Source organism: Thunnus albacares, chromosome 23, assembly GCF_914725855.1.
Source record: "Thunnus albacares chromosome 23, fThuAlb1.1, whole genome shotgun sequence".
In the NCBI taxonomy this organism is placed as follows: Eukaryota; Metazoa; Chordata; class Actinopteri; order Scombriformes; family Scombridae; genus Thunnus; species Thunnus albacares.
In genome coordinates, this window is record NC_058128.1 from 13,079,706 (window position 1) to 13,189,752 (window position 110,047).

The window sequence follows — 110,047 nt, forward strand, 5'->3', positions numbered from 1 at the left end:
ATATTTTACAATGTCGACTTCTGTGACCCGTCATCACTCATCCATCAAGGATTCAAGTGACGTTTCTATACTACTGGAGCAAACTAATAACCCAAACATGAATGTGATTATCCTGCGTTACAGATATAAAGGGATATTAATGTGCATTAATATGTATATTTTAATTCCATATATCACTCTTTCATGTTTGTAAACCCCATAGTTGTGTTTTATCCATAACTATAATTAAAGGGGACTAACATGATCATAAAATGTTGCACTGAGTATAATTAATCTGAAATTAATATGTGAGCAACAGCAAATAATTACAGTATGTCTGCCCACCTGCTGTGCCTCTCTAGGTGCGTAAAGTGAATACAAATGTGATACCTCAGGTCTCTGTGTAAGACAGGGAGTGAACGTGTATTTATACCACCTGCAGTGATTAATTAATTGTCATTTTAGTGTGTGTGTGTGTGTGCGTGTGCGTGTGTGTGCGTGTAGATCTTCCAGGGGCGAGAGAGGAGTTCCTGCTGTGACAACCTGCTACACACACATATAATTTTCAAGCCAGTCGTGATTGACAATATCAGTTTATATGTGTAGAGTTGTTAGCAGCAGTGGGACGTAACTAAGTACATTTACTCAAGCGCTGTACTTATAGTAAGTACTTGTACTTTACTTGAGTTTTTCCATTTTGTGCTACTTTATACTACTGGTTATTCTATAGATAAAGGTTTTTCATTAGAAACATATGGTGAGTTTATAAAATACAATACATTTTGAAAGATTAAACCAGGAGTTCCCAACATGTCCCTTGTCACTTTTCAGATGTTTATGTGTTGTTTGCAGTTCAAGTCCTCAGATGGTTTCATTTTAATGACTGTTTAAGGCCTAAAGATGTTAAATAATCTAATATTTCGCCAAAAAAGCTGCAATTCAAAGACACAAATAAGAGGGGAAATTTGCGTAGAAGAAGTCTGTCTTTTCTTCTTTCCTGCCCCGTCATCTCACGACCCATGGTTGGGGCCTGACCCTTAGGTTGGGAACCACCTAAAATACATAACTGAATATACAGTAACGTAGTTCAAACTAGCTCCACCTCAACCAGCTTTTACAATAAAATGCTTCTTACACATTGATTTGATAATGTAATATAAGATGATGTAACCGTCACAGGGGCCATTTTTCTTCTACCTTTATGCTTTAAGTACATTTTGGTGGTAACACTTCTATACTTCTACTTAAAACATATTTTGAACGCACACTTTTTACATGTATTTGCATATTTTTAAAATTGTGGTATTGCTAAAGGATCTGAATATTTCTTCTATTACTTCTAGAAACAAGAAACAAGTCACTATAAACTTGCATATGAACACACACACTCTCACACACGTCCTGCACGCACACCTTTTCATGACATCACATACAAAAAAAAAAGGAGGCGTGTCTTTACTTAATGTTCATTTTTACTGATTGATTTCTGCAACATACAAACATTTTGGGGGTGTGTGTGTGTGTGTAAGGAGGGGGACGGGTGAGGGAGGGGACGGGAGGGACGGGGTGGGGGGGGGGTTTGTGGCTGAATAAGAGTCCCACAGGAGGCAATGAGCAAGCAGCAGCGAATCACATCGCTCACGCTCATGCCGCTAATGACGATTGGTGGAGAGGGGAAAGGGGAGGGCGGGTGGGCGGGCTCTCTCTTAAAGGCACAGGTGGGCTCTTTCTGAGATCGAGGCTAGTGTGCGTGTGTTGGGGGGGGGGGTGTTGGATAGATGAGCGTAGTTGTGGTGGATAAACAGAAAGAAATGGAGGCTGAGGGAAAAAAAATAAACAGATGAGAAATTATAAATAAAGTTTTAAAAAATGTCTCTTCTCAACATGTCTATTAGTCAGTTTATGAGCGTATTATATTACGTTACTTTGAACCACCAACAAGTTAGAGATGCATTAATAAAGCAAACCAATCTGTTGGCACGAAGACGTGTTGAAAGGACAAACTTTTAAAAATGAAGGAGGTAGAAATGATGGTGGGAGGGAGGAAGATGAAAGAGAGAAAACAGCAGGGGAAGTATGGAGGAAGTAAAAATAAGAGAAAAATAATGGGATGCTCTTTATCCAGAGAAGGAGATCCATCTCCATCTACATTAAAAGAGCAAGCTGAGAGACAGAGAGAAAGAAAATAAATGGAAAAGTAGCATATGGAGGAGAAATTTTAAAATAAAAAAAAGGGGGAGAGATGAAGAAAATATGTAAGAAAGAAGGAGAGAAACGGGGGCTGGGAGGGGAGCAGTGGACTTGTGACGCAACAAACAACCGCGTATACAAAAATAACTTTTAAAATACCATTTACAAAAAAAACGACCATTATTATTATTATTATCATCATCATCATTAATATTATTATTACAATCTTATTCGGAGCCCGTTGTAGCTATCTGAAAGGGGGCCGGCTGGCAGTCAACGCTTTTCTTCTGCCAACCAATTAAAACAAAACAAAACAAAAAAAAAAAGTTCAATCTTTTAAGCATGTAACTAAAACAAAACAAAAAAAGAAACCCTGAAATATTTGCCAGAAGCAAAAACAAAGGGCAGCAGAATAATTTACAGTTTGAAGGAAACATTGTGTAGGGGGGAGGAATCATCATCATGCACTGACTTTCTTACATCTTCTGTTAATAAGAATATTTAAGGAATAGCAACAAAAAAAAATCTGAAATATTATATACCTAAACTGCCCTGTACAGTTCTTTATCTTTATAAAACAATGCATATACTGTATAGTTATGGTAGCTAATGCAGGAGAAGTTAGCAGAGAACAATAAAAAAAAAAAAAAAAAAAAAATCAGGAGGAAACAGTAGTCCTGGGTCCCGAGCTGCTGTTGTCTTATGGGATCATTGTCTCACACGTACAGAAATATGTAAAGCACAGTTTGGCGGTCGGATGAGAAACCATACAAGTCAGATTTGTCGAGGAGGAGTCATTTTGTGAAACTAGACTTACTGTTGTGCCTCCTAGAGGGGTTTTCCCCTCACTTCTGTCAAGTCCCACAAGAGTTTCAGAAGTAAACAGATTGATAACATGAAAAAAAAAAACAAAAAAAAAACCCCGACTTGCATGGTTGTTCATCGGAGGGCCGACGGAGGAGAACAGAAAAGAAAGAGGAGGGACAGGTTTAAAACAACAGGACAGCGCAGAAATGAACCGAAGAGAAAAGCCAAATTAAGGAGGACTGTCATTGGCTGTCTTCTCTGAGAGGCAGACTAAGGCAGGCTCATGGTCCCAGCAGTGAGAGCCAGAGTCACAGAGCTGAGGCGTCTGGCCATTACTTAAAGTGTTTTTAATCTCTCATTAGACTGTGACTTGAAATGGACACAGTTAGGGAAAATTGCCTTTTAACATAACATGATGCAGCTGCCAAAATTTTCTGTAATTTTATTTTATCTTAATACTGAATATTTTTTACCTCCTCAAGCCTCTAGAAAAGTATTATGAGTTTGAGAAGGGAACAACACTCTTTGGTTGAGCTGCTTGCAACTTTTAGACATAAACAACCTGTAACAAGTTGAGATTGCTTCACTTTAAAAAGGGTCACAAGCCAAATATGTTGTATAGTTTCACCTTTTCCTGACACCATACATTTCAATTACACATGTCTTTGCATTCTGACGCCACAGAAAAATGACAACTTTACTATAAAGTCCACCGCTACAGATTCAGCATCTATTTAACAGCCACAGAGCAGGACTCTGGAGCCAATATGGCTGCTCATGACCACTAGAATGACCAAACTGCATCAATCTACGACTCTGGTAAAAAAAAAAAAAAAAAAAAAAAAAAAGGGGAGGTCAGCATAGAAATATAAAGTACTAGAGCAGACATTACTGCAGATAAGAGGTGAGAAACAGGTGAATGTCAGCTCTAGTCTTTCTGTCTCTATGCTGATCCTTAGTAATGTAGCACCAGCGCACAGAAAGAGGGAGAGAGAGACACAGAGATACAGTAAAAGAAAGAGAAAGAGAAAGAGAGAGAGAGAGAGAAAAAGAGAGAGAGAGAGAGCACCCGGGCAACCTGTACATACCCGACAGAAGAGGTTGCATCATGGGTAACAGATTATCTAGGTTCGCTTTGAAGATTGTTGTCGTCCAGTAGGAGCAAGCAGACACCTTCTGGGAGTTCAGTTAAACCTCAGGAAATCAGCTTCCCACAGTAGCTTTTCTGATTAAAGATAATTCCTGATTCATGATGAAAAAAAAAAGTTACTTTTTTTCTCATTTTGGTATGAAAGCTTTCTCCCTATTTATTTAAAGAGAACAACTTTACTAGAACTACATCCCCGTTCAATTCGTCTAAGAAGAAATATTCAGGATGTGTCTACGGAACATTTCCTAATTTACTCTTAAGTCACCAAAAACAGGGATAAAAACAAAACAAAACAGGAATTATCCTTCAATCATTAACAGGGAAATAAGCAGACTGATCCCAGGTCAGCGTCTAGAGAGGCCAAAACCTCAAGAACGTGGGCTTCGTTCCAAAAAGGAAAAGCCACTTGACCAGTAAGTGTTCTTCTGCTTTGCACAGTGGCACTTTGAAGGAGGGACTGAAGAGGAGGAAGAGGAGGAGGAGGAGGAAGAGGAGGAGGAGGAAGAAGAGGAGGAAGAGGAGAGGTGCTCAGTCTTGAGAACGTGTTGGCACAGAGTTACACAGAAAGTGTTTCTATGTAAAACTTTGCTGCCTGTGTAGCATCTATCAACTTGGTTTTGGACCAGCCAGGAGAGAGTCCATCTCTTGGCGAGGGAGGAGACTGTTGATGGACGGACAGACGGGTCGTTCCATCATGTCCACTCCAGGGGGGGGTCTCGAGGGCCTTTGGGCTGAATGCAGCGGTTACCGAACCCTGAAAGAAAGAAAGAAAGAAAGAAAGAAAGAAAAAGGCGTTCTTAGGCTGTTTTTTTTCCCTTTGAATTAAATAAATTAAATATATTTCCTCCCCAGAGGTGCCTTCAACACTTGCTTGGTCTTAAAACCATCAATCATTTTCTGCATATATGCAGCAAAAAGCTAAGTTTCAAACGCTGCAGATAAAATCAGCAAAAGCAACTCCATACTTTTAAAAAAAAGTGATGACATTAATAGAAACCATCTTTGTCAGCTAAGGTTTTTTTTCTTCTTTTTTGCAAGGTGACTGAAAAAAAAAAGCATTACTTGTGCAAATATTACTTGTGTCCCTTCAGAAGTGTTCAGTCACAGAAAAAAAAAAACAAAAGGTATATTCACTGATGTCCGAACATCCGACAGAGGTAAGAAAGCAGACTTACCCACCCAGGTCTGACTTGCTGTCTGTTGCCGTGGTGCCAGCAGATGCAGGGTCAGTTGGAGACATCTTCTTAACGCAGTCTGACACATCTACACAAACAAACACGCACAAACACACCACACAGGATGGAAATATTGTGTGAATATCAGTGGTTTAAGTGCTTAGCAGGTGTTGTATAATGGTGTTAGTGGTGTAAGATCTACTCAGAACGCAGAGGGAAGTCCCAATTCAGTTAAAACCATGATTATTACCAACTAGTTTGACTTGATTGCACTGAAAATACAAACGCTAGAGATAATTAGGTAATTTAATAATCAGGTTTGACTTCATATCTCTTCATGTTTTATCACATTACTGGCTGATAACACATGGTTATAAACAGTCAAATGCACAAACACCACAACACCCTCTTACATGAGGAATAAATACATTAAAATCACCAAAATTGACAACATTTTTTTGCTGCAAAGAAATTTGTCTATGTGCTTAGAAACTTGCACTTACATAGTTCATGACATTTAAAGTCTGGCTATCGGCGAGAATTTAAATGCAGGCTTTTTATTCTGTGTAAACGCTCCTATTGAGTTATATACACAGTGAGTAAAAAAATCATTACATAATTCAAGTCAAACAGTTATTTCCTTTCGATTATTCTGTGTCTGTCACACACACACACACACACACACACAGACACACACGTAGCCAAACTACTGAAGCAATAAATTGGCAGTAACCATCATCACACAATCCTCAAAGCACAGATAAGCACATGCTTTCATTGCACCTCTCTACAGACATGTTTGATCTTTTTTTTTTTTTCTCTTTTTCTGTATCTCTTTGCTTCACGCTACCGCTCACTCTTTTTCCTTTACAGCTGCCCTTCTGCTTGTCAGTCGTTTATCATGCGCCGGCTAATTTGTACAACACTGAAGGTCTGTTTCCTGCTCTCCTCTGCTCTGCCGACTAACTACACACATAAAGACGGGACGCGCAAGGACAAATGTTCAGAGACAAAGCAGGTGCCCCTACCTCTGCCTACACACACACAACACACAGATAAACAGACAAGACACAGGAAGTCAAGCGCAGGTAAACAACGACGTGTGTGTTCTTACCTTTGTGTGAACCGCTCCATTCGGCCGAAGCTGATGTCCTCACTTCCAAAGGGTCTGACGGAGAGAGCGAGAAACGAGCGGATTAGACGAAGAAAAAACATTTGAAGACAAATGAACATAAAGTTAAGACACATTAAGCACAAAGAGACACACATGCCCATCCGCTCGTCCTTTCAAACTCACTGTGTTTATAAAACATTTACACTTTTCTTCCTCATTCAGTCTCCTCCGTTAAACCAACCCTTTCCTCCGTTCCTCAGTCTCCATTTGGAGCCAAAGCTTTGCCTTCACATGATCCTCTTTGAACCAGAATCAGGCAGTGAAAACAGGTGAGCCCTCTTTGATCAAAACAGGATTTTAAAGCCTCAGAATATGGACTTAACTTACATTTACCCTTCATTAATGTTACTCTATACATGTATCTGTTTCTAAAATCCCTCCAAAAAGACAGTGACTAACAGTGGTAGCCTGATTCAAAGATTATCTTTACATAAAAAACCGCCTGTACTGGAGGTCTGAAATAGCCAATGGTGCCCTCTTGTGTTGTAAAATTGATAAAGCTTCTCATAAAAAAAAAAAAAAGAACTGAGGTCACTTTTAACACATCTGTCAAACTGTTTATCTCCTTTTCATCTCATGTGCTCTAATATTTTAACACTCTAAAAGAAAACAGCAGAAGACAACATGGAGGCCAAGTTATTAAAGAAAGACAGATACCTGCAATATGTGAATCCATCTGTGAGTTTGAAGTGAGGATGAGTGAGTGAGTCCCTACCTGCTAATACACTATAAAGGTACCAGATAAGATGAAATAGAAATTTATATTCCACCTGTTTCAGCTCATTTCAGAAGCTGCCGACTGTATCAAACAACCATTTTTTCCTCACATCACCATGCATTAATTTTCTCTCTGCAAAACAATACAGCACCTCACCAAGCAAACAAAACAATGACTGTGCTTGGATCGACTCCAGCTGTTTATAAATCACTGATCCATCCACCTTTTTAGGGAGCCGACCAGTAACACGGACCCGTGAAAAAACACCTGCGATGTATCCAGCAGGTGGCCCAGTCGTTGAGTCCGTGTCACTGGAAACACACACCTGTGAATCTCGACCAATGCAAAGACGCACCTGTGGCCAGTATGAAGGACTCAGGGGTTCTCTCGGGGAGGGGGGGAGGGGAGTCGTCGCTGTCCCAGCAGTCTGGGGTTAAAAGGTCAGAGGTCAAATGAGAAGCAATGTTAATTCACTGGCCGAGAAGAGAAGACAAAGAGATCGGCAAGTCAGGTGAGAGCGGGACAAAGAAAAGCTCAACAGATGAAACTCAGAACAAGTGTTTCCTCGATATCGAAGGATTCTTTGTGTTTATACTCAATGGTTCACAAAGTGATAAAAAAACTGCTTTGTTATAAAAAAATCTGTTTTGTCTCTTTGCTTCACATATTTAAAATAACATGGATGGGAAACATGGACAGATATTTGCCTGTTTTTTTGTCTTCTGTTATTTACAGTGACAGTTTATTTATGTTTATTTATGTTTGTTTATGTTTGTTATTTATGTTATGTTGTGTGCCTGTACTATTGGATCAGAAGTATCATTTTACTGAGGTGATTAGCTAATGCCAGGTAATGATTTAAGTACATAAGGTGGCATTCATCAGTAGCAAATCATAATAAAGAAAAATAAACAACATTATTATGTCTATTAAAAGTACTTAAAATATATTTATTTGTTGTATTCTTATCATCATTATTTTTGTTACTGCATTTGTGTTAATTGGTAAATCAGACACAAGCACACATATAAAACTATATATTGTTCATTATTTCTTCTTTCTATTACAAATCAATGCAAATGCTTAAAAAACTGCTTTTGCTGTTAAGTTTTAAAAGCATTTTATTAAATTTCTCAGTTGTTACATACATGTTTTGTTTTTCGTCTTTATTTTGTATTAATTCCTAATGTTCTGCATATTAGTTTCATATGATGCAATACTGTATCTGAATATGGTGACAATGAAGCCATTTGAATTTGAACTTTAAGATGCATTCACATGTGATGAGCCCTGATAAGCTGCATTTTGCATTTTCTTTTTTTTTCCCCCCCGATTGTTAAAAGTCCGTCAAGCTATTTTCAGTTATTCAAAGTGGAAAATGTTTATTACTCCTAACCAAATGTTATTAAAAGTATCAGTCATGATATCTGAAACAGATAAATGGATTTGCAGATGCAGAGTGCTGAGACGGCTATGACGAAGGAGGAGATCTGTACATCTGATTTCAGTTTCTTTGGGGGTTTTTTTTTTTTTTTTGAGGGACTTTTTGCTTTTTAATAAATGCGCAGTCTGTTTAAGTCGCAGGCCTGACAGATTGAGTTGCAGCTGAAATACTGATGCGTTCCAGACAGTCGCTGATTACATTTCCCTGCATTCTCCTGATCGTATCCTGTCTGAACTCTCCATCTCTGAGGGCAATACTGTCCATCTCCCAAGCTTTGAAAATCTGACACGGGTCATTACTATTAAGCTCCCGCTGCAGCATGTTAAGAGAAGGAAGAGATTCGAGGGGACATGTAATGAGGAAAAGATGATCTTGTTTTGACTTCCAGCTGCTTCAGACTTCAAGTATAACTGCTACTGTTAACCAAAGCCAGCGACTATAAACACTGGACATCTGACGTCTAAATAAAAATACGAGGATGTGCAATATCGACTGTGGCTTAGTGTTAACTACATAAACTGACTCAATTATCTCAGCCAGACACAACACTGCTACCAGCATATTTATGGGGTGTAACAATAAACTTTTATAAATCCGCTGTCCAGCTAAAAGGTTTCTGTTTAATGCAAGTTAATTGTCTAAGGAGTCGTTTACTAGTAATGAGCTTATTACAGAGCCTGAGATTGACTGTCTCTTTCTCACCGAGACCTAAAAGCCAGACCCCCTAATTATATTCTCTCTCATTCACTGAGGCGGGAATTTACTCTCTAAAGGGTTGAGATATTGCCCTTGGAGATTTATTTGCATTAGAGTACAACACAGTTATTAAATATGAGTCTAATTAACCGGCTGTGACAATTTATTGATCCTAACGTGTCTCGTCTTCAGTGATTTGAGTTTTTTTGACCTTTAAGTCATTCAGGCTGAGCGTGATGGTTGTTTCATAATGGGTGATTTTAATATACGGGATAATCTGTGATCATACACGGTTGACTTCCACCATTGTTGGGTCTTATTTAATAGTTGTAGCTAGAAGTCATCTTCTACCACCTCTGTGATAAAAAATATTTTAGATTCAGTGTCTGTAAAAGGTTCTTACTGTTATAATTTCTTCATTTGCAGCTGTGTGTTTTCTATACTGCATGTAAAACCCTTAAAAACACCTTAGATTAGTGTATTATTAGTGAAAAGACTTGCATCATTTGCATCATTTTTTAAACATTAGGCACCTGAACAGCATCTTAATGTTACCATAAATGATAAGGGCAAAAGTGCAGCTTCAAAGACAAACATTATAGAATAAAAAATTATTTTTTCAACACTGTTTATAACTTTTGATCATTGCCACAGGCTACTTGAACGTGTTTTACCAGTGTGACAAAAGTCTTACTAGCAAGATAATGATTATTATTAATAATTGAATGTGGAGTATTTAAAAATTAACTGTATTTTACTGTCATATTCTATTTTTTTTATCTGTTATCATATTTATTAGTTTTAAGATAAGAATTTTATTGATCCTAATGGAATATTTTAATATTATATCTGTATATTTGTAATGTTTTACATATTTAATCACAATTTTTACCTCAAACTTTTCATGCGTTGGTCTCCCATCATTTTACTGTTTATACTTGTATCTTATTAGTTTGTCACTGACTATAACCTGTACAAAATGTGCAATACAAATCAAGTTTGATTGATTCATTGATAGTGCAAATCAGTGAAACAAGCAGCCACCAGCTTTCTCTTGTCATTTCACAAGGCAGCGATTAGCTCAGAGCAACTCTTCAAAAAAGCAGTCATTAGATTCTTGCAAACTGATCAAATAGCAGCCATTAGCTTTTCAACATTAGCTTTTCAACATTAGCATTTTTTTTTTTTTTTTTTTAAACAAAGCGCTACCGCAGCCCAAAAACAAATAATATGCCAGAAAAGCCAAGCAGACCAAAACTCAAACTGCCACTGCAACCACTTCAGGACTGTGAGGTAAATATTTCTGCATTTGCTTTTAAATACTGGAAATACTTGAGGAGTGCATGATGTGTGATGTCAGACATTTAAAAGGGCTACAATAACATAGTAAGTGTTTAACGGGAACACTTAACATGGGAAAGAAATGTTTCTCAATGGGTTCTTCTGAAACAACTTCAGACATTTTGCTTTATTGTTCTTTGGCACAAGTTAGAAACATGTCAGATTAAACAGATTAAATCTAACTGAGCTGCCTTCTATAAACCTACGCACAAGTAAAATACAGTCTGTGTTATATCTAAACTAAAAGAGTGGCGACTCTTGTAGAATATACACTAGTTTTTCTTTCAAGTGCAGTGCTGACACACTGATTCATAATGCACCCTCATAGTTTCATCCAAATATTTAAAAATGCTGTTAAGTTCTTGCATCCAGAACTCATTCCAGATCAAAACAGTCCAAAGTCCAGAACAACACACTCCACGTCAGCTCCAATCACAGCAAGAATCAGATTTCAGAATCATCATGATTTTGAAATCAAAAGAGCAGAAGGGGGAGGGGGGGGGCGAGCTTGATCGTGACACCCCGGGAAGATTTAAAAAAAAACAAAAAAAAACACATCATTGCGATCATGACGGCGCAGCCAACACACAGCAAACAGTGTGACACTGCTCTGTTCAACCCAACGTGCACAAAAGGTGGCAAATGTGTATTTATCAGTGTCATGCAGTGTCGATCCTTCACCATCCAACATGCACACACGGATTCCTGCACGCACGCGCGCACGCACGCACACACACACACAACTGCGTTGAAACAACAACACACATAACAGGATTTCTTTCATTCCTTCTCCCGCTCAGCAAATCCGCTCGCTCGGATAAACACACACAAGCTGAAAGAGGAAGAGTAGAGTTGTTTTGACAGATGTTTGCCTGTTAACATTTGCAGCATTCCACACAAACCGACCAATTAGTCATACAGTCATGCTTTATGAGACTCACTGGAAACTATCTTGCTTTTTTTTTTTTTTTTCTAGTTATTTTTCTTGTCTTCCATGTCTCCAGTTTTTCTGTCTCTCGGTTTCTCTGTTTCTTCCTGCGTCTGACTTCACCCAGCAGTAAGAACGGTCTACAGTGCGTGTGTGCGTGTGTTGACAGATAAAACTTGTCATTACCATGTGGTCTGTCTGAGACCTCTGTCTCCTTACTGACCCAGAAAATGACTCTACTGTGTGGTTTCCCTTTGCCTGTGAGTGTGGATCATAATAAAGACGGGTTGTCAGACTTACACTTAGTGCTTTCAACAGTGTTTTAGTGAAAAGAACTCATCAGACGTGAGCTGGACTGAACTGCAGAGTTGAATGTTTAGTTTGGATCATTTCCGGGTCCACTTAAATTAATCATGACTGCTGTCTAAACTTGATCCATTTAGTTCAACTGGATGTCTATTTATCTGACTACTTTTATAGTTAATTTGTTGGCTTCTCTGTTAACTTGCTAAGTGATTCTGTCAGGAGAGAATTAGATCCAGTCATTCAATTAAAGAGCAACGGCTGAAGCTGATTGACATACTTGCTGTGGGTGACGGAGAGCTCTGCCCTGCGATCGACATGGGCGACACCTTCCTGACCGGCTGGTGGTCTCCGTGGTGAGAGGACGAAGTAACCATGGCTGTCGCCGTGGATACATTAGTACGACAACCCTCCCTTCCTCCAAACATCTCTCCATCCCCCTCTTCGTCCGAGTTATCAGAGTGCAGGGGGTTGGTGAAACTCAGGGCAGTCCTAACAGGAGTGGAGGAGGAGGAGGAAGAGGAGGAGGAGAGGTGGGAGGAGGAGGAGGAAGATGGGGCGACGCGGTCTGACGAGGAAGAGGAGGAGGAGGTCTTTGGGAAGTGTTTTTCGGGGCTGTTGCACGGTTGAGCCCACGCTGCGTGGCCGGCCTTCGGCTCCGCTCTCTCCCCTGCGTGCGCGTCGCCCTTCTCGCTCTTCACAGGGAGGTGGTTTGGTCTGGCTAGGACGCCTCCATCCGCTTGACCATCCCCGCATCCACCTGCTCCGCCCTCCGTGCCCGAGTCCTCCGACAGCGAGGAGCTAGACGTCAGCAGGGATTGGCCCGAGCGGGCCTTGAAGGCGTGGCCTCTTTGCAGCATGGCCGCACTGTTGGTTGAACCGCTGCCCACTCCGCCCGCTACTCCCATAGAGGAGGAAGTGTCAAAGCTACGAGGTCCTTCCTGCAACGGCACCTTTTTAATCTCAATGCTCAGCTTCCTCTCGATCCGAGGAGCACCGGAACATTCAACGACTGGCGAGAGGGGGGAGGAGGGAGTCTGGGTCTGGCTTTGGCCCGATTCTGACTTTGTGGATGTTGAAGATAATTTGTTGTTATAGTTGTCATTAAGATCTAGGTTTGAGACCTGGGTCTGCTGTTTTCGACTTAGCAGATCTTGGTCTTTTTGTTCTGAGGGACTGGTCTGCGTGTTTGGACTGGGCTCTGACTGGTTCTGCTGCTTGTCAATGTCTTGATTCTGAAAAGAAAGGAAGTGAAGAAACAAAGCATGAAAGACCCTTCTGAAAAAATGCAGCAAAATCTTCCACATACTTTCAGTGTTGGAACATGCATGAATGGGAGCCAGAGGAAGAGCTTGTGAGAAAAATGTATGAAATTCTCTAGAAATATAACTAAGATTCCCAGATTAAACATATAAAAGGCCTTATGTAAGCTGTTTCCACATAATGCATGCAAACAAGTCTACTGATAATGAACATCTACCATATTTTTCAGTAATTGCTCACAAACACCCCCCCCCCCAGAAATATCTAATATTGTCCCTAACAGAAGAAACATGCAGATCAATTAAGATTTCCTACAGTTCCTAGTAAACGCTATGGTTAAATCAAATATATAAAATTTATTTCTAACAATCTACAATAATCTTGATGGCCAAGTGGACTGAGGCCCAAATAACAAGTCAGGGACTTTAATTGCATGTCATGCCGCTCTCTATCCCCCTACTTCCTTTCAACCTGTCAAATACCTAAAAAAGGTAAACTCTAACATACCCAACAGGTTTTACAAGTCCAAATACCAAACATACAACATGAAAAAACTGTTTTTTTTCCACAACACCTCCAGTGAATCAGCATTTTTGCACAAAAATACACATTTATACAACAAACTTGATATACTGTAAATAGATTCTGCAATCATACAACTTTAATATTTCCACTGTATCTGTACCTTTGTCACATTATGTTGTGCAGTAGCCAGGACGTGTATGACAGGTTTGGGGTGGTAGCGGTCGTTGTCCTGCCGTACGTTGGTGACAGTGGGGAAGGCTGAGGGGGGAGACGGGGTCAGAATGGGGGGTACGGGGTGAGGCTCCGGGGGCTGGAGTATCTCTTCCTTGACATCACCTTCTACCTGGGTACTAAAGAGAAAGAGACAAAGAGAGCAAACAAGATTAACAGCAAAGAAAGAGACTAAACCAGACAATACTTTCACTGTGTGGAGAGTACACACTCTGAGACACGTTTTTGGTGTTCTTTAATAAGACATCTCACTTCCTCTGAGCCCAAAATGTAACAGAGGCAGTATAATTAAAAACACCACACTCATAGCCAGAATTGCACTTATAACCGTGAGAAAAATCCATTCATGTACAGCCAAACAAACCCTTCTTTTATGCTATTATGCTTTTTGAAAGTTGAAGTACGTCTGAAGGTGCCTTAAACAGAAGTTTTGCTTAAACAGAAGAAGACTGTGGTTCAGGCTATTAAGAAAAGAAAATGATGAAAAGGCAAGAATTTCATCATAGGGGTCAGACAACCTCCAGACATTTTGGACATCCATGTTTAAATGATTCTCCATCTAAAAAAAAAAAGAATGATGAAACTCAGATATGACACTAACTACATATGAAATAAAGTGAGCTTCATATATGAATGAAACTAAAAGGCAGTGTCTGTCCACTAGGTGGCACAATTTTTTAAAAAAAAAGATAGCACACACTCACAGTACAAATTACAGTACATGTCCTCAGATGTCTTCCACTGTCAGACAGCTCTCGCCCATATTTTGTGGATTTAAGGTTGACATGATGAACTGAAAACAGACTCTGAATCACTACTACAGAGTTTATCCCTCTATATGAATTGTACTGTATACTGTGTTTAATGTTTCTGGAAATGCAATGCAGAGTCTAAGATAGATTTCCATACAGGACATCAACAATGTGCTATATTTTTTTTATTTTATTGTGTTCTCTAGCAGCTTCATTTCACATATAATCATTCATCACCATTCAAGAAAGAAAGAGTGATTTCTATTGTATTTTACTGTGGTCAACAAAAGTTTTCCACATATTCTGTAGAGCATTGTGTACTTTGGTAATGTGCTTATAAGCTTCACAGCTATAAACAGTGTAGGTGTGTGAATTTTACACAGGATATTGAGGTTATCATCGAGCTCGCCTCACATATGGAAAGTTATACTTAAAGATATTGTTCCACTGCACAGAACATACATTTGCTTATACATGAAAATAAGTACACACACACACACACACACACACACACACACACACAAAACCAGTGAAAGGATGTGGTGATGTGCTAAATCAAGAGCACATGACTGAACGAAGAGCTAGCCTAAGACTGCACATGATGCTGTGTGTGTGTGTGTGTGTGTGTGTGTGTGTGTGGATCAAAGATAGACTGATAGAAAGTCAGACACACAGAGAGAAGTTGCAAGTTAGAAGTAGGGGATTTCCTTTTCTTAAGTAACTTTGGTGTTGCAGCCGCACAGTAAAAGGCTTCCTCATAAAGCCTCAACATCACAGTTCAGCGTCTATTAGCTGCTACTCTTCTATAAATCTATGCTGTCCATTTTGTAAATTAATTTTAAAATTTTGAGTAATTTTGGAATAAAATGTGGCAAAGGCATTTTGAGTATACTAATAATAAGTAACCACGCAACGAGGATGGGACGCGACTCTACCACACGATCAGTGAGGCTACGAAAGATATGAAGGACAGAGGTTTCCCGGTTAAGGTTAGACCCTCACGACAGGATCGAGTCGAGCGAATGAATCACCAAGCACGGTGCACGGCAGGAAAAAGACGGTCAGAGGAGAGCTGACATCAGAGGGAAGCTCTAGGTTTACAGAAGTCGTTAAAAAAAAACAAGACGAAAATAACTCATATGAAAGCCCACACATATGTTAACATATTCAATCCAGAAAAATCTATCATTCTTTACCTTCTTCACCTTTAGACAGGAGAAATTAACAATACAATGTAAGACAAAAACACTTGAAGGTGTCTGGTGGTATTTCCTTTTCTTCCACCAATCTCTTGGATAGACAAACAAACAACAGTTTTCTATCTGTTTTCCTTGAAATAAGAGCTGTAAAAATAAGTCGGAGGTTGAAAATACAAAATATTTATGATGGACAAATACATTTTATGCACTAAGCTGCTAGAGAGGGCCCAACTTTTATATATTAGGCTTTCACTCCAAAGCCAGAGGTGTGTTCTGGCCAGTTAAAGTTAAAGGTCGATCTACAGAAACGTTCACCTTTGAAGCTATAGTTTGGCAGATGATGGGTGAGTGAGTTGAGCTGAGTGTTGACAGTTATATCAGTTCATGGTATTATTTCTATGTTCTACCAGAGAGATTGTTTGTGGCAGATTTTTTTTTTTTTTTGACAGTTTGAGTTCTCTTCTTACAGAAAAGATGACAGATGAAAAGCTCAGGATAGTTCCCTTCAATGTCAACGGTAAACATAATCCCATAAAACACAGCAAGATACTTTCCAAAATGAAAAAAGAGAAGGCGCATATTGTATATTTACAAGAAACACGTTTAAATGATGAAGAGATAGATAGAAATAGGCTTCACAATCTAATCATAAACAGAGGGTTGCCATCATGATTTCCAATAAGATTTCCTTTGAACAGACATATGAACATTACAAAAAAGGAAGGCAGATTTATCCTGAAATCACCCTACTTAACATTTATGCTCCACAAAAAGTATTGACAGATATTTAAACGGGTATATTGCTGGCAGCAGGGACCAAAAGATGGATGATGCACGTTGAAACAACCATAAACAACTGGACAGATGTGACGATGGAGATTTACATGATGGAAAAGGTAACTTTCTCTTTAAACTTAAAGATAGACATCTTCATACAACACTGGGAAAATGGGTTTTTTTCATAGTTATCCCTTGAAAATGTAAAGAAATAGTCTATGAGTCATTCTAAATGAAAACAAGGCTGAGAGAGTAATTTATTTTGTACAAGATACTTTTTCTACTTTTTTTTTTTAATCTTGGCTTTGAAAATGTACCTCATGCTTTCTCATTGCTCTTATATCCATTTGTATTGCCTGTGGATGTAATAACGATGCACTTAGACATAAAAAAATCTAATTAAAAAAAAAAGAACAGACAAATTACCCATGAGAGCAACTATACTCTCAATGTTGTCCTCAATGTCATCTTCATTGCCTGAGCAAGCAAAAGATATATTTAACAATAACACAGATGATTCTCACTGATGCTGGTTGTTACCATGGGGATATGAATCATTCAGATGAGTTTATTCAAGCCTTGTGTCCTTCTGAGATAAGATAAGATGAAACTTTAATGATTCCTGAGGGGAAGCTGGGCTGTTACAGGAGCAAACACTAATAAGTCACAGTAAAACAAATAAAGACGAGCATAAATGAAACTGAGCTTAGAGGCACAAAACACAAACTGAGAAACCGCATCGCTAGAACATACATGGAGAATGAAGTAAATATGTATTAAAATATTATGAGGGTTTACATCAAGCGAATAAAGACGTAGTTTCCCCTGAAGGGTAAAAAAAACATTCTGTTTTATCTGTAGAGAGAAAAAAAAGCCAAAAGTATGTTGTGCTGAAAATATAAAAGATTAAAAAAAAGATTGTTTTGTTGCCTCTTTCTTGCAATTTCCTCTGGTTATAGTAGTTTAATTGTATTAGCTGCTCTGGAGGTACACTGTGTAAAATATTTCTGCGGTTTGAGTCCATTTTTTTCTTAAAGTTGTAAAAAGCATTTACATGCAAAAGACAAGATCTCTAACAATCTACTTTAACCCTGGAGCATAAAAAGACTAAAAACCATCCATACTGTTGGTAACACAGTTAGAGCTAACCTTGGCCAACATTATGCACACTTATACACACACACACACACACGCAACTTACACACCCACACATACACACATGCATGCAGACTCACCAAAGTCATGAAATTTATGCGCTAGCACCACCCACACTCACAAATAAAACACAGAAACTCAAACACACAAGGCGAGCGAGCTGTGTCCTCCACATATGTACTCCAGAGGGAAGATGCTGCATTTTTAATCAGTGTGTTGGTTCGCAGTGGGTACCTGCGTGCATTCATAGGAGGCGGGATGCGCTAGAAGGGGATAGAGCTTAAAAGTGAAACTTCCTGATTTCGAGTTCTGCTGCGGAAAGATTCGCACAGATGACTACGCCAAAGTAGGCCGCTCAGGCAAACCACAATGATATAGATCACTGTCTATTCAAATGTGTATTTCAGGCTTCTAGATAAGATGATTATCTATTTGGTTGTCTGCTAATGATGAGAATGAACTTGAAATGCTCACAAGCACTGCAAAAGGGGTGTCAAATCAAACAATAAGGTGTCAGGCGCCTCTGTTGGAGAGCAGAACCTCCTCAGCCTAGAAATAACACTCGAAAACTACCGGCTTAATATTTTAAATGTTGTACAACAAGCTTCCGTTTACCTTAATGTCCTCACATTGATAACAGTACTGCCGATTTAGCTTGATCAGTATGGATTTTGTCAAAACTTGTGGTGTGGAAGAACAGTCACCTTGAAATTGTTAATAACTGTTGAATTGTGGTCTGACTAGGACCAAAATGGCAGATAGGGCCGGGTGTAAATAAACATTTTCAGAAGTGACTTTTAGGTAAAAAATGCAAAAATAATACTTTTCTGAAACCTTACTACGAGTGATATGAACACACTTCAACAAAACCCTTGTTTTAACAATGTACAATGTTATGACTTAGATCAGGAAATATGTTATCATCCATTAAAAATCTGGGCAAATATTCCATGCCAGATTTCATCACTTGATGGTTTTTGATTATGGAGATGCTACAGGCAGATTCTGGTATCAAGGTTGATGTCCAGCCACAATGGTATGTGGAGGATATGACTCTTCAGGGTGCGGCTGTGAGTGTGTGTGAAAGTCGTGACTCAGTATCTACAGCTTGACTTTGATGTCAGCCTCATCTGAGTTTCTGCAGAATTTCTCACAATCACACCACTTAAGTCACCCAGGGGGGGGAGTGTGGCCGGCAGAATGTGGACTATGTTGGTAAAAATAGCTCTTACCATCACTAAAATAGTCTCAGGCTCAAACTAGGCCTTCGACGTTACTTCTTTAAGAAACTGAGGGATGACAAGGAGAAAGAGAGAGACACAGAAAAGACTCACAGACAAAGACAAGAGTAGAAAGAGAGGAATCCATTTATTACTGACAGTCGCGCTCTATCCATCTTCTGGGGACACTTCCTATTTTGGCAGCATTTCCGAGTTCAAATTTGTATGTTTAACCTCAAACAGGAAAGAAACTTTTTTCAGTAAACAGATCACTTGCAGCTACCTCCCAAAATTAGGACTTCTGAAAAATGTTTGCTTTCCCATCGAACCGGCTGCTGCAATAGACAAATTCAGGAAGCCAAAGGCTCGATAATTTTAGCGCAGTAAGAGAACTCAAAGGTCATGTTAGGGATGATAAATGATTTTTCTGTACCACTGGTCACACAAGTTAACTTATTACTGAGGTACAGAAGTGGCCTTAAAATTAAATGAAGATTAATCCTGAGTAAAGAAAGAAAAAAAGGGCAATGATTCACACACACAGACACAAAAATGCTGCCAACCTGGCCATTTTTAGACAATGTAGTTGGAAAAGGCTCCCAGCAACAGGTAATTAAGTAAAACAGTGTCTCCTGGCAACAGGATGTCCCCTGTGACATTAAAGCAACAGTGCTGAGGCAACTTCTTTGAGCAATGGCATCTACCGAAGCTTCTTTAAAAAGTTGTGCTGTGTATGTATTGTAGCGTTAATGGGAGTGGGGGGAGGAGGGAGGGAGGGGAGGACAGTGCCGTCTGTGGGTAGATAATATGAGTGAACGAGGGACTGGAGATGAACTGGCTGAGAGAAAGTGGAGCACAACCCCTGCTGGGCACATACAGCAAAATTAAAATGAGAGGAGAGGGAGAAGACGGGAGCACAGAGGAGCAACTCCCGCTTATCAGACAGTAGAGAGAAGCGAGAAGAGAGAGAAAGGAGCAGGAAAAATGCTGAAGAAAGACATATAAAGGAAGAGAAGGCATGCATGTGTGCATACGAGCCCGTATGTGTTTTAAAATCATACGCCTGCATGTGCGTAAAAGCGTTTGTTCTCACAGAGGAGGGAGATGTAAGATGTAGCAGTTCTACTTAAACTAGCCTAAGGTTGTGGCGTGTTCAACACAATGTAGTGTTGCAGACTATTGCAAAGTGTTGCAAAATGATCTATAAATACAGCTGCTCCTCAGGCCACAACAGTTGTTAACAGCAAAACAGAAGTTAACTTCAGTAAAGTGGAGGCCCGAGTGTATCTGTGGGCTGACAGGGAACACATGTTTCACAAAGCTCTGGTTGGTTTGGGGTGAAAAGAACGCCCGCTACTTCTTTTTGGATATGTTTTGATTGTGTTACTTCTTTTTTTTTTTTTTTCCTTTCTTTTTTTCCTGCCATCCTCCTACAAAACACAACACCCACTGTGTTCAGTGACGGGCCACTTCACACCTACTGCTCACTTCTGTGTGAGTCTGTTCATTCATCTGTGTGGAGGTTGAGAGCGGATCATTATATTCTTCAGCTGCATTCATTTTGCAAGTGACGAGTGATTTCTGATAACTCCGGGAAAGCAGATCTGAACTTAAAAAGGCTCGGATAGAGAAACGTTTTGTGAGGACAAAAAATACTATCAAAAGAGAAAACGTGTCTTACCTGCGTATGCGAGGAGGTTTTGGAGGGGGTGTGTCCCATCTCTCGTCGTCTGACTGGTGGGCCGCTTTGACTGGACTACTTTCATCCTGGACACACATGCAAACAAAGATTACACTACATTTTGGAGGGAAATATTATACTTTTTATTACACTACATTAATATAACAGCTGTAGCGACTTATTACTTTGCAGATTAAGATTTTTTACATATAAAACGTGATCAGTTTACAGATTGGACACATGTGTCCAAATTAACATTGACGTGTGTTTTTCTTGTTGTTATCATTCCTTTTGTTCATACTGACCATGAAGAGATCCCATAATACCCTTTCATTGTTGGTGATGAGGGACAAAATCCACAGTCCTCTTTCATGCAAAAATGTATTTAAAAGTTTATTTGAAGATAATTTGAGGGTTCAGCTGTCCAAATTAATCAAATATTATCAATATCTTTCAAAGTTACAGTCTTTTTAGTGCCAAATTCCCTCTTTTTGTTACGATCTTTCCACTGCAGCTGAACAAGAAAACACTGTCCATCAAGACACAAAGAGGGACATTTTTTACTGAAAAGACTGTAACTGTGGAAGATATCCACTTTATTTGACTAACAAAGCCTCATACTGTATTAGCTTCAGAAAAAAAAACTTTTAAATACATTTTTGCTTAAAATGAGGACTGTGGATTTTGCCCTCCATCACTTACATTGTAAGTGCATTATGAAGGGATCCCTTAACGGTCAGTATGAACAGGAGGAATAATTACAGCAAGAAAAACCTGTTTCAGTGTTCACTCAGGCACCTGACTGTTGTTTTAAGACAGACTTGAAAAATTGTGAACCTGTCCTTTAAGTATATGATCTGAATACTTTTCCCCATCACTGATTTTAGGACACGTAAACATTTTACTTCCATAATTTAAGGATATTCTGTGTTTAATTGTTTTGTGGAACTTCTGAGTCTGCTCTATTGTGGCCTGGAAAGTTCTTCCATCTCACATTGACATCTGAAATGAACACACCTGAGCTGCAGTGAGTGTTCTGGTATTTGCAGGGCAGTCTGACAGCATTCCAAATGTGATTTAGTTTGGCGTGTTCAGCCAGTCTAAGAGCATTTAAATGTGTGTGTGTGTGCAGAAAGACACATTTTGTCCTGCTAGCCAGAATGAACCTTGATAACTGGCAAATAATCTATATGACTTCAGCATACGCACTATTAGCTTTGCAAAATTTTGAAGTAGCTTGACTTCATTACCCAAAAGTCAATTTCAGCGCTCATTGTCACTGGAGTTTTTATGAATGCTGTTGAAATATAAAGTACTTTTATCTCTAACTACTCTCTGCTATCTCTCCTCCTCTGGATGATTCAGAGGTAGAAAGTTGCTGAAATTGTTCCTGAAATAAGCCCTCCTCCTCCCTACTAATTTTCTTTCTCTTCCTCTCACCTCCTGTCTTCCTCCTCCTCATCCTATCCTCTCTTCCCGCGTGACTCATTAATTTGACTCTCTCTCCGCTCTGATAATGAGAAGACGACAGGACAACTCCAGCCGTCATAAAGTCATGACAGCTGGGCCAAATCAGCTCTGTGTACGTGAGTACGTGAGGAACTAACTTGAGTATAAGACAGAAGATTACATTACATCGCGGTTGGCTGTTCACTGTACGTATGACTGTGTGTGTTGTGAGAAGTAATTCGGTAGGAATACTTCTCGCAAACAATGACGGCTGCGTGCGAGCAGAGAAACAAGTGTGGGATGCGTGTATGTGTAGGCTTATTGTTCGTACTGCCATTGAGAGCACCTATGTGGGTGTTTCAGTCACTAACAATGGCTGACTGGACATGAGTCAATGTGTGTATGGACTGAGTCAGTAAAGCAAACTGATAATGTTTTGAAAACCAAATGTGTGTGTGAGAGAGTCCAGTGTGCTCTTGAACTTTGTAAGATAATGATAAGTTTATAATCAGCAGCAACAAACTTGTGCTGGAGTTGTTGTGTTCCTCACAATACACACCACACCTACTCTTAGCAAATGATTAATAACACAAAGCTGAAAATTAGTAATATGATTTTTAAAGGCTGGTACAGCAGGTTTCCATCAGTGAGTTACTGAAAGATATTTTAGGGATTTTAGGTCAAAGTTTTTTCCCAGTACAGTACTGTAAATATGCGATTGCGTGTGTTCGTGTGACCGTCTGCAGCGAGGGTCCCCCCTTCCCTACGGATGCGTGTGTCTATTCTCAGACTCAAAGTGCATTATGGGAGAGGGGTGATGTCATCAGAGCTTCCTAAGCAGGAAGTCAGCTCCTGGATTACGGCCAATTCGCCCTCTCATCGTCTCTCTGTGTCCTCAGTCTTTAGGTTTTTTCAGTTGTTCCACAGTGTCTCATTCATTCCTCTTTCCTCAGGCTTTCTGTCTTTTATCTTCACATCTTCACATATCTACATAACAGTGTTGGGAAGTAGCGGTGCGACATGTATTACTAGTTTAACTACATTTTATGGTAGCGGAAGGGTAGCAATGTGGTTTTTTTAAAATCATGCTTGCTACTGGAAACGTTACTCAAAAATGATTGAAATGTTGCTCCTCCACCTTAGCTGATCTCGCACCCCCAACTCCCCATATTATGTTTCAGGAGAGAATCAATCAAGCAGGCTGGTTTGACTGTACAGAGCGGGAAAAAAAAGTAGGACTGACACTTGACTGGTCCATTCTGTCTTTAAATTACTTAATAGTAATATAATAGTAATATTGCCTTTCTTAATTATATTAATCCAGTATATTAATACCAGTACATTTTTCCTGTAACACTTGATGTGAACTAGCTTCAGTGTGTTGAGTTAGTTTTTCTGTGTAGCTTGCTACATTCAACATTGTGGTGTTACTGTAGTTGAACTACTTCCAATGAAGAGTAGCTTATAGCTTCAGTAGCTACAGTTTCAACACTTCTACATAATGACATGATACGATGTGAAGGAGCTGTGTATCAGGGATCTGTCTGTCACCTGCAAGCTTCCAACACCCGATTCAATTTCAGCTAAACCGAGATAATTGAACTGATTGGACCGGGGGAGCACTGCAGTTAATGTTAAAATAGTCCAGTATGGACTTTGATCATAAGCAGGGGGGCGAATGTTTCTGAATATGTTGTTTTTGTCACATGCATAAACTTTCTGGCTTGATTGGACTTCTAGGGCGAGGGCAGGAGCAACAGGGACAATTAGAGACACGACTCATATGGTGTGGGTGTGGGTGTGTTTGTTAAGAGTTACATGGGGCAATATAGGATAGTGAAAAGTAAATTAGAATGAGGGCAGTGATGACTGACAGTGCAAAGCTTTTTTTCAAGCTCTTTTAAATAGGTCTTACTGTATACAGTCCTCTGAGACCACTGTAGAGGAGGATCTCTCCCTCTTTTTGGCACAAACTCTACTTTAACTGTGTGAGGAGCAAAGTTTTCTGAAGGTTTGTCTTCTCTCTCCTCTATTCCTCCTACCCTCTCCCTCCCCTGTGACTAATTATTTGTGTTTTTTTCCCTCTCCGAGTGTGTTACTCAGCGACATCCTGTCTTTCTTTAACACCAGACAGCATGTGCAATGTGTGTGTGTGTGTGTGTGCGCGTTTTTGTGTGTGTGCGTGTCATACCATGCCATCGTGTATCTGCGTGTTGGTGGGACTCTCCAGTAGCTGCAGTTGTTTCTGAAAAAGCTGAGCGATCGCTCTATGGACTAACTCATACTGCTCCTAGAGAGAGTAAGACAAAGACAGAGAGAGAGAGAGATAAAGAGAGAAATGTGATGAGACAGGGAAGGGAGAGGAGAAAAGTGTTGCAAAAAGCCAGAGAGAGGGGGGAAATGAGGTGAAGGAGAAGAAAAGAGAAAAAGGCTTCAGCAAATCGATACAGAAGCAAAAACATTTTCTGTCTGTACTCAAAAACATCCACTTACAAGGAAATACAACCTGTGTGAAAACAATGAAACAGTCTTGACTGATGAACAGTGATGTAATCTCATTACTTTCCCCTGGTTGCAAAAAGCGTACAGCACTACATTTTTAAAAATTACATTACAGTTTCCGGTTTTAAAACGACTTTACTTCTGTTAAAAATAAAATTCCCTATAATTCAGGTGCGAGACACTGAATGACAACTGTCAGACTGTGTGTGGGAGGAAAAAACATAAAAGGTTTCAAAAACATCAAAGGAGGCTGTTGTTAATTGAATTTACAGCACTTAAAGAACATGACTAGAATACATGTTCAGCTGAGAATCACTTGACACCCGTGTCAAAATTGTAGCAAAACAACCCTATCCAGTTACAAATAATGATGGGAATGTGTCAGCCTCTGCTAAACAGGCTACGATCTATTATCAACCAGGTGTGTGGTAACACAGGAAAGAAGAGACGTGTGGTAGGAAACTTGGAGGAAATGTTGCTTATCTGCTACAATAGAATCACTGTCTTATTACTCTCACAAAACCCTAAGAGAGTAATGATTAACTTCCCAAAGACTGCTGCATTACATCAGAAATACACTTACAGAAAGTCACTGCAGCTAATGCAATGCAAACAATATAAATTGTAAACAATAAATTCACAACCTTTCAGAAAGCTTAAAATGGCTTAAATGTTTGATTATATATTTCCTAAAACATGCATGTCTGTGAAATGCTTTTATTAAAGTATATGTACACCCATAAATATCCTTATAAGTTTATTAATTATTAAACAGCTTATTTGAAAAACCAGGTATAAGGATAGTTAAGCACAAAAAACATCACACAATATTGACACCCTCCCTTGTTCCTTGTGTGCACTGCAGGCATGAAAAAATCTGACTGCAGCAACACTTTCGGGTTTAAATTACACCCAATTAATCGGAGGGCTTAAATAGATCACACATCTGTATGAATGCATAATACAGTTCTGTGTGTAAAAGAAAAGACAAATTAAACCTGAAAAAAACAAACCTTGGTCTGGACAGCGGAGTGTCGCTGCGTCCTCATTTCTTGGATCAACCGGAAAACGTTAAAATCTTCTGGAATTTTCTATAAAAGCACAAAATACGACGAAAGGGCTCATTCTCAGTTGAACGGTAACATGATTTGTACAGGTAAATGTGTGTTTGAGGTATGTGTAGTAGAGCGCGTGTGTGTTCACATACCCCAGCTTTGAGGAGGTTCCACGTGTAGTCGATAGCACAGATAGCACCCGTCCTCCCACAGCCTGCACTGTACAGTCACAGGCATACAGGTTAGGTTCAACAGAAGCAAACGTGTAAAGACGCAAACACACGTCTCATCGCAAACATAAATCCGTAAAGAAACATCTCTATGTCAAATACCAACTCTGATTTCTTGACAATTCATAAATAGGAATAAATACAGAAAAACACTCAATCGCATGTGTGTTAGTGACAACGCCTCTCCCAGACAGGATGGAGACAGGAGCTGCACAGAAGTTCAGATATGTGATATCATGTCTGACAAACACACACACAAAATCATAAAACTTCATCTCATGCTGTCACAGAGCTCTCCGCCACTCTTAACAAGCGCACACATACAGTATACACACACACAGAGCATCTTTACACACACACACACACACACACACACACACGTGCACATGGACACGCAGAGACACAGCTTTAAGTCCTGCTGTGTGGAACCGGGAAGTGTCCTCAGGCTGCTCATTATAGCTGATTACACACACATGGAGACAGTGTGTGTGTTGTGTGTATACCCATGCATGTGTGAAGCACAGGATCCCATAGTTAGCTTGAATATATTACCTCATGAAACAGTGTGCTGTGTTTTCATTCTTGTGAACTACTTCATCAATAGAGGTTCTTTATTGGTAGAAATGGTGCAGTTATAACATCTGTCAGAAATGTGTCACTACCTGGACGGATAGCGTTTGAATTATCAGCTTACAGCCAACTAACTAATCAATGTGGCTTTAGTAAGAGGGGTACACACTGTAAAACATCAACTTCATACTCGGACAGACTGGAACTAATATACAGTTTATGACAAATAGAGTCATGTGCTCCTTAAAATCAATTCAATGACTACATCTCTGTTTATTATGCTGTAACAGATCGCTGACATTTTGAGAAGGGTCCAACCACAGACCTCACATCTGGGTTCTGCGAGTAAGGTTCCCAGACGTCAGACATGAGATGTGTCACTTCCTTTTCTGCCACAAAAGTATACAAGTAAATATGCAACTTATTTTACAGTTAATTTAACTAATTTTCTCTCAGCATGAGAATTTAACAGCATCTTCTGTGTAAAAAAATATGTCATATGTGAAATAATAATCCAACAAAGCCTCACAAAGAGTTAAATGTTCAGTAGTTACTTAGCATTTTAACATTAGCAAGTTGCAGAAAAGTAGGATCAAACTTTATGCCGACATTAAACAGTCAGCTAATGTGCTGTTTAAAATTAGCTTGTTGCATATGATGATTTTGTGTTAGTCAATGAGGTAACTGCACAATTAATTTTTTTAAGTGACAAAAACATGAGAACATCTCCCCTGAGCAGAGAAATGTGACTCTGTTCAAATCTAGTAAAATAAAATTTAGATCTCTAAAGGAGGTGACACATCTCACGTCTAGGGACCCAACTCTCTTCCCATTGGCTCACAGACCTGGGGTCCCCAGACATGAGGTCCGAAGTTGGACCATCTTGGGCATTTCAGGTTCCTATAGTCAGTGGCAGCTATCAGAATAAAATGATGGTCTGCCTCATCTGGTTAGGTCAAAAATTGCATTATGGAATTTTATTACAGTGAATTAAAAACCAGGAGATTCATCCAGTAGAATAATGAAATGTCAAACAAAACAAGTTAAAAAAACAACATACATCATTTGAATTTTAAAAATAAAGTCTAGCTTTTTTCCCCCAGAAGTAGATGTGTGTTTGTATGCGTCGGGTCTTGCCAGTACTGCAACATTTCTCTGCTGTGTCGAAACTTGATTTCAAAACACACACAAACCCCTGCTGGCCACCTGTTGCGCATTCTTGCTGCCTCCTCGCAGAAAACTACTGGTGATCTCATTAATCACTCTATTCAGTCCGAGAATTTAAAAAAAAAAGTGATTCAGAATCAGCATTGCTTGTGTTGAGGTATGATTTGATGCATACCGAGTACATTGTAGATCGCACCATTTCATTACTTGATGTTGCCTTAGTTACAGTATGTTCCTACATGTGTGTGTGTTTGTGGTGATGTCTCTGCACAGTGTGTATCTACCTACCTGCAGTGCACACATATAGGGACATCATCATTCTCTTGGTATTCTCTCATTAGTCCTATCATATCCAGTATGGAGTCAAATGATGAGGGGACGTCGTGATCAGGCCAGTTCATATAATGGAACTGTGTTATCCTCCGTCTTTCCTGCAGGAAGATAAACAGGAGAACATCTTTTTAAAGGTGGAGAGTCAACTGAAGGCCAGAAAATGTCATTACTGGGCCAGGTGGACAAAGTAAATGTGTAAATGTGAATGTGTGGGAGATATTTCAATATTACTGACTTTCAGTGGAATTGTTTGGTGATGATAAGAACATGCTGTGTCATTGTTTTTACAAAATTCTGCGGCTCATATGAAGGATTTGAGCAGATTTTACTTCTAAACTAAAAAATGGGCTCTTGTTTTAAATGTGCTATTATATTTCTGATTAAATGTGTATCAATGCAACACCAATTTGATTATTTTTATGTGATTTTTGCATCCATTTCCCATATTGTCAGGTACATCAATACTGGAATACCACTATTACTATTGTTCAGCTGCATGGTGTGAATGAACTATGTGAATGTAAAGACTGACAGTGACGAACAACAAGTTTGGAGACAACTTATTTTCTGGACTAATGAGGTCTAAAGAGCAGCGAAGGCAATGAAGCAAACTTACGTTATCATACTCCACCGACAGAGACCTGATATAGTAGTCTGTTCTGGTCTGCTCTGATTCCTAGAAAAGAGACACAAGGGGAACTTTTACACAATGCTTGACCAACACTGCCATTAGAACAAAATGTGAGATATTCAGAAGTCTGAAAAATAGACACCCCCGTCCTCCCTCCCTCCTTACACGCTCATTACAAAACACAGCTGTGATATCAGAGATCTGTCTACTTACACAGGAGATTCGGAAAGGGCCAAAACTCATGGGCTCCTCCCCTCGCATCGGGAAATACCGCTCACACTTTTTCTAACCAGAGATGAACAGGAGTTAGCTTTGGCTGAGAACAAAATGCCACACTCAAACCACAGCTTCCTGTGCACTTTCTCACTTGAAATGAACAATTAAACGTGACATGTGGAACGCAGACAGTTGCATTCACGGAAAGAGAAAGACTATATAGATACATACTATTATTATACATCTACATGTGGTAAACACACATTTATAGAGGTGTATGAGTGTTATTTGAACATGTTATCAATCACACTTTAGTTTAGCCAAAATCTTGACAAGCATGAATTGATGCAAATTGACTCAAGGATTTGGTAACTGTCTTTAGCAACAGATCTTCCTTTTTCTCTGTGTCTCTTAAACACAATTTTTTTCTTCACAAACAGGAATATAGACGCAGATTCAGACATTTTTGCCGGTTTTGGGATGTTCTAACAGACATTGTTCTAACAGACACTTAGGTGGATATAATAAATGTGTGTACAGGCACATAATAATCTGTACACTTGCACACTGTACATGCACTTACACGAAAACACATACATTCATGAGGGGATTAAATATCACAGGCTTACCCTTCCCATCTCATACTCTCGACAAGCCATTACAATAACCTGCAGAGACACAAACAGGAAGGATTACCATCAATATTTAGACTCAGCCTCTCACAGATAAATCTCTCATTTCCAAAAATACAGTTTTGTTCTATTTATGTAACGCTTTAGTTGCCAAAATGCGGTCCAGAGGCTCAGAGGAGTTCCCCACAGACTAAGAAAACCTTAAATTATTTGTGTGGAGAAATAAAGAATGGCTCAACTTTGATTTTTTTCCCCCCATTCAACAGCATGGACAGAATGTTTAAAAGCAGAATATTTGATCATACATTTCACTCTCATATCTATATTTCACATCATTCCCTTTGATCCTACAGGAGTAATTATCAGAGCTGCAATCCAAAGCTTTTGAGAGTGCAAGTTAAGCCTAATCACACCTCCCTCTCTCCTTCCCTCTCATATATGTCCATCTGGTTCCAGCATAAGCACTCCCCATCTGCCTCTTAATTTCTGACAAGCATATAAAATATTTATTTTAATTACTTTAATTATTACTATTTCCCTTTTTTAGAAGTATTAACTACACAGAGATGTTATATTCCCATGATCAATCTTCAAGTCGGTGATTCCTAAACTTTCTTCAACTGTGACACTCTTTTTTTTAAAGTGCATATATACACATCATGCTGCTGTTGAAGCTAAAAAGAAATGGAAATGTACCATATCAGTAATAATACTGTGATAGACCTTTTCATTGCTTTTTCTAATATTAAATATTTCTGAATGAAACCTGTGTGCATTAGTGACCATGCTGACAATCAGGAAATGTCAGCTGTTCTCTTACAAATCCAAACCTGTCATATAACTGACATTAGAATAGAGATAAGTAGATATAAAATACAATTTTTTATGCAAAAACTATTTGCAGCATTACTGCGCATACCTTCTTAAATATTTTCACATGATGAGACGTTATCATAAACAGATACACGCATAGTTTCTTCTGGGAATGAGAGAACATGTCCCTGTCGCTTTTCCAAATCATTCTTTGCCTTGGATTTTGCCTCTCAGGCAACATACAAACCAGAGAGGAAGACTACAGGCAAAACATGGAGTCAAAAAAAAGTCCTACCGTCCCTCTGCAAGTTTTTTGGTTTACAAAAAATGTTCAAATTTACAGTTAATATTCTCTTAAAAAGACACTTGAGTTGAACATTAATCAAAGATGAATAAACGGACAGTGCTCTTAAAACATCAATCACCAAATATCAGGTAGTATGCTATCAATACTGATAGTTATGTAGCATTTCAAAACATTTTTGTTATGCTACCATTGTTATAGAAAGCATAATAACCGATTTCATCTCTCTTTTTTGTTTTAGTTGAAGAAGCTCTGACTTGGTAGCATCACAGGGGTGATGTAAGAAGTAGTTTCTACTCAGTAACCAACCAAGTTGAACTCCTGACTCATTTCATGACACAGAGGGCTATTTATTCAATTTTCCTTTTATTCTATCGATCCATCTCTCCTGCTTCTCCTTCATCCAGTGAGCCATACTCACAGCTACATTGTACTCCCAGTTCATCCTCCAGAAGTCCATGACAGTGTTCGGCAGCGGGCCCTGAGTTGCAATGTAGGCCTCTGGGCCATCCATGCCCTGTCGGGAGAGATGGACAGGAAGAGAGGGGATGTTACTGTGATTCATACAACACTTTATATCCTGAGAATTTACCACATAGTGTCAAAAAAACATGTCGGACAATGAAGCACAGGAACTTGGTTTTCAGCTGCTTTTTACCTTGATGAAATTTGCATTGACGTAATCTGTGTCCTGATTGGTTGTTTTTAACGTCAGCTTCACCCTACTGTGATCAACTGGGGAGAGAAAAGAGAGAGAAATATTTACGTCAGTCCATTTAAAGTAATTTCACTTACAGGGGCAAATACAAATAGAGTGTAACGGTAGAGAGAAAGTGAAAGAAAAAATTAAAAGGATGAGACAGAAAGAGAGAGATGTAGAGGACAGACAAAGACATGGGGGGAAAAAAAAAGAGGGAAATGGGATGTAAAGAGGTTAATGGACACAAAGCAATATCCTCATTCCTATTACGTGTGTGTGTGTGTGTGTGTGTGTGTGTGTGTGTGTGTGTGTGCGTACACATTTGTTACGGATGAACCTGTACATCCTTTGCCTCATCAGCAGCTCATTCACTAAAAGCTAAATGAATGGATGAATAGGTGGGTGGATGGACAGAGGAGAAAAAGAGGATAAAGGAATGAAAAATAGGACAGATGTTGCGTTATAGAAGCTTCCCCTGAGGTCATTAAGTACAGCAAGCACTCTGTGTATGAAAGCAAGAGATCATCATATATTACATGGCCTATACCAATATACTGTATATTTGTATTTGCTCAAAATGATATTTCCAATCTCCACCTTCTGTTTGTCCATCTACGTCTGTTTGCTTATAACCAACTTCTTTTAGTTTCATCTTTTAGTGCATTTTTCTTTCTTTTCTTATTTATAAAAAAAAAAAAAGTAGAATACCTAAAAATTCTCTCTCTCTTGTTATTGGTAGGATCACTGGAACATTTAAAAATAGTAGAAGAACAAGTAGAAGATATACGGGGTAGTATCAGAGCTTCATTGACTGATGTACAAACTAGAAAATGTTTGAAGCAACATGATATTGTTCACCACTACAGTTCTGTTGCATGTTCCATCAGTCATTCAATCAGCAGTAAGAAGGCTATAGATAAATAGATTTTTTATAGTGTATGGATGTGCTTACAGGATTTCATAGTACTAAAGGGCAACATATACACTCAGTTGCCTGGTTATTAAGCACACGAAGCTAAAACTTAAGCAGCCTAATAGAAAAGTGGTTCCTGACCCTTTTAACTTTTTATCCCTTCATATGAGGCAACGTCTCCTTGCAACCCTCATCATAAGTTGCATGTCTTTAAGTTGTGAGCAATTCAAATGAAGAAGGATTTTCCCATCTCAGATAATTCTATCTGAATAATTTTAAGAGGTCTGAGGAGATCAGAAGTACTTTGCAAGAAAGAAGCAAATATTAGAGAAAAGTCAGAGGAATAAACAATCTTTTTGTGCATCAGAACTGATTATTTTCTTATTTCCTACCTGGACAATCATCTTACAACCCACTAGATTAATCTCATGACCCCTTGTAGGGGTTCTGATCCCCAGGTTGGGAACCACTGTAATACAACAGCTCTGCAATAAATACTACCTTCATGAAGGTATAATATTCTTGTGCTTTTGAACTGTACTGCAATATACTGAGGTACTTCTATTATTTTGTCCACACATTTAAATCAAAAAGGGTAGACTAAATATTAGAAACAACTCTCAGTATAACGCCATACAGTTCTACAGCTCCACAGACCACAGCTGTCAAACTATGAAGGTTTGATTGACTACAGGGCTGTTGTATCAGACTCCATCAAATAAAATGGCAACTTGGTGTATTTTGCTTGTTGTGTATTAAGGTTGAAATGAATGAGAGATCTCACCAATTAATTATAAAGAAGCATGGCATCGTCAGCATAAAAATGGATATTACATTGCAAAGTCACTCTCCCTGTGTTTCTCTCTATTATAATCAGACAAATTATTATTTATATGCATGCATGCCTGTATGACAGTATAGGTTATGTCTTGTCATAGCAGGAAAAGCAAAGGTGTAACTGATATTATTAACGATGACTCCATTCAATCATTCAACCTTTCATCTGTGTGATGTGACTTACATGGCAGTATATCTTTATATCTGTTCTTCTTGACATTCTCCTCTCGCTCTCCTACGTTGGTGGGGTAGATCTTTTCCGTCCGGTATTTGGTTGATAATCGCCGTAACCGCTGTAAACAAAAGCACAAGAGAAAAAAAAAATATTTATGTGCTCTCTCTCTCTCTCTTCATCAGATAGCAATAAATGATCTTCCTTTCCTTCTCGCTCATCTACGAAGATGCATGATTTGTTTTTAGGTATACAGCATACAAACAGAGGAAAAAACAACATGTTTTAAACTCATGATGGTTGTGCACACGAAAGAGATGATAGGAGACTACTAGACCTCTATACGACAGAGGTTCAGAGAGCAGTGATGAAAGTGTTGGAGAGAAAACTCAGACTATCTTAAATCTGTGGTGTCTCTACAAACAGATAATTATTCATTTGATCAAGTTAGAGTGAAGCTTTTTAAATCATAGATTTACTCGGAAGCGTCCTGGCTCTACAAGCTATCATAAACAAGTTATAGTGGTTTATAAAGTTCCTGAAACTCACACACACACACACACAAAGTCAAACAGAGAATCCTCCCATTACCCGCCATTCAACATTCACACCATCGCTAATATACCACAGACACATTCGCTCTCTCCTGTTTGCGTGGCAGTGCATGAAGTGGAGCTAAATCTAATAGTAGCTGACGCTGATGAAGACACATTCAGTTAATGGGAAGAGAACAATTACAGAGTCTCGTCACACAGAGAACTGAGCTGACCTTGTACACTGGCCCAGAGTAAAAGTTCTTCAGAGGTAACAATGGTGAGGTTTTCTCCACTAAGAGAATTTCATTACTGAGTGTTAAAACATTAGTGTTGGCCAATATGACGACATACAATGAGTCAATGGAGACTTCACTGCATGGTGTCTAACCAAGTAGCTATGTATTTAATACCTCTGGTTGTATTATGGTTTTTCCCTCAATGCATTTAAATACCTGAATATATCAGGTATTTAAATGAATTGGAAAACTTATAGAAGGGAATTTCTTTGTTATTTTATCTACAATCTATAAAGTGAATTTCCAGAAAATTCAGAATTTAATATAAAATTAAATAATAGTAACAACAAGAATATACCAGGAAAAAAGATTTCATCATTATTAGCCAACACTAAAACCACCGAGAAAAACACTCAGTATTATGGTCTGTGACCCACAACCCCCAGTCAGTGTCTGTCTTCTCAACTGTGAGAAGAGTTAAAAAAAAAAAGTTTAAAAAGTTCCTTTTCCTACACATTTGGTTAAAGACTATGAAAAAGACAGGAATTTAAAAAGTTGTTAATGTATTTCAGATTCAAATTTTCTTTAAGTTGAATTCATGTAATTTGACAGAAAGTAACAGTTTCACAGTCACTGCTAATGACCGAGGTGATGAAAATGTTTTACACATCTATCAGCTCTGCTTATATATCTAAATGTTACTTTCCACTGTGTTTTCATTGACGATATTTGATACAGGGATACTGTCTGGTCTGAAAACAGCAGCTCACCTGCAGATTGAATTTGTTTGTGAGACTCTTTCATTGACGACTTCACCGTGGCCTCAAGCGACACGGTAGAAACTTTAGACTTCAAAAGAGACTTTTTTGCACCTCAAGAAAACTCCTGCTGCTTGACTCTGATACCATACACGTGTTATCGCTCTCAAGGGCCTTTTTTTTTTTAATTCTCTCAATTAGTTCATTCACTTTCGTCTCTCTTTCTGAGACAGCGAGGAAATTAGGCATCACTCCACTTCTTCTGCCCCTCTCGCTCCCCCCCTCCCTTTCTCTCTCTTGCTCTATCTGAGAAAGTCAGCGTGGGCGTTCAGGCTTCTGGAGCTTCGTGTGAAAAATGGTCCCACCTCTTCTCTTTCTGGCACTGCAGACTGCAGGCTTTCCTCCTGTTACTATAACATGGACATGTAACCGTGCATCCTGATTTCCTGAGACTCTCAAACCTCAAGCTTTTTTTTTTTCCTGTCCCTGTTTCACTTTTCAGTCTTGTCATTATATAACTTCCGTGCAACTGCAGACACATCAACAACATTAACAACAGACACGCAAAAGACCAACAAAGACTATTTGATATTACGAACAGATAATACTACATCTTTCAAAACGTGCCATACTGACTTTCTCTCTATCTTCTGTGCATTATATGTCATTTGTCTTGATGTATCAATTACGTCAGAAACACTTCAAAAGAGATCATTTTCTTAATGGCTAAAGAAAACATTAATGGAAAGATGAGATTCTACCCACACAACTTTCAATTTCTGTTGTCTGTTTTTTCTCTCATCTTTGATATATCAGGTTCCAGCAGTTTCACAAGCCGATGAGATGACTGCTGTACTCTCTGAATACACTACGAACACTCACACGTGTAAACAGTTTAGACTATCAGCACAGAGATCCTCTGGAGAGACATAATGAGTTTTTTTTCACCTTCCATTTTGAATCGCTCATCTTTGTAAACCTGAACGACTGACTACCAGAAACTGAGGGAGAAGGAAGCAAAAGGAGAGTAAAGGAGTTTGAGAGAAAAAGAGGTACACGCACTGAGACTGTGGGCGGCAACACAGCTGTGTGTGTTCATTTGTGTGTGTGTGTGTGTGTGGTAATAGCATTAGAGCTCCTCTGGCCTCATGTGAATTACATTTCCAACAGAGGTCTGCTTCTGTGCTGGGCCAGAGCCCAGGAACACAGACACACATACACACACACACTATGAGCATAAAAGGCAGGCAATAGTGATTTGTGATGGTGTGTGATTCCCCCAACCCACAAAACACATTATGTGGGGACAAACATGCGCTGAATTGTGCCCTGTAACACGGTAATGATGATTAGTATTTCCCTTTGTAGCCCATTTCACTTCATTTAGGGCAAACTGGGAACGCTTGTTGATTCTCACATTAAAGCCTGTGAATTGTGATGTTTTGCAGCACCTCATCACTGGTTTGGTTTGGCCCTGCAAGCAGTCAACCTAGGGGACACAATGACTAAGTACATGTTGTCACAAATAATAAACACACTGCTTTGCTCAAAGGATTTTCAGCACATGTAATTCCAGCTTTAAACCGTCCTCTGTCAATTCAGTGGATCAAACCAGCGAACTGCCAGTTTAAGGACTGCCTCCCTGATCTGCCACCTTCCAACCTGCATTTGTTTATACTGGATGACAGCTTGTTTCACCTTCTGTTTCTTCGCTTGTCATCTGATGGTCAATGACATGTTCAAGCCACGTTGACCTGCTTTCTGCTGTGTTTTATTCATGTTTCCAAGAGTTCAAATATGTTTTATACTAAATAATCCTCCTTCATGATGCTTTTTTTAAACTGTGAAATTATTGTGTGACACAGATGACACAAAGTATTATGCAACATCAATCGTGCCGTGCTAGAGATGCATAGTTACTGTATATTAGCATACTATAAATACATCACCTGCTTTAAAGGTGCAGTGTGCAGAATTCAGTGGCATCTTGCAGAACAGACTTGGCAGAAATGGAATATAATATTATAATATTCATAAGTATGTTTTAATTCGTTTATAATCACGAGCCCTTTATATCTACATAGGGAGCGGGTCCTTTTTCACAGAGACCACCATGTTGAACCGCCACGTTTCTAAAGTAGCCCAGAACAGACAAAGTAAACACTGGCTGTAGAGAGGGCCTTTCACATTTTTTGTGATTGTTTTTTGGGTTTTTTTTTTGGGGGGGGGGGGGTATTCAGTTGGTTGCATTGCACAACCTCATCGCTAGGTGCCAGTAAATCCTACACACTAGTCCTTTAAAAAAACTATTTCTGTTATTAATGTTGTTGTTTTGTTTTGCTGCTACTGTTTGATTATTATCACTGTCTTGTGACATATCTAAGTGAGTATGTCACTATAAATGTATGACTAGCATAAAAAAGTTGCTAAAATGTGTTTTGCAAGTCCATCAGTGCTTGCCTTCAATAACTGACTTTTGACATATCACCACCTTCTAAGTTTATATGGAAAACAGTTGCGTATTTCCACATCCAGCTGTTATGGAGCAACATTATCATTCATTGGAGTTGTGCTTCTGTCCATCTGATGAATCCAAGTCCAATATTCACTCTCCTTTAGTTCTGTTTTTGCTCTCTACCAACTCCTGAGGGAAATATCTGGCTCTTTACCTGCTAAATGTTCCACTTTGTTCACCAGCTAATCGCTAACTGTGCCTGTTTGCCATTTGGTGCTGAGCAGATAGCTGAGCAGGTTTTTTAGAGCTTTTTTGGTGGAAACAGCTACCTGCTGCAGCCAAAAACGACACTATGAGAGTCAACCAAAACAGTAAAACAACAACAGAAGTAAAACAATGAGCTGAAACTTGCTGTAAAACTCTGCCAAGCCAAGGGGAGCTGCAGAGTTGTGTGATAATTCTGTGTATGTTCATAACTATGAGCGATGCCTCACATGCATTTGATAAATTGTTATGATAAACATACCAATCATCCCCACTTTAAAGGACCAGTGTGTAAGATTTAGGGGGCTCTATTGGCATTAATGCAATATAGTATTCATAAGTATATTTTCATTGGTGTATAATCACCTGAAAATAATCAATGTGTTTTTGTTACCTTAGAACAAGCCCTTGTTATCTACATAGGGAGCAGGTCCTCTTCCACGGAGCCCGTCCTGTTACTACAGTAGCCCGGAACAGACAAACCAAACACTGGCTCTAGAGAGGGCGTTTTTCGCATGTTTCGCCGCCACTGTAGGTTCTCCAACACACTTGGAAGGGGAGGGGTATTCAGTTGGTTGCAGTCTGCAACATCACCGCTAGATGCCACTAAATCCTACACACCGGTCCTTAAAGTAAAAATGCTCACTGCAGTAGCTGAGACAAGGAAATAATACTGTGCACATCAGTGCAGTAAAAATGAAGGCTACACAAACGTAATATATTCCAGACAAACAATTTCCACAAAGCAAGTTGTGTGCAAACACTTTAAGCATTTCAACAAATACATAAATAAATGTTAGTTTCCATCAACTTGATTGAAGAGAAAAAAATTCTAATAGATGTTTGACTTGCAGTATAAAGAAAGAAATATGAATACGAAACTTCTTAGAGGTTATAGTGAAAACACTCTTGAATGACCATTTGGGGTCAATACACCTCACACAAGTATAAAAGCTACATTGGATTCAGCCTTCAGTTTTTGTACTTTGACAAATCTTTACAAAAAAACTTGGATGGAGACCCAGCTACTGTCTGTCTCGCCCTTTTTCTCTCCACTTTCCATTGTCCCACAGACAGACCCTGTTTCTAATTACTCTTACTTCCTCTGTTACGTAAAACACACACAAACGCACACACAAGCATGTGCGTGTGCTCTTATAATAAAGGAAGCCTGGAGGATGCAAAAGAAAGAAAGAAAGCAGAGGGAGAGAGAGAGAAAAAGAGAGGGAAAGAAAGGAGTAGAAGAGAGGAGAGGAGAATCTGGGCATTTTAGGTGAAGGAGGAGAAAAGGGGTGATTTGGGGGAGAGAGACAAGGGGGAGCGAAGGAAAGAGGGAGAGCCAAGGCTTTTAAGAGGCTCTTGGTAACTAAGCTAATGGGTTCTTTTATTCGTTTTTTCTATCCTTCATTCACACGCTCCCGTTACACACTGTCGCTTCGCACTAGCTTCTGTTCTGAATGGAGGAGGAAGGGGTGCAGAGAAAGAGGATGAAGAAAAGTACATATCCTTATTTCAATCACTACTCAAGTGTACTCTTCCTCTGTGTAACTAGTGTTTATTTCACCACAGAAAGCGGTGCAATTTCTCCAAGACGACAACATGTGATGTGAAACAGAGAATGAAGGCAGGATGACGAGACGGTGATGACAGCTAAACATACTTTCGTCCCTCTTTCAAACTCCTTCTTCCTTGTTCCTCTCCCCTATTAGTCTGTCTATTCTTTAACGGCTGCACCTGATGATTATTTTCATTATCAATTAATCTGCTCAATTATCTTTTTGATTTGTTAAGAAAATGTCAAACAGCCAAAAGATATCAATTAACTGCAATGATATAACTCAAAGAAATACAGCAAATCTTAATCTGAAGCCAGAGCTGGTGAATGTTTTGCTAAAAATATCACATAAATGCATGTTATGGATACATTTTCTGTCCAAGTGTCTCAGCTCTACAGACTTAACAGAAAAGAGCAAAACTGAAGCTTTTGTTCCCAGAGTCCAAGGTGATGTCTTCAAGTGTCTTGTCTTAGGCTGCAACTAATAATTACTTTCATTATCAATTAATCAGGTGATTATCTTCTCGATTAATCGTTTGGCCTCTAAAATTTCAGAAAACTGTGTTTTGAAAAATATGCCCGTTGCGACTTCTGAAAGCCCAATGTGTCCACATTCTAAAACCTAAAGATATTCAATTTATCTTGAACCTAAGAAAAGGCAAAAAATTCTCACATTTGAAAAGGAGCATCACATGTTTTGCATTTTGGCTTGAAGATTGACTTAAACAATTAATTTATTTGCAAAATAGTTGCATATTAATTTACTTCCTATCAACTAATCGTTGCATCTCTACAAAAGTCTGAAACTCAAAGATATGGAACCAGAGAATGTTTGATTTTTTTGTCAGTCAACCAATATTGTTTAAGCTCTAATTTTATACAAAAAGAGAACAAGTGTGGTAAAATATTTTAACCCTATCATTTGCATTTTTACGAGTACATTATGTACAGAAGCATAGATGCCAAACACCACAGGAAGCACGCCTCTTCTCAGGAAAGGGGAGTTACTAAAAGTCTCATGAAAGCCTTTTCTAAAGTTTTCACACATTTAAAGACAAGAGTGCACCAAAACCACCTACACAGTACTGTTGTGGATGTGTCAGCAAAATGTGTGTAGCAGATTACACCTATTTAAACAGTTGATGGTTAGAGATGGTGAAAGATGATGTTCCATTACACATGTCAAAAGTTCATATGGTTTTTGATATACTTTCTCCTCCCAGCTGTCTATCACTTTGTGACTTTCTATCAGTCGGAGGAACAGCATGACTGAGTTGGCCAGTTTCCTGTGAACGCTCGACTTCCACTGCCCCACACACACATACATACGCAGGGCGTTGCCCCCAAAAGCCCGGTGTCGACTTCACAGACCCCCTTCAGGGTGCGACTTTATTTGGCCTAACATGACAAGGATGCCAGGGTATTGACTGGGCAGAGGGAGGCACGTAGAGAAAGTAGGAAAAAAAGAGAACATGACGATAGATACAGAAAATGCGCTAGAGAGGTGGAGGTAGGTAGAGAGATAGAGATGTAGAGTTTTTGTTGGGTCTAACCTACTTTCTGTCTCCTGGCTGAATAAGTCAGCATTGCTGTACTTCCCTGGTACACTAAATAATTCACACACACACACACACACACACACACACCCATATATATAGAGAGAAACACATTCTCTTTCTTGAACTCAGCAGTAGCATTGATTGGCAGAAAATATGCTCTTCCTGCAGAAGTGGTGGGAAAAAAAAAGGTTTTTGTGTGTGTGGCCAGGAAGTGGGGGTGTCGAGTGCTAGTGGCAGAGAGGCTGTACTGACGGTCACCTTCCATGCAGTCACACACACACACTCACACACACATACACAAGCTAAAATAGGTCACCCCTTACAATGCTCTCAGAAAAATCCATCTCCCGCGCTGCGAGCATGCGGGGAAAAGATGCACTGCTACAGCACAGAGACTAAAAGGGTCTCTATGGCTCTGTATGACTCTGTCGATTCAATAAGCCTGATTGGTCTTTCTTTCTCACTATTAAAGTCCCACATTGGAAAAAAGGTCATATTCAGTTATATTAAAAAAAAATCTGACTGCGCCAAATTTTTAAATATATCAAGTGAAGTGAACAAGAAGTAATCCCTCATAAAATAGCAAATTGTACGAATTTAACAAACAAGATATAACTGGTAATTTGTTACATAGCTTTAGAGGTGCTGGTAGGATGTTTTTGTCACCTTTGGACAGAAGCAGGCTAGCTGTTTCCCTCTGTTTCCATGTTTTTATGCTATGCTAAGCTAACCAGCTGCAGGTTCCAGCTACAAATCCACCGTACAGACATGAAAGTGGTACCAATCTTCTCATCTAAACATCAGCAAGAAATCAAATAACCATATGTCTCCCTGTTCCTTACAGTGTTTAGTTGCCAAAGTTTATAAAGACAAATAAAATTTTTCAGAGAACAGGTCACCATGCCAGGTGTCTACTGTTAGTTTAACGGAGCTTTCTAATCAAGCGTAATCACTAAGGAAATAATATGAAACCGCACCCTGACCACTAGCATGAGTCAGGGTCCGGACTGTGTGTGTGTGTGACCTGCTCATTAGCTAAAGATCCAAGACGAAGATTATGTCAGACGATTAGCAGCTGTATACATACATACATACATACACACACATACACACACACACACACACACACACACATACATTGTTAAGTAATTTCCCCTGTATGGCCACTAGCCAATATAGGTCAGTGGAGCACTGATAGCATCAGTGGGCATTCAAACACGCACACACACACAAATACGCAAATAAATACACACGACAGCCCGTCATTCACTGGCACAAAGCAGAGTGTGCTTTCCTTTAATGAGCTTCCATTTCTCTCCCTCTGTCACTCTTTCCTTTTTCAATTCATAAACCATCTGACAGAATCACTGCACGTCTCTTCTGTTATGCAAGTAACACACGCAGCAGTTCAGTGTGCGAACATGACGACACAAGAAGCAGAACGTAATGTTAAAAATGTTAAGAATGTTAAGAATCACCGAAGGAACTGAGCTGGATTTTTTTTCATCCAAAACCCACTGGTGAACATAAAAGCATTGTGGATAGGATGTGTGCGCATCAGTCTCTAACCTGTGTCTGTGTGTTTATGCCCTCACAACCAATGGTGTGCATGCGGTTAGTGACAGGGTCGCAAAGACTGCAGGAAGCACCTGGGCTGAACTGTTAAGAACTCGCCTCAATCGGCCATTTAAAACCACCATCACTTCCTATGGGGCCTCAAATCTCAAACATACTGTACATGTAACACACAGATACACATATACTGTAGACTCACCCACTCACGAACACACACACCTAAAAACATCACAGAAAAAGATGACGGCTAAGAAAAAGTAAATATCACAATGACCTCAAACTTTTTTTTCTAGAAGTATCACATATCTGTTGAGGTGTGGAAAAATCATCTGACTTTGTGTAATCATTTTATGACTTACTTAGACAAAAAACTGTATCTCATATTAACAAAACTAACAAACACCATCACAAAAGAGCAATGATAGTTGCTAAACAATAATCAAAGTAGTGGTCAGATTAAGGAAAAGGGCAGTGAGAGGGTAAAGAAAGGCAATAGATCTGGATCCAAAATGTGACACAATCAGGGTTCAAAATTATTTATTTGTCCATCAGCAAAATGGCTAGTGAACGTTCAAATTTTACCAGCCACTCAATAGATTATTATTGTTTTTGTTGGCTAGTGATGGTGCTAATTTTGTGGACGGAAAGAAAGAATATACACAGTACGCTGAGCTATCAGTTGATAAAACTTTCATTCAGGTTTTGTGTCCTTGAATAAGACACTGAACCCCCGCCAGTTTCAGTCGTGCGACTCTGCAGCTGACCGCCATGTGACTTTCCCTGTGAAGATCAGAATGACATAATTTTCACAGCATGTCCTCTCTCTGTCTCTCTCTCTCTCTCTTCACCATTATTTGCTTCCGAAAAGAAGCCATAAAACCGTCTTTCCGTAAGCTTGGTATTTTTCTGGATCCCAAACACACAACCTGAGAAGTTTGACATGTTTGAATTTCAATTTAAAAAATTGCAGACTTCTCTGTTAACACATTTAACATTTACTGGTATTTGCCAGGTGGTCATTTCCCACTCTGGATCTAGGCCTACGGCAGGAAACAGATGTGGACGAACCGCATATAATCCCAATCATCTGGGACAGGACCTCATTGTGTGTTAGTGTGCGCTCAGTGTTTGTGTGCGTATATTAATCATTTCCCTGCTCAGATATTCACAGCCCGTTAAGCCTCAGTCTCAAACTTCAACCTGCCTACGTGATTTTACACATCTCTCACTCTTTGTCAATCCTAATCTGCACTTCAGTGTGTGTTTCTCTGTGTTAATAAGACATTTTTTTTTACTGATATTATGCCAAACTGACTTCCAAAAGTAATATTTTTTGTTTCTTGTGGAAGCATACAGTGTCCACGTCAAGAACACTTCAGCAGAGCGGATGCTGATGATAAGTTTGAATGTTTGTGTGCGTGAGCTGTCATGACTCCTCCATGTATTCATTTCCTTTCACCTAAGTAACACATTACACACACATTCACACACACACACAAACACATGGCATAACAGCATAGTTTCCTGAGTGTGTGGTCTCCTTATCTTGATCAATAAAGTTCTTCAGCCTTGATGGTGGGTCAGCTTGCTTTCATCATGTAAATACACACACACACACACACACACACACACAAAAAAAAAACCTCCAGAGTGGAAATATTGTGTTGCTTCTCTTCTGAGAAACACCAGGCTTAGGGGCAAAAGGCTGGTTTTTCTAGGTTAAGCCGTGGGAGGGGGCGGGTGAGAAAGAAGGAGGCTTGTGACACCAAAAGAAATTGGGAAGTCTTGTTACTGTAACACAAGGCGGGCTTACAGTGGTTGCCATACACACAAACACACACTCACACACACTCACAAAACAGCAGTCGACCCTGCAATGTACCCCCCCCCCCCACACACACACACCCACACCCACACAAACAAGCTAATAAAAGCACACAGCCGCACAAACACGCACCAGGCTTCTCATTTTTAGCTGGCGACGGGAGATTTCACTGGCTGAGATGACAACCATAAAGGCAGATTTTTCCCAGCTACAAGTACACCCTGATAAATTATTACTTTTCCTAAGATATCTTCCTTTTTTCAAGTTCAAAAGTTTTTAAAAAAGTTTTTCCTCGTCGAATCTAGGGTTTAGGAGTAGCAGTTGTCATATACTGTACAGATTGTAAAACCCTTTGAGGCATTTTGTGATGTGTGATGTTGATCTATTTCATATTTAGATCAACATAAAGTTAAATATTTTATTGCCAAGTCAATTAAGTTGATAAAAATTTGTCTTGAAATTTGTGCAGCTCAGAATAAAAACAGGAACACAGGACAACAAACACACCGTGTGATCAAGCAAATGGCCGGTTTATGTCAGTGGTTTCGTCCAATGAGAACACCAAACAGGACAAACTCATTTCCCTCCATTATTGCTGAAATTAATATTCTTTCTAAAGAGAGCCGCACGTTACTATTTGTCATTAACTGAAACCTGAAGCTCTAGACTTTTTCGCTTCCTGTAGAGCCCCTCCAGCTCATTTTCAACATAATGACTGACGGATGAGTTTGAAGATGAGAACCCTGCCCTTTTCAGCAAACGAGAGATGAGACATATAATGTGCTCACGTCCAAATTGATAGCCCGAAACGGGACAGATATACTTTTTATTTGTAAAATACATCTTAGCCTTGTATACTCCTGCTGTTTCCTCACAATAAAGTCTTAAAATCTGGGTTTTACTTTCACAATTCTTGCCATCATGCACGTCATTTATCTGAACTCGACTCTCCTCCGCTTTGATCAGTGTGACTGCCTCGGTTGAGTTCATCTGGGACGGCTCTGAATGTCGGCACATTCCCAAAACACACAAATAAGTCCACCTTTACCCTGAAGACACGCATAATGTGCTGGCAGTAACGGTTCCCTGACAGACACAAAGACACTATCAAAGAGCTGCTGCACACAAATAGTTGAGCAACTAAGGACGGTCTTGCATCCCTGACCTGTGTGTGTGTGTGTGTGTGTGTGTGTGTGTGTGTGTGTGTGTGTGTGTGTGTGAGATACATGGGCATAAAGGCTTCCAGATCATGTGCTGGAGGTGTGTGTGTGCAGGGTCTCAACATGCACCCCAAGCATACATATACACACACACAAAGCTGAGAAAAGAAAAGGGGAAGCCCCCCGGTGACAGTGGAAATTATTACGGCACACAAACACAAACCCACATGAACACACACTAGCATGCTTGGCACTGTCACGTCTCATTTTCTTGCCTCCCCTCCGAGTGTTTTATGTCTGCCCAACAGGACACATGTTTAGAGGATAGTGTGTGTATGTATGTGTGTGTGTGTGTTTGCACATTTTTGCTTTCTTTGATGTGCTGCTTGGGAGTAATCTGCTTGCAAAGGTGGGGCAGGAACACACACACACACATACACATACACACACAGGTTGATCTCCTATGTCTAAACCCTGTCTAGACTGCAACGGTGAGCCCAGTGTACCCAAAGACAGATGTGTGTGTTTGTAACTGTTTTTGGACACAATGTCAAAATCGGTGCGATCACACAGGAAACATCACACACATCTGTTTGGGTTTCTTTTTCGGACTCTGTGTCTGGTTTATTTCCTGTCTTTACATGTTGCTCCTCATTTCCAGCTTGAATCAGTTCGAGGCTACATTTGCTGAACCTGTGAGAAAGTAATGCGCCTCCTCTTCTCTCATACATAGCCTGCAATATCCAGGCATCTGTTCATATGCAGACGTCTGTTCGTGTGCCACATGGGGCACCTGGCATATGAGCAGACGCCAAATCGCAGTGTGCTTAAAGAAATTTGCTCTAAGCTCCGTGTTTGACAACAAATTTGATTTTGCATACATGAAATTTCACGTCTTCTATGATACTAACATCACACTGCCAGGGTTTGGGGATCCACTGCAATTGGAGACAACTGTGGACGGCAATGTGAGCCGATTTGGGTAAAAGTTGTCACTGATGGTATGTTTCTTTCAGGCTGCGTGATGGCCTAGTAGTTACAGAAGGTTTCCTATAACACAGAGGTCACAAGATCAATCCCTGCAGCTTGTATGTCCATCAACAGCTGTGTGTTCAATCAACCTGGCCTTGAGCTAACCTATACTCCCAACACCTCACTCCCTGTCCTCCCCTAAATACTACGTAAAAATATGCTGCTGACAGTGTTACTGTTTACATAAGATCACCACTCAATATATTTCTGTTCCTCTTTCCTTTTCTCTACAAAATCATATTACTTTTGTCGCTGCACTGATCCAACATGTTTCATCTTCTTTTAAATCCTCTTCTCTCGATGCACCCATAGTGTAGCATCTGTAACTGGCTATCTGCTTTAAAAAAAAAACAGCAAAAAAACTCTGTCTCTTTTACATAAGCACACTAATAGCTGGTTTGGAAAGTCGTGGGTTGACAGAGCCAGTTGATGACCACCTCTGTGAAACAAGTGAGATTGCCATTGTTTGGTTTTGTGGAACCAGTTACTGCACAGATGCCCCAATTTTGCAGAACTTGCGTCATGAGACAGACTCTTGGACTCAACATTACGTACTTTCCCTTGTCATGCCCTTTGGATCGCTCTGAATTAAGCCATCTTGAGGTAGGCGATCATTCTGTGCGTCATTTACTGATGACAGGCTGCATGATATATGAAATAAACTCCCCTTTTCAGTGCTTGTGCATATATATATATATATATATATATATATATTTGGGTCTCTGATGTGCCTACTAACACAAACTGAAAATAAGAAGTGAAATAAGGCCACCCAGTCAGTTTGGTGTGGGCTGGCTTGTTCTGTACTCCTATGTCACATGGGGCATGGGGCTTCTTGTACCACGCCCACATCCATGCCCCTATCTGAGTGTCTCCACCCACTAAATTTCCTGAAGTCTGCCGGCTAAACTAAATTAAGCTAAGCTAAGGGCGAAAAATTCTCAACCTAGCCAGAGCTAACATAGGAGTCACAAACCACCTCAGCTGCTGTCATCAATAATCAACATCTTAAATGCCAGTGAGCCTATAATAATTTTAAAGTTACACAGTATGTAGATATCTTTGTGTATAAACAATAACATCACTGTCGTATTTATTCCTTTAGATGACGTTATTTTGAGTGTGGATGAAGCAGCTACAACGTTAGCATAGCCCTGATCGATCTGAACTCCATTCAGAAAACAAGCATTTTTTAAAGTTGTTTGCTTGTCGTCTAGCGAACAGACCTGACGGTGTGAACACAACGTTAGTTGCAACCTTAGACTGCACCGCTCGCTATGTTTTCTCCTGCAGCCATGTCTCTCTGGGGTTCACACTCAACAGTTGCCATGGTAGCCGGCAAACCCTGCAGAAGAGGGGGTGAGGTAGGCGGGACAGGCACTCAAACCAGCTGTTCTGAACAGGGATGTTTAGACAGGATGATGATCCTTGTGGTATTTTGACCAAAGCATGTCAAATACATTTTATTAAGACCCCAGGGAACTGAGTTAACTTGTGGAAAACGGGTATTAAATGGCCCCTTTAAATCTTTAAGATAGTCACTGAACCGCTCACTGACTATCATATACTCACCAGAAAAAGGCGAAGGGTCAATGAAGACATTATAGGCACATACAGGGTATAACACTATGTTTGTGAGGATATAGCAGCATGTGATCTAGCTCCTTGATTACAACAGCACCTCAATTTTGACCAAAAATGTGTCCAATTTACGTCTTTAATCCCGGATTTGGGTTGTTCATCATGTTTTGCTCCATTTCCTTGCACTTCATGGGAGGCCCTGATGTACTTGCACCATATGCACCAGTATGTGCTGTGTAATTAGACCGCCAGTTGATGTGTCTTTATATGCATGCCACTAAAACAAAACTCTAAAATAAACAGCACTTGGTAAACAAAGACATTCATTTTGACAGCCAGAATGGGTCACAAGAATGTTTATGATGATCACAGCTGAATACCGGGATGTGAAACTTTTCACATTTGGGTGCTAGGTGGGAAAAATATCGAAAGTGTTCTTGTTTCATCAGACAGCTGAGAAAGAGAACTGAACAAACCATATAATCTTTGACTCTTTGCCCTACCGAACCACTGTAATTATGTCTATAAAACACATTCTATATATAAACAACAATAGGCAGTTAAAGTGGGTGTTATGTCAGGGTGTTCTGGTGAGTCAGTGTGCAATGGAGCACACCCCATGCGTTTGTGGTATCGAGAGTTTGACTCCAGCAATTGAAAGCTTCATGTAAGGCTCGAAATTGGTACTACAGACCAGCGACCAGCTAAAGCACTTACTTATATTTCTGGCTGTGGCTGATGAGTCTTAATTGTGCTCGGTACAATGGCGCACGGCCCACCTGTGCTCAATCAGAACAAGATTTTTTGTCTACAAGCTGCTGTGGTTGCTGAATAATTTAAGAGAAACTCTACATTCACTGGCTGACGTTGCCAGCTGAGGGCAAATTTAGCCGGAAGCCCCAGTTATATGAATGCCATAAGGCTGACATTCAGCATGTTTGCATGCAAAAAAATAACCAGATTACTGTGAATAATGAGATTAAGGAAATAGTTGAAATGACAGCACTTACATGGTCCACAGTGTCCTAACTGCCCCAAAAGACGAGGTTTATATGAGCTGTTTGAAAGTCAAGTTACTGTCTGGAGGGATGCGTGACCGCCTAAAGGCTAACAGGAAATATGTTTCACTGTAGAAACGCATTATCGTGTGTCATGCAAGTAAAGCTCATTTGAAAGGAAACTGAGCAGATATCAAACAAAAAAATCAAGAATTACAGCACAACGAGGGGCTTGCAATTAAAAGGCTGCCATTTTCAACGAGCACCAAGGCTGCCAGGGATGGGACAGCGCTTTGCCTACGGCAGAAAACTGTAGTCGTAGTAGGCAGTTTGACAAGGTGTTGATGTGTGTAAAGTTATGAATGACAAGTACGGAGCTGCTAAAAGAAGAACTTCCATTTACCCAGCCAACTCCACATGGAGCCATAAAGGTTAAGAAGAATAAGCCGCCAATAAAAAAAGCATTCTCAAGATTTTTTAAAAAAAATATACAAGATAATACTTCCAGCTAAAAGCCTATAGACCATAAGTTTTTAAAAAAGTTTTACTTCTGCTGACATGCATTATGACATGAACGGTCTGTAAATAAGCCAAGAACAGACTAGTCCCGGCTCCTTTTGCTCTCTCCCTCATCCATAAAGTACTTCCTCAATGTCTCTCACACACCCCAACGCCCCTGGTAGTCTGGTCTTTGCGCAACATCCGCTAACTCCCTATTTTCTGAAACACACACTCGAAGGACAAGACAGGCCAAGTCATCGGCTCACAATTAGACACAAATACACGGATCTCTCCTTTTTTCCAGGATATTTTTTTTTTTATATATTTACTTATTAGAGAGGCCTGGGAAATTGTGTAGCTTTTATCCAAAGTGTGCCCAAGAGTTGATAAAGCTCCAGTTTTAAAGCCAGGACAAAATGTTATGAAATGGGCCAAGAAAGAATGTTGCAAGCTCCAGCAAGCAGCTTGCATGAAGTAGGGAAGTTGGACGAAGGGAGTGTGTGTGTGTGTGTGTGTGTGTGTGTGTGTGTGTGTGTGTGTGTGTGTGTGAGAGAGAGAGTGTTTGCAACTGTAGGCTAAAGGAGAAAAATTTCTTACGCAGATTAGTTTCTTCCCCAAACAATCAACTTGCAATAAAACAAACCAAAACACCTCATTTCCCTGAATCATCATTTTTATGTAAAGTAAACCCAATGCTAACCTGCTGCTACAACTACTTCAACTGTAACTGAGGCCTGTTCAATCAGAATCCTGTTGTTGTTTTACTAATAGTACTAATAGTATTAGTTTAAGATTACATTGTTAAAAATATAGATCATAAATAAAATGTGCATTAAATATGTTAACACCAGCTATGACAAAACCTCTAGCTAGAACAACGTATCCTAATCAAAGCCATTTAGCTAAAATGATCATATCAGGACATACAGTGACAGAAGTGCCATTCCTGTTGTGGCTATTTCAGCTATTTCACAAGCCTGAGAGAAATCCTATTTTGAGTCCACAGTTGCAACACAACAACATGGACATGGAGTGATACAGTATGGGTAAACTTATGACCGCGGGTCAGCGGTCATCGTAAGGCAAACAAAATATGCTATCAAAAGTGTGTTATTTTAACAATATATATATGTTTTCCTATTTGTAAGAAGGTATAATAAGATACAATAAACTACTATACATACTTTGGATTTTATGCCATTAACATTTAAACCCAGTTGTCAGTTTACTGTACACCTAACCAAAACTAATACAGTCAAATACAATTACACTCTGCACTAAATGAAGGCTGTAATGTTCAGTTTCAGAGTTTTAACTGATTTAGAGAGGTGTTAATTCAACTTTATGGTCATTTTGGAGGCTGTATTTGTGATGCTGCTTAATTTTATTGCATTATACTGTGACTCTGATATTCAGTCCACTCTATTTATATCAACAACGGTTGACTAAAATGAGTGCATCAAGCCTGAGAAGTGGGTTAGGTGTATTTAGCAAATAAGGTTATTGGATTAACTGTCATTAGGTAAATATGTGCTTCACTAAAGTGTATATTTGAACAAATATTGTACTAAATAAGTAACTACAGTCATCCTATAAATATGTCATAGAGATTCCTAGCCTTTCTATAGATTATAACAAAGCTATACACAGGAATATGACAGGTAAACCACGAGAGGTAATACATACAAGTGAGCTGAATTTGGTTACTGGATATACACTGCTTCTTGAGAATCAGACAGGACAATGAGTCATTGCATTGTACCCCAACAACACAGACTGTAGCTTAAAACACAGTGAGCAAATAGCCACAATAACACTGCACTTTAGCCCACTTTACCTACAAGACATGTAAAAAAAAATTAGCCTGCAATGGACTGCAAAGTGACGTGAATATGTCTTGCTTTGCTGTTGTCTCTTTATTTTAAAGAAACAGGAGCCGGTGGTGTTTCTGTGGCTGTGGGAGACAATGCTAGGCCGCCATGTAAAGCCTGGAAATGGGAGGAAAAGGAAGAGGGCAGTGTGGGCCGCCCCTGCCTCACCTCCTGTGGGATACAGGGAACCAGGAGACGGGGAGGGGTTGGGATATGGAGGGTCAGTACGGAGGAAAAAGGTGGACGCTATGAAAGGAGAAAGGTCTAGATAGGAGGTAAAGGAGGCTAGTGTGAATTTTTGACCCACCATAAAGTCGCTGCCGAAGTTGTCCTCTCCCCTCTCCTCGTCCCCTTCTCTCATGGCCTTCACCCCCTGGATAAACTTTCTCAGGATGTCGGCTTGGTCCATCATTTCAGTCCTCTTGTTGCCCTTTTCCTTAAAAAAAAAAACTACCTCCCTGAGTAGCAGGGGAGGAGAAAAATGTAATGATAAAACAAAAAAAAAAAGACAGGGGGGAAAGGAAGAGGGAGAATAAATAAAAATAAATAAGCTTCACGGATCCTCCCAGGGAGTCATCGTCAGTTTACAACACCTTCTTCTTTCTTTTCTTTTTTTTTTTTAAATTATCGCCCCATGTTGTTTCTCCCTTTCCTTCTTTCTTCGGGGCTGTTTTCACAACGGTAACGGTTAGTCCCGAAGAAAAGCAGCGGCGGTTGGTTTTTCTGCTCTACAAACAACTTCACAACCGTGCCGTAACATGCGCTGTGAACATTTGGTTCTGTGAGAAAAGGAAAATAAAGAAAAAAAGACAACAATCCTGGTCCGGTCGGTCTTTCTACCCCTCCCTGTCTACCTCGGTTGCCACATTCACACACACTGCTGCTCGTTATTCGCTACTGGGGAACATCCGGACTGGGCAAAGCCAACGGAGAAAACCGGCCCTCCCCTTCCAGGATATAACTACCTGTGATTGGACAGACGACACTGGGAATCACAATCTCATTGGCTAACTTCGATGTAGCTCTAACCAAAGAGCCAGATCTGATTGGATAAAATCAGTGTCTCTCTTTCGTTATTGTTCGTCATCGTCATTGTATTATAAATAACTGTTTTTTTAAAAAGTCGATATAAAAAATGCAGAATTTAAATCTATGATTTAAATGTGGTACTGTGATGTGTATTTATCTTTTTCTGATGTATTATATAATTTTATTACATGTTACTGTTCACGAATACTGTATTCTCTTAATCTTTTTCTTAAACTTTGTATTTTATTACTTGCTAGTACTGATACTGTCAGTATTGTAGTTATGTTGTGTGTATGTATACGTATGTTTTAATGTTTTAATTAACTGCCAGATGGACCAAAAAAATTTAACCTACAGTATTTGGACAATAAAGTTATAGGCTATTCTATGTGTGTACTTTTTTTTTTTTTTTTTTTTTACACTTTTCTTTATAAGAAAAAAGAAATAAAAAAGGAGGAGATGGCAAAATGTTTACATTGTGCAGTAATGTCATAAAAAGATACTTTTATCACGTGGGTACTCTGTTTAAGTGGTGTAGACTGAATAGTGTTTATTCCCAGCCTCTTATATAACAGTAAGTATAAGGACATAGCTTTATAATGCTGTTTATACTGGTAGGTAGCTGCTGTTAATACAATTCTAATATTGATCAAACTAACAACATATTCTTTGTGCTGAGAGTTTTCCTGCAGTCTGGTGTCTTACATTTGGGATTATATCTGATTGGTAGTCATTTTAAAATGTATGTAAACTGCTGTTTTCTTAATCTGTTGTAAAGAAGGGGCTGACTTTTCTCATCAACTTCTGATCCAAATCCATTCTCGACCAACTTCTTAGGTTTAACTCAAACCTTGATTTGTCCAACACAGATCCTTCTATATCAATCAGGAGATATTTTCGAGAACTGGTTAATCTTCTACGTGTTCTAAAATCAGCATGAATAGCTCTGATGATCCTGTCATGCAGCCATACAGCTGTTACATAAGTGCACTACATAGATAGATAGATAGATAGATAGATAGATAGATAGATAGATAGATAGATAGATAGATAGATAGATAGATAGATAGATAGATAGATAGATAGATAGATGGATGGATGGATGGATGGATGGAGAGAGATTATATGGAAACCAGAGAGAAGAAACAGCTAACAGCCAACAGATTAATGGGTCATATATATAATCTGGATTAAAATATTGCCAGAAATAGAAACAAACAAATGTATCATAAAACATTCCCACTAATGGTCACACAGATGCTGCAGACCATGTGTCATATGTACTTGTTTTTGCAATAGTAATGCACATAAAGCATATTTGAATTTAAACTTAGATTTAGAGAATGGAAGAGCTTGGATGTGCTTATCTGCAAGTAGTAAAGTTAACACTAGTAGTATAATAGACAAAGTACCATCAACAGTATTGTTATTGCTAACAGCAACAACAAATGTTAGTAGTTCTAGTAGTCGCAGCAATTCAAATTATATGAGCGTTACATAATTATATTTAGGGATGCTAATTTTGAGCATCTAGTTCATTTAAATTGAACGTAACTGACAAACTGAAGAGAAAGAAAGAGACAAAGATGGAGAGAAGAACAGAGGAAGAAAATGGTAAATTGGTATTCTGGATAGAGTTGTTGGGGAACGGGAACTCAATAGACACTTATGCATGATTAACTGTCTTCCAATAAACACACACACACACACACACAGAAGGGAAATCGAGTCACTTTGTTTTCCTTTAGTTCTACCAGTGACAACAAACAAACCCGTCTATTCAGTCCGAGTAAGAGGGAGAAGGAGAAGGGACGCTGTCACTGAGCCAACAAGCCTTCTACACACACACACACACACACACACACACACAAACTGCTTTTTTGTTGCTCTTGTCTTTAAGCTTATTTGCTTGTTATCCTCTGTAAATATTTAATGTATTCTTTGCTTTCTTTTCCCCGTCTTTCTGTGTTTTTGCCCTGTCTTTATTTACCCGACATGAGGGACACTGCTGCTTTTCTTTTTTCTATCCTTTCTCTAGCAATTAAATTGTTTTATCTCTCCTCTCCGACAACAAAAGAAAGTGAAATTCGAATCAACAAGATGAAAACAAACAGGGAGGAAAAAGCACAATAAGCACAAACATCAAGGCTATTGATCTTTGTTGCCTTTGTATCTCTGAGTCCATTGAAAATGCAGCTAACTAACTCCATCCACTATGATATGAGCATGTGTGTGTTCACCTTTGACCTTTTGTTCTGTAGACTACAAACACATCCTTAGCTGTGTACTGAATGGGATGTATGTTTGTCTTTGTACATTAGGGCTGTAATAAACATTTATTTTCATTATTGATTAATCCGCCTATTAGTTTCTGAATTGTTTGGTCTGTAAACTGTCGGAAAATTGCAAAAAGCCTGAAGTGATGCATTCAAATGTCTTGTTTCGTCCAATCAGCTCAAAGATATTTAGTTGACTGTCACATAAACAAACAAAAGAAACGAAGAAAAGCAGCAAATCTTCACATTTGAGAAGCTTAAATTGGGGAATGTTTGGTGTCTTTATGAGAAAAACTGCTTAAACGATTGATTGATCAATTATCAAATTAGTTGCTGATACACTTTCTGTTGGTCGACTAATTGTTTGATCGACTTTCAGCTCTTGTGTACGTTATTCTTCTGCATATGTATCAATGTTAACTGCTCACCCGCTATATTAACACATTAGACACTGAAGATCAACTATCATCACACGGGTTGTGTCGTACATCACCTGAACAACACCTGTGTTTGCGTGACACACAGGATGAACAACATGTACTTTTATGTTCGCAAACTCATGAGATCTGTGTAAAATTTGAGCATAACTGGAATCACCTCAAGACAAGTCTAATTTTGTTGCATAGTTGCCTGAAAATGATAGAAAATGTTGTTTAGTGTACTGTATGTAGAAAACTATTGGGACCTAATGTTTTCATTGATAATTTGAGTTATTGTTGCGTCGTCATATTTGTTGCTGTTTAAGACAAGCTCATTCCATGTTTTTCTACTGTGTCTGTAGTTAGTTGTGTCTCTGAGTCATTACACATGTCTGTGTTTGTGGTGAGATTTGTTCCACAGTTGAGTGGAAACAGGTCAAGCAGACAGAAGAGATGAGCAGACACCAAAGAGGGCTCTACTCTACTGCGTGTCTCTTATGGTTGTTTGGGGAATTACATTTTTAAAAAAGACCTTATGACCTCTTCTCAGCGCTGGCTCTGGTTGCCCTGACCTCAAGAGAGGACCTCAAGAATTTCACTACAGGGATCAATTATCAATTATAGTATCATATCCGTATTATTCTCTCTCCCCGCCCCTTAAGAAATCATCTCTGTCCATACTTTCTCTATCTTTCCCCTCTCTCCCTTTCTATCTTTCTCTCTGTCTGTCACCAATTTTACTCATCTTCTCTCTGACTGTCTGTCTCTTTCTATTTCTCTCTCTTTCAGGAATGTGCTGTTCAGAAGCAGCTGAGTGGAGGAATGTTGCTGTAACAAGCCCATACACAACCCTATAGGGAGGGAGGCTCCCAACATACACACACACACACACACACACACACACACACACACACACACACACAGTCAGATGTTCTCTTTGACTCTCTTTCTCACCGCTGAACGATAAACTCAAATGTTCCGTCTCTCACACACGTGCACACAGTCGAGGGCAGAGCATGAAGCTGCATGTTTGAGAACTTAGCAGGATGAGTATCTGGACTGGACACACACACACACACACACACACACACACACACAGAAAGAGATTGGGAGAGAGAGAGAGAGAGAGAGAGAGAGAGAGAGAGAGAGAGAGAGAGAGACAACGTGAGCCTGCCTGTTGCGGTAATGAAGAAGGGTGAAAATGTCTGCCCTCGGGGTAAAGCAATGACTCAGTGGCATGTTGCACAATCCCCTGTCTCTCGCAACACTGTAAATGCTACCTTAATAATATTCCCCTTTATTACAAATCAAAAAGAGTACAAAGCCCAGATTAGTTCGTCCTCAGGTACAGAGGCATCAAATTGACTCAGGTGTGTGTCATTGAATAAATAGTCTTTGGTTGTCCCTCCTAGGGGTGTGGCTATACAATCCCAGAGCACATCTTCAAGCCAGATATTACAAAAAATATATAGTAACCAAACATTGTGTACAAAATTGAACACAAAAGCAACAAAACGTACACAACTGGGAAAAGATCAACATGAAACTTAGACTAATCACAGTGAGTTACAGCTTGAAAATATATGTTATCTAAATCACTTTGTACAGAAATCATATGTCACACAACCTACCTGTTATATAAATCATAATTCAGTCATACACAGAGTGAGAGCCAAAGATATTAAGGGAAAAACCTGAATACATGCTTCCGTACATGACTAACATCCTATGACGTGACTTGCAGGAAGACAATATCTTCATGCATCCAAAGGGCACGAGGGGTCACCGAATGCCTTGATGAAAATGACGCAAATCAGATGTAAACGTGTCTGAGAGCACCTCCACCACCATCATCATCCATCTAAACACCAAATGAGAGAGTATTTTTTTCTGTAACCCTCCACTAGAGACCAGAGAAACTGTGACAAGGAGTGTAACAGTTCTTTTCATGATTAGTTACACGTGAGGTTCCAATATTGAGCACACGTCTTCAAAACTCTTTACACAGTCAACACAACAGCAACAATTATGGGCCAAACTGTGGCAACATTTGTATGGTTTTTACACAAAAAACATTCATTGACCACAGCCACCAAATTTCCTGAATACTGGATCTGCAGCCCACCAAAAAACAAGAAAAATAGTAGAAAATAGAGCCCATTGAAACCTTTCTTGCTGCATATGACTCCTTACTGATGAATACACTGCAGTATGTTCTGTAGAGAGATATAAATCTTACTGTATTTTGTAATGAAAAGTTTGTTTACACAATATGCACATTTATTACACTACCAACAATGAAATAACAACATATACACACTAATAAAAGTGTTTAAGTTCATAGACTGCTGTAAGAAGAAGCATCACGTGTTGCCTGCAGTGCGTGTGTGGACTCAATATTGAACAATGCATGTAACCAATCCCAAAACAAAACAAAACAAAAAGTAAAGCTGTTATTCAGAAAATAAAAACTTAATTTTGCTTTTACTTTTGGCAGCCCCTCAATTTTTGAAAGCCCAAAATTAAAATGTCAGCCAAACAAACAAAAGTCACCTTAACTGATGTTACGTATGACGCAGGGTCAGTGAATCTAGAAATCAGTGAAGTTGTGTGTGTGAGATAAGTGTAGAAAACTGTGTGTGAAGCAGAGAGTGTGTGCAAAGTGGACATAGTGGTGAGGTGGGTGATGTGGCACAGCTTGGGCCTGTGTATGTGTGTGTGTGTGTGTGTGTGCGTGTGTGTGTGTACTTGAGTGCAGCAACACCCTCAGTATAACCCTTCCCTCAACAGATTCCAGCCAGCCTGTCTCTGTCTTCACCAATGTCACACACACACACACACACACACACACACACACACACACACATGCAGGCAGCCAGCCAGACATTGGCGGTTGGACGCTCTGTCAGATTTAGACACATAATTACCGTCCCAGCCTCTGGGAGCTGTGTATATGTGTGTATACGTTTGTCTCTGTGTCTGTGTGAAGCCGTCTATGTAAGCATACTGTATGTGTGTTTTACATGCAGTGTGTTATGACAGTGACACTGGTGCAGAAAAAACAGGATCCAGCATACAGTCCAAAGAGACAACACACAGCTTCCACTGGGACAAGACAGTAGACTGTACAGACAAATACACAGCAAATTCAATACCTCAATATTGAATTTAAAAGTAATCATTCAATCATTTTGGTGTGATTTTGGGTGTCTTTTTAAAATCAGGACTTTAAAATACTATTAAGAGTCAATTCCTGTTACTGTAGAGTAACTTTTATTATCCACTGGCGCCACCAAGTGGGCAACATTTGCAAGTTGCAGTAAAAACATCAAGAGATGAGGGCACTGAGGTGGAAATCAGTTGGTTCAGCGTGGTCCAACATGGCAAATTCTGTAAGTAGAAATACAATATTATGGTATGTATTGTATTTGTCAAATATTTCTCCTATGAATGAACTACAATTACTGTACGTGGCTGAAGATGCATGGAAAACAGGAACACCTTAGGAGGTCAGATTTGTGTTTGATCAGCTCAAATAGTTTTTAAGTATGTTTTCTCTCTTTAATTTTTTTGACTGTTTGTTTTCTATATGCATATTCTCTTGTCCACTGTTTTATTTTATCAATTGAGATCAATTGACTTATTTTCTGATATTTATGCTTGGTTTGTTTCGCATGGTGGCCCTGAGGTGCAAAACACAACAACATTACAGAAAACGGAACAACATTTCAGATTTTATTGTTGTGTTTTCTGAGATGTTGATGTGTATTTGTATAATTATTTCATGTAGAGCTCAGTCTAAGTCTAGCAACCACTTTGTGGAAGCCAATAATGAAATAATCCAAACAAAGAATAATAAACAATATATTATAATGACTGTTTCTTAGATCAGTGATGTATAGCTCAATACATTACTAACGCAGGTTTAGTTCATTTCAGTTAGTTAAAGTTCATTTTGTTAAATTTGCCTTCTTCTGTTGTAAAATGGGGCTAATTTAATAGACAGTAATCTTTGTTTCATGGTGTTTGTTCGGTCAATAGTGTTGTTTTACTTACACTGTTTTCCATTAGTTTTTGGATGAGGCACCTTCTCTTTAACTCAAATTATATTGTTTTCAATTTTGTTCTTACAGAATAAACAGAAAAAAATCACAAAGAATTTAGTAATATCCTTGTAATGGGTTTTAAAACAGTTGATTTTTCCCATTTTTCAGTTTAATTCCAGTTGCTGAATTTTCAAAACATGAGTCCACATCATACATGCCTTCAACAATGTCCAGCCACATCCCTACAGTATGTGGGTCGTCTCTTTTGTTGTATGTTGTATATTTTCCTGTTTCATGTTACCTAAATATAGCACAACACGTGTCTTGATTATGAGCCGTCTCACCCAGACCAGAGCTTTAAATGTTTATTTCTTTTTTCATCAAGTCTTAAACAGTACATTACCTGCTATTGAGGGATTTGATTAACAACCTCTCCAGGCCAAATTATCTCCTGTAAATCTGGTTTCTTCCAGGTCACATCAAGTCTTTGTGGCTTTACAAATATTATGTTGTTATTAAAAAAAAAAGAGAGAAACGATGAAAGAAAAAACTGCAGATCATTAATAGAAGTAGTTGCCTAGAGATTATACACATTACACTGAGGGGAAAGTAAGTGCTTGTAATGTATGTATCAAAAACACTGTAAAATAGTTATCTAATGTTCCTGTAGAGGACCTTGGGTGATGTGAACATAATATTTTAAAACTGAGAAAAGCTCATGTTTGTTTAGAGGTGATGAGCTCATTTATATGAACATGAGAGGAGTATTTCTCTGATTGCCGGCTTTGCTTTTCATATGGTTTGTCTTCATGATTTTTGCCTTATCATTAATAAAGTGAGTACAAGAGATGGACAGCGTACTGTAATTAAAAATGGCATCATGACATACTGTAATATACATACAGTGTATTCCTGTACTGTGATACACTGTGTAACTGGAGAAATAACTACTTTGAAATAAAAATAGACCTTGAAAATGTATTTATGATTCTTCATCCTGAAAATATGAATTTTAATGACTCATAGTTTATTTTCACAGTTTATGGTATTTATATTTTCAGTATTGGCCTATTTGTGGTTCCTTAACATGATGACGTGTTCCTTAGTGGAACATAGAACATGGATGTGAAACTGTGATGTCACAGCTGCTGTTTGTCTTTACAGTTCATCAAAATATGCAAACTGCATATTGACTATTTTGTGAGAGACTTTCACCTCAGCAGTTCACCATACTTTCTGTCTGAAACCATGAGTGACAGGAAGCAAAGGTGAGAAATTCAGCAACTATATTGTAGAACATGGATACTGTATTGATCATCAATATTAAAAGAGGTTAAACTCTGAGCTTTTTCTCTAGGCGACTGCAGAAAGTTGGACAAAAAGGGGGCAAGAGAGACGATGGAAGTGATCTGAACCAAATAAAACAGGTGAGCACAAGATAACTTTCAACACTGCAGCTCCATCTATTATTCATCGACTATCTGTTGCACACATTAAATACATTTCTATTAATGCACCTGAGCTGTGTCTTTATCTTGTTTCTTTTTCTGCATTTGTAACTTTAATTGATTTGTTCTTTTAAGAAGAATAACTGAGAATATTTTGCTTAAAATGCACAAGTAGGGTCAAAATAAATCTTTTGCAACCACTGAGTAACATCAGTTGTGCGTTATATGCTACAAAGATGAACATTATGTCTTGTCAAAATGATTTACTTACATGCATTATACCACATAGTTTATATATAAATATATAAACTTTATATTTATATATAAAAAAACATCAAAAGTTCTGGTTCTGGTCAGTGTAAAGTCACTGTCCCACAATGTGATCTGCTCTGTAGATTTAAATATAGTCAAAGTACATTTGAACAAAGACAACTTTTACACTAGTTTTTGATCTTAGTGTTTTTGTCACCTTCAAATATCATTCTGAACTATTTTCTATTTTGTGATACATACCAGGTTCATGCAGGACACGTCTGTGACCCCCTGACATCAGACATGTCCAAGCCTGTTTCACATGAACACTCTCCGCCAAAAACTGACCGGCTGACGAGGAAACACAGAAGCTACACCGTGGTCAGTCTGCCAATCTAAACAACTGCAAAACAAATACATCATTTATTTTACACTGCATAGTAACAGTATTAGGGGGTGAAGAAGAGTTAAAAAAAACATACGCTGACTGTCTTTTTTTCTTTATCAGCATGCAGGTAGTGGCAAAGTGGTTTCAACCAACTTTCCCCCATTACCAGTTATAACAGTTTCCCCGCAGCAGGCTGGGATCTGGAGCAGACACTGCTTAGCCTCCCGCTTCAAGCTGAACTTGCAGCGTTCACAGCAGCGAAAACATGTCTTTGAGGAATTGAAACTGCCAGTGATACCTGCAGGTGTGATTTGATTTTCCTCCAAGAGCATCTAAACTACATATTACACACAACATAATCAGGGAGTTGTTTGATTGGATGTTTCTGTTCAAGATGAATATATATTAGCCTGCTGGTGCCACACTGTCAACTTTATGCAGCTCACTTGCTAATGTTTCATTCTTCTAAGTCAAAAGTTTTACTAACTTATTTTTCCTTCGTGCAGTTGTCAAACAAAACTGTGGTAACAAGGAGGGCAGTCAGATGAAACTGCCCAGTCATCTGCCCCAAATTCACGTACGCAAACCTGAAATGTCTGTCCCGAAGCCCACCACAGTGCAGCACAGCCTCTGCAAACTGCCCGTGATAGAGAACACTCCAGTCAAGCGCTTAAAGCCAAAGACTGTGAATCTGCACAGACCGATTTGTGTTCTGCCATCAATTTCTGGAGGGACCGAGGAACTTGATAGAAGCTTCAAGCTGCCCGTAGTTGGAAACATGCAGAAGGCTGAGAGTCCTAGAAAGAACAAAGCAAAGAAATAGGAGAAAACTTCTCTCATCATTTTGCTGATTAAAAACACAGTTAAATAAGTTCATGTGTTGTATATTGTATGACAAACAGATTTAACAGAGCCATCTTCCTCTATTTTTACTGTATGTATGAATATAAAACTTATAACATGTTTAAGTACACTGTTTTTTACTATTTCCTATATCGATTCAGCCTTATTAGATCTTCCCAAAAGTCTTGTTCAATGCATGTAATGCAAATGTACACAAGATGGCCTCAGAGATGAAGGATAACTGGTTTAGTAACTTCCAAAAGCTTAACATAAACTACAGGATACATACATTGTTAGCACATGACTGAGTATTTAAACTATGAATGGATTCTTAGAGAAAATCTTATTTTTATTCGTCAAAGGGATCATCTGTTTATCACTTGTGTTATAATCTTTTTATCCATCAAACCACTTTTCCAAGCTAAAGGGAAACTGGACCTTAAGGGGTCATAAAACACTCACAGAATGCTCAACAGTCAGCTCAAAATAAGCAGAATGATATATTACAGATTTGAATTATAACGATTTTCTCATTATTACATGAAAAACAATATTATGCAAGTTATACAGCACATTGCTGCTCTTTATGTGCTCAAGAGCTCATTAAGAAATTGTTATATGAACTGTAACCGGACCTCATGTTATAACAAATGACAGACAGGTAGAAATGGGATGAAAAAGAGGAGCCTTTATCGTAATATTCCAGGGAAGATAATTAATGTGGTCACAATATTTCACTCACTGTTAATGAGAAACTGCTAATATAGACAGTTTTATCTGCTTTTCACTTTCTGATTGTTTGATAAAATCCATGTAACTTACGTGCTGGTGCGCATGGTTACATAGAGTATATACACCTTTACAGTCCATGTCCAGAAGGTGGATTTAAGAGATACATTTCAAGCATTTGTTTGACACCAGCCTAAACTAGATGGGGTTGTTATCAGCATTCGGACACTTTAAGGATATTGTCCACTCTGTGTCTCAATTATAAGAAAACTTTATCATTATAATGAAATCCGTAATAAGGAAATACATTTTTTTCATTATAATGTGAAACTTTAGTGTTATAATTAGATTTGAGCACATTTTTTTCCTTCATGTTGGCAACAACAAGCTGCCATACATTCACTCAAAGTGGGAGGAGTACTTACCCCCATACAGAGGTGGTATCTTAGTGGGCAAGGACAGCCCAGGGATGTGTGTTGTGGCATTATTCACCCTCCATACAGAGGTGGTGTTTTAACTGGAAGGGACATCTCAGGGATATTCCGGCTCCTGCCTCTGTATGGGAGGTCACCCCTTCTTCTCTTTTCTCACGACCAAACATACGACCTGTGACAGTTTTGTGGTTGTTTACCCAGTTGTAGCAACTGGAAATATAAAATTGTGAAGACATGGCTGCTGATGACAAGAAATCTACATTTTTCCGGAAGCCCAGTTCCACACTGTGGACTTCAACATCTATAGTGATAATATATGCGGTAAGTATTTTACTCATTTTACAATGAGATAGATAGATCGATGAGTTCTGTTGTGTTATAGCCTAATTCAATTTGCTTTGTTTTGTCTTTTGCTGGTCTAATTACTTAATTATTCATTTGATTACAATTTAATAACGTTAAGTAAAAGTGGTGAGTCATCTGCTGATCTTATGTTTTGCATGAAAAATCTTAAATCTGCAAAGAAAATACAGCTATGAGATCAGTGTAGGGGAGTAAAAAGTAAAATATTTGCCTCTTAAATGTAACGTGTAAGTGAAATTTGCAGATGTACAGTAAAGAATGTTTTTTTCCAGGTCTGGTGTTTAGTGTTGCTCATCTTGACAGCATCAGGACACCTTTTGAATAGCCAGAGCTTTGAATGCGTGAACAGCCAGGAGGTAAAACTACAAAAAACTTTTTGTTTCTAATTGTTGCTCCTTTATCAGATTACTTACACACAAATTATAATGTAAGACAAAATCTCATTTTAGGTGTCAGAACTGTCGTATGCCTGTTAATGATAAAAGCAGAAATCATTCAAATCTGTAATTTACTGTATAAAACAATCAAACTATACAATAATTAAAACAAAAGTGAACAGGGTACCGAGAACGATTGATACCCAGCTCTGCTTACTGGTGTTGTGCTCTGTCCGTGTTGATACATATGACTGTGAGGTTTGTTCTTGTAGGACGTGACCAGGCTGATAAACGAAGCCAGACTTGTGTATTTGGGCTCAGGGCTCAGCATGGCAGCCTGTATCTTGCTACTGCTGGAATTCTGGAGGAAGAAGGGCTTCTATTTAAAAGTGGTATGTGGATGTCTGAGTCTAAGATGTGATATACATCTATATATTCAACTATAGGAAAAAAATTGAAATTGAAACTGCCTTTCCCCTCTCTTGTTGTCTCTCCGTAGTTACTGGGTACAAACATTTGCCTGCTTTTGGTTCTGGCTATATATTCTGGACGCCTTTTGAAAGAAGAGACTCAGGTGGGCAACTCACACCCTTCCTGTATATTTAAATGCTGTAAACCTGAACTAGCATGAGTGTGAAAGTATAATATTTACCTTGGAAACCGTAGTTTGACATAATACATTTTAATTTAAGGTATTCTTACTACAGTAGCTTTTTTTTGAGCTTTCAACCATATCTCATGTCTGCTCAGTTGTCATCACATGAGCTACTTTAAAGCAAAAGTTTGACATTTTGGCAAATACGCTTCTTAGTCACGTTCTGGTGGAGAGTTAGATAAGAAGATGTCTGTGCGTTAGCTTAGCTTAGCATAAAGATTGGAAACTGGGAGAAACAGCTGGCCTGGTTCCATGCAACAGTAACAGAATCCAACCTCTAAGCTTATGGTTTGGTACGAATCAGTGGATGAGTTGGTGTGGTTTCTCTTCACACAGAAAAAAAATAAGCAAACCAGAATGCATGAAATAAAGCAGGGTTCATCATCAAATAATTGCAGATGTCTTGATGATTCTCATCTCTCTACAGGAGCTACAGGAGTTTGAGAAGCGCTACTTGGCTCTGCTACCTCTGACAGATAAGCCACCAAACACACACAACCAGCTGACTGACACAGTCTGTCGTACACTCGATAATGTGTATCACTGGCAGGCTGAGGTAAGACTGGAAATTTGACTTTTAGGATATAAGCTTCTCTGTGAGGAAAACAATCTTTTGTCTGACAAGACTTAAAGAGACAGTCATTGTATTGTGCTGTTTTTTAAAGTAGGTTCCTTTACTATTGATCTTGATGTGCACGTGTTCTTATAAATATTCATAAAGCACATTTCTAAGTAGCTTCAGGTCACCTGTTGGTTTGTGTGTGTTCGCTCCAGTTTAAGTGTTGTGGACTCCAAAGCTACCAAGACTGGAAGTCCCCGATCCCAGACTCCTGCCTATGTGACAGAGAGGACAACAGCTCCGGATGTGTGAGTCATTCATCCTTCAAACAGACACGTAACTGCAAAACAACAGCAGCGTAGAAGTCACAATATTAATTTGTGTCACCATTTCTTGAAATCACACATTATCAAGATGAACAAATTATTTTAATCACATAATAATAACTTAATAATAAGAACTTTATTTGTATAGCACATTTCATATAAGTGCTTTGCATACAAATGACAAAGTCAAATCAAAGATCAATAAAAACAGAAAAGAAGAAGAAACAAACAAACGTGGGGGGCAGTTACATGTCAAGCTGTGTGCGATGTAGGCTGGTCCTAACCCATTAAGAGCTTAAAAAACAAGTAAGAGCGCTTTAAAATCAATTCTAAAAGAAACTGGGAGCCAGTGTAGAGAGGATAACACTGGAGTAATATGCTCTCTCTTCTTTGATTAAGGCCTGGCAACTGAATTCTGGATGAGTTGCAGCTTCTCGATCATATTTCTAGCGAGACCCGTAACACGAGCATTACAATAGTCAGGTCAACTCAATATAAAAGCATGAATTAAGTTTTCTGCATCTTTTAAAGTTAAAAACAGACGTTTCTTTGCGCTAGAAAAGAGCAGTTTAGGTCACCTTGTTCATAAAATGTATAAAATTCAGATCAGAGTCTAAGATTATACCAAGGAGAGCAGCCAGATTACCAAGTTTCTCACACAGCAAATCTCTTTTGGGTTTTGGGCCAATCAGAGGAATTTCCATCTTCTCCTGTTTTAGTTTTAAAAAGTTATTTTTCATCCATTTATTGATTGTTAACAAGCAGTTAACCAGGGAGCTGAGGGTCTTTGGATCATTTGGTTCGACTGACATGTATATTTATACATATTACCGTCATAGCTCACATTAAATCGATTCATCAACAAGCAAAGTAAACATATATTCCATAACACAGTATATTTTGCAGTGTTTATAATACACACATAATGTTTGTATTTCTGTTTTAGGTTGGAGTTGGAGACAGCCTTGTTTATGAAAAGGTAAATAAAATGAAAAGGTAGCTCTAGTTAAACTGAATTATTTAAGGCCCTGACAATCCTTTTTTTCCCGTCACTGTCCTAGTGATGTTGTCCTACATGTACACACTCAATTTTCTGCCAAATTAAAGTGCTTTTTTCAAGTGAGAGATTTCTATATATTAGGCTTGGACTGCTGAAATACTTATTTACAGCCTCTCAATCATCAAAATTCAAGAGAAGACCTGATCATCCCCTTAAAGATGATCGTAAATAAATATACCAGCAGTAGAGAGACAGTCGGGATTTAGTAGCTAATGACATTTAGTGGTGTTGTCATTGAAACCACATCCACACAGTCCTGATCACTTCTGTTTGTCAAACTCTTAATAAAACCCAAGGAGTTTTTTTCCCTCCAGAATTAATCTTTGATTGTTGCATATTGAGACGTGAATATATAAAGTTATAAAATTTGATGTTTTCAGTGGCTTTAAATGACAAAAAAAAAACAAGGAGAGATCAAGAAAGAGATGACAAGCATTTATTATTGACACATTCTGTGTGTGTGTGCAGCCTTGTCTTCCTACAGTCTTATCCCTTGTAGAAAAACGTAGCTCCACGTTTTGGATCGTCATGGCAGTTTGGGTAAGAAATATCACGTTACAAACAGATTGTTTGAATATTCCCTAAAGACGCTGTGAAATTGTCTCATCATGTGCTGCTTGAAAAGTCATGTTTTCTGAGATGCCACTAAGTTTTCTCTAATGATGTTGTGTTTTCTAATTTATTCATGTGTTTAAGATTTGGTCTTCAGGGCCACCGTAGAAAAGATTTAAAGACTCAATAAGATTTAGTAACATTTTGACTGTGTATGCTTCTCAAATCTTCAGATGCATCATATAAAATGCCTGAAAAAAAAATCTAATTATTTCTTCTTTTTTTTTCAGATCACCATCGTGAGTGTTCTCCCTGCCCTCTCTGTGTTGTGTATACTGATGACATTTTTGTACATTATTTACATTGTAAGTTAAATGACATGATGGTAAAATTAGACAAAAATAACACATAAGGTCAAATATGAACATAATGCATTAAAAGGAACCATCCAACTCAATGCAACATGTTTTCCTTGTGTTCTCAGGGAACTGTGGAAGCATGTGTTGCAAAATGGAGTTATTGGATATACAAAAGGCGAGGAGGAGAGAAAATGGTTCCAGTGGTGTTCATCAGAAAGAACAATAATAACAAAGCACAGGAGGATAGCCGGGAAGACGCGGAAGCAAAAGAGAGCGGCGAGGTTGACGGTGTAGTCTTACGTCAAGAGGAAGGGATGAATGTGCAGGGAGAGGGACGAGAAGCAGCGGAGGGCAACCGTGATGACAACGCAGTGTGCATAATTCCTCTGTCGGGGCTGAGGAAGCTCCAGGAACAGGCAGACCCACCTCCAGTCCAACATTGGGTTCAATGCTTGTGTATATTTCCTTCTAAACCCAAGGACTTCTACACGGTCCTGTTAGAGGAAGGTTCACCGCTGCTTCCCAGCAATGCTGTGCTGGTCGATGCTGACAAACCCGGCAGGCAGGCCTGGTGGTGTAGAGGACACCATATTTTTTCAGTTGAGAATATTGTTTGGCCCAGAGAGAGAGATCCTCCACACAATCCTTGATTTTTGTAGTGTCATATCATCAGTTTGTGCTGTATGTGGCATATTTTTACATTGCCCTTCACACTTTGCAACAGGTTTTTCCTGTCAAACTCAAAGAACTGTATATTAGAGATGGAGCCTTTGTATGAGGCATTTAAGGTCTCTATTTCCCAGGTTCCTACCAGATATTTCAGTGTGAACCAAAGTGACTGACCGACATTGCCATCCGGACAAACCAGCTCCGCCTCTGTGTGCTCGACAAACTCGTAGACCATAAAAGTAATGAAAAGCCTGCTTCAGTGTGTGATATCAGTATATGCATGGTCATGGTTACAGTGTGGGACTACAGTATTTGTCATAATTCAACATCCCTGTCAAATTTATATGGCCATGTGACGGGAAACGTTGGCTTATTAACAAGTCGTTACCCAGCAACCTCCTCTGACTTCCCATCATTCCACTTTAATCTAATACAGGCAGACCAGGAACCTCACAGACAATGTAAACAGCAGTAAATCATGTAGAGTTTGTTTGAATGAGAGCGATAGAGTTAGAGTAAACTAGATCACTGTGGCTAGTAACATGAGATAGTTCTTGACAAAACATTTTTGGGCATACTTTCTAAAACATTAGTACCGTTTAAGATGTTTTAAGACCTGAAAATCACTTATTCTTTTCTTCTTATTTCCCATTCCTAGTAGATGTGTGCAGTGTCTGCCAAAAGAAGTACTCAGATCATTTATTTAAAGGATGGGTACACAATTTTTCAAGTCTTCCTTAAAATAACAGTCAGGTGCCCAAATAAACATCGAAAAGGGTTTTTTTCTTGCTGTAATCATTTCACCTGTTCATACTGACCATTAGAAGATCCCTTCATAATGTACTTACAATGTAATTGATGGGGGCCGAAATCTTCTTTACAAAAATGTATTTAAAAGTTTATATGAAGCTAATATGACACTTAAGTGACACAAAAGTTCAATTACCTCCTGAAATCCATAAAATTACCGCAAGTCATTCAACCTCACTGAAAAATCCAGAATTTATTAATATGCATATATTAATATGGTTCGAAATATCTACTTCACTGTAAAGTCCATTCTCAGTGTTTGTGCACTGGAGGCTTCAAGTTTCCACATTACATCTGTGGATGTTGCGTACTGGACGATTGACTCCACCCTGTGATGCATTAATATTGGTTGATGTGAAGCTAACTGTAAGTATTGTAAACACTGTTGGGTGGAGCTGTGGATCACATTTTTTTAAGATTATCACATTTTACATGTAACAAATTAACCTGTTAAGTATATATAATGTCACAAATAAAGTAAAGGGAGCTCTGAGCTTGTATCCTGCACCTTTCCCACTGAGGTTTTATGGATGTGCACGACTACTTTTATCTCATAATATTGATATACTCAGGTTAGGTCAAAGTATCTCAGAGATGTACTTGAGTATAGTTTTTGAGTAAATGTACCGAGTAACTTACACCAGTGTAAATCTGCATCAAGACCCGTGCGTTTAATCTTCATCCCTAATTCACTCAAAACGCCAGTTTTGTAAGGAAACAGATATGACACTTAATCAAATTACTTGTGTCAGAATTTCTCTCCCATACATACCTCTGCTCTTGTTTTATCTCACATTTTAGATTATATAGATTATTCCTACATGCATTTAGATATGGATGATATTAACATATTTTTGCATATTTTTATCTGTCACTTTTGTAAATATGCTTTTCTCTGCAGGATTATAATATGCATTTGACCACTTTCCTGGTCTCATCAACTGTAACAGACTGTATTTTGCAATGAGCTGTGATTGTTACACTTTAAATTCATCTTCTGCTGTTGGTTTTATTGTTTTCATTATGGTTCCTCTGTACAAAGTCTGAAATCTTAAACACATTTTTTTTATTACACACAACAAATCACAGAAATAAATCCTAAATCAGACATTTCAAGTTTCTTTTAATGGATATGACAAAACCTCTACACATTTGTGGAAAAAATATGCCTCAAAGTTCAAAGAGTAACATATTTAAAGTAAATTGTAAAACTTTGAAATACATATGTAAACATTAATGTAAATAAATAAAATTCTGAACAAAAATAAGAAATAACGTAACAAATTCATCTTTTACTTTTCACCACTTAGATTTCAAACATGACAAACAAAAGTAATCTGAACTAGGACCAAAAAGCGAATGTAGGCTGTGGTTACAGTGCTAGAGGCCTTGCGTGTATTCGTTTTTTGCATGTGCTCTGCTTCACTTACTTCAAATTCAAGTACAAAATAAATTTTATACAAGTAAAAACATGTTTTCCAGAGGAAGACAGCATCTTGTGTGACTCCCACCAGGTCAAAATCAGAGATTCTTTCTTGTCCCTCGAGCCCTGAGCGTCCTGGTTTTAGTGTCATGGCTCTGTCGTAAATAATCAAAAAGACACTCTGGTGGAGGAACACAAACACACAGTCACACACTCACAGCAGTCCAAGCCTAAGAAGGTCTGCATGTCTGAAGAATGTAAAAGTATCTGAAGTATATACAGAGGCAAATGTAGATCTGAATGAGCCTGTACAGGCCCTGTTCTGTCATCTGTAAACAACTGCACACCACAGCTGTTATATTCACAGTTTCTGCATGAATGTCCTTGTTGGCTGTTCTCCTTCTTCCATCTGCTGCTGTTGTGTACTCTCAATATGGCTCTACAATAATGGACAGACGGTTTCAAGACTCTGAATCAGAGAGAGAAAGCAAATTTTAGACGTTAAATTGTGTATTTCAAAGAGCCGGATAGCAGCTAGCTACTTTGCTGCACTATATTTTTTTTAGCCAGGGAAATGAGAGAGAAATAGTTATATGAGAGGATTGGTAGACTCTCTAGTCTCCACGCTAACTATGTAGCTAGAGCGAGAAGCCGGTTAGCTTAACTTTGCATACGAACTGGAAACAGCTGGCTTGAGTCTGTCCAACGTTAGCAAAATCTGCCTACTAGCACCTCTAAAATTCCCTAATTAACACTTCATATTTAGTTTATTTACTTTATACAAAAACACAGAAGTGTAGAAACAACACCACACAATTCTCTGTAAAACCAAGAAATGTTTTTTTTAACTTCGGTTTTTGAATGGGTTAGGGATATAACATGTTAGTAAGCGTTAGAGGTGCTGGTAGGCGTTTTTTGTTACATTTGGACAGAGCTACGCTAGCTGTTTCCCCCTGTTTTCAGTCTTTGTGCTACGCTAAGCTAACCAGCTGCTCCCAAAATGTCAAACTATTCCTGTAATGGTTGTTGCTTTAGTAGTAATATAATAATAGTGCTAAAGCGAAAACAGTACCAACATTTCTGCAATGTGTACACAGTGCAGTATACAGTGTTCAACTAAAAAATAAAAATACAATAAAGACAATAAATCCTCAAAGTAGCTGTGACATGACATCTAACTTTTGAAATAGGAATTGGACCAGAGATACTGCTATACTATGAACTGTCATAGCTTACTAGGTCAGGCATTATTGTTAAAGCTACTGTCTAAAGATGGAAAATCTCTGACATGACAGACAGTGTGCTTTCTTACCTACGACATTGGCTGTATCCTCAGCCTGCGGGTCAGAAGTTACATACTTGCTGCCAAATATCTGCACCAACTGGTCAAAGAACTTGCATTCCTGTTTCTCTCCTCTGGAAACATGAGACAGAATTTCAGAGCTTTTTATAAGGAGACAGAAAATTATGCCACAAATTACAGCAACAGCAGTAGATCAAATATTATGAGGTTTGAAACATGTTTAGAGAATAAAACTGTATTTATTTGTGAATGTTCAGACTCCAACATTGTCATTGTGCTTCCTGGTCATCCCCCAACAACATACAAACATGCTTACTTTCTGCCTTCTAGGAAGTGTCGGAAATTGGCCCTCAGCCTCTTTATCCTCGTTTGACACTGCTCAGGAGTGCGCAGGTAGCCCTGGCTGGCCATGACCTCAGAGATCTGGATGAAGATGTGTTTGTTCTTGGTGCAGCCTTTCAAGTTCTCCTGAATCTCCTCGCTCCCCCAAATTTCCAGGAGGACCTCGGTTTCCCCGTCGCTCCAGGGTAGCTTAGAGCTATCGGACATCCATGGGTTACTTGAGCCAGCTGAAAAAGTAGATAGAGTTCACAGAATAAAAAACATTATCTTTACAGTATTTGGCATTAATTATGATAATTAGAAAAGCTACCCAGGTTTATTTACACTGTACTCATTTGGTAAAAAAAAAAGGGGGAATTATTTTGGTTGGCCAAAAGCAAAATCACTTTTCATGAACTCATTTAAATGTCTAAAATGTTGCTATCATCACTCCCCAGTCCTTGCTCTGCTAAGGTTGGTGTTTTTTGTGGGGAGTGACAAAGTCAGAGCTTAGATGCCAAATATCAACACTGTACAAATTTTACATTCACTTAATAATCCAATTCACAAGAGTTGGCTAAATGACCTAAAGATTAGAAAAAACTGAGTAGGATTTTTTAATTTCAAACATTTCAGTCCTGCAACTAAATGTTTATACATGCAACCTTGCCGTTGTGAATTTTTCTTTTTGTTTCACCTTTCTTTTGGCTCAGTTCAAGGGTGCCTTCATCCGGCTCATCTATAATCGACGTGTCTGCGACTGGTCCGTCAACTTTCAACTCCTTCCTGAAGATTTTCTCCATCTCACTGAAGAATTTATATTCCTCTCTGTGGGTAAAGAAGACAAAAAAACAGTTACCACCAGTCACCTCGCATTTGAATATATAGCCTGGCAATTAGCTGGCAAAGCTAATCACAAACATTTTCCATGATAAACTACAGAGAGAGTGATGTTCATTGGTCAAAATCAAACATCCTATGATTTGCTCAGGATCACATCAAAACTTTATCAAGGCCTCAAAGTGTCAGGACTGATGCTACGAGGGAAACGCTGCAGCATATTGATAAAATTGGGTGAAGCCTGTGTAAGACATTTAATGCAGACCTTCTTGCAGCCATGCTTAACATTACTTTGTGCAAAATAATAAGTGCATAATAATCATTTTCCTTTACATTTTGAAAATATCACATGTATGATTTTCCATATCCTATAAATAACAAATTTAGTTTGAGATGCATTTTCAATCGTACACCTCCAAAACAGGCTAAGAGGGTTTTTCCCAAAGATTTTGACAACATTTTATCAAAAATCATTTGTAGAAAAGATTTTCTCAAATGCTTTATATTACCATAAAGTTCGACCATGTGCAGAGGTGTCTGACACATAACCAACCAAAATGGCTATTAAATACAAAATAGAAATAATAGAATTGATACTTTTATTTAGAAGAAGACATAATTGTGTCATTACTGACTTTTCATGGAGGAAGCCGTGCTTAAGGCGCTTGATGCGGGTGTAGCACTGCTCTGAGGTCCTTATATATCCTTGGTCACCCATCTTCTCGGAGATGTACTCGAACACGTGGCGGTTCTTCAGGCAGCCCTTCAGGGTGAGCTGGACACTATCTTCACCCCAGATCTCCAGCAGCGTGCGAGTCTCCTGGTCCGACCAGGGTGTCTTTCTGCTCAGGTCGGACAGGAGGTGGCTGGTTGAGGGCTGCTCAACTAAAAGGAGGAACAACAGCTTTACTATTGGGTGTTTAAAAGCATAATGACACAAATTTCACTCATTAAGTGGATTTGATTGTATTTAAACCTACACATGTTAGGATCCTTGTCCATAAGGGTTTGCAAGGTGGCGTCAGCAGCAGTGCCGTCCACATCGGCAAACACAGAGTTGTCACCAAGCACCGGCGCAAGGAGGTCGAAGTACCGAAACACTGCAGGCCGGCCTCCACTTCTGGAAAACATAAATCAAAGGTTAGCTTGGAAACACTGTGCTGTGGTGGACATTTTCAAAATTTTAAGATAAGTGCTCTGACAGCCTTTTGATGGTTTTCTGATAACCAATTGAAGAAACCTTTACTAAAATTTGGAATAAAATGTCTCTCAAACAATCACTCCTCCATTTTATTTACCTCCGGCTGTTGCAGAACCGCCTGTAAGTCTTCTTCAGCCTTTTGATCCTGGAGTGACACTGCTCCGCTGTCCTCATGTATCCCATGGCGGCCATCTTCTCCGATATGTCGATGAATATGTGCCCATTACGGACGCAGGTTTTCAGGCTGTGCTGCACGTCATCTGCCGCCCAGACCTCAACGAGAGCCGCCGTCTCCTGCTCCGTCCATACTGTGTTCACACTGTCTGTTCCTATTGCTGGCAGATGCAGCAGAAAACTTATCAAATAGAGCATTTCTTTTTCTGCTGTGCGAATGTGTGAAAGGATGTTGACTGTACCTGGATCCTGTTCTGGTTGTTCGTCTCTTTCATCGTACTCATCAACAGAAACCGCCTCCGGTCCGAGTATTTGTTCCAGCTGGTTGTAGAACCTATAATCTACTCTTCTTCCACATCTAGAAAGAGTGAAAAGTTGTAACAAGGGCTATTAGTTGGTTTTACTTGATTATATTTGCAAACAATAAGGCAAACAGAAAGAAAGATAGATCTCACTTCTTCCTGTCGTAGCACTGCCGAAAGTTGTTCCTCAGTGACTTGACTTTCCAGCGGCACTGCTCCGGGGTTTTCGTGTATCCGAGGTCGTGCATTTTCTCTGAAATGTCGGCATAAACGTGCCCGTTGTGGACAAAACCCCTAAGCGCCCTCTGAACTTCTTCTTCGCCCCAGATATCGATAAGCGCCAGGGTCTCCTCATCTGACCACGAGCCGGGTGCTGGTTTATCTGCAGACATGTTGATTTCTCCATCTTACAGTCGAGACACAACGCGTGTCAGCACTGTGTTTTGGTACGAATGCACTATTTCACAAGTTACTGTAGTTTCAGCCAGTAAAGTTGATTTGGCTATACTATTACATTTCCTATTATGCAGCAAATTCCAATACAGTGAAGCATAAAAATACAATGGTTGCTATTTCTCTTAATTTAAAAATGCTTTGTACAGCACGTGGATCAACTCTACATGAGATAACAAATACATTTTGTGAGTAATTATGTGTTATGTAAGCATTAAATCCACTCTTTCTCACAAGAAATAACACATTCCTCCTCTTACAAATGAAAAAATGAATTAAACATCAATAATGTGCACCACTTGGTCTGATATGACCAGTAGCTTTCGTGGCCAAAGTTAATTACTGTTAGCTAACTTGAGACAGATACTGCTGTGTTACTCTTTTCTACTTGTGCTATTCTTACACTATATTTTAGCATTTACCATTATATCGTAATTGTCACATGGTCAGAGGTTTCATGGGCTTTAAGTGTATGGGAGACCCATTCACTCCCATACAGTAACATTTATAACTCAGCATGTGTACTGTAAGTACAGTGATTCCATTCATAATTGAAAATGCTCAAAATTGCACAATAATCAACATCACATAAGCCTATTATATGACGTGAACAGTCCATGAGTTATCCATACATAAGCTTCTTATGATTATTGTAGGTGTACTGACCATTTTTATTTTTTACTGTATATAATTCCTGAAAGTATTTGGGGCTCACCACGATTTTCTCCCATTGCTTTTACACGCTAGTAATTGCTTTACAGAAAAAAAGTAACTGAAATCTTACAATAGTGAATAAAAAAAAATTATATATGACACCTAAAAAAACCTAAAGTAAACCTTAGCATACAACTCGTAGCTCCTTTGCAAATTCTGAAACACTTGAGCAACCTCATAGGAGCATGAATGAATGAACCTATTGTCATAATCAATAAAAGATTAATTTTTCAATTAATTGTTTGGTCTATAAAGTGTCAGAAAATAATTAAAAATGTCCTGAGCCCAAAGTAACGTCTTCAAACTGCTTGTTTTTTCTGACAAACAGTCCAAACCACAAAAGATATTTAATTTACAATGATATAACAAAGAAGTAGACAGCAAATCCTCAAATTAAGCAAAATAATGTCTTTTTGTTGTTTGTTTGTATTTATACTACTTGAAAGAAAACATTACAAACGTTTAAATTGTACAATTCTATAACTGTACCCTCAGAAATCTTGAGTATTGCTGCTGTGCTGTAAACTGCACTGAAGAGATGAGGGGATATTTTACCTGTTTCAGACACTGATTCACCATTGGAGTCTTCGGATATTTCAATGGAGTCTGTTACCACGGTGGAAGATGTCGATGGCTGCTTGTCCAGGATTTGTTCCAGCAAATCGTAGAATTTAAAATCGACAGTCCCGGATGAGCTACAGACGGTAAAGTCAGGTATTAAAAAGGACTTAAACAGACACACAAACACGCTGTCAACAGTACAGCATACAAGATGAATATTCACGTGCAGTGTTTACCTCATGCTTTCCTGACACTGGCGATAGCTGGATTTCAGCCGTTTGATTCTGGTGTGGCACTGCTCTGCACTGCGAGGGTAGCCGTTGGCGCAGAGTTTCTCTGATATTTCTGTGAAAACGTGACCGTTGTGTGGGTAACGTCTCAGGTTCTGCTGGACCTAAATGTGGGTGAAATTCATATCAGTTTCACCTTGCTTTTGAACGTCTGGAAAAAAAAAGCGTGATGAGGTTCCAGACCGCTGAATTGCTGCCTAATCTTTAATTTATTCTTTGGTGATTCAAATTGGGAAGTGCAATAATGAAGTCAAATGAAATGGCAGTTCAGTCTGATTGATTGATATCAGTCTGCTCTACCTGTGGGTCTCCCCAAATCTCCAAAAGGATGATGGTCTCTTTGTCGGACCAGGGGACTTTCTTCCTGTCCTCTTGAATGCCCACAGCGGACTCTGAAGAAATAAAGATAAAGGAAAGAAAAAATCTGAATGGATGATTTCACACTTCATTTGACAACTGAGTTGACTCCGACCATCTACACATTTTTACTAATTTTACATTTCACTGTCTTGTTTTGTGTTGGCCACACTGCTTGGCCAACTGCCAAACAGGTTTTGTGACAAATATGACATGTATATTTCTATTAAACAATACATCACAGTACAGTTATAATAAATCACTTGTATGTATTATTATTTTTATGACAATAAATTTGGTTCAAATGCAGTAATTAGATGAGCCAAGAGATGCAATCTAGCATTTACACTGATCATCTTGAAAGTGGTTTTAAATTATTACAAACATTTCAATGGGCCACTTCTCAAAAACTGCATCCAAAGAAGATACTGGAGCACATGATTCACTTCAGCAGTTTAAATTATGTTGATGAGAAATTTGGCAGAATTACACTGAACAGCGCTACTCGTCTTTTTGGATTGACTGGTGTAGCAGTGTCTAATCCCACTTTAGTTAGTTAGGAATTTAAAGATTTACAATGTGGAAAATTGTGTCTAGTGCTAATTAATAGAAGACAGACAACAAGAGGACAAAACATAGATGCACATTTTTGTGTCTATAGGTTAGGTGAGGTTAAAAATCAAAGTGTAGGTCCATGTCAAAAAATAAAATATGTTAAAACCAGCATCTTAAACCCAATGAATCACTATTTAAAAGCAGCAGTTTCTCATTAAAGGCTTCGACTATAACTTGAGTCGAAGTTGGAAAACTTTTTATGCTCGTTAGATTGTGCTGCTTTTTGCTAGATTTCAGGGACACACTGTGATTGGTCAGTGTATAGACATTAGAGGGCAAGATGATGCAGTGTAGGGAAAGTAAAAATGCCACAGTTGGTTAATCTGAACTCTCTTCCCAAAACCCCTACAGTTGGTAGAGAACATTTGAGTTTACCGATATCCTGATGGGAGTAGGCAGGAAAGTCGTTGTCATCGTCTTCAGCCTCTCCTGGTGTTTCATCCAACTGCGGCACTGAAGGGAGGTCCTTCACTAAAATTCTTGCCAGTTCATCGTAAAACTTGCACTGAACTTGCTCCAGTCCCTTCATGCTGATGTTTGGGGATGAGAGGATATATCAGCAAAAATCCTGAACTTTTCCTTTTATTATTTTCTGCTCTAAGCACACATACTTGTTTTCGTAGCACTGCCTGAAACTTGATTTCAGCCTCTTCAGCCTCGTTTGGCACTGCTCGGGTGTTCGGGAGAATCCTTGGGCAGCCATCTGGTTGGATATGATGGAAAAAACTTGCCCGGTTCTGTGCATTCCTCTCAGCTCCTGTTGAATCTTGTCTTCACCCCATGTGTTGATGAGGGCCAACGTCTCAAAGTCTGTCCAGGGAACGCTTCTAGTTCCTTAAGCAAACATAAAAAAATGTTAATTAATTACAGCATTTTTTACCCACTAATGTTCAGTTTTTGTTGAGTTTGTTTGAAAGTTGAGTTGAATTAATGTAGTTTTAGAGTACAGGATGTAGTTTGTGGTGATGCATTTTGTTTCATTATTTTGAAAATGTATTGTTCCTTTTATCTATTCATATTAAGTTCATCTGATATATGATTATTGACATGTAAAGTAGTTTGGATACAGCCTTGTAGAAAACTTTTAACATCACCTAAACAATCTATAATGTCTGCTCTGCGTCTGAATTTTTAATCAAATAATATAAACTCAAAAAAAAGAGAATTTAAAGTTAAGGCTCAAGTTATAAAACATCTAACACCACTGATGACGCCGTGGTTTGATTAACTCAGTTACAGAATGGTGACATCATACCGATTTCCTGTCGACTCGTGTGGCCCAGGAACTGCAAATCCTCATCGTCGTCCTGGGACTCATCTTCATCAATGACTTCTTCAACATCGTAGGTGACCTCAGGAACAGCCGAGGAAGCTGAGGAGCCAAGTACTCGCTCCAGCTGCTCGTAATATTTATACTCCAACCTGGAGTTCCCTCTGGTGTTAGATCAGGGAAAATGCAACATTTTTTTGCTTGAATTGCTTTTTTTCCCCCACAGTCATGAAGGCTAAAATGAATTATCTGACAAAATGAAGTTACTGGACAGAAAGACAAGCAGGAAGACAGGAAAAAAGCTACAAAAACCTTGTCATTTAATACCCACCTGTTGTTCTTTCGGAAGCATTTCTTCAGTCGTTTGATCCTGGTCTGGCACTGTTGAACTGTTCTCATGTAGCCCCTCTCTGCCATCTTCTGTGCGATCTGAGTGAATATATGACGGTTCTTCAAGCAGCCCTTCAAAGCCCGCTGTACCGAGTCCTTCCCCCAAATGTCGAGCAGATTGAGCGTCTCCTCGTCCGACCAGGGAACTTTTGAGTCAGTTACAACTGGGAAAGAACCTTCCTGAGAGTCTAAAATGAAATGTGAAGAGTTAGTCAAAGGCCTGAGGTTAGACAGAGGCGAATATCCATTGATCCACTTAGAAGTTGTACAAACCTGTATATTCTCCCCATATTGAGATTAGAGGAGACTCATCTGAATTCTCATCATCCACAGAAGAATCCCTGCAAAGGTGAAAAATATGTCACAGATAAACATGTCATGTTGGCTTACACACCATTTTCCAATTCAATCGTAGTGATATCTCATCACTTTGTAATCTCCAACAATTAGCTTGGAAGCGTTTGTAGTACTTGTATTGTGGTTGGAAACGAACATGCTGTAATTCAGAAACAATATGATATATGAGGAATGTAAAGAGATGGAATGAATGTGCACTTAACACAGGAGATAAATTAGTATTTTCAGATGATTAAATGACAAGACGCATATGGAGTAACACACATCAACTGCAACAAATGCCTACCCACTTGAACCAATGGGAACTCCCACTGTATGTAACAAATAGACATTTATGGTAATCTTACAAGAAAGCTGATGCCTCCATAGGCTGCTTTGTGGGAATGTCTACACCTCCGCTAAGCTTCCTCTTCCTGGGAACCCGCTCTCCTCTGAAGCTTTGGCTGTTCTCATTGGCTGCTGAGTCCGTGCCCGCTGTCTCATTAGATGTAGTGAGGTCTATAGTTTCATCGCATGGACGTGTGTTAATTGAGTTTTGCACTTTCCTCTCCTGAGAAATGCTACAGTTTCCGCCTCTAACCTGTAGCTGCCAGCTGCCCGCGTCCCCCGTTTCCCTCAGTCTCTGTCTGATTGTCTCAGAGCCCCCCCTGATCGCCCTCTCCAGGCTGCTCGTGTTGTTGGGCGCACCGGGATGTCCTTTGCACTCTGGAGGGGTTGAGTCTTTGAGAGCAGGTGAGCAGGAGGTAGTGTTCATGACAGGTTTGGTCACAGGAGGAAGGGACAGGGAGGAGAGGATGCAGTCATCCATCGGTAATAATCTAGGATCTAAATTTGAGAGGAAAAATGGTTCATTAAGCCCCAGATTGGTGCAAACATAAATCATGCAACTGTCAAACATGTCTAAACTCATGCTTGTTCATGCATGTTCACTCTCTCTTAGAAATGTTTTAATAGTAATGCTTTACAATGAGTAAACTTAACAATCAACTGAGAAAAAACTGAAACCTACAGTACCTTTTTCTCCAAAATGACCAAGGTTTCTGTGGTGTTCAAGTATTGTCTTCATGTCCTCTGGCGGGAAAAAGGATTGTAAACAGTTGTCTAGTAATGACGGAGTGTCTCCAAGTAAAGCTGCCAACTGAGAAGAGAGAACACATTGCTAGATTTGTTAATCCTGAAGTAATTTATTGTGCATTTACTTTTATTTAAATTGCCAAATGTCCCAAACTGAGTTTAAATAAGTTGATATGGTGAGGGGTAATGTGTCAACCTACAAAACAGTAGCTGCTTAAGGAAATTGAAACCATTTCTCTGTATTGTTTTTGTTCTTGTGCAACAGCTTGGTTGAGCAAAGAGGGAGAGGAGGAGGCTATCCATTGGGACACTGAGTTGCACCTGCGCCCAGTTAACCCTGTCTCTAGGTCAGTGGTGCAGACAGATGAGTCCCTGCACTGAGCCCATGTGCCACCTGAAAAGGTTGCTCAGTTTGGAATAATGCCAGAGCCTATTTCCCGTTGATACATAGTGATTGTTGCATTTGGCTTACAACAAGGGAGTGCAGACCTTCCTCGCAGCTTAATAACCTCCCCAGCTAGCTGTTCATTCCACATCAACACTGTAGTGGGCAGAGAACATAACAGGGATATAACAGTAGCCAAAACATTGCCTATTATGTGAATGTTGTCCTTGTAACAGGTAAGCATCCTCCTCTCTAGAACAACAAACCCTCCTTCCCTCACATACATTATTATTATTATTATTATTATCATTGTAAGGATTGGTTGATAACGGTGTGCCAGGACTGAATTCAATAACAAATATGGCACCTGTGTGAAGTCTGGAACTGGCAGCAGCTCCTCCAGCCTTGAAATAAACTCCCACACAAGCATCTCAAGGGCTGCATCGTACTTTGAGCCAAAGTACACAGGAAAGATGTCCTGCAAGTAGAAAAAGACAGAAAAATAAAAAACAGGAATAGACAGATTAAGAAAGAGATACATCTTAAATAAAGTATAATTTAAGATGTGTTATTGGAAAACTGCCCTGACCCAGTGAGCTCATTGTTGCAGCGTATGTTTGTTGAGGGGTTGTTTCATTTTCCTGATGTACAGTATCCTCACTGCACTTGCAGCTTGCAGCTTGCAGCTTGCAGCAGGTACCAGTGTTTCTCTCATGTTGAGTATTATGTTTGGCACAAATGCTTCCAAAAATGGAACTTCTGTAATGCTGCAGATCAGGTTCTTGATGATTTTTGTTACTGTCACACCTGCAGTTACCAGTTTGATTCACCACCATCTGTTGTGAATGTTAGAATGATTTTCTAACTAAGAAAACTACTCAAAACTCTAAAATGTTTTGCATTTGTTAAGATCAGTCCCTCTCTGGTCCACTCTCTCTATCCACACACAACTCTAAACCAAAAATCAGATCACAAAAACCGGCATTACCTGGAGTGATGTTAAACTTTAAGACTGGAACAAAGGCCCTTTCTGGGCAGCCGTCCTCAAACATGTTCCCAAGCAACAGAAGTTGCAACATCTCTACAGGCATAAATATTGACCTTTCCCAGAAGATCTGAGGAAACTCTACGATATTCAGTCCAATTTTGTGTTTTATACTTCATTTGAACGTGTATCTCTGCAGATGAGATGACTCTTTCAGACCAGTATTGTGTTATATCAATACCAAAGCCTAAAAGTGCCTGTCTTACTTAAACCTTGCAGGATATACAATACGCCTGATGGTACATTACTGGGGACTTTCCATGATAATATCTTGACTCTTTTGTTAGTTTAATGTGTAAATGATCATTTAGAGGAGTGAGCGTCGTCTCACCTGGAAAAAATATTTTCTGTCAGAAGGATCCTCTAGTAATGAATGCACCAACTCCACAAAGTTCACCTCAGATTCCTCCACCTGGTTAATGGTGACCTGATATACACACACAAACATGTGCATATGAACAAAGAAATTCTTGAAACAAGGAAATGAAACAAACAACAGTTGCTCACACAAGCCACACCTACAGTAAACTACTTTTTCTATAGTTTCTTTCATTGGAAAAGAATACAAATTCAAGAAAAAAACAGTTCATTCATAACATTAAACACAAGTTTTTAACAGTTTCAACAACCCTGACAGTCATGAGACTCAAAGCAAACTTATCCAGTCACAGTTTACTTACATGGTGATCTTTGGCTGTGCTAACAGGAGCTTTAATTCTGTCCAGATGTGGCTGAATGGTTTGCATGTCCATTGGGTGCTCGCCTCGACACATCTCCAGAACCAGCTGGTTGTACACAAACACAAAAGACACACTATACACTTAAACAGCCCTGACTTATGAACCAGCTGGTGTGACACTGGACTACAGCTATCGAGGGATTCTTTTCTTTGTGACTTGAATTGTAAATTGAACATTGCTAAACTATGTTAGACTATGATTTTTATGTATTACCTGCTGCTACTATGAAATAAATACAGATATACAGTGGGGTCTAAAAGGCTGAGATCACACTGAAAATCTCTAATATTTTCATGTAAATGTGGAAATAATCAGAAAGTTCCATTTCATTCCCTTCCATTGAAGCATGCGTTCAGATAACACTCAGGTGGATTTGATCTACTCATCAGAGGCTCGTTCAATAAACTCAACTTGCAGCCAGTGTTCACTTGTTATAAATATGGCTGTGCCTCAAGTTTCCAGCAGATCATTGCTTATTAAGTAGCATTGTGATAGTGGAAAACATGGCATCACAACTAAGTGAAAGTGTCAGATGTCAGACTGTTATTCTAAGCAAAGAGGGGCTTTCTCAGTGTCAAATTATGGCTAAACTAAAGGTTTTTTAAGGGGGCAGTGCATGGAACTCTAAAACGCTTTGCAGAAACTGGATCAGTTGTATCTAAAGCACTATCAGGGAGACCAAAAGTGACCACACCATCAGAAGATCAATACATCAAGTTCCCTGAGAGATAGAAAAGCAACTTCATCACAGATACAGAATTTACTAAATAAAGAACGCAAGACTCCAATCAGCAAAAGTACTGTCAAAAGAAGGCTGTCTTGTAGTGGTCCCAGAGGAAGTGTAGCAGTTTCTAAACCACTTCTCAGGAGGGGAAACAAGACCAAACGCTTGAGGTAGTGTTGAAAGTTGCACTATATATGGCCGAGACTCTACTCAAGCCTACTTCTGACCATCTTATTTAATTTTAATTGGTGACATATTAAACATAGTTTAATGTCTTGCACCATTTGCGGGGATTTAAACAACTTGTGCAACGTGTACTGAACTAGATCTGAAACATCAAGGATGACTAAAACGACCACAAACATCAAAAACTTAGGAAACCTTCAGATAATCTGAGGCAAAGGAGAAGCTGTGGATTTCTGCACCTTGCAGACATCCCTTGATTTTAATGTCAAATGTAAAATAGAAGAAGTTGAAAAATTCCATGTAGTCTGATGTAAGTGACAGATAAAGAAAAGGTTAATATTCTGTGTAAAGTCATGTAACATCAGCATGAAACTGATAGATATCCTAGAGATAGATGATATGTGGTAATACAAGTGTGAGGAAGGTGTAGAGTTATAAAATGAAAAGTCAAGAGAGGCTCGGGGTCCGGTTCCTTTTTTTCTTTTTGCGGGACCCCTTTTTTCATCAGGGCGTTTTGAGGGATCTCTTTGAGACTCTCTTTAGTCTTTTAGCTTTTTAATTTTTTGCTTAAGTTTTTTGTATTTTACTTTTTGCATTCTTAGATTGCTTTTTTTGTAAAACCAAATAAAACTGGTTTGTATTTTTATACACTCCAACCAAAGTCCCTGACTTGTGCTCATCTCTGAGGTCCTCTGGTGTTCCTTTAAGGTGAGCAAAGACGTCTCCTATGGGATAGGCTGACATTAGTTTTGAAATTGTTTAGATTATAAATTATATTGAATTTTGCAAAGGTAAAATTAATACTGTTTATTAAATTAATTAATGGTTCAGATTTAGTGACTGAGGATAATTTACTGCTGTAAATGAGGTATGATTTCAGTACAGAATTGAGTGAAAGATTTATTAGTATGGACTTAATTGGCTAAACTCTGAAAGGGCTCTGAAGCTGCCCAATAAAACCGGGCGAGAGCCCTCGACCGACAGAGTGGGCCTCCTCCAGAGATGACCTGGCCATCTTGGAGTACTTTCAAACCTCCAACACCCATTTGCACCAATACACTTTGTTGTGACCCCTGCTGTTAGGATTCCTGACTAAATAAGCCCGTTGGTAGTGGTTTAATGACAGCCGGTGATTATAGAAGCCAGGCTGAATTTGGTTCCCTAAGCAAGGCTTGGATGGTGCGTGTAGATTTTGGGAACTAATTTCAATACCTATGTCAGAGATAGAGGACAGCTGTCTGTTGGTGCCTTATCCACACTGGCAGGGGGTATCGGTTATCTGTAGGCAGAAACCATTTCAGTAGGCTAAGAAAAACATTTCACAGTGGATGACTGGAAAAAGTCTTATTTGCTGATTTACTGAATCCAAGTTTAAGATAGCAGTAACAGAAGGGTGTATGTAAGAAGATGAACAGGAAAGAGAATGATACCACATGGTGTCAAACCGACAGTGAAACTTGGTGGTAAGAATATTCAAATCTGGGGATGTTTTGCCTACTTGAGAGTTGGACACCTGCACTGAACTGACTGAAGTACCACTCCATTCTTCAGAGACATGTTGTACCCTGTGGTTTGCATCTTTGTGGAGAAGGATTCATTCTGCAGCAAGGTAATGACCCCAAACACACTTCAAAGCTCTGCAAAAACTACTTGAAGACCAGAGAAGACCAAGAAGTTCTGACTGTCATGGACTTTCCTCCACAGTCACCTGACCTCAACTCCATTGAACATTTATTGGGGTACTTGTTGAAAACTGAGAAAGCCAAGCGTTTTGTGGCGTCACAAGAAGCTCTTTGGCTCATTGTCAGATCATGCTGGGATAACAGCAATCATCAGGTTTTACACAAATCTATGGAGTCCATGCCAGCTCGAGTGCATGCTGTCATTAAAGCAAAAGGGGGACATACTTAATACTAAGATATTCGTGTACATTTTTCAAAGATTCAACTTTTCACTTAAATTGTTTAGCCAATATTATCATCTGTAATGAAAAAAATAGTATTGCAAAAATAGAGGTATCTTAACTAGTGGTCTCAGATGTCAGTGAGAGAGAATAACTGAATTATAAATCAAAAACAGTGCTGGGACTATTTAAACTTTTGGTAGCTGCAACACTGATCATCTACTCATGAGCTACTTATAATAGTTTATTAATTTTAAATTTACCTGTTAAAACTACTACAGGTTTTGTTAACAAGAGACAAACTGCCAAAATAAGTACAAGTTCTAACTCAGTATGATGGAGCACTGAATATTACTATAGTATTAGATGTTATTACTGACCCTGGCCCTTAGTCCCAGGATGAGCTGAGCCCTCTGACTGTAGCTCATCAGCTCTGGGACCAGCTCCGTCACCATGGTAACAAACTCCTCCAGCATCCCGTAGTGATCCACAAGTCCCTGCTGCACAACTTGCCACATTGCAGCTGAAAAAAGCTGCAGGGGTGTGGCCAGGAGGCGTAGATAATGGACTGGAAGATCATTACCTGAAGTGGAGGAGAGACATAAACACCAAAAAATGTATTAATATTGAATGTAACTGACACTTAAAACTATTTTCAATTCAGTATATAAGTCAGAGACAATTTACAGACATCAACAGGCAACAGTGAGAGTCTCAAATTCCCATAAATACACTTAACCTGATAGAAGACAAGAGCAGGAGTAAATAACCCGAGACAGACTGTTTTCTAACCTTTAAATAACGACACCTGTGCATTTGTTGTTCAACAGTTTTAGGTTCATATTGTGAGACAATATAAATTGGTCTATCGCCGGCTGTTTATCGTAGCTATCCCTTTAATATTTCCGATTGTATTAGACCTTTGTGGGTCATTGATTTTGCAAATCAATGAGCAGGACTTCTTAATAGCAATATTAGATTTTTACATGATGTTTGCATCACTGTGACAAGGTACCTTTGTCAGGCATTTGCTTAATTAAATGAACAAAAAATAAACATGCTCGTCTGCTTATTTTGTGTAAGTTTCTCAAACATAAAGTTTCTACATAAACCCTCATCTGCTGAGGAAGAACAGGAATGTTTTGATGGATATAATTGAAAGCTCCAGAACAGCTACTTAATGGACCTTTTAGTGCGATTGTTTTGTCAACCATCTTCTCAATTAATTTTCTACAAAATGGTACTAAACAATATCCGCAATATATATCAATATCCTGATATAAAATGACATATTCTACACTAGAGCTGCAATGATTACTCTATTAATCAATTAGTCGATCGACAGATGATTACCTGGCAACTATTTTGATAACTGAATAATCACTTTAGTCATTATTTAAGCAAAATGCAGAAAATTTGCTGGTTTCAGCTTCTCAAAAGTGAAGATTTAATGCTTTTCTTTGTCACACATGACAGCAAATATGTTTAAGTTGATAAAATATCAACAGATTAATCTATAATGAAAACTACCATTAGCTACAGCCCTACTGTATACTGTCATATTCCTATCTGTCAAAGGGAAAGGAAAATATTTCAATGTTAACAATTAAAACATATACAATAAAGGGTGCTGATTGAATAATATAGCATTAAAACTTAATTTTAGGTTTCTGCTGTGGCAGTTTTGCATGTTATTGGTCTTGTTTACTGTTTTAGTACAACAATTACCTCTGAATATTAAATCTTTACATTTCCTCATGAGGTGTGTGCAAGTTAAGTCTGAGAAAACACAGGCTGGTTTTTATATCCACTAACCACAATTTTGATGTTTAGACAAAGAAAAAGGACCCAAAGCCAACTTTTAAAAAAAAGTGCAAACAGGCTGCAGTAAATATAACACAGCAGCACTTCCAACAAGCAATCTGAGCAACTTGAGTCAACAACATCCACCTGACACTTCATATGCTGGCCAGAGCACACTATGCAGAAGTGAACTTGACTCGTGGTGGCAAAGGGCGAGATGAAATAATGACATGACAGTGCTGCTCTCAGGTGCACTGACAGCAACATCCATCAAACTCACTACAAACTCACATCATGTTGTAGGCAGTGCAACCCAGCAGCCTATTGCATATGACAGTTACTACAGGGAAAAATAACTATATAGGCTAATATTGATGGTCTGATCAATACTGGATTAAAAGCAGGTGGACTGATGGAAAACAGCCTGCACTTTAGATGCTAATATTATGGATCAAGATAGAAATACTGCAGGATTATTATTATTATTATCAGTTCATTTCCGTTACCAGGTCAAAAACACACAGATCAGGCAGATCAGGGATCAATCAATGACTCGTATGTGATTTGTCATTAGGGTACACGCACCTCCACCGCTGCCAGTTTCAGTTCCGCGTTTTATTTCCATTTAGCAGCTAGACAGAGAGAAAAAAAAGCGACCAGATGTCCCCCTCCGGTTGCAGCGACCACGAAAACAAAACAAAAAATGCTCTGATAAATAAATTCTGCTAATTGCTGATTAATAAATCAGCCATCTGCGATCGCCATTAACCCCCAAGATGCGAGCTCAGTTTTGCTTGAAGGGGTCTTGTGTTTTTTTTATTCTCGCATTGGGAGGAGAGACAGAACAAAGGTTTCTGGTCCCATCCGCCTCAGTCCAGATCACGGCAAGCCCTCTTTCCTGTGGTTGGCTGACGAAGACCGGATCAAGCAGGCAATTCAGATTTTTTAACGCTAGATGGCGCTGCAGGCTTTACATTTACCTCAGGCATCATTACTCTTAGTTTATAACATGTTGTATATGTTTATATATGGTTGCATTCAAAAATAGAGTTGAAGAGCATTCAAAAATAGAGTTGAAGTACAGAAACATCATCAGCAAAACTTACTCATTGTGTAGAATGGCTAATTTCAACATATTATATTACAATATATATTTATTATGATGCTCTATATTTAATCTATAACTAGAGCTGCAATGGTTAGTTGATTAATCAATTAGTTGTCAACTATTACATTAATCACCAACTATTTTGATATTTGTTTATCATTTTGAGTCATTTTTAAGAGGAACGTTTCCAAATTCTCTTGATTCCAGCTTCTCACATTTAAATATTCCTCTATGATATATATATATATATATATATATATATATATATATATATAAACTGAATCTCTTTGGGTTGAGGACTGTTGGTCGGGACAAAACAAGACATTTGAGGACGTCATATTGGGCTTTGGGAAACAGTGATCATCATTTTCTGACATTTTATAGACCAAACAACTAACTGATTCATCGAGAAAATGATCGAAAATGAAAATCATTTGTTGCAGCACTATCTATAACAATGCATCATGTTTTAGGAAATGATGATATGCTTTGCATGAAAAACCTTCATGTGCAAGTAAATCAGATAAATATAGTGGAGTAAAATGCACATTTTTCCCATCTGAAATGTAATGAAAGAAGTTTAAAGTAGTGGAAAATAAATATACTAAAGTAAAGCACAAGTACTTCAAATGTGCAATTTAGCACAGCATTTGAGTAAACTTACTGTATGTCCTTAACTTTGACCCTGGTAGGGCTGCGACTAACAACTATTTTCTTTATTTTCTTGATTAATCAATAAATTAGTGATAAAGGCCCATCACATTTTTCTTACGCCTAAGTTGACATTATGAAACTGTTTGTTTTCCCTGAACAACTCTCCAAAAAACCCAAAATATTAAATTTACTATGACACAAGATAAAGAAAGCAGTATATTTCACAACTGAGAAGCTAGAACTACGGAATAAATGGCACTATTACTCAAAAAATGAGTTAAATGATTAATCAGTTATGATCTACTAATCGATTAATCGACTAATTGTTTCATCTCTAGATCCCAGCAAACCTCACTGTCTTTTTCTTATATGTATTTTACAAAACAGTATTGGTGGGACTAATTCTTTTGCCTCCCTTTAGTCATTAATTCTTACCTTGCATGTGTTACTTATTTTAGAAACCTGTCTCCTAAATTAATTAATAAACAGCTGTTGTGTATGTTCTAATGTACACATTATAATTCACATTAAATTCACTCATTCGTTCGAGTAAATGATTGACTTGTTGTTGTGCATTGGGCTGCCTTTTTTCCTTCCCTGGAGCCAGAAGTCTGAACTTTTCACCTCTTGCACTAATGCACTAAGAGTACACAAACCAGGATGTTAAGTGTGACAAAGTAGACCAAAATCTGATAAAAACCCATCTGCAGGATCAACTGGGATTCTCTGTGGATAACCTCCTTTTCCATTAGTGAGGTCCTTCAAAGCATTCCTGCTCGGTCCTTTCTGCACTCCTCGGTCTTAAAACTGAGGGAGCAAACTTCAACACATTGTCTCCCCCAGAAATGTGCATTAAATCTCAGGAAATCAATCTGTGTTATGAAGTGAACAATTTATATCAAGTCAATATCAGTATGTTTTGCATGTTCATTTCATTTGGGCATAAAGTTCAAACAGAGATAATATTTATTGAAGCAGAAATATACAAAGGGTCACTATATAATTTGATGATTATAGTCTTTCCTGTTACCAGATCTCTACCATATTAAACAGACAGAAACAGAGATTCTTATGTTGTTTTTTATTATAATTATTGCATGATCTGGGTGTACTGGAGTATAAAGGGACCTGAAATATGATGCAGTGCTATAGATTATGTATATAGAATAGTTAGAATGAGCTCCACCTCCACCAGCTGTAACATTAAAATTCTGCTTATGTAAATGCATCAGTAATTATAACAACCCAATATTATGATTCTATATAATAATATAACAACATTAAAAGGACCATTCTGTCCAATGAGTACTTTTGCTTTAAGTACATTTTGCTGTTAATACTTCTGTAATTTTAGTCAAGTAACATCTTGAATGTAGGACTTCTATTTGTAACAGAGTATTTTTGACTATTGCTACTTTTACTTATCTAAAGGATAGGAGTAGAGTTGCAGAGATTAGTCAATTATTGATTGAAATAAAATTAATCGGCAACTGTTTTGATGATCATCGTTTTTGTCATTTTGTTAAGCAAAAACGCCAAAAATTTGCCGGTTGCAGCTTCTCAAATGTGAGGATTTAAAGCATTTATGTGTCATATATGATATTAAACTGAATTCATTTTGAATTTTAGACTATTGATGCGACAAAACAAGACAAATGAAGGCGTCACGATAGATCTTCGAATTTACAATGGGCTTTTTTAAAATTTTTATTTTTATTTTTTTACTATCTTCTGAGTTTTACAGACAAAACGATTAATCATGAAAATAATTGGCAGATTAATCGATAATGAAAATAAATGTTAGTTGCAGCTCTAGGTATCTATGAGTTACGCTACTTCTTACACCAGTGGTGATGTTGGATGTTGTGAAAATGTGTCATCGATTATGATACCAAGGAGGGAAAATACATAAACGAAAATAAATTGATGCTGTTTTCCTCTCTCTCTCTCTCTCTGTTTACATATAAAAACTGTTATGGTATGACAAAAAAGGTAACAAGTTACTTGCCAGACTGTCCATTGCTCCTCATTCTCTTCAAGGCTGCAAACTAGTAATGAGTTTATTGAGGACCGTGTCTAGATGGTAACCCTAGATTCGTGAAAACTCTCGCGAGATTAGTTTAAAATGATAATTTTTTAACCCAAATCATTACCTTTCCCTATATCTAATCAGACCTTAGCCACTGCGTTGTCACACTATGAAACATAATTACTTTGTACAATAAATGACAAACAACGCACACAATGAAGCCACAACACGTGCAAATCTCACGAGAGTTTCGCAAATCTAGGATTACCATCTATACACGACCGTTATTGAGTTGTTTTACTTTGAAAACAGGGAACCGGAAGTGTTTGCTAACAACTCTTTTCTTTTTTTTAAGAAAAATAAACCTGCAACGATAGCTAGACTACTGTATCTTCAATACATTGTATATGCACTGAGAGGGGTGTTTATGTAGTTTTCTGATATAAAACGTAACAAGTTGACTGACAAAGCTTTCAACTGCGCTGCTAACGTTAGCTGAACAACTGGCTGCAACGGTTAACGGTCCTGAAATGGGAACAAGTCCAGGTCTGTATCTTTACTTTGTGAGCCTCTAACGTTTTGGAGAGAGACTGTTCGTTAAATAACGTTAAACGGTTCTTAGTAGCACCAGTAGCTGCAGTAAAGCTCAGTTTGGGTGAGGTGTAAGTTCAGTATTGTTGTATAAGTCAGAGAGGCTGTCCCTGTACGAAACAGCGCCACCTAAAGGCCGAAAAATACAGGCTGGGTAACAGTGTTTGAGATATGTTAGTGACACCTGCTGCTCCGGAGTGTGGACCGCAGATACAATCCTCAATCTCGGAACCCATCGGCTATCTGTCCGACGACGATTTAATCTGAATCCAACAGATGTCCACCCTCCGGATTTGCGGATTGAGCCCTCGTGGACTTCAGTCGTACGCACCATGACGTGTTCACCGTCATCACGTCAAGACCTCAAGCGTTTCCATAGAGATAAAATGAAATTCCTGACCCTGTAACTCATTTCAAAGTGTTTTTCTGAACGCCTCCCAACGGTTTTCCTGTTACTGTCAACTAATCTGGTCTGAATACTCAGTGAGATTTTCTCTTTACATGAGCTGCTAAACGCTGCTAATATTACATACACAGTACATTGTCTGCACATTGTAGACGGACAAAAACCAACCTTTGCCCGTTTAGTTTAGCAGATTATCATAAACAAATCCTAAATTATTAAACCTAAAAACCTATTTTTCTGTGTGTGCATTATACCTCACTACATCAATTAACGTATACAACAAAAGTGAAAAAAGTAAATGTCATCAAAAGCAAATATTTTGCATAGACTTTTATTATTAATGTTAACATGATAATTATTGTTTTTATTATTATCGATAATAATAACTAGTATTATTATTTTCTTTTACATTGTCACTTTATAGCCTAGTGTTGCAAGATTATGGGTAATTGTCCAAGTGAAGTCTGCAGAAAATCCACTTGAAGGCCCTTGTGGACTTTATGAATTGTGGGTTTGGACAGTCCTCAGCACTCGCAGACTTCCTGGGATCGCACCCACAATGTCCACAAGTCTGCTAGTGCAGTGAAGTTCGGACACTTGGATTCAGCCGAGCCTCTGGGGGAGAAGAGTCTGTCTGTCTAAATGAGACACCCACTTTCCTAACCCTAACTCTAACCCTAATCATCACACTGTTCATGCCTATACCTAACCAAGTGGGTGTGTCGTGTAGATACTACGAGTCTGCAAATAGACCTGCTTGCTCTGGGGGGCAATGGCCAATATTTCAGGGGTTCCAGTGTAGCCAGGGGATATCTGGATTATGGATATCTGAGCCAAGACTTTCTCTTCCGTGTGTCAGTCGTTGTTTACAGTCCGATTACCAACTTGAGATGGTCCAGACGACATTTCGGCTGATCTCTATAAACAGATATATACATAAGAATGCAGATAAATTATAAAAAACGCTAAAGAACTAAATGTTGTCAGATGATAGCCGATAGGTTCTGAGATTGCATTTTGACCAATGCATTACACCTGTTTTACACTCTGTGCGGACTGTTAACCTGCATGCAACTAAAACCCACTCAAACATGATTGGTCAATACTACTCAGACTACAAACAGAAACCAGAACGCTTCCGGTATCAAAATCTTGTCCCGTTGCCCACAGATTAGTGTTGGTGTCACACTGAGAGGAAAAAAATTCTGAGATTTTGAGAATAAAGTAGTAATTTTACGCGAGTAATACAACAAAAAAGTGGTAATTTTATGAGAATAAACTGTTATTACGAGAAAAATGTAATAGCCTATTTAAGGTTGTAATATCAGAGGAGCATTCTGCTGTTTGTGTTAAAGTGAGAAATGTGAAGCATCTTGTGAAGTTATACTCTAGTAGTCTATAGGTTTCATTAATAACCAATTAATTAATCTTTTGGCACATCAGCACCAGATTATTATGATTATCAGGGCTTTGACATGATTGTGCAAACGATCATCATTAGTCATCTCTTGTTCCAGCTTCTCAAATGTGAGGATTTAATGCTTTTCTCTGTTTTATATGATTGCTAATTAGATATCTTTGGGTTCTGGATTGTTGGGTGGACAAAACAAGCAATCTGAAGGTTTGATAGACTTAACTAGAGCTGCAACGATTAGTTGATTAATTGATTATTTGAACGACAAAATATTAATCTGCAACTATTTTCACAATTGGATAATCATTTTAGCCACTTCTTTAAGCACAAATGCCAGAAATTGTCTGGTTTCAGCTTCTCAAATCTGAAAACGTGATGCTTTTCTTTGTCATATATGACAGTAAACTGAATATTTTGGACTTTTGAAGATGTCACATTGGACTCTGGGCAATTATAATGGGCATTTTTGTATAAAATAAGAAAATAATCAGCAGATATTGATAATAAAAACTATCGTTAGTTGCAGCCCTAGACTCAACGATTAATCAATTAATTGAGAAAATAATTGTCAGACTAACAGACAATGAAAATAATTAGTTTTAGCCCTACAGCATATATTTATTGTAGTTACTGTGATTGATGTGTGTTATTCGAGAACAGCCCAACCTTTTTTACAATGTCGTTGAATGTGTCTTAAGATGCAATTTAACTGTCAAAGATTTATTATCACTTTATTGTGCATATTTATATGTTTTGAGACTGTACAAGTTAATAATATGTTGTTCATTTGTTTCACCGCTTGCATCCACTGTCAGATCCTCATCTTCCTCGGTCATCCATGCACCTGCTGGTTCCTCCGTTGAGGTTGATGTCAGCCTGTATGTGGCAGGTGGCCCAAGAGCAAAATGTTGACCAATATGAAAAAGTGGCTGAATTCATCACGTTGGTGACAGAGATGGTTCCAGGGCTGATGAACTACAGGCTGAGATCTCAGCTAATTCTGGGGCTGAGAGCTCGGGTGAGTAAATGTGGGTATAAAGACTATTTATGGCCATTTTTGACCTTTTGTTATTTTATCTGTGGAGAAAAAGCAGTCCCAGTGGAGTCAAGGGCCTGGAGTGATTACGCCAGAAAGTGCAAATTATTACACACTTACTGTTGGCCTGTAAAGTCCACTGAGAAAATATATTAAGCTATACAAATAAACTTGACTTGAATTGACCGGTTCCCATCAAACTTCCTCTCATATCTTCACCCAAAACATCACATATCACCATGTGGGTGAGCAGAGTCATAACTGTAGCTGTGATGGTAAATTTTATAGTAGTGGATCATGAAACAAATTACTTGCAATAGAAAAAAATAAACATATTTCCACCATTTGTTTCGGGATAGACATGTAAACAGTATTATTTTAAGTGAAGATAAGTCAATGCAACCATGTAAAATGCCTTTAACAGACTCAGTCACTCTGTTTTTTAAATATTCTGCATTTGGATGCAAGGTTCCACAAGTAAAGCACTTTTTAAACACACACATAATTCATCCATTGCCTCGTCTGTCAATATTGAACATTAGTTTTGTTATATAAGTACACAAAGTATACATTAATGACTTTGTGTTTTTCAGCTCATCCTTGAATTGTTAAAAAGGATGGATACAGTTGACTGTAAAACTATCCAGGATCATCTTAACAGTTTCCAACAGAAGACAACAAACTTCAAGCCTGAAGAGGTAGGAAATATTAATGTCTTAGTGCTCTTAGTGCTGTACATGAGGACACACTACACTGCTGTAGATGTCTAATTAGCTTTAGCATTTGAATGGAAAACTGGTAACTCATGCATGTAAAAAAATCTCCTGGATGCACTGACAGGACCAAGATGGAGCGGTGGAGATTTCAAGGTCGGCTTTTGTGGAGCTGGTTCAGACTTTGCTTAGAAACCAATCAGAAAAGGAGCGTTTTTTCAAGGTGAGCTCCACTTTTTAAGTTTTTCAATGATTAGTCATTAATATATGTTTCTAACTTATATCTTCAATCTTTATTTATTCTTTGTGTTTGATGTATGGTCATGTTTATGCTATTTCTTTTCCTGTCAAAAGGATGTATTCCCAGTACAATATGGAGTTCGTTTTGATACAGCGCTGCAGATCCTGGTGTGGGAGTTCTTTTACCGACTGGAGAACTTCCTCCCAGTACCAAGTTTTTCACAGGTAGGCAGCAAGGTGAAAAAAAGTCTCCATCCCCTCAATCACCAAATGCTGGTCAATTTTAGCTGCACTCCAGTCTCCAGTACTTCAGCATCACTTACAAGTCTAGACAAAATTAAATCTGCTGTGGGAAAGTCCAGACAGATTTCTGTTTATTTGCAGTTTTACAATAAACAGTCTATGCCAACACACATTAGAAATGTAGATCCACATTGTAAATAATGATATTGAAAGAAGGAGCAGAAAATTAGAATTTTTAAAATTAAATATATGATATGTGTTGTGTTTAAAATCAGCCCACTCTTCTTTTCCAGGTATTCTCCATGTTTGACCTTTCATCCTTCGACTATGAGATGGAGCAGTTTGTTTCTGATCCTGAAGATCTGAAGAAGATTTTGCAGCATCAGCAGGAGCATCAAAAGATGACTAAGAGTAACAATCTGTTAACATTTGTTATTCCATTTCTCCAAAGGTGCACAGATACCTGATTTTCATTGATGTATTGATGCCTTTGCAAATCCCCAAACACCATCCAATACTCAATTTTTAATTTTATTACAGTCACTAAGGAAAATTGGATGACAGTGACTTTGAGTGCACATTCATTGGGAATGTGCACTCACAATTTTACTAGAGTCTGTACTCCTAAGGTATTTCAAGTAATTAGTGAGTGAAAATGTGGTATCAGTGCTTCCTTAGTACTGCTTAAATGGTTGATAATTTGCATTTGAATTGCAATTGAATTTGCAGTTGAATTAATTTAATGTCTGACATGTTACTGGCAGCACCACTCTAGTGCTTTTTTTACATGGGATTGTTCTTCTAACATGAATGTTATCTGCTTTTCAGATGAATTCACCTTCATGCCAGACACTATCCTCTCCGCACTCACATCTAAACGGACTTCAGAGGCATCTGAGGATCATAGTGACCGCAAAATAAACAGGGGAGGTAAAGACAGAAAACAAGATACTGAGAAGTCACAAGAAAGAAATCAAGAAAAGATCTGCAGCATAGAAGACACATGTGAGGACGATGGAGAGACTGACGACAGTTCCAGTGAAGTTAATCCATACTCTCGGCCGCAGGACTGTGGACTGTCACCACTCAGTTCTTCCCCATGTTCTGAAGAAGGTGGTGCAGCAAGTGACAGTGGTGAGCATTTCTGATATCTCTTATACTAATGTTGTTATTGTTGCTTCTTTTTGTTGGTGATTTTCATTTAATCATTTTCACAATGGTGAATAAACTCTGTTCACTGTTCTATGGGTCATTTAAGTCTCTTGTTTCCTGTTGGCAGAAACAGTTGGTGAAGCCTCCTTCCAGCAACCTAGATGCTCAAAAAGGTCAATGAAAGGAGCAAAGGAACATCTGGAACTGAGTAGAAACAAGGAGCCATCAGAAGAGAGCACGATCAAGTCCTCAACAGAAGGCAGATCTGATGTCTCCCCTCCGTTCAGGGAGGACGCCATAAGAGCCAATAAAAACACCTGCCTGGAGTGTGGCAAGACTTTTGCATCTAGTTCCAACTTGAAAAACCATCGTTATGTTCACTCTTCAGAGCGGCCATTCAAGTGCACTCAGTGCGAAAAGACATATAAAAGTCCTAAAGATCTGAATCAGCATTTCCTTATTCACTCTAACTCTGGAGCGCTGTCCTTCGCTTGCAGCCTTTGTGAGAAGAAATTTAGGTCTCACTCTTCGCTTACAGTTCATCTGCGACGTCATAATGGAGAAAGGCCGTTTGCCTGCTCGTACTGTGACAAGAAATTCCTGACAAACTCAGTCTTGAAGTCCCACATGCGCATTCACACTGGTGAACGCCCGTACGCCTGTACTTTTTGCGACAAGAAATTCACACAGCTCTATCCGCGCACTGTTCATCTCAGGATGCATATGAAAGAGAAGCCGTATCTGTGCAGCACCTGTGGTATGTCTTTCTGTAGCTCCGGCGCCCTGCTGGTGCATTCACGAACTCACACGGGGGAGCGGCCTCATCAGTGTGAATCCTGCGGAAAAAGTTTCGCCTCAGCTGCACAGCTAATAGTACATCGTAGGTACCACACAGGAGAGAGGCCATATCCTTGCTCACAATGTGACAAATCCTTTCACTGTAGTTCAGGACTGAAGAAACACATGAGGACACACACAGGAGAGAAACCTCACCAGTGTTTAACGTGTCACAAGACGTTTTCACAAAAGTCTAACATGAAAATACACCTCAAAGTCCACAAGAACATCTAGCATACTGTTGTACATACTGTATCTTAAGTAATAGATGACAATAGTGCATTTTTATATCGGTAAATTACTAACAACATGTATGTATCAATGTGTATGTAAATATTGACTTGGAATACTCAAATATTACACGTAGTGAATGTAAACACACCATGTTTTGGAGACCATATTATCAGAGAGCATAAAGTTTTTTGTTAATTCTAAAATCAGGTCTTAATTATAAGCTATGTTAAGGTTAAGGAAAGCCTCTTTGTGACTTAATGACAAGTGATCTTTTGTACAGTGAGAATGTGGACATATGTGTGTACAATGTATACAAATTTTACCCAGAAGATAAAAACTGTCAACAAAGAATTCAGATTATCTCCTTTATTTGTGCTAAATATTACTTATGATGAGCTTCTGTCTATAAGGTTCATTCATGACCCTAATGAATGTGTAGACCAGTGATTTTAAACACCGCTTTATTTTAACTCTCAAGATACTCAGCCACGGAACTGCAGAATTACGGTAATAAACGTTTGGGTTTTCTCAATACACTGCCCCATCTTCTTGAAAGAGAGTGGTGGTTGGTAAGGGAAAAAGAATTATTAAAGTCTTGTCAAAGTACTCGTCACTGTCAGACTGCCTCATCTGATTTTTGGTTTTCACTGCCATTGTACTTCATCATCTGTGGACACACAAGGGTTCTGGCAGGGAACTTGTCTTGTAAGTTAACAACCCTCTGCAGATTTGGGAGATGTTATAAGTTAGGGTAGTGTAGAAGAATGGAGTAAGTCCTTTTGTTTTGTAGTGAGAAAAGCAGCTGAAAAGTCAATTCCAATCAAGGGCAATAGGAAATAGAGGGAAATATTGCCATGGTGGATTAAGGCTTGTAATGGTGTAGGTTTTGTGGCACTATAGGTACAGAAACAACCGCTAAGCAAGTTTGGAGTATGATTCATCAAATTGCTTGGATTAGCAGTGGTCTGCCTATCCCTGTTTTGATGGAAGGAAATAAAGAAGTCGTAAGCAACAAGGAGAAGTCAACCTATTAGGACTTTTCAGAGAGTAAACAGCACTAGTAAGAAAAAGAAAAGAAAAGAAAAATGCTTGAGCATGAAGGCCATTAACTTGAAATAAATACTGTTAATAGTGATTTCAATCAGGACAGACAAGTGAATGAAGCAAAAATAAATTGTTTATTGTACAGATGATATTGATGATTAGTCTTATTAAAAGTCTTTGGCGCTTAGACTCTACAAAAATCCCCCCATGAAGTCCAGACACTGGTGGTGGTGGCGGCTGATGACTTCTGAGACTGATAAGGCTAGTGAGGTTGATTAACTGATAAACTGATGAATCTGCGAAGTATGTGGTGATGGGGAGGTGGTGGGGTGCACATAACAGCAGCATGAAAGCACTAAGGCAGAGAGGGAGACAAATATTTAAAAAGACAGCCGCAAGATGATAGGCTGACAATGAAGGTGTGTCACCGTGCTATTGGTTAGATGTGACCAGCTGACATGAACACCTAAATTCTCAATTGATGCCAGGGGCAATGACAGCAAGGAAATTATGAGTGAGCATGCGTGAGGGATGGGAATGACAGATCGTAAATAAAACTACAGACCTGAGCATGCAAAAGATAGTCTTCCTGACTGAACTTTCGCTAAAGCTCCATAAGGTTCCAAATCTACACTGGCTAAATTGGATGTTGTTGAGACCTGGGCTCTGAGGCTGTGCACTGAGGCATTCCGGACAATCCCGATCCCAGTGCTGCTGGTGGAAATGGGGGAGGCTCCACTGAGGCTGTGATGTACAAAATTAGTGCTAAATTATTGAGTGAAATTAAAAGGCTTTAGAACAGCTCTTCCATCACTCTCTCTGCTAGCGGAGTGCTGGGAGTTTGAAAAGGGTGGTAGTAGGATCAATTGGGGTAGCTATATAAATTCTGTAAGGAAATACTCAGAGGAATTTTAACACATCTGGGAAGCAACAAGTCAAACTACAGATACAGCTAAGGAGCAAAATGTTTTTATATACACAGTAACTTGTAATATTGTGAGGACAATGCCTGACAACGGACCCTGGCACCCCTTGAGGTGCACAGGCTGTAGTCTCAGGGGACCACATGTTGTCTTATAATCTTAGCCTTTGTAATCATTGTTCCAATTGAATTGGTTCTTGGAACAAAAAAGAGTGTCTATGCCAGTACAACCACTCTGCCCCAGTTTCAACCTAGATGACACCCCAAACCTATTGTTGATGAGAAACAAGTGGTATGACACCTGTGATAGAACTGACTGTAACTTGGCTATCAACCCCACAGTTTACCCCAGCCAGCCAAATAAGGTACATTGGACATGTATTAACGTCAAACACCATCAGGTTACCATGTGTGGAATAGATTACTGCACTGTGTTAATTACTGAGCAAAACACAGACAGCAACCTAAAACAATCTGGTGCCACAAAGACAGAAAACTATGTGCCGTGTAGACGTCAACTGGCTACTTGGGCACCAGTCACAAATTTTTAAGAATTTGACAAAGTCCACAACCAGCACAAGCGAGTAAGGCGTTGTGAAATTGACAGGGGTAACCTAGCAATCACTACAATGCAAGAGTGGGCTGCTGTCCACAACATTACTGATTGGTGGATCTGCCAACATTTAGCTGTATCATCATCTCAAATACCCACAATAATGCTGATACTGATACCCCAGCTCAGTTTTTTGGTTTGGCAGCTTATAAAAACTTCTGCATTCTTTACCCTGTTGGTAGTGCATCCCACCACACAGCAGCTTTTAGGCATTTTTCTGTTGTTTGCTAGCAGACAGAAGTGATAAGGAGGCACCTTCACGAAATACAAGTCAAAGGAGAGCAACGAATTGTTTTCCCCTCCAGGCTGGACAGGACTTAATTGCATTCTGTACCGTGACAACATTCGAGGGGTCTGTGTCGTGTAGTAAAACGGGTGTGTTGTGTAGGTTATCATGACTGCAGATAGACCCTTCTTATAGGCCCTTCTTGCTTGGTCACTACCATGGATGTATTATAAGAGCTGGATACCGGACCAAAAATGGCACCCATTCAGTCCATGGAGAGTTGCTCAGCTGGCGCATATGCCAAAAAAAGATTCTAGCCCCCAGGTTTGCTTCCGTGTTGTGCGGTCCACTGAATATGTGCAATATAAAACCTCCATGGATCAAAAATTCATAAAAGAAGAGTCATAATTGACCTTGTTTGCAGTTGGAGGTGTCCTGTCAACAGTTTTAAAGAAGTCTCTTTTAAAATGGTGGTCTATGAGGAAAATGCTTTTTGGGCTGCAGGGGTATTTTTCGCTGCAATATCATGAATGACCACTGGGAAAAATTGGCTGCAAGGCATCCATGTATACTACATGATCTGAATCAACCGTGGATGTAAGTTGTGCATGCATGTGATTTGTACCATTTGGACAAATGACATACACCCTCCCGACTCAATCAGCACATGCCCCCATAACTTTTGATGAAGCATGGCTGCTCTTCTCTCCTGCTGGTTGTACTATGACTGAAGGGTTGTTAAAATAGGGTAAATACATCTTAACATACTATACTTCCAAAAATATAAGTAACATTATTTTCATTAATTGAAATTAAACATAACTATCGCAATCAAATCATTGGTCGACTCAAATCGTTCAGCGACACAACCATCTCCCGCGCATAGCAAACGCGCCGACTGCGCACGCTCCGATCCACACCATTCCAGACGGTGGCGATAATGCGCCATGACCTTTGTTTGCTAACCGCCATAAACCTCAAGAAGAAGAAGAAGAAGAGGCAGACGAAGAAGAAGAAGAAGAAGAAGACTACGCTCACTCCACAAAACAAAATGTATGCTAGTTTTGAAGAGAGGTTGTGCGAGGAGATCCGCCGTTACCCGCATCTGTATAACTCATCTTTGAAGGAATACAAAGACAGCCAACTGTTATTGAACTCATGGCGGGAAATCGCGCAAACGCTTGGGAGAGATGAGACTGCCTGTCGTCAAAAGTGGAAATATCTGCGAGACAGATATGTAAGGGCCAAGAGAAAGCTGAAAGGCAGGAATGGCAGGGTTGCCTACCCACCTCCCATTATTACCAAGTTAGACTGGCTCGCTGACTTCATCAAGCATCGTGCCACGGACCCGAACTTTCCAGGAGAGGTAATGTGAACTATTAAATCCTCAATCAATACAAGCTAGCTACTATTTAGCAAGGTAGTTACAGGCCATGGTGTGGCTAACAACATAGCTACAGTCTCTTGTTTTGAGTGTGGCTGGAGAGTGTGCACATATCATGAGTATGGCATGAAGTAATCCTGTATTTTTGAGTTGCTGCTGCACATGTGTTATCAATGCTGAGTAATTGTTCTTCACATAATTAAAATATGTTACTATTATGTGTTTCAGTGCGAAGGATCTAGTGAACCTATGGTGTTGCAGTTGGAGTGCATTGCTGCTGGTCCTCCTGCTGAACAAGTCCCTCTGTGTTCAGCAAGGAACCTTTCCCTGCCTGTTCTGGGAGAACCATTGCTGCCCTCGGCATCCCAAGAAACTGCACCATCTTCTCTCTACCTGCATCTGTCATCAGATTCTCATCTTCCTCTGTCATCCCTGCGCCTCCTGGTTCCCCCACTAAGGTTGATGTCAGCCTGTATGTGGCAGGTGGCCCTGGAGCGAAACGTGGAACAATATGGAAAACTAGCTGAATTCATCACGTTGGTGACAGAGATGGTCCCCGAGCTCATGAACTACAAGCAGAGGACTCAGCTGATCCTGGGACTAAGATCTCGGGTGAGTAAAGTGGATGTGGAAATTAGACGTTTTTATGATTAACCAAGTACATATATTGATTTTCATTTAGTTTATCAGTGCCGAAAACTGAGTTGAAAATGAGCCCGGAGCTAATATAATTGTGACATAAGCCTACACAGCTTTCTGCCTGCTCACTGCCATTTTTTAATTTTTCATGTTCTTCATGCGTCAAGGTCTGAAGAACGGACAGTACTGAAGCCTGGTCCACAAAAGCAAATATCAGAACCACAGTTTTATTCTGTTTTTTTTTTTTTTTGTCTGTTTTCTTTTTGAGAAAGTTTTTTAAGTATGTGTTTTCATGAGGGGAAAGCCCGAAGGGGAGATTGGTTGGGGTTTTGTTTTGCTATCTTGTGTTCTTCTAGTCTTATGCTGCTCTTATCAAGTCAATTGTTCTATTCTGCACTGTTTCCCCATCAATAAAATTGCTGATATAAAAAAGAGCCAACAAGCAAAAACTGAATGTGTATTTATGACTTGACATGAACTAAAGAATTCTTTCCTAGGTATTCAGTGATATCCATGAAGTGCTACATGTAGCTAATACTGAAAGATGCATTGCCTGTTCATTCAGTATTTTAATGAACTGCATGTAGGACATTGCACATATGTTACCTGAGTCTGTCACCACTGAACATAGGTTTAAATGCAAATTTTGTGTTTTTCAGGTCATCTTGGAATTTCTAAAGAAGGTGGATCCCATTGACTGTGATGCTATCCAGGAACAGCTCAACATTTTCCAAAACGGCACAACAAACTGCAAGGTGGAAGAGGTGAGAAATCCTTGTGTCTGACGTAAGGACACACTGTCATGAATGTGACAAAAGTCATCAATCTTTTTTATTATTATTTAACAATCTCTAGACTAAAGCTTTAGCTTTGCAGCTGGCAGACAGATAAAGATAATTTATATGCCATTCCTCTTGTGAGTGTTGGATACAATAGGCCAGCCTCCCAATATGGCAGTGTAGTCTATTGGCATTTTATAGATGAATTGATTTGATAGGAGAAAGACTTGAATGGAAAACTGATCATATATTTATGAAAATGAACCTCTTCTGGGCTTCATGGCAGGATGAAGATGGAGAAGTGGAGATATCAAAGTCAGCATTTGTGGAGCTGGTTCAAACGTTACTCCGTGACAAATATGAAAAGGATAAATTTCTCAAGGTGAGTTCTGCTTCAGTTATTACCTGTGTCATTCTTCATTCTGTACATTAACTTACTGTTCATCTACTGCATATATGTGTACGGTATATGTATGTTCTCTGATTTATTAATGCTATTTTTTTCTTGTTCAAGGATGTGTTCCCAGACCTGTATGGACCTCGTTTCGATACAGTGTTGCAGATCCTCTTGTGGGAGTTCCTCTACCGACTAGAAGAATTCCTCTCAATACCAAGTTTTTCAAAGGTAGGAAGCAGGCACCATCGAATTATGTCTCTTCATCTTGGTAGATAACCAGTCACATGTCCTGTACGATGTAAAAAAAAAAAAAAAAAGGGTTTTATTGTGCTTCTGGATTCAACCTGTACCAGGAGACAGCTCTGCAGGTGCTAAAATATCACAGCAGGACACCAGTAACCACTACTTCCTAAAGAAATCTTGATAAAAACTGTGTGAAAATCACAGTGAAAGTGGTGGTTGGCTCTGGTTGTGAAATATGTGGTTAACTTCCCATCAAGACTTGGACATTGCTGTTTATTATCGGTACTCCTGTGTCCACACAATTATGAATACAGACCCACATGGTCAGGAGTAATCTTCAAATAGGTTCTGAATATTTTAAAATTGAAAATTCATAGGAACCTTTGTATTGAACATCTGTCCACTCTTTTCCACTTTTCCAGGTGTCCTCCATGTTTGACCTGTCTTCCTTTGACTTCCATTTTGAGCAGTTTGTCTCTGATCATGAGGATCTGAAGAAGATTCTGCAGCATCAGAAACAGCGACAAAAGTTGACTAAAAGTAAAAGCCTGTTTACATTTGGCATTTTGTAAAAGACTATAGTAATAATGCACTAATCAGCCCACTTTTACTGATTAACTACTTCTGATCTAATCTGTTACAAAAATGATGAGATTTGAATTGTTTGTATCCATTGCTGTCAATCAGTATCACTCTTTACATGGAATTCTGCCTCTAACATGAAGGTTTTCTGTTTCAGGTGAGTTCTCCTTCATGTCAGACACTATTTTATCCACACTTGCATCTAAGCAGACATCAGTGGCATCAGAAGATCACATTGATAGTATAATAAGTGGGAAAGGTGGCGACAGCAGTGATGAAGAGACTGACGACAGTTCCAGTGAAGTTAATCCATACACTCGGCTGCAGGGCTGTGGACTGTCACCACTCACTTCTTCTCCTTGTTCTGAAGAAGGTGGTGCAGCAAGTGACAGTGGTGAGCATCTCTGATATCTCTTATACTAATGTTGTTATTGTTGCTTCTTTCTGTTGGTGATTTTCATTTAATCATTTTCACAATGGTGAATAAACTCTGTTCACTGTTCTATGGGTCATTTAAGTCTCTTGTTTCCTGTTGGCAGAAACAGTTGGTGAAGCCTCCTTCCAGCAACCCAGATCCTCAAAAAGGTCAATGAAAGGAGCAAAGGAACATCTGGAACTGAGTAGAAACAAGGAGCCAGCAGAAGAGAGCACGATCAAGTCCTCAACAGAAGGCAGATCTGATGTCTCCCCTCCGTTCAGGGAGGACGCCATAAGAGCCAATAAAAACACCTGCCTGGAGTGTGGCAAGACTTTCGCATCTCGTTCCAAATTAAAAAAACATTGTTCCGTTCACTCTTCGGAGCGACCATTCAAGTGCACTCAGTGCGAAAAGACATATAAAAGTCCTAAAGATCTGAATCAGCATTTCCTTATTCACTCTAACTCTGGAGGGCTGTCCTTCGCTTGCAGCCTTTGTGAGAAGAAATTTAGGTTTCACTCTTCGCTTACAGTTCATCTGCGACGTCATAATGGAGAAAGGCCATTTCCCTGCTCGTACTGCAACAAGAGGTTCCTGACAAAATCAGTTTTGAAGTCCCACATGCGCATTCACACTGGTGAACGCCCGTATGCCTGTACTTTTTGCGACAAGAAATTCACACAGCCGTATCCGCGCACTGTTCATCTCAGGATGCATATGAAAGAGAAGCCGTATCTGTGCAGCACCTGTGGTATGTCTTTCTGTAGCTCTGGCGCCCTGCTGGTGCATTCACGAACTCACACGGGGGAGCGGCCTCATCAGTGTGAATCCTGCGGAAAAAGTTTCGTCTCAGCTGCACAGCTAATAGTACATCGGAGGTACCACACAGGAGAGAGGCCATATCCTTGCTCACAATGTGACAAATCCTTTCACTGTAGTTCAGGACTGAAGAAACACATGAGGACGCATACGGGAGAGAAACCTCACCAGTGTTCGACGTGTCACAAGACGTTTTCACAAAAATCTAACATGAAGATACACCTCAAAGTCCACAGGACTGTCTAGCATGCTGTTGTGGAGGTTTTTAGCGACAGGTTGTTTTCACGTGCACTGTATCTTAAGTAATAGATGACAATAGTGCATTTTTATATCAGTAAATTACTAACAACATGTATGTCTCAATGTGTATGTAAATACAGACTTGGGATACTGACATATTACACGTTGTAGTGAATGTAAACACACCTCATGTTTTGTGGGGACTATATTATTAAAGAGCATAAGGTTTTGTGTTATACCCTTGTACCTTATCGGACAAAGCGCTTTACAATTTTTGCCTCTCATTTACCCATGCATACACACACACACACTGATGGTGGCAGAGCTTCCATGCAAGGTGCTGGCCTGACCATCGGGAGCAACATGGGGTTCAGTGTCTTGCTCAAGGACACTTTGACACATGGGCAGGAAAAGCCGGGGGAATTGAACCAGCCACCCCTAATGTGTTGACTAGAGATTTTCAATGCTGCTTTATTTTATCTCTTAAGATACTCAATTACAGATATTTCAGAATTACGGTAATAAACTTTGGGGTTTTCACGATACACTGTCCCATCTTCTTGATGGAGAGTGGGGTTCTGGCAGGGAACTTGTCTTGCAAGTTCATCAAGGTGCTAAAAGAGTGTACAAGCAAACACATCCTCATAGAAACATTTGTCTTATGTCCACTGGACAGCATTAACACTTCAAATCACCTTGTTGACCTCCAACTAATTAGCAGCAAGTTTTATGATTCATCGGATGACTACAGATTTGTTTTTAGTTTTGAAATAATGGCAACAAAGAATTTGCACTTAATACATCTTTGTCATTATTCCAGTTGGGGCTGCAACTAACGATTAATCTGTCGATTAATTTCTTGATTAGTTATTTATTCAGAAAATGGTAAAAAATGTCTTGCTGTTTCCTAGAGCCCAGTGTAAATAGGGGACTTAAGAAACCAGAAAATATTTACATTTGAGAAGCTGCAATCAAAGAATTTGGAAACTTTCCTCTTAAAAAATGACTCAAAACGATTAATGGATTAGTAAACTAATCATTGCAGTTCTAATTCTGGTTCTTCATTCTCAGTATGTTATAGATGGGTCACCTGTAAGCACAACACACTGTTATAAGCAAGATGTTACATAAAATACATCATATGAGACAAAGAACAAGGGAGTAAATTTCAAATAATCTGCTTTTTGCTTCGGGTAGAAAGTAAAGACAGATGTCATCATTTTGATGTGAGCTTTTTGAGCTGAGGTTTTATTTTGAAAACTGTTTGGATGTACAGCTGCGTTGCTCCAGCAACCACAAATTTTGAGTCTTCAGAATAAAAGTATAATTGGAATATTATGTTTTAATTGTCTTTACATACTATATAATCTGGTATGCACTCATTAAAAGAAAGCACAGATTACCAATAGGTAAAGGGATATTGTATAAACTAGGAGGAGAATTTAGACATGTAAATCATGCTTTTTTTCTCTCTTTTTAAAAAATAATTCAAAGTCCTCCTCCACTCAAATGTGTTTTTCTTCTTGTTCCTTCAGATGGATATTTGAGCTTCACTGGGCAGAATGATATATGTGCAGAGTTTGACAATAGAAGGCTGTTTACACATTTATCTGTTGAAAGTTTCTCTGTGCTCACTGAAAATCAGATTGTAAGGGGCAGGCCTATGAACAGGATTTATGATATCACAACTAGTTTGAGAGCCAGTACTGGTCCAGTATTCAATTAACACAAGTGTGATGTGGAAGCTTGAAGCCTCCAGTGCACAAACACAGAGAATTTAATATTATTCAGCATATCGATTACATAAGAATTACGGGGTTCCTATGTGTGTGTGTGTAGACCTTTTTTTTAGTATATCTGTTGTGTTAATTCTGAAAAACCCAATAAATATATTTCTAAAAAATATAGATTTACTGGAAATTTTTAATGAGGGAGAAGGAGTAGATGTCATTTTAAGGATTTTAAAGTGGCAATTAAACTTTCTTGTGCGTGGAAAAAATATATCAAACACACACTATTGATCATAGCAGAGTATTTTATAAGTCTTAATAAATGACTGGAGAGGATCTTGATTTTGAATGATTTGAACCGGATGTTGCAATGTTGTATTTTTTTTAATTACACAAGCATTCTTCTAAGACCCGCCCCTTCTCTGCCTCTGATTGGCTCTGACTCTGATATTCTTACCCTAACACTAACCAATCACACTCCTCATGCCTAAACCTAACCAATCTAACCAAAGAAGGCAACGAGTATTAGCTAATCAGAGGCAGAGTAGGGCGGGTCTTCGTGGAAAGCGGGTGAAAAAAAAAGGATGGAGAGAAAGCTTTTCGGTTCAAGTAAAGCTACACTTTCCCCAAACAGTGCATGCATTGGCAAAACATAAAGCATGACCTGATCATGTATATATAGTCTTTCAAAATAAAATTAGAGATTAATCCTAGCCAAATATAGCTTCAGTAGCTAAAGCATAGCCAGCTAGCATACATGCTCCTAAAATGGCTAGATTTCGAGGTCTGTGTTTTCTCCTATATGCTTCTAGTCATGGGGTGTATAAATATACATTTCATGTGCTGGTATATGTGCACTGTGACACACTGTCGGTGAGGAAATGGTTAACTGTGTAGTCAGTTAATGGTTAATAGGATTTGCATAATAGCATTTTATATGGAGTGTCTTCTGGGTTCAAACAAACTTGTTGCTAGATGTGGCAATATGAACATATGTAAGTTATGTAAAGCTAAATCAATTGTCTAATTGAGTATCGATGTGCAATAACCCTGGAACCCTAAAATGCTCACTGTACCCACAAATTATACATATTTATTTAGTTTAAAATACAAAATGAGCAATACATTTCCCTCATTGTATATTGAACAGGCTGAAAATACTATACAGAACCACCTTCTATATGTATATAAAGTAACGTCTTTTTAAAAAAAACAAACAAACAACCATTTAATATTAATATCAGCATTTCTTGCACTCGTCACTTTTTTGCACTATTTGTATCCTGTTTACCGTCCACAGCTGTATATCGTCATTCCTTATGTATATTTCTGAAGATTGTTGTTATGTTGTGTAAGTACATTGAGATTGATTCTGATATACTTTATTGAATGTCTAAAGATGGGATGTAACCCTCCAAGCTGCCATTGAGTGTGTATATCAGACAGTGTGACAGTGTGACCATACAAGTTAATGTTTTTTTTTTAACTTCTCACTGCCTGCATCTGTCATCAGATCCTCATCTTCCTCTGTTATCCCTGTGCCTCCTAGTTCCCCCACTAAGGTTGATGTCAGCCTGTATGTGGCAGGTGGCCCTGGAGCGAAACGTGGAACAATATGGAAAACTGGCTGAATTCATCACGTTGGTGACAGAGATGGTCCCCGAGCTCATGAACTACAAGCAGAGGACTCAGCTGATCCTGGGACTAAGATCTCAGGTGAGTGAAGTGGATGTGGAAATTAGGTGTTCTTATGAGTAACCAAGTACATATCTTGATTTTTTTATATCAGTGGTGAAAACGTGAGTCAAAAATGAGCCCAGAGCTAATATAGGTGTGACATAAGCCCACCGGCGTTCAACACACAGCTCTCTTTTAATGAACTGTGTATAGGACATGGCACACAAGTCTGTCACTACTGACAGACCCTGTTTCGATACAGTGTTACAGATCCTTTTGTGGGAGTTCCTCTACCGACTAGAAGTTTCTGTCTGAAGTTTTTCAAAGTTTGGCAGGAGGATGAAAAAAAAGTGCCTAACCATCGAATTATGTCTTGTCATTGTTCAAATGTCCTGTGTTATGTAAAAAAAGATTTTTATTGTGCATCTGGAGTCATTCTGTACCAAGAGACAGATCTGCAGGTGCTAAAATTTGAAGGCAGGACTCCAGTAACCACTACTTCCTAAAGAAATCT

General features: G+C 38.9%; 7 protein-coding genes across 17 annotated transcripts; 5 read left to right on the forward strand and 2 right to left on the reverse strand.

Moving 5' to 3' along the window:
* Positions 1–1,439: 1,439 nt before the first annotated feature.
* Positions 1,440–52,057, reverse strand: ptpn12 (protein tyrosine phosphatase non-receptor type 12). 3 transcript variants are annotated; one of them, XM_044342971.1, is made up of 18 exons: positions 51,446–52,057; positions 33,245–33,353; positions 31,269–31,345; positions 31,032–31,127; positions 29,491–29,529; positions 28,859–28,930; positions 28,631–28,690; positions 27,970–28,112; positions 25,867–25,933; positions 25,673–25,750; positions 24,349–24,447; positions 20,709–20,794; positions 13,854–14,043; positions 12,186–13,140; positions 7,549–7,620; positions 6,416–6,469; positions 5,306–5,389; positions 1,440–4,880 (listed from the first exon to the last, which is right to left on the reverse strand). In XM_044342971.1, the coding sequence occupies exons 1-18, from the start codon at positions 51,548–51,550 to the stop codon at positions 4,819–4,821; spliced, it is 2,448 nt and encodes an 815-aa protein (XP_044198906.1). In that variant the 5' UTR covers positions 51,551–52,057; the 3' UTR covers positions 1,440–4,818. The 3 variants fall into 3 exon arrangements, with proteins under 3 accessions (XP_044198906.1, XP_044198907.1, XP_044198908.1); XM_044342972.1 differs by having other exon boundaries at positions 5,302–5,389; XM_044342973.1 differs by lacking the exon at positions 7,549–7,620.
* An 8,045-nt stretch (positions 52,058–60,102) lies between these two features.
* On the forward strand, positions 60,103–61,852 carry LOC122974919. Its single transcript, XM_044343013.1, has 5 exons — positions 60,103–60,176; positions 60,266–60,335; positions 60,873–60,989; positions 61,117–61,300; positions 61,503–61,852. Exons 1-5 carry the CDS (start codon positions 60,157–60,159, stop codon positions 61,817–61,819), a joined length of 708 nt encoding a protein of 235 aa, XP_044198948.1. The 5' UTR covers positions 60,103–60,156; the 3' UTR covers positions 61,820–61,852.
* A 1,252-nt stretch (positions 61,853–63,104) lies between these two features.
* On the forward strand, positions 63,105–66,536 carry LOC122974921. Its single transcript, XM_044343015.1, has 7 exons — positions 63,105–63,323; positions 63,638–63,721; positions 64,015–64,134; positions 64,242–64,316; positions 64,825–64,953; positions 65,172–65,264; positions 66,229–66,536. The coding sequence occupies exons 1-7, from the start codon at positions 63,237–63,239 to the stop codon at positions 66,280–66,282; spliced, it is 642 nt and encodes a 213-aa protein (XP_044198950.1). The 5' UTR covers positions 63,105–63,236; the 3' UTR covers positions 66,283–66,536.
* A 278-nt stretch (positions 66,537–66,814) lies between these two features.
* LOC122974922 lies at positions 66,815–68,114 on the forward strand. The gene is made up of 3 exons (XM_044343016.1): positions 66,815–66,882; positions 67,185–67,259; positions 67,379–68,114. The coding sequence occupies exons 1-3, from the start codon at positions 66,871–66,873 to the stop codon at positions 67,901–67,903; spliced, it is 612 nt and encodes a 203-aa protein (XP_044198951.1). The 5' UTR covers positions 66,815–66,870; the 3' UTR covers positions 67,904–68,114.
* A 1,607-nt stretch (positions 68,115–69,721) lies between these two features.
* Positions 69,722–92,181, reverse strand: zgc:113263 (uncharacterized protein LOC503753 homolog). Of its 6 annotated transcripts, XR_006400492.1 has the most exons (25): positions 91,730–92,180; positions 85,741–85,943; positions 82,488–82,592; positions 82,139–82,234; positions 81,130–81,240; positions 80,318–80,441; positions 79,651–80,128; positions 79,220–79,287; positions 78,888–79,134; positions 78,542–78,720; positions 77,898–78,120; positions 77,662–77,816; positions 76,615–76,706; positions 76,261–76,418; positions 76,019–76,158; positions 74,450–74,702; positions 74,237–74,352; positions 73,918–74,155; positions 73,600–73,739; positions 73,255–73,504; positions 72,477–72,607; positions 71,775–72,027; positions 71,468–71,571; positions 70,436–70,624; positions 69,722–70,336 (listed from the first exon to the last, which is right to left on the reverse strand). XR_006400492.1 is itself a non-coding variant. In XM_044342954.1 (24 exons), exons 1-24 carry the CDS (start codon positions 91,779–91,781, stop codon positions 70,617–70,619), a joined length of 3,900 nt encoding a protein of 1,299 aa, XP_044198889.1. In that variant the 5' UTR covers positions 91,782–92,181; the 3' UTR covers positions 69,722–70,616. The 6 variants fall into 6 exon arrangements, 5 of the variants coding, with proteins under 5 accessions (XP_044198889.1, XP_044198887.1, XP_044198890.1 ...); XM_044342954.1 differs by having other exon boundaries at positions 69,722–70,624; positions 74,450–74,678; positions 91,730–92,181; XM_044342952.1 differs by having other exon boundaries at positions 69,722–70,624.
* On the forward strand, positions 91,281–98,439 carry LOC122974904 (zinc finger protein 660-like). 2 transcript variants are annotated; one of them, XM_044342985.1, is made up of 8 exons: positions 91,281–91,500; positions 94,181–94,383; positions 94,995–95,099; positions 95,242–95,337; positions 95,469–95,579; positions 95,891–96,008; positions 96,426–96,731; positions 96,877–98,439. In XM_044342985.1, the coding sequence occupies exons 1-8, from the start codon at positions 91,485–91,487 to the stop codon at positions 97,818–97,820; spliced, it is 1,899 nt and encodes a 632-aa protein (XP_044198920.1). In that variant the 5' UTR covers positions 91,281–91,484; the 3' UTR covers positions 97,821–98,439. The 2 variants fall into 2 exon arrangements, with proteins under 2 accessions (XP_044198920.1, XP_044198921.1); XM_044342986.1 differs by lacking the exon at positions 91,281–91,500 and having other exon boundaries at positions 94,308–94,393.
* A 3,111-nt stretch (positions 98,440–101,550) lies between these two features.
* Positions 101,551–106,397, forward strand: LOC122974899 (zinc finger protein 345-like). Of its 3 annotated transcripts, none has more exons than XM_044342975.1 (8): positions 101,551–101,991; positions 102,238–102,621; positions 103,308–103,412; positions 103,711–103,809; positions 103,942–104,052; positions 104,490–104,607; positions 104,807–105,043; positions 105,189–106,397. In XM_044342975.1, exons 1-8 carry the CDS (start codon positions 101,566–101,568, stop codon positions 106,130–106,132), a joined length of 2,424 nt encoding a protein of 807 aa, XP_044198910.1. In that variant the 5' UTR covers positions 101,551–101,565; the 3' UTR covers positions 106,133–106,397. The 3 variants fall into 3 exon arrangements, with proteins under 3 accessions (XP_044198910.1, XP_044198912.1, XP_044198911.1); XM_044342977.1 differs by having other exon boundaries at positions 105,195–106,397; XM_044342976.1 differs by having other exon boundaries at positions 103,714–103,809.
* Positions 106,398–110,047: the final 3,650 nt, after the last annotated feature.

What these genes read in the sequence shown, in the direction of transcription:
- ptpn12 (XM_044342971.1), bottom strand. Translation starts at nt 51,550, where the DNA reads ATGATGGACCAAGCCGACATCCTGAGAAAGTTTATCCAGGGGGTGAAG. An exon ending in GAGAGTATGAGATGGGAAGG is followed by an intron (nt 28,931 to 29,490) that starts GTAAGCCTGTGA and finishes ATCTCTGGTTAG; the next exon opens with AAAAAGTGTGAGCGGTATTT. An exon ending in GGAACCTCCTCAAAGCTGGG is followed by an intron (nt 25,751 to 25,866) that starts GTATGTGAACAC and finishes GTGCTTTTATAG; the next exon opens with AAAATTCCAGAAGATTTTAA.
- LOC122974919 (XM_044343013.1), top strand. Translation starts at nt 60,157, where the DNA reads ATGAGTGACAGGAAGCAAAG. An exon ending in ATGAGTGACAGGAAGCAAAG is followed by an intron (nt 60,177 to 60,265) that starts GTGAGAAATTCA and finishes CTTTTTCTCTAG; the next exon opens with GCGACTGCAGAAAGTTGGAC. An exon ending in ATCTGAACCAAATAAAACAG is followed by an intron (nt 60,336 to 60,872) that starts GTGAGCACAAGA and finishes GATACATACCAG; the next exon opens with GTTCATGCAGGACACGTCTG.
- LOC122974921 (XM_044343015.1), top strand. Translation starts at nt 63,237, where the DNA reads ATGGCTGCTGATGACAAGAAATCTACATTTTTCCGGAAGCCCAGTTCC. An exon ending in TTTTGAAAGAAGAGACTCAG is followed by an intron (nt 64,317 to 64,824) that starts GTGGGCAACTCA and finishes ATCTCTCTACAG; the next exon opens with GAGCTACAGGAGTTTGAGAA. An exon ending in TGTATCACTGGCAGGCTGAG is followed by an intron (nt 64,954 to 65,171) that starts GTAAGACTGGAA and finishes TGTTCGCTCCAG; the next exon opens with TTTAAGTGTTGTGGACTCCA.
- LOC122974922 (XM_044343016.1), top strand. An exon ending in TTTTGTACATTATTTACATT is followed by an intron (nt 67,260 to 67,378) that starts GTAAGTTAAATG and finishes TTGTGTTCTCAG; the next exon opens with GGAACTGTGGAAGCATGTGT.
- LOC122974904 (XM_044342985.1), top strand. An exon ending in TTCTGGGGCTGAGAGCTCGG is followed by an intron (nt 94,384 to 94,994) that starts GTGAGTAAATGT and finishes TGTGTTTTTCAG; the next exon opens with CTCATCCTTGAATTGTTAAA. An exon ending in TGGTGCAGCAAGTGACAGTG is followed by an intron (nt 96,732 to 96,876) that starts GTGAGCATTTCT and finishes TCCTGTTGGCAG; the next exon opens with AAACAGTTGGTGAAGCCTCC.
- zgc:113263 (XM_044342952.1), bottom strand. Translation starts at nt 91,781, where the DNA reads ATGGGTTCCGAGATTGAGGATTGTATCTGCGGTCCACACTCCGGAGCA. An exon ending in CAGTTCCAGACTTCACACAG is followed by an intron (nt 80,442 to 81,129) that starts GTGCCATATTTG and finishes CTCTCTTCTCAG; the next exon opens with TTGGCAGCTTTACTTGGAGA. An exon ending in CGGTTCTGCAACAGCCGGAG is followed by an intron (nt 73,740 to 73,917) that starts GTAAATAAAATG and finishes TATGTTTTCCAG; the next exon opens with AAGTGGAGGCCGGCCTGCAG.
- LOC122974899 (XM_044342975.1), top strand. Translation starts at nt 101,566, where the DNA reads ATGCGCCATGACCTTTGTTTGCTAACCGCCATAAACCTCAAGAAGAAG. An exon ending in TCCTGGGACTAAGATCTCGG is followed by an intron (nt 102,622 to 103,307) that starts GTGAGTAAAGTG and finishes TGTGTTTTTCAG; the next exon opens with GTCATCTTGGAATTTCTAAA. An exon ending in GCGACAAAAGTTGACTAAAA is followed by an intron (nt 104,608 to 104,806) that starts GTAAAAGCCTGT and finishes TTTCTGTTTCAG; the next exon opens with GTGAGTTCTCCTTCATGTCA.